The sequence below is a fragment of the Carcharodon carcharias genome, chromosome 9 (genome assembly GCF_017639515.1).
Source record: "Carcharodon carcharias isolate sCarCar2 chromosome 9, sCarCar2.pri, whole genome shotgun sequence".
In the NCBI taxonomy this organism is placed as follows: domain Eukaryota; kingdom Metazoa; phylum Chordata; class Chondrichthyes; order Lamniformes; family Lamnidae; genus Carcharodon; species Carcharodon carcharias.
Window position 1 is genome coordinate 143,763,628 of NC_054475.1, and position 144,179 is coordinate 143,907,806.

At 41.9% G+C, this 144,179-nt stretch overlaps 1 protein-coding gene across 3 annotated transcripts; it reads left to right on the forward strand.

Annotated features, from left to right (window-relative positions):
• The first annotated feature begins 21,733 nt into the window (after window positions 1-21,733).
• Window positions 21,734-104,744, forward strand: amot (angiomotin). Of its 3 annotated transcripts, XM_041195366.1 has the most exons (13): window positions 21,734-22,237; window positions 45,748-45,915; window positions 53,584-54,508; window positions 62,301-62,604; window positions 66,445-66,589; window positions 72,836-72,928; window positions 78,077-78,222; window positions 84,915-85,064; window positions 85,907-86,097; window positions 88,810-88,932; window positions 97,164-97,396; window positions 98,539-98,751; window positions 100,779-104,744. In XM_041195366.1, the coding sequence occupies exons 3-13, from the start codon at window positions 53,643-53,645 to the stop codon at window positions 100,874-100,876; spliced, it is 2,562 nt and encodes an 853-aa protein (XP_041051300.1). In that variant the 5' UTR covers window positions 21,734-22,237; window positions 45,748-45,915; window positions 53,584-53,642; the 3' UTR covers window positions 100,877-104,744. The 3 variants fall into 3 exon arrangements, with proteins under 3 accessions (XP_041051300.1, XP_041051299.1, XP_041051298.1); XM_041195365.1 differs by lacking the exons at window positions 21,734-22,237; window positions 45,748-45,915 and adding an exon at window positions 45,973-46,206 and having other exon boundaries at window positions 98,593-98,751; XM_041195364.1 differs by lacking the exons at window positions 21,734-22,237; window positions 45,748-45,915 and adding an exon at window positions 45,976-46,206.
• The last annotated feature ends 39,435 nt before the right edge of the window (window positions 104,745-144,179 follow it).

Consider the following 144,179-nt stretch of genomic DNA (forward strand, 5'->3'; position numbering starts at 1 on the left):
ACTGAGGGATTTGGTCTCAGGTGGTTTTGTACAATTTTTATTAACTCGTGGAAAGTCTTTGAGTCGGGGGTGTTAGGTGACATGAGACTGCAGATCAGCCCATATGTTTTACTCCTGCATGTGAACAAAAGAATCGCCCTCTTCTTCACCCGCGATGTCGTTAGCGGTAAAAAAGAGTGCTAATATTTTGAAGTACTGAGACCAGCCATCTGAAATGGGGTTGAATGGATTGGCACACCTGAACTGCGGCATCATGAACGCCTGCAACAGGATTGCGCTTCCGATGGGCTTCCCAGTTAATGGCGATGTCAGATGTTTGGCTTACTGCAGCTTTCTTGACCGCTGTTGATCAATTCCGCAGAATTGCCTTCTCCCTGGGGTCTCTTATAATTTTCTGTACATAACCCTTTTTCTTGTATGTATCCCTTTTAAATGTATGGCCGTTTTAAAAGCAGGCACTTTTTTTTTTAACTCCGTCTCTGCAGCTATCGGTTTTTCTGTGTTGTGTTTTGTGCTCTTTTCGAGTTTTGACGGGATCCCCGTGATCGCGATTCTGCAGGGTTTTTTCTTCTTTTCAAATTTAAAACTGCAGCACTGCTTTCTGCTCTGATTGCCACTTATTTTGTAACATAAATGCAGATTCTCTTTCTAATATTTTGCTCACCCATCTTGTGGATTCTCACTCAGGGGTCTTACAATTTTGCTATTTTCATCCTTGTTGCCAGTTTTATGTCTTGAGTCTGAGTTCACTAGTCAAGTAAACTCAAATTGCACGCCTTCATAAACACTTGTTAGTTGATGCTTGCTATCAATAATGGAGAGGGACCAACATAAGAACAAACTATGATTGTTTATTGTACTAAACCTTTGCGTGCTCCCACAACCACCTCCAGCTTGAGACTTACAGTTAATCAGTAGCCCGCACTGTATAGTGATTGGTCAGTACTGTTTTATGGTTAGTCCACTTTCATTCTCTTAAAAGTACATGGTACTCCACTTTACTACAGTGATTTTGTTGCAGATTGGAGACCTATACATGATAGGTACAGAACTCTGACCACGAATGTACATGCAGTGGGAAATACTGGCTTCCATCTCATTGCTGTCACTGGCTCTGCTATTTCTGATTTGTCTCTATGCTCACTGCAGCATATTAATTAGTTTTCCAGCAAATTTTGGCATAAATTCACCACTGGAAGTTTGGAGTGCACAGTGGTCTTTGTCGTGAACATTATTGTTGGAGAAAAAAATCCCAGAAAATATAAATGCAGTATGTGGGATTTTTTTTCTGTAGATTACAGTGACATCTGGAAAAAATAAAATCAGAATTCTCTTTTTTGTTTCAAACTTTTGGTTGGTTGCTGCAATTTTGCACCACAGACACAATGACAGTATTTATAACTTGCCAATTTCACTTTATGCTCTGAAGTCTGTGTACATCACACCTCTTTAGAGCCTAGCATCAGTTATCACTTTCAATTCTGTTTATTAATCTGTTTCAAAACAAAGGACTAGTACAGGGAATTTAATGCAGAGAAGTGTGAAGTGATACATCCTGGAAAGAAGAATGTGGAAGGACAATATAAAATAAAGGATACAATTCTAAAGGGGTGCAGGAACAGAGGGATTTGAAGAAACGTACACAAAGTGTTGAAGGTGTTAGGGCAGATTGAGAAAGTGGTTAAAAAAGCACACAGGGTAGTGAGCTTTATGAATAGTGGTGGCAGCCTTCTGTCTCATAAGATGATGCTTTGCACCATGGTGGTCAGCTGTGTGTTAAGCATTGCCTGGTGTGGCTGAGGAACCATGCACTGCCATGGCAATCTCTGCCGCATTTGCTGCAGAGGAAGATAGTGGATTGCGGCGGTGCATGGTTTGCAGGCCTCTATTTTCTTTGGGCCCGCTTCTTGACCAGCTGAGCTTTTTTGTTTCTGCTCCCCTCTTCCCATACCCTTCCAAACAGTCAGCCTCCAGAGGTCATGGCCATCAGTGACTGTCGCCGTGAGTATCTATGATCTTCGTATCTTGCTTGCAGGTGGCCTTATGGTGGAGGTAGGAATGCCCAGGAGGTTCTGACCCAGTGGCCAGTTAACTGTTCAGAAGGTTTTTGGGTGTGCAGCAGTCATCCATTTGATGAACATGGCTGGGCCAACGTAGATGTTGTTGACTTGGCAACAGGTGTATACTGATGGAATTAGCACGCTGTAGTACTTCTGAGTTGGTGACATTGTCCTGCCAAGAGATACAGAGGATACGTCTGAAACAGTGAAGGTGGAAACTGTTCAGCCTTTTCTCCTACCTGGAATATGTTCTCCAGGTCTCACCACTGTAGAGGAATGGGCTGAGGACACAAGCTTGCTATACTGACAGTTTGGCATCCTCAGTCAGGTTGTTCCACACTCTTACTCCACTTGGACCTAATAGACCATTAGACGTAGGAGCAGAAGTAGGCTATTCGGCCCAATGAGCCTGCTCCATCATTGAATGAGATCACGGCTGATCTGATAATCCTCAACTCCACTTTTCTGCCTTTTCCCCATTAGCCTTGATTCCCTTACTGATTAAAAATCTTTCTATCTCAGCCTTGAATAGACTTAATGACCCAGCCCCTATAGCCCTTTGTGGTAAAGAATTCCACAGATTCACTTTTGTCACCCGCAAACTTGGCGATATTACATTCACTTCCCTCATCTAAATAATAAATATTGTAAATAATTGAGGCCCCAGCACTGATCCCCATGGCACTCCATTAGTTACAGGTTGCCATCCTGAAAATGCCCCACCTTATTCAACTTTGTCTTCTATTAGTTAGCCAACCCCTTATCCATGCTAATATACTACCCCCAACACCATGGGCTCTTATCCTAAATACCCTTATGTGAGGTACATTATCAAACACCACCTGGAAATCCAAATATATTACATCTATTGGTTCCCCTTTATCTATCCTGCTTGTTAGCTCCTCAAAGAATTCTAATAAATCTCAGGCATGATTCTCCCTTCATGAAGCCATGCTGACTCTGCTTGATTATATTATGCATTTCTAAATGCTCTGCTATTACATCCATTATAATAGATTCTACCATTTTCCCAATGATGGATGTTAAGCTAACTGGCCTATAGTTACCTGCTTTTTGTTTCCCTCCTTTTCTGAGTAAGGGTGCTACATTGGCAGTTTTCCAATTTTCTGGGTCTTTTCCAAAATCTAACGACTCTTGGATGATTACTACCAGTGCATCCAATATCTGTGTAGCTACTTCCTTTAATTTCCTAGGATGCAACCCATCAGGCCCAGGGGATTTATCAGCCTTTAGCCCCATTAGTTTCCCTAGTGTTTTTTCTCTACTGGTAGTTATTGTATTTCTCCCCACTCCCCCCCCCCCCCCCCCCCCCCCACCTTTTTGCCCCTTGATTATTTAGTATTTTTGGAATGCTATTAGTGTCTTCTACTGTGAAGCCTGGTGCAAAATATTTATTTAGCTCCTGTGCCATCTCCTGGCTCCCCATTATTATTTCCCCAGCTGTGTTTTCTAAGGTGCCTATGTTCACTTTGGCCTGTCTCTTCCTTTTTATATATTTAAAGAAGCTCTTACCATCTGTTTTTATATTACTTGCTAATTCACCCTCAAAGTTTACTTTCTCGCTCTTTTTTTTTGGTCATCTTTTGTTGGTTTTTAAAACTTTCCCAATCCTCTGGCTTACCACTAATCTTTGCCACATTGTATGTTTTTTCTTTCAGTTTGATACTATCTTTAACTTCCTTGGTTAACCATGGTTGGTTTATCCCCTTCCTAGAATCCTCCTTCCTCACTGGGATATAGCTTTGTTGTATTATTATTTTTTTAAATGTCTGCCATTTTTCATCAAACGCCTTTTCTGCTAAACTCCTTTCCCAGTCCACTCAGTCAACTGGCTGCAGCTTTTGGAATGAGTAAATTGATTTCAGCATCAAGTGACAGATCGTTGGTGATTATTGGGCCTAGATACATGAAGCTGTCAACAACCTTCAGTGTCACATTGTCAATGCTGATACATGACGGTATGGCAACATCCTGCACCATCACGTTTGTCTACCTGATGTTGATGGTCAAACCAAATTCTTTACAGATGAGAGAGAGTCTGTCCATTTGCTGCTGCAGGTGTTCCTTGGTATGGAATGCTAGTGTGGCATTGTCAGTATGGAGCAACTCTCTGATGAGAACTTGGCGTACTTTTGTCTTCAATCTCGTGTGAACCATGTTAAGCAACTTTCTATCAGCTCTGGTATGTCAGTAGACATCCTCTGTAAGTAACCTGAAGGCATATGACAGCAGCAAAGAGAAGAATATACCAAAGAGTGTTGGTGCCAGGACACAACCCTGTTTGACCCCATTGCAGATCTTGAAGGGTTCCTATGTTGCCCTGTCATAGCTTACCATACCCATCATGTTGTTATGGTAAGAGGGGATCACATTGAGCAGAAGACAGGCATCCAATTTTCTCCAACAGCCTCTGCTCACATGATTGAATACCTTGGTGAGATCGATGAAGACAATATATAGTGGTCTCCTTCGTTCAAGGCATTTTTCTTGCAACTGCTGGACTGAGGAGATCATGTCAATTGTAGATCGTCTGGTTTTGAAACCACACTGGGTTTCTGGGTAGATGCATTCAGCCAGAATCTGCAGTCTGACCAGGTTAACGTGGGCAAATACTTTACTCCACAGTGCTCAGCAGGTGATGCCCTCATAGTTGTTACAATTACTGCAGTTGCCTTTGTTCTTGTACAAGGTCACAATCTTTGCAACATGCATATCCTGGGGCACTGTCCCCTCCCTCCAGCAGAGACAGGAGTTTGTGCAGCTTCTGCATGAGTGCCGATTTCCCTTGCTGGATGAGTTCAGGCAGCACAGCATCAGCACTTGGAACTTTGCCCATTGCAAATAAGTCAATAGTTTTGCCAAGTTCCTCCACTATGGGTTCAATACCCAGCTCTGCCATGACAGGCAGGCTTTCTATGGTGTCTAGTGCTTCCTCAGTGACTGTGTTCTCCCTAGAGTACAAGTCTGTTGGACTTTACTTTGAGCAGCTCTTGGTGCATTCAGAGTCTTCTCGTTCAGATCACTCGCAATTAATGAGAGTAGACTGCTTGGCTTCGATGACAGGTTCCATCACAATGAGTTAGCCTCAAACTAGTCAGCACTTTTCCACCCTTGGTTCCCATATGTTCAGAGTGCGCTTTATACATCCGTGTCAAAGTATGTCCCATTTCGTTTCTGCACTTTGTATGGGAATGCTGCAGAGCTTCTGTTTAACAAGGTTGGAACTGTTGATTTTCATCTGGGTAGGCAGTATTGCTGATGTTGATATATGGACAGCTTTTTTGCCTCAAATGAACAAACTTCCAGGATTGCATCCTAACCATGGTGCACACCACAGAGTGATCTGTATCACAGTCAGCGTTATGGTAGCTGCACATGTTGAAAATGTTGTTCAGAGAGTCAGCGGTCTCATCAACACCTACCCCATCACGGTCAGATATCTTTAAAACCATGCCTAAATTGTGGAAGTGCTCTTAGATTCGCAACACCATGTCTAGCTCGAGGGGAAAAATGTGTAACTTGTGCTTAAAATTTTGCAAAGGTGTGCAGGCTATTGAAGAAGAGGACTTCATCAGTTCGATACATGGAGGGGTCTCTTCCTGAGTGTGAGGAACATGTGTGTTAACTGTTAACCTGGTGCTTAACCGTTTGTTTATTGTAAGGAATGCTCCGTTGAGATTGCAGGTATCTTAGCATCTCTTTTCATCGGTGGTGGTGTCGAATGATTCAACTGGGTGATAAAAGGCAGTCTGAGAGCTAGTATGTCAGAAGGGAAAACATTTGAACAATCCATTCATAATTCAACTTCATACATATTGATTCACCCCGCACTCTGACCGGAAATACACCAGCTGAACCTTTGCATGCCACTGACCATTCTTAAGCTGTTGCCACCATTCAACAAGAATGTCAGGACGAAAGCAGAAGAAATCTCAAAGTGACAAGGTAAAGCAAAAGCACACTTTGATAAGCAAACATGTGCAAAGAAACCATGATTTGAAGTTGGAGATTGGGTTTGTACTGAAAGGCTAAATTGCAACTACAAACTCGCTTCATCAGAACGAAAGCAGATCAAGCAGTTGCTTGGCACCAACACTTATCTGTTGGGTGACAACACCAAGTAGAACCCGAGAGGCTTGATAGTGAGCAAACCATGATATTTTCAAGGACAGTGGTTATGAGGATACATTCTATTTTTGATATCAAGTTGATCACGCACAACCTCAAATTCATAGACCTTAGCACCGTTATAAGAGACCTTTGTATCTCAAAGATTATTTCATTGCTTAGAGAAAACTGATGAGCTGAACTCTAAGGAGTGACTTGATGTACATGTGTTTGTTGTTTAGAATGGTTTAATTTAAAATATGTCTTTATTTTTACAAGGGAGAAAAGATGTAGTGTTTAATTGTTCTGTGTTCGATTATTTGAATGTGTTTACTATTGATGCTCACAATGCTTGATACCTTAAGCCTTGGTGTGGATTCAGAAAAGTAAACAAACTGGATACTAGAGCTAAAGCATAAAGCACTGTTAATAAAAACCTGTTACGTGCATAGAAACTTGTATCTCTAAGAGTTATGCACAGACAATACAAAATATACAACAGCGTGCACATGGTCCTGACATTCCAGTTTGCCAGTCAAAGAATTGGCAAATTTTTTGTTTGTGTGCCTGGTACAGTGTATTCTGTGCATTGGTTGAGCAGAGACTCTAACCTCCAAGCATCCATTGAAGCAGATGGACCATCATGGGTCAGCACCCTAGTGCTGTCAGAGGGTGCCCAAATGGAGGTGGGCAGTAGCTGACCAATGGGACACAAAGGTCCCTCCGATCATCTGATATAGCCTGCGGCACCCGTTCTCTTTGCCAGTTGAATTGGGCTTATCACTCATAACACAACACGGGAGACAGCAGTTAACGCTCTGCAGCAAAACTGGAGAGTCCTCTCCCAAGGCACCAGCCTAAGCAAAATTTATGAAGTCACTGGGCTGCCCAGAACTCAGGGTCCTCTCTCAGCCACTCCATTTGAATCCAAAGGAATGCACCAGCTTGGTTGCAGGAGTTTTCAGAAAGAAGACATGTTTTGGGCTCTACTTTGATTTTTCAGGCTTTACTCCCTTAGCCTTCCACTCTCCCGAGGTATCAATAAGAGAGTGGAACTATTTGCCTGTAGCTGGGAGTTTGGTTCATGAATGCCAGGGGGCGTCCACATGCCGGTGGCCTTCACACTGCGTGTCCGGGGGCCAAAACACTTTCGAGTTCCTCTGAAGTTTAGCCTAGGATCACGAGGACCTCCAGTTTGCGTGTCGCTGTAAGAAGGTACAACTGAGACTTGCCGATGGAGAGGCTGTGTACTGACAGGGAGAGACTTGCACATTTGGCTCTCTTCATTACATTGCTGCTAGCCAGCAGTGTAGGCTAAAAAGGAGAGGCAAACTAGCACCCAAAAGCAAAAAGCATGCTAACTCTCTTCACCCACACACTAGGCGCATCACATTGACTTGTTGGACAGACATGAATAGGGGCATAGAGTACAAAAGCAAGGATGATGTAATGAGTCTGTATAAAACACTAGTTTGCCCTCAGCTGAACTATTGCATCCAATTCTGGGCACCACTTTAGGAAGACTGTGAAGGCTTTAGAGAGGGTGCAGAAAAGACTTAGGAGAATGGTTCCAGGGATGAAGGACTTCAGTTACATGAATAGATTGGAGAAGCTGGAGCTCTTCTCCTTGGAGAAGAGATAGTTGTGAAGAGATTTAATAAAGGTATTCAAAATCATGAGTCTGGGCAGAGTAGATAGGGAGAAACTGTTCCCATGGGAAGAAGGGTCAAGAATCAGAGGACACTGATTTAAGGTGATTGTCAAAAAAACCAATGGCAACATGAGGAAAGCCATTTTTATGCAGTAAGTAATTAAGCCCTGGAATGCTTTGCCTGTGTGTGGGGTGGAGGCAGATTCAACTGTGGCTTTCAAAAGGGAATTGGATGAGCATCTGGAGAGAGAAAATTTGCAGGGCTATTAGCAAAGGGCAGTGGAGTAGAACTAGCTGAGTTATTCCTGCAGAGAGCTGGCATGGACACAGACCTCCTGTGCTGTAACAGTCCTATGATTCTGTAAATAAGGTTGCCAATATTTGATACATCTATTCACTTTTATATGTCTGATACTGAAAATGGAAGTTAAACCATTGGGGTTCCTTTCTGAAAATTAAACTGTTCTAGAGAATTTCAATATAGTAACTTTTGTTTTCTGTTTCTCTGCTGACTTCATTTTGATTTTATCCACAGTGATTACTGATATTACTTAAAGACCAGCGTCCATCAGTTACAAGCCACATATGGGAAGGAAACTGAATTAAGTACAATTGAAATGAGAGTTGAAGAATTTTGTGCTAATAAATGTTTCTGCTGATATTCAGGAGGGAAAGTACTTGAAGGTTACTTTTAATTATTGAGAGTATTACCCCCGACTTGTAGGAAGAAATTGGTAGGATGTTGACACAGGAGATGTCTGTGAGGAAGGTTAAGATGAAGTGCATTTTCATTAAAGGACTGGCCAACAGCGGATGTTCTGCCTCTGGTCAGCATTTCATGATGTAAATGATTATTATCTATTTGATTTCCTTTCCAGTTTGTTCCAGGCTCTCTCTCACCTTGCAGCCAGTAGCCCCGTAAATGTTATCAGCACTTACTGTCTGAAATATTTCCAAGTAAAACAAAATAATTAGAGAAAAACAGGTTTGCATTTTTAAAAAAGCTTGGTGCTCTTTTGTAAAGAGTTTGGATTGTGAAGCTTTCTTTTAATCATAATATTCTGTTTTCAGAAAATGCTGTAAGTGGACAAAGGCTTCTTGAATTGGATGATGCCCTTTTAGGTAAGAGAGGAGTTTTGTGAATAAGCCATGATCAGAGTACCGGCCCCAATTTTGCTTGCTAGAACTGTAAGATGGCAATACGTGAATTGTAGCTTTTGCAAGAGAATATGAAAAATATTCAAAACTGATACAAGCACTGGCCATTTTATTTCTCTTCTCAATTTTTGCTTCTGTTATCCAGGCACCAGAATCCTGCTAACGTAGATATGGTTCTATAGATGTACTCTGGTACCTTTATCCAATTGCATTATGCTGCGTTAATGCATGAAGAGTGTGACCACAGTAGAGTGATATCTTGTATCTCCTTCCCTTATTTTGACATTAGCCACTTTCTAGCAGTGTAACAGGAATGCTAAATTTTTTGTTTGCTTTTTTACTTTCCTCCTTGTCAGTTCAAAGATGCTGAGGCCAATTTAGCACCCTACCATGGCTGGCTGATTTCAGCTGACTCGGGATAGAATGGGATTGCACCGGAGACCTTTTTGGCCCGTATGACTCCATTCCACAACACAGCTTTATTGGCCTACTTGAAGTATTGGAGGGCTACATATACAACACTGCTGTTGGGTGCTAGCTCAGTGCATTTTGTTATAACTGTTTGGACCAATGTTGAGATTGTAGGTATCAGCACCATTTGTGGCTTTGTGCACTCTTTTCAATGGAAAGGACGGGTAGGTGATATGCTTCTTTCTTGGTCTTCCATTGTGAATGAGTGAGTGGACAGGCAATCTAGTCATAGGTTTTTGTTAGTGTCATTTTGTAATTGGGCAGTGAGAGTGGCCTGAACTGACTCAACCCAATGTTTCCCCCATTGGGGGAAAGAAAGGTGCTTGATTTCAGCTCTTCCTGAAATATCATGACTCATTGAATTGTATAATTTCCCTTTTTGCAAATTTCAATGTGTTTGGGAAGCTCAACCAATTTCGAATAATCAAAAGATTATGGCCTAGATCTTCCGGTTTTCAGATCGTCAGAGATCTCCAAGTTGTGCTTCGGGACCCTGCAGAAACCCGATGCAATGACTCTGTGGGAATTGTTCGGGAAGTTTGAACTTCCAAAGGGCAATTCCTCAGGACCCTCTGAAAATGTCTCTGACTCTGAGTGAATGACATGAAGGCCCTGGATGTTGATTATCGTACCTGGGTTTCGCGACCTGATGACCAAGGAAAATAGCAACGCCACCTTTGGGCTGGTGTGCACCACCATGATGACCAGTGGCTTGGCAACAGTCACCAACACCAATAACATCAGCCCACCATGACGCTGGGGAGGTGGTGGCATAGTGGTAATATCACTGGACCAGTAATCCAGAGTCCCAGGCTAATGTTCTGAGGACATGGGTTCAAATCACACCATGGTGGAATTGAAATTCAAAAGCTTGTCTAATGGTGACAATGAAACCATTGTCAATTGTTATAAAAACCCATCTGGTTCACCAGTGTCCTTTTAGGGAAGGAAATCTGGTCTGATCTACATGCGAGTCCAGAACCCACAGCAATGTGGTTGACTTAAATGCCCTCTGAAATGGCCTAGCAGCCATTCAGCTGCATCAACTCACTACAAAGCCTAAAAGGAATGAAACTAGGTGGACCACCTGGCATCGACTTAGGCACCTAAAATGACAATGACACACCAAGACATGTTGATGCTGCAAATTCCTCCTTACTAACATCTAGGGGCTTGTGCCAAAATTGGGAGAGCTGTCCCACAGACTAGTCAAGCAATGGTCTGACTTAGTCATAATCATGGAATCATATCTTACAGACAATGTCCCAGACACCACATCACCATCGCTGGGTATGTCCTGTCCCATTAGCAGGACAGACTTAGCAGACGTGTTAGGACAGTGGTATACAGTTGAGAGGGAGTTGTCCTTGGAGTGCTCAACATCGACTCTTTACCCCATGAAGTCTTATGGCATCAGGTCAAACATGGGCAAGGAAACCTCCTGCTGGTTACCACTTACAGCCCTGCCTCAGCTGATGAATCAGCGCTCCTCCTTGTTGAGCATCACTTGGAGGAAGCACTGACGGTATCAAGGGTACAGAATGTACTCTGGGTGGGGAACTTCACTGTTCCTCACCAAGAGTGACTTAGCAGCACCACTACTGACTGAGCTGGCCAAGTCCTAAAGGACATAACTGTTAGACTGGGTTGTGACAGGTGGTGAGGGAACCAACAAATGGGAAAAAGCTACTTGACCTTGTCCTCACCAATCTACTTGCTGCAGATGCATCTGTCGATGACAGTATTGGTAGGAATGACCACTGCACAGTTGTTGTGGAGATGAAGTCCCGTCTTCACATTGAGGATACCCTCCATCATGTTGTGTGGCACTACCACTGTGCTAAATGGGATAGATTTTGAACAGATCTAGCAACCCAAAACTGGGCATCCATAAGGTACTGTGGGCCATCAGCAGCAGCAGAATTGTACTCAACCACAACCTATAACCTCGTGGCCCAGCATATCCCCCACTCTACCACTACCATCAGCTTGGTGGATCATCACTGGCTTAATGGAGAGTGCAGGAGGATATGCCAGGAGCAGCACCAGGCGCATTTAAAATGAGGTGTCAACCTGGTGAAGCAACAACACGGGACTTCTTTCATGCCAAACAGCAGCAGCAGCAAGTGATGGACAGAGCTAAGTGATCCCGCAACCAACAGATCAGATCTAAGCTCTACAGTCCTGCCACATCCAGTCATGAATGGTGGTGGACAATTAAACAACTCACTGGAGGAGGAGGCTCCACAAATATCCCCATCCTCAATGATGATGGAGCACAGCATGTCAGTGCAAAACACAAGGCTGAAGCATTTGCTAGAAGTGCCGAGTGGTAGGCCTCATCCTGAGGTCCTCAGCATCACAGATGCCAGTCTTCAGCTAGTTTGATTCACTTTACATGATATCAAGAAACGGCTGAAGGCACTGGATATTGCAAAAGCTATGGGTCGCGACACAATTCCAGCAATAGTACTGAAGACTTGTGCTCCAAAATTAGCCGCATTCCTAGCCAAGCTGTTCCAGTACAGTTACATACACTAGGCCATGTGGAAAATTGCCCAGGTAGGTCCTGTCTACAAAAAGCAGGACATATCCAACCTGACCAATTAATGCCCCATCAGCAAAGTGATGGACAGTGTCACCAACAGTGCTATCAATTGGCACTTACTCAGAAATAACCTACTCACTGCTCAGTTTGGGTTCCGCCAGGGCCACCCAGCTCCTGACCTCATTACAGCCTTAGTTCAAGCTTGGGCAAAAGAACTGAATGCTCGAGGTGAGATGAGTGTGACTGCCCTTGACATCAAGGCCGCATTTGACTGAGTGTGGCATCAAGGAGCCCTAGCGAAACTGGAGTCAATGGGAATCGGAGGGAAAACTCTCCACTGGTTGGAGGCATACCTAGTACAAAGGAAGATAGTTGTGGTTTCTGGAGGTCAATCATTTCAGTCTTGAGACATTACTGAAGAAGTTCCTCATGGTAGTGTCCTCAGCCCAACCATCTTCAGCTGTTTTATGAATGATCTTCCCTCCATCATAAGGATGTTCGTTGATGATTGCACAATGTTCAGCACCACTCGTGACTCAGGCACTGAAGTAGTCTGTGTCCATATGCAACAAGACCTGGGCAATATCCAGGCTTGGGCTGATGTTATGACGTGGCAGGTGATTTGTGCCAGGTAGACCAAATTCACAAGGAAAATTTAGCCATGCTATCACAATGGTTTTGCAATTTGTATTTACTATGAGAATATTTGGGCATTGAATTCAGAAGTAACGAGTCTTCCAACACATTTAGAGATTTGAAAAACTAAGTTTAAAACATTCATTAACAAAACAAAAACTTTCAAGCACATACAGTTACTTAATTCTATAACAAAGCCCAAAATTCCTAATTAACCTGACTCCCAACCATAAACCCTCTTTAAGGCAACAGTACCAAATAGACTTTTAAATTAAGTAGCAAGCCAGCATATTGACCACAGCACTCACTCAACAGTGGAATATCAAAGGCTTTTCTCCAACTTTAGTTACTGGACACAGCAGACTTTTGCAAACATGACTGGAAGCTTCCCCGAGGCTGTTTTACACAATTCTTTTAGTTCTTATATGGCCCCACAATGTCACCTTTGTTCCTTCGTTATACATGTTTCTCTCTTTAATCTGTAAATTCCATTATTCTCTGTCTTTGGAAATGTATTTATCCCATAATATTAAATCTTTCATGTTGCCAATATAGCCAATACCTTTTGGGGAAAATAAACACAATAACTTTGCCCTATTTATCTTGTTAGTTGTAAACATCCTACCAACCCTTTGAAACCCAAACAGCTCCTTCACTTATCTAAAAATACAAATTTCCTTCACACCTCATCCATGTTTACTCATTAGCATTTCAAATGCCTTTTACCCCTAACTACTTTGGATAATTTCAAGTTTGCAGCCTATCTGACTCTAATTTAATTAAATCACACAGAACCATCTATGCTCACCCATAATCCTACTTTACAATATACAATAATATTATGAAAATTATTATAGTTTTGTGACACTGATAAATGGCAAGTTACACGTGGCTACAAGGGCAGATCATTCTGGGAATTCTGTGGAAACTAACTCACCACCTGGCTCCCCAAAGCCTGTCCACCATTGACAAGGCACAAGTCAGGAATACTCTCCACTTGCCTGGATGAATGCAGCTACCAACAACACTCAAGAAGCTTGACCCCATCCAGGACAAAACAGCTTAATTCATTGTCACTCCATCCACCACTTTAAACATTCACTCCCTCCACCACTGTCGCACAGTGGCAGCAGTGTGTACAAGATGCTCTTAGCAACTCACCCAGGCCCTTTGACAGCATCTTCCAAATGCATAATCTCTACCACCTAGAAGGACAAGGGTGGGATGCATGGGAGCACCACCAGCTGTAAGTTCCCCTTCAAGTCATGAACCAGCCTGACTTGGAACTATATAGCCGTTCCTTCACTGTTGCTGGGTCAAAATCCTAGAACTCACTCCCTAACAGCACTGAGTGTTCCTACAACTCATAGATTGCAGCATTTCAAGAAAGCAGCTCACCATCAGCTTTTCAAGGGCACTTAGGGATGGGCAATAAATGCTGGCCTAGCTAGCAACGCCCACATCCCATGAACAAATTAAAAAAAAAACTTGTTAGCTTCATGTGCGGCACTTGCAGCAGAATTTGGCTTTCAAGGATTGGTCTCTTCAGCCATCAGCAAAGGTGTGCCATATGAGGACACCCCTCCTGAAATGGATTTTTTTTTGCTATGTGTCCACCATCTTTCATAAATGGAAGGATGCTGGAACTGGTCAGCACATCCTTGGACAGAGTAAAAAAATGTAATGCTGTGGTTGTAACCATGTGAATTGGAATATCTGGAAACTTACTGACTAGCCTTCATGGGTGAATTTTGTTAGTGGGTCATCTATTTCATGCTATGATAGTTAGAACTTAACAGTGAATTCAGGTGGCATTAAACTGCTCAAAGCTCGTTCTCAGGATTTACATCACCTGAAACCTTTATGTATTGTTGCCATTGTTTTCTGGATGGAAATGAACTGTTTAATTGTTCAGCTTTCATGCACAGACCAGCAATGTGGTTTATTATTTTGTACTGCACTCCCCCTAACCCACAAGGTAGAAATAATTCCTTATACATATGCAGCAGCTTGTGAACAGGTAGTTTATTTCTGTGTGTGCCAGCAACAGGAGCCAAAGCACACAAGAATGTCTTTCAATCTGAAGCTGTTGTGTATAATGTAAACTGTCATCACTAGGAGCTGTTCTTATGAATTCTCAGGCTTTTTGCTTGACCTTTCAAAGGCATTCATTGCAGACTGTTGTGGAAATATAGAAATACCTTCACAACATGGGCAGATAAATAAAATCATCCGTCTCTGAAGAAATGAAAGTCAGATGAGTCGGGAAGGGAGCTACCTTACCTGGAAGACTAAATATTACATCATTCAAACTAAGCAGGATGCATCTGCTGCTGCCACAAGTGATAGTGAAACCAGTGTGGAGGTGACTAGGATTGGTAATGCTTGGGTATTAATCCAATGAATAGGAAAAGCAGCCTTCATGTATATTGGGAAGATCATTTTTTGAAATTTCAACTGGAATAATTTCTAGGTCTTCCTGATGCCTTTGTCCATGCTATAGGCATTGGGAGAGGACAATGGCCTAAGTTTGTGTCTCATTAAACAAAACTAATTCTTAACACTCAGCCGAACAGCATCGCCTGACCAGCTCATTTTTAAAAAAATGTAAAGAATATTGTGGCCTAATCGCAAAATATTCCTTTAAGTTTTAATGTATCATGGATACCTTTGGTCAATTGAAGATACTTGTTCTCTTCTACGCTGAGTTTATTTGTTCAGCAGCTTCATCAAGATCTGACTTTGTTAAAATATTTTCATTTATTTGCCTTATTAAATCTGGGTCTTTACTCTTTCAGTCTTCTAATTAGCTAACCAAAGGTCTTTTGACAGCTTGTGGCTTCAAGAGCTGGTCAGAGATTGGGAATTCCGTGGTGAGTAACTCACCACCTGACTCCCTAAACATAAGAACATATGAGTTAGGACCTGGAGTATGCCATCGGCCCTTTGAGCCCACTCCACCAATCAATAAGATCATGGTTGATCTGACTGTAACCTCCCACCTAACCCCAATGACTCCTCAGATAAAGAAGCAATCTGTGCCCACAAGCAGCAAGACCTGGGCAACAATCAGGCTTGGGCTGATAAGTGGCAAATAACATTTGCGGCACACAGGTGCCAGGCAATCTCTGCTTGCCTGGATGCGTGCATCTCCAATGACACTCAAGAAGCTCAACACCATCTAAGACAAAGCAGCCCACTTGATCAGCACCCCATCCACCACCTTAAACATTCACTCCCTCCACATCCTGGTGCACTTGTGAAGGTTCCTTCGACAGCATCCTTTGGCACTTAGAACGAGAAGGTCAAGTGATGCATGGGAAGACCACCACCTGCTAGTTCCCCTCCAAGCCATGCACCATCACCACTTATAAATACATTGTGCTCCTTCACTATTGCTGATCCTGCCACTCCCTCCCTAACATCATTGAGGGTATACCTACACCACACAGACTGCAGTGGTACACTATCACTATCACCGCCACCTTTAGGGAAATTGGGGATGGACAACAAATGCTGGTTTGGCTGCTGATGCTTGCATCTCCTGAACGAATAAAAAATGCACATTTGCCACTGAGTCCGAAGGCACGTAAGGAGAGTAGCTAAAGTAAACATTGGTCCCTTAGAGGCAGAGACAGGAGGAAATGTGGAGAACAAGAAAATGGCAGAAATATTGTACAAATACTTAGTTGTCTGTCTTCACAGCAAAAAGACAAATGATTTCTATTAATAGACGGTAACCAAAGAGCTAATAAGAGTGAGGGAAGTTAAGGTAATTAATATCAGCAGAGAAAAGGTATTGGAGAAACTTAGGGGACTGAAATCCGATCAATCCCCAGGACCTGAAAGCCTACTTCCTAGGTTTCTAAACGAGGTACTTGAGGAGTGCTGCACTGTCAGGTCTGTCCTGCCTTTTGGATTTTGGGGTAAGACATTAAACTGAGGCCGTCTCCCAACTCAAGTGGTTGGCACTAGTCAAAGAGACGCTTCGGAGTTCTCACTAGTAGACTGGCAAATTTTTAACCCTCAATCAACATCAGTGAAACAGACAATTGGATCATTATCATGTTGCTGTTTGTGAAACTTTGCTGTGCACAAATTGATTGCCTGTTTCCTACATTATAACAGTAAGCACATTTTAAAAGCACTTGTGTCTGTGCTTTGGGACATCCTGAGGTTTTAAAAGGTTCAAGACTTCCATTTTTAGTTATATTTTTCCCTATTCTCCTTTTAATGTACAGGCTTGGATGGTGGGAGGAGAGATGGAATTGGAACCAGGGATTAAAAATACACTGGATTTTGCCAGTTATTAGCCATGATCAGGGTAGGCATTGATGTCACTCAGTCATTTCCTGGAACTCCTTAATGGTTCATGCAGGACACTGTTCGTTGTTGCAGAACTTGTCATTCAGCCCTCCAAACTGATGGTCAACAGCCTCCTTTCATAGAGCATTTAAAGCATCCCAAAACATTATGCAATACATAGATAACAGGATTACTACAGAAATAGACCAGTTTTTTGTGCAGCACAGCTTCAGTGGTTTAAAAGTTAGCTTAATTTTTCTAAACTTAAATTAAGGGCTCACCTGCTTGCTAAGCGGATGAATGCACTATCTAACATATTACTGAGCCATATGATCTAAGGCTGCAGGTACAATCTCTGGTTTATGCTGAATTAGTAATTCACATCAGGAGTGCAATAGATGTACAATTGACCTGAGAGTCCTGGACCAGGGTCATCCCACTCTACTTCAGTATGTTTAGGCCAATTTTAATAGGTCAACTGCACCCTTTGAGGGGTTGTCTGATCACATTGTTTATAATGGTTTCTTTGTAGCTATGCTATTTTCTTTTATTGGGGAATCCACAACGAGGGGACATGACATTTTAAAAAAAAAAATTAAAGCTAGGCCAGTTATGAGTGTAGCTAGGAAGCACCCACCCCCGAATTGATACGTGCAAATTTTGAATAGGGTGCTCCAAGGATTAGTTATAGAATCAATTAACAACTTAGATTCAGAAATTCACTGAACAATGCTCAATCTAAGAGGGAGGGGCTATAGAATGAGGAGCAACTTGTGAAATATAGAATGAGTTAGTCAAAATATGCAAGTAAACTGAATAATATTGCATGAAATCTTATTTTGGCAAGTGTCAAGTGTTCCATGAATGGTGTTAAAATGGAAGTTGAAAGAGCTAGGGCTTTTAGTGGACATTGCTTCACACAGTTGATCATTGAGCAGCAGCAATCAACAAAGTAAATAGACGCTGCAGGCAAGATGGTAAAATTAAACCAGATAAAGTCAAGTTAAACTGCATTATACTTCGATAAAAGCAAAAAACTGCAGATGCTGGAAATCCGAAACAAAAACAAAAATACCTGGAAAATCTCAGCAGGTCTGTCAGCATCTGCGGAGAGCAATACAGTTAACGTTTTGAGTCCTTATGACTCAAAAAAAGTTCTGGTGAAGAGTCATATGGACTCGAAACATTAACTGTGTTCCTCTCCACAGATGCAGTCAGACCAGCTGAGTTTTTCCAGGTATTTTTGCATTATGCTTTGGTCAGCCTACATCTTGAGCAGTATGTCACATTCTGGCCATCAAGACTAAGTCTTAGTTTCAGGAATCTTCTGTAGTTTTGGAATGCCACTTCATACTAACCCAAGAGAGTGTGGTACAGAGATGCAGGTTCAAACTGGTAAAAGGAATTCTGGCAGGAGGTTCTACACCGAGAGATCAGTAGGGATCAGGAAGTTCATGGATGACAAGAAAATTGTTGGGGTGGTAAATAGTGAGGAGGATAACCTTAGATTACAGGAGGATATAGACAGGCTGGTCAGATGGGCTGATCCGTGGTAAATGGAATTTAATCAGGATAAGTGTGAGGAGCAAAGTGGATAATGGGGATCCTGTAGATGTAGTATATCTGGACTTCCAGAGGCCTTTGATAAGGTGCCGCACAAAAGATTAATACACAAGATAAGATTACACAGAGTTAGTGGTAAGATGTTAGCTTGGATAGATGATTGGCTAACCAACAGAAAGCAAAGAGTCGGGATGGCAAGCTGTAACTAGTGGAGTGCCACAGGGTTTGGTCCTTGGGCCCCAACTATTTACAATCTATATTAATGACTTGGAATCAGGGATAGAAGTTACTGTAGCTATATTTGCAGATGACACCAAAATAGGTGGGAAAGTAAGTTGCAATGAAGAAATAAGAAATTTACAAATGGATATGGACAGGTTAGGTGAATGGGCTAAAAATTGGCAGATGGAGTTTAACATGGATAAGTGTGAGGTTATCCACTTTGGTTGGAAGAATGAAAAGGCGACGTGTTACTTAAATGGAGAGAAACTTCAGAATGCTTCAGTGCAGAGGAATCTAGGTGTCCTCGTGCATCAATCACTGAAAGCTAGTATACAAGTACTGTAGGTAATAAGGAAGGCAAATGGAATTTTGGTATTTATTACTAAAGGCATAGAGTATAAAAATAGGGAAGTGTTGTTGCAACTATACAAGGCATTGGTAAGACCGCACCTGGAGTACTGTGCACAGTTTTGGTCCCCTTACTTGAGGAAGGATGTAGTTGCATTGGAGGCAATTCAGAGGAGGTTCACTAGATTGATTCCAGAGATGCAGGCCTTGTCTTATGAGGAGAGATTGAGCAGTTTAGGCCTATACCCGCTAGAGTTTAGAAGGATGAGAGAAGATCTAATTGAGGTATATATGATTCTAAAGGTGATAGAAAAAGTAGATGTGGAGTAGATGTTTCCCCTTGTGGGGCATTCTAGAATGAGAGGCCATAGTTTTAGGCTAAGGGGTGGTAGATTTAAATTTGAGATGAGGAGGAATTACTTTTCTCAACGGGTCGTGAATCTGTGGGATTCACTACCTTAGCGCAGTGGATGCTTGGATGGTGAATAAATTTAAAGAGGAGATAGCAACGGGTTGAAAGGTTATGGGGAGAGGGCGGAAAATTGGAGTTGAGGCCGAACTGAGATCAGCTATGATCGTTTTGAATGTTGGGACAGGCTCGAGGGACTGATTGCCTACGCCTGCTCCTAGTTCTTATGTGATGCACTTGGGCAGGACAAAAAAGGCAGGGGAATACATGATGAATGGTAGGACCCTGGGAATTACTGAGGATCAGAGAGACCTTGGTGCCCATGTCCACCAGTCCCTTAAGGTAGCGGGGCAGGTAGATAAGGTGGTTAAGAAGGCATATGGGATACTTGCCTTTATTAGCCGAGGCATAGAATATAAGAGCAGGGAGGTTATGCTGGAACTGTATAAAATGCTGGTTAGGCCACAGCTAGAGTATTGCCTGCAATTCTGGAATCTGCATTATGTGAAGGATGTGATTGCACTAGAGAGAGAGTGCAGAGGAGATTTACCAGGATGTTGCCTGGGCTGGAGAGTTTTAGTTATGAGGAGAGATTGGATACACTGGGGTTATTTTCCCTGGAGCAGAGGAGATTGAGGGGGAACATGACTGATGTGTATAAAATTATGAGGGGTGTAGATAGGGTAGACAGGAAGGAACTTTTCCCCTTGGTGGAGGGATCAATAACCAGGGGGCATAGATTTAAGGTGAGGGGATGTGAGGAAGAATTTTTTCACCCAGAGGGTGGTGGGAATCTGGAACTCACTGCCTAAAAGGTTGGTAGGGGCAGATACCCTCATAACATTTAAGAAGTTTTTGGATGTGCACTTGCGATGCCATGTCATACAAGGCTATGGGCCTAGTGCTGAAAATGGGATTAGAATAGTTAGGTACGTTCGATCGGCGCAGACTCGATTGGCCAAAGGGCCTTTTTTCTGTGCTGTAGACCTCTATGACTGTGTGTGTGAAATGGTCCTTCAAGCTCAGCAATAGAGGGAATCATTTAGAAACAGTGTAGCAGTGGGGGAACTGTAGTTTGTTCAGGCTGATAGGCCATCCTCAGCTGTAGGGATTCTAGCATGGCTGTACCAGCTCTGCTGCCGAACGTGCTACACATGCATAGAGTTTTATGACTGGAGCAACAAAATTCATGTTCATGCTCCATTGGATTCAAAATATTTAAGTTTTTAAGTATTTACTCATGGGACTTATTGCTCATCCCTAATTGCCCTTGTGCTGCTGCATGTGTTTTAGGTCCATCTGGTTTCGTTCCTTTTAGACTTCGTAGCAGTTTGATACAACTGAGTGACTTGTTAGGCCGTTTAAAAGTCAATCACATTGCTGTGGGTCAGAAGAGGCATGTAGGCCAGACCAGGTAAGGATGGCAGATTTCCTTCCCTAAAGGGCATAAGTGGACCAGATGATAATCGACGATGATTTCACGGTCACCATTACTGATGGTAATCATCAGTAAGCTGCCATGGTGGGATTTGAACCTGTGTCCCCTGTCACATTACCATTACACCACTGCCTCCCTAATCTAAGGATCTAATGAAATAACTTGAAATAAATATTTGCACCGAACAGTAAACACATTCACTGTTCTATATGTTTCAATCGGTTTGCAACTGGTTTAGCGCTAATCGCTAGTACTTATTCAGAGCTGTCCAGCACTGGTTGGAAAGAAAAGGGAAAGAGGAGGGAGCATGATTGCTTTACTACAGACGGTTTTTTTTAATAAACGCGGCTGCTACTTCATTACCATTTATTTACCTGTTTGCAGTGGAGCCTGAACATTTGGAAAGGTTAATCCAGCATATTTTTTTTTAAAGTGAGTAATTTAAAAGTGGCAGGCAGCAACCTTAACTTTTTTTGGTCAATGGATACCGATGAATTGAAAATTATGTCCCATGCGGACTATCAAAGGGACAATGTGTCATTATGGAAAGCGGCTACACTGAGAGCTTTGTTGGTTCCCTGACAGACAGATTGACTTTCAAATAGCGAATCTGATGGGTCTTGTGACTGCAGATTACCAATGGCAGTCGATGCGGGCGGGACTTCCCTTTCCTCTCCTCTCCTCTCATCCCATCCAGAAGTTGCTGCATTACTCTTTCCCCCCCCCCCCCCCCCCCACTTGGAGTTCAAATGTAACTTTCTTTGTGCTTCTCAGTCACTATGAAGTTTTTGCAAGCTTTATTCGCGGTTGCTGTGGTTTCCAAGGGGAGGTTCATTTCCTGCATTCCTATCATACTCCCAGAATGAGCGAGAGCAGATTAATAATTATTACCAGCTTTGGTTCCTAAAGGAAGAAGAAGAAACTAGATGGGGGGGAAAAAAGGAGAGGAGCAAGAAAGAAGCATGATTTGTTTTGTTCTGAAGATTTCTTGAAAGGCTTAATTTGTGGCTTGACTTGTGGAAGGGACCAATACACTAACTTGGAGTTTCTCCGTTGAGGAAGGAAGCGAGCTACAGAATTGCCTTCCAGTTGCAATTGTTATGTGCAACATTCCATCTTGTTCAGGGAAGACTGGTGGTGGCGGGGGGGGGCGGCGAGGAATTGCGCTGTAGCCAAAGATTGTTTCAAAGAAACAGCCGGCAACGTGCCTGGCAGGATATGTCTCTACGTGGCGATATGGGAGCAATGATCGCAAAACGCCAGCCCGACCGTTTGCAATATTGAGAAAGCTCTGGAGTAGGTAAGTTCTCAATCTGCGTACACTTGGCTGTCACCGGGCAGGAATGTGAAGGGTTGATCGTATCGTTGGATCACGCGTTTGAACCTGGACATCTGTCTATGTTGCGTACACTGTAATGTGTTTCTCAGCCTGCTTACATCCTCCTGATAACTTTTCGTTGGCATCGACTGTTTCGAATTGATTCAATTCAATTTTTAAAAAAAATCTTTTTAATCACTCGCACTAATTATTGCAGTATTTCAGTCCAGCCTATTGTTTTAACCGGGCTACTTGTGACCATGCTGGAAATACACAGAGGCAGTTTGTGTGTTTTTTCGACTCAGCAAATAACCTTTTTTTTTAGCAGCAAATGACCTGAATTGCAATGTATGTATAAAAAGTATTGTGATGTCAATCTACTAGTATTTCAGTCGACTCCTTAACTTGAAGGAATGAGAGAGGAGGCAAGAATCCTCTCAAAATGTTTCCTGTATTCACGAAAGCAGTTTGCTTCTGAGGAAAAATGTTTGTAAAACTTATTTTTGCCAAACCTAATTTGGTAGCACTGTCATTGTGATGAGGGTAACTCATCTATTTTGGCTGTTCTTTGTTACTCTGGCCTAATTAAAGATAATCCTGGGGGCTGCAGTCTTTCTCTAGTCTACCTCTGCCAGAACTAAACAACAATGTTTTTAGTGTACTGGCATTACCCACAGTGAGTCAGAAGATACACTTTGGTGATACCAGCTCCATTGTAGTAACAGGAAATGCATGCTGCATACAAAATGTCTGGGAAGGAATTTTACAGCCCAACAAGAATTCAATTTTCTTTGTGAATTTTGGGAAGAAAAAGTAAATGCGAGTAAGAGGTGGGCACTTCATCCGTGCAGTTTTAAAATTAAAATTAGTAAATGACCGTACAGTCCAGTATATGTGTACAGTACCATTCCAATTTTCAAATGCTTTGTTTGAAGAAGGCACAGTTTTGAGTCACTATTCTTTACAACACTGAACAAGATCTGTTTTCCACACTGGTATTCAAATTGTTTGTTCACATGCTTTGTGGATTTCTTGTTGAGATTGGTTAATCCAACCCCCATTCAAATCAAATCAATCAAGGGCGCGGAAAAATTCAGGGACAGACAGCAGCTTTGTGTGAGTATGTTTGTAGAGGTCTTGTCTATCCCCAAATTTTCAGGATTGTTTTGTATCCTGAGCTGATTTGGCGTGGACTCCCTGTTCCTAATTCTGCATGCCCAAAGTTAAGTTACTGTAATAAAGGAGTTCAGATTATGTTTTAAATGAAGAGAGCAAATTTTAAGCAATTTATTAGAACACTGTAAATCTTGAGATTAGATTACATTGTTTTATTTTATTTAGTTCATTTAAATGGAATTTTGAGTGCATTTCTCTTCCCCTCCACACTGCTCCTCGGCCCCAAGTGTTCTAGCATTGCTGTACAGCATTAAAAGAGATTGACATAACATTGTTGAAAATTCAGTGATGGAAAATAAGTTCCAGGAAGTAGATGTAGGGAAAATAGATAATGTAAGGGATAGGGGAAACATTTTAGGAAACAGTGACCATACCAACATTACGTTCAGTGTAAAAGCTGAAAAAGAGAGGAAACAAGCAAAGGCACCTGACTAGTAAAAAAGGAAGTCGTAACAAAATAAATTGGGGGGAAAAATGCAGATGAAACAATGCAAGTTTTCCAGTATTTAGCCAAATAAATTATTAAGATTCAAACTAAAAATATTCCCACGAGAAGTGAAGAGGTTCAACAGTAGCCAAGTACCTCAAATGGGTAGAGAAACTAAAATGAGACTTTAGTTACAAGTTATGAGAAATCTGGGCCCAATACAAAAACAAATTGAGCATAAGATGGAAATTATGGTGGAGAAACAAGAAAAAATTTTAAAAAAAGGCAGAGGTTGTATGAAAAATGATTAGCAGGTAATAAAACAAACAAAAAAATTAAAGAAAATTAAAATTATGGAACCAGTTAGGGGGGTGGAAAGAAAATCTTCTCATGGAGCATGAAGAAATGGAGCTGCTATGTGAGTAATTTGACTGTGTTTCCACAAAAATCATGCAATTGTATAACCTAAAAAAAATTATGAACAAGCTTTTGAGTCATCTCGTAACTCTTCCACCATATTTATTTTCTCTCTACCCCCGTTTCTGTTCAATGCCATGGGACTTTAAAGCCATTACAATTGCTACAGTGGCATTAATCTCTCCCTCCAGACATCCCATAGTGTTCTTCAATCAATGGAGTACTTCTGAAGTGCAATTACTGTTATGTCAGCAAGTGAGTCAACCATTTTACATATAGCTAGGTCCACAAACAATGAATCAATTATTGGATAATCTCCTTGGTGTTGCTGGCTGTAGGTAATGTGTTGGCCTGGAATTTGAAGCCAGATCAGAGAGAAAATCCGGGATACAGAAGAACTCCTTGCTCTTCCAATAGTACCATGGGTTGTTTTTAATTACAACCATCTGATCCTGAAGGCAGTGCCTCAGTTTAACATTTTGCTCAGGAGATGGCTTCAAGTAATTTAGCATTCCTTCAGCGCTGCACTTTGATTCCAGTCTAGATTCTGTGCCCGATTTCAAGGTGGCAGTGGTTGGTTGGGGAGGGGGTGTGGTTTGGCATGCAGTGGAACTTGAGCCCACAACCAGTGTTCACTCTAAGCTGTGCAACAACCCGAAACTCCTCATGTAGGCCACACACAAGTCGGTCCCTTTTATTACCACGCATGTGTGACTGTGCAAAAAAAAAATATAAAGGGTCCATGGACTAAATTATATGGAACATTGCCCACAACCTATCAAGAGATAGGGTGCTGATAGGAGTGAAAAGATAGATGTGGAATGTTGCAGCAATTAGATTGAATAACTTAAGATCATAAAGAACAGGATCATGCATGGCTGTGATAACCTTTTGCAGTGGAACTCCTAACACTCTTCATTGTCTAGGCTCTCACACAACTAAGGGGACTTGATCAAAAAAAAAGCAGTGTCTCTCTGGCACCAGTGGAGTACTGTAGCATCAAATCAGGAGAGGACAGCATCGGAGGAAAAAGGCTATGGAAGTTTGTCTAGAGAGGTCATGGTTTAAAATGGTTCTAAGATCTGGCAGTTTCAAGTCTCTCTTTGTTTTCCTAGCTTTGAGAATCTAGGGCAGTGTTATGTAGAATTAAATAGAAATTACAACATGAAAAGAGGGTATTTGGCCTCCAAGACACCAGTTCATGTTGGTGTCTGCTGTCCATGAGTAATTCAGATCCATTAGTTCACTCTGTCCTATATCCTTTGGTCCTTGAACTACCCAGCTAACTTATTCTTAAATTGTCTCAGTGGTCTCTGCTTCAGCCACAAACTCCAGTAATGCATTCCACAGCTTCACCACTCTTAAGGAGAAAATTTTCTGCTGCTCTATGCCCTAAATCACTTGAATTTAAACTTTTCTAGGCTCCTGAATCACAGAAAAAAATCTGTTTCTTCTCTGTTCAAGTGCTTCCTAATTTTTTAATACATTCATCAAATTTCTCCATAATTTTAGTTGTATAGAAAAACTCAATTTTCCCAATCTTAGCTCAAAGTAGTGAATCTGCTGTATCCTTTGTCTTGCGGCAAGGCCACTCCTTAGTGAGGAGGTGTGGGGAATGGGGGAAAGTTCTAAAAGTGGACACAAAACTGTGGCCGCACAAAGATTTTATGTAGATTCACAGTTGTATCTCGACTTTTTTATAGCCCTTTCCATAAGACTTGGTATTCAATTAGCATAGAAGTTACAACATGGAAACAGCCCTTTGACCCATCAGGTTCATGCTGGCATTTATGCTTCTTGTGATCAAGAATTCTAATCACATTAATCCTCTTTTTATGGCTTATACACTTGCACTGCTGTTTTTAGTGCCTTTTGAACCTGAACCCCTAAACCCTTCTGCTCTAGTGTGTATATCATCCAGCTTTCTCCTACTCAAAAGTATAGAAATTGCTTTGCAGGGCATTTATAGAGTCACATTGCACATATGCAACTGCTTCCTGGTGCTGGATGTTATGTGAAAAATATGAGCTGTAACTGAACAAGGCATAGAACTGTTGCTGTAAAATGGATGACACTTCTTTGGATTGCAACAGGATGTATCCTCCATGTTCCATAAATGTGTTTTTGCATAAGTTATGAAATATTCATAGAACCATATCAAAGTTTCTCTAATTCACTAGTGCTAATGATTTAGCCAATCCTGATCTGTGATTTCCCCATTTTCTCATTGGAAAGAGACTATATCCAGTTGAAAGAATGAACGTATGATCAATGATCATATTGGGTTATTTTACTGTTCTGCCTTTTGCTTTTAATTTTTAAATGTTTTTGAAGTCCTTGTAACACTTGAACCTTTTTTAAAAAAAGAGATTCCGCTTTTGAAATTTCAATTTAGTTACCTCAAAACACCACACCCACACCAGTCTCTTTGTTGGTCCGTTATTCACGCTGACCAAATCAGTATTCTTTCCTTGCCCTCTTCTGCTCTAAGTCTTGTAGCGTTATTAACAGCCATGCTGCAACATAAGTACCTGCTGGCTTCCTTCCCTGGGAAATATTTCTCCTCTGTTCCTCCTCCGCAATGTTTGACATTCCACTCTCAAAATCTGGACAGTCTGTTAATGGTCTGTTGCAGTGTTGTAAAATATTCTTGTTAATGAGGTGTTGCAGCCTAACTATTGCAAAGCCTGTAGAAAAAGATATCAATTCTGAGATACAGGGTAGTAGTAGGATGGTGTGCAGAGAAATTAATCTGACGTGGCCACTGACCAACACTGCTTTTTTTTTCACCATAAGTTTGATATTAATAAGCAACTAAATCTGTAAAGGCCAACAACAGAGTTATGTTGGTCACTTTAAAAAGAAATAGAATATTATGAAAGTTATTTTTGCTAGTAATTAACTGTACAGGAAGAAGTTCACTATTTTCCCCTCCACTTCTCTTTCTTTTTGGCCCTAGTTCATGTTGTCGTATGAGGCATTTTTGATCTTGCTTAAATGGCCATTTTTCATGTCCTGACAGTGAATGGTGGTATGCTATTTAACTTTGGGGGGCATCATAGCCAAACTTGATTCAACTCCTTACCCTGGAACCATGTGTGTAGGCTTTCTAACAGGAATTATTTGATAACTATCGGTAACAAGTGCCCTGGCTGATTTTTGTTTCATTTTTCCTCAACATCTAGATTTATCAGTGATCATGTGACATGCTAGTTGTCATGGACACCTGGGATCTAACCTAGGGCCTTCATGTTCTGGCTCAGTTCTTGGCTGAAAAGTATATTTGTGCCATTTGTTAACAAATTTTGAACCAAACAAATACTGTGCTGTAAATTTAAATATTCTGCTCTTAACAGAGAAAACACTGGCACTGAGCAAGTCGGGCATTTATCCTTGAAGAAAATACAAGTCTGTTGACATCAGGTATAAATCCTTCCTCAGAACTACCCTATAATTGCTTCCTTTTTTGGCAGTACCTGATCTTAATTCAGCTCCTCATGCCTTGTTCATTATCCTGTCACCAAAGGCGCAGAGGCATTGTAAGTGTGAACCTTTTGAAGAGCAGACCATTCAGCTCTTTGAGCTTGTTCCAGCATTGAGTGATCTGTAGCTGAACTTTGTTCACCTGCATTGACTCCATTTCCATTTATACTCTAGCTGAATAAAAACCTTTCTCAGATTTAAACTTATGAATTGAATGAGCATCTATTGCTTTTTGTAGGAGTGATTCATATTTCCGCTACCTTGATAACATTTTGATGAACCTGTGCTGCACTCCTTCCGAGGCCAATGTATCATTTGAAGGTGTGGTGCCCAGAGCTGCTGTCACTACTCCGATTGTGATCTAACCAGGGCTTTGTATAGCTGTAGCAAAACTTTCTCCCCTTTACAGTCTAGCCCTCTATAAAAAAGACGAACATTTCATTAGCTTTTTTGATGATTGTTGTACCTGACTACTACATTTTAGTGATCTGGGTACATTGAACCACTAAATCTCTTTGGAACTCTGCTGTTCCTAGTTTTTCACCATTTAAATAATCTATTCTTTTTAGGTGACAGCTGTGGCTCAGTTGGTTGCACTCTTTCCCCCCAGAAGGTTCAAGGGCCACCACAGGACATGAGCATAAAAATCTAGGCTGACATGCCAGTGCAGCACAGAGGGAGTGCTGCACTGTTGGAGGTACCATCCTTCAGATGAGACGTTAAGCTGAGGCCTGCCCACATATAGGTGGATGTAAAAGATCCCTTGGTAATACTTAGACGAGGAAGGGAAATATCCTCGGTGTTTTGGCTGATATTTAGACCCTCAATCAACTTCACAAAAACATTGTGAATGGTCATTGTCACATTGCTGTTCTTGGGTGCAAATTAGTGGCTACATTTCCTACATTATAACAGTGATTACACTTCAAAAGCGCTTCATTGGCTGGCAAGTGCTTTTTAACATCCTGAGGTTGTGAAAAAACGCAATATAAATGCAAGGTTCTCATGCCTGTGCTTCCCTGCATTGAAAGCTATCTGCCACAGTTTTCCCACTTGATCTGTCGATGGACAGATTTTCCAGCCTCTGGATCATCAGAGATCGGACAAACGACCCAAGATGCATGCCACGACCCTGCAGAGGCCCTCACGCACTGTGAATAGCTGGAAATTTTGAACTTCAGATGGGCAATCCCCTGCTCCCCAGGACCCTCAAAAAAAAAAGTCTCTGACTTTGAGTTATAGTCGTAGACTTTGGACAGTTCCAACTTACTTACCTAGATAGTTACCAAGGAAATATGAGACAGAAAAATCCTAGGTAACTATAGAACTGAGCCTCTCAGTCATTCACCCTGACCCCTACTGACCTGACCCTACTACCCCGACCACCCTTCCACCTCACGCGCCTGCACCATCTAGCCATCTGCCACCCAACTCACCTGCCATCTTTCCACCCTGCTCACTCACTCACTCACCCACTAGCTAACATTCATATTTGCCTTGTGGCAGCTAATGTTGTATAAAGGGGCATGGCTTCTGTACAGATTCCCTTTGCTGCTCCCTGTGAGGATTCCTGTGCTGAGGAAGTTCCTCTGCATCATGGATTGGAAGTCAGAGCCTTTTCAGTGTTTGCGGGTAAATGGGTAGTTTTCGGTCTGATCAGCTTTGGACAAGGATTCCAACTCTGATTGGAAGTTTTGGGCCGTTGTCTCTTTTGTAATTGTCTTTCTGTCTACGCTACCTACTATCCCCTAAGCCTTTGTGTCATTGGCAAACATGGATAGGTGGTAAATAAAAACAGACATTTCTGGAAAAACTCAGGCCTGCCAGCATCAGTGGAGAGAGAAACAGAGTTAATGTTTCGCATCCGATATGACTCTTCTTTGACTCTGAAGAAGAGTCGTATTGGACTTAAAACATTAACTCTGTTTCTCCCTCCACGGATGTTGCCAGACCTGCTGAGTTTTTCCAGCAATATCTGTTTTTATTTTAGATCTTCATCATCTGCAGTATTTTGCTTTTATTTTGGATATGCTTTTGTCTATTGTGTTGTTTAAGTCAGTACTAAATATAATTAGTTGAAATCCCCTCTTAGATCCTTGTGGGACACCACTGGTCATTTCCTTCTAATTCAAGCACATACACATTTACTTCTGTCATCTTCTGTTTAACCAATTTCCTAACCAGATCAATAATTTGTCTTCAATTCCATGAGCTTTCATTTTAGTTAACGTTGTAGCTGAACCTTATAACATGTATTCTAGAAGTCCAAATAAACTGCATCCATGGACATTTTCCTGTCTACTGCTTTATTTTCTTAAATTTAATTAGCTTCATTAGACTAGTCCTGCCTTTTACTGATCCATGCCCACCTTAGAAGGTATGCAAAATGCATACACCGTTCTCACCTGTGATATTCTATGGCTGAGGTCATTAATGAAGAAAAATGCACTTTCCATTGAATGGCCTCTTAACACGCAACTTAAATTTTGAAGTTGACAAAAGAATGTGTTGACTCCTTTTGGACCACAAATAAATTGTTTGCGATATTTTCAGCACCTCTGTACTCAGGCGCCACACAAGGGCAGGTTCGGGTATGACATTAACAATTCTTGGCCACTGCAGATTTGAGCAGGATTGAGGAGGACTCTGTTCTTGTTTCTCACCGTAATTGTCAGACTACTTGTCTGACATCCAGGTCTTTCGGAGTTGAAATTTCCTCCAATTATGTGGCAGTATTGGGAGGATTGGAGCCATTACCTTTGGTTCCCCAGCACAAATTCCTTCTATTCCATTCCTGGCACCTGTCTGAGGCAGAGCCAGACTATTTGCAACCATGGTGTCATATTTGATCCTGAGATATATTTCCAACCATATATCTACACTACCACTAAGACCACTAGTTTCCACCTTGGTAACATCTCCAGACTCTGCCCCTGCATCAACTCAGCTGTTGTTAAAACCTTTATCTATGCCTTTGTTACTTCTTGCCTGGACTATTCTAATGCATTTCTGGCTGGCTTCCTGTGTCCTATCCTCCATAAACTTGAGGCCATCAAGAACTCTGCTCCCCATGCCCTAACTCACACCAAGTTGCATTTGCCATGCTTACTGACCTGCATTGGCTTCTGGTTAAGCAACGTTTCGATTATGATATTCTCATTCTATTTTTTCAAATCCTTCCATGACCTCGCTACTCTTTATCTCTGTAATCTCCTCCACAGCCTTCTGAGATGTCTGCCCTCCTCCAATTCTGATCTCTTAAGTATCCCTGATTTTAATTGCTCTACCAGTAGTGGCTGTGCCTGCAGCTGCCTGGACACTGAGCTCTGGACTTTCCTCCCTAAACCTTACAGCCTCTCTACGTCCCTCCTTATTTTAGGATGCTTCTTAAAACCCAGCTTTTATTTATCCTTAATTTTTTTTTTTTACTGGCCCAGTGTCATATTGTTTTGTTTTCTTGTGGAGTGCTTGGAATGTTTTATTGCGTTCAATGTGCTATGTAAGTACAAATTGTATTGAATCAATTTGAATACAATATGCCATAGGTAACCACTGAAGGGAAAAGCAAATAATGAGATAATAGCAGTATGCGCTTGGAAAAAGTGCAGTCTGAAGACTCAAACTAATTGTGAAATTTGTTTTATGTAGTATGTTGGTACTGTTGTATCCTAATCTGCCAAGTGAAACCACCCCAGTAACTAAGATCCATAGTATAGTGGGGGGAAACAATGAAAGCCCAGGTATGCATGCCTTCTGTTTCCTGTAAAATTTGAAAACTGATGGAGAGTGACAAGCAAGGTAATGTGTCACAGTTCTATAATGAAATGAAGCTTTAAGTTGTTTAGTGAAGCACTAAGCTTGGACTGATTTGTGTCAGTGTGGTCAGTTAATTCCTCAGTTGTCCAGATGTTCAGTTCAGTGCTAAGCATACTTTAGGTTGATGTAATGAAAGTATTGACTTTGTGTCAATACAAACTTACCGCTGATGTTTTATTCACATTTAGCCAGGGAGTTTCAGATCACTTCTAGGAACTGGTCTTGTGCCATTTAGTCTCAACACTGGTTTCAGTACAATAATGAAAGCAATAAAGCAAACTTTTAAGAGTTTTTATATTTACATTTTTACATGTTCACATGGTCAGCTTTAGAGTCTTTAACTGGCATTTGGAATGTGAAGGATTGTAATTGTGAATCTTGCTACCTTAGAAGATATGCAATACACTTTCAATATGCAGACACCCTTCAGATCTGCAGCATTCTATGAAAGAGATTATTAATAGCAAAAACGCGTGGGGACCTGATGTGAGTTAGGATACTGATTGAAGAGTTTTGAGCTCAACCAGTCTGACATTGCCTTAATTTTAAATTTATCATTCCTGTGTTTATATTCCTCCATGACGTTTTACCTTCTTATCTCTGTAACCTCCTGCAGCCTTCCACGACCTCTGCACTCCTCCAATTCTAGTCTTTTTCACCCTGAGTTTCATAGCCCTGCCTTCGGCGACCATAACTTCAATTGCCTAGGCCCTGAGCTCTACAATTCCCTTCCTAAACCTCTGTTTCAGTAATTCCCTCCTCCCCCTTTTAGAATGTTTTAACACTTATCTATGGCCAAGCTTTTTGTCCGCTAATATGTCCTGGTGTGGCTTGGTGTCTAAATTTGTTTGGTAGTACCCCTGTGGAGTGCCTTGGAACATTTTACTACGTTAAAGGCATCATCTAAGTACAAGTTGTTGTTGGATGCCAGTTTCTCCTAGTTAGTCTGTGCTTTGGAGCTGGCTAAGGTGCACAGTACCACTCAAATACGTATTTACCTCAGTGGCTGATATAAGAACACCCTTAAGGCAATGTCTCTTCTATGAGAGTGAGCTATAATTTTCTTAATAAAAATTACATAACTTTCTCTAACTGCTGAAATCCAAATCACTATGAGACCTACAAAGTGTGTGTGTGTGTGTCAAACCTTGCACTGTCAAGGCAACACAGTATATGGAAATGCAGTTAAACTGTATTTACAAGGGCCTTTTCAGAAGCCTTTACAGAAACTTGTAAAGATAGATATTTTAATGAATAAGTTAGTTCTCTACTTGTGAGAAAGCCGTGGAACAGTGTTAATTATTATTATGGAAAAACTCAGCAGGTCTGGCAGCATCGGCGGAGAAGAAAAGAGTTGACGTTTCGAGTCCTCATGACCCTTCGACAGAACTTGAGTTCGAGTCCAGGAAAGAGCTGAAATATAAGCTGGTTTAAGGTGTGTGTGTGGGGGGCGGAGAGATAGAGAGACAGAGAGGTGGAGGGGGTTGGTGTGGTTGTAGCGACAAACAAGCAGTGATAGAAGCAGATCATCAAAAGATGTCAACAACAATAGTACAATAGAACACATAGGTGTTAAAGTTAAAGTTGGTGATATTATCTAAACGAATGTGCTAATTAAGAATGGATGGTAGGGCACTCAAGGTATAGCTCTAGTGGGTTTTTTTTATATTTTATATAATGGAAATAGGTGGGAAAAGGAAAATCTTTATAATTTATTGGGAAAAAAAAAAGAAGGGGGTAACAGAAAGGGGGTGGGGATGGGGGAGGGGACTCACGACCTAAAGTTGTTGAATTCAATATTCAGTCCGGAAGGCTGTAAAGTCCCTAGTCGGAAGATGAGGTGTTGTTCCTCCAGTTTGCGTTGGGCTTCACTGGAACAATGCAGCAAGCCAAGGACAGACATGTGGGCAAGAGAGCAGGGTGGAGTGTTAAAATGGCAAGCGACAGGGAGGTTTGGGTCATTCTTGCGGACAGACCGCAGGTGTTCTGCAAAGCGGTCGCCCAGTTTACGTTTGGTCTCTCCAATGTAGAGGAGACCACATTGGGAGCAACGAATGCAGTAGACTAAGTTGGGGGAAATGCAAGTGAAATGCTGCTTCACTTGAAAGGAGTGTTTGGGTCCTTGGACGGTGAGGAGAGAGGAAGTGAAGGGGCAGGTGTTGCATCTTTTGCGTGGGCAAGGGGTTGTGCCATAGGAGGGGGTTGAGGAGTAGGGGGTGATGGAGGAGTGGACCAGGGTGTCCCGGAGGGAGCGATCCCTACGGAATGCCGATAAGGGGGGTGAAGGGAAGATGTGTTTGGTAGTGGCATCATGCTGGAGTTGGCGGAAATGGCGGAGGATGATCCTTTGAATGCGGAGGCTGGTGGGGTGATAAGTGAGGACAAGGGGGACCCTATCATGTTTCTGGGAGGGAGGAGAAGGAGTGAGGGCGGATGCGCAGGCCCTCAACCGTGTCCGGCCCATCTCCCGCGCATCCGCCCTCACTCCTTCTCCTCCCTCCCAGAAACATGATAGGGTCCCCCTTGTCCTCACTTATCACCCCACCAGCCTCCGCATTCAAAGGATCATCCTCCGCCATTTCCGCCAACTCCAGCATGATGCCACTACCAAACACATCTTCCCTTCACCCCCCTTATCGGCATTCCGTAGGGATCGCTCCCTCCGGGACACCCTGGTCCACTCCTCCATCACCCCCTACTCCTCAACCCCCTCCTATGGCACAACCCCTTGCCCACGCAAAAGATGCAACACCTGCCCCTTCACTTCCTCTCTCCTCACCGTCCAAGGACCCAAACACTCCTTTCAAGTGAAGCAGCATTTCACTTGCATTTCCCCCAACTTAGTCTACTGCATTCGTTGCTCCCAATGTGGTCTCCTCTACATTGGAGAGACCAAACGTAAACTGGGCGACCGCTTTGCAGAACACCTGCGGTCTGTCCGCAAGAATGACCCAAACCTCCCTGTCGCTTGCCATTTTAACACTCCACCCTGCTCTCTTGCCCACATGTCTGTCCTTGGCTTGCTGCATTTTTCCAGTGAAGCCCAGCGCAAACTGGAGGAACAACACCTCATCTTCCGACTAGGGACTTTACAGCCTTCCGGACTGAATATTGAATTCAACAACTTTAGGTCGTGAGTCCCCTCCCCCATCCCCACCCCCTTTCTGTTACCCCCTTCTCTTTTTTTTCCCCAATAAATTATAAAGATTTTCCTTTTCCCACCTATTTCCATTATATAAAATATAAAAAAAACCCACTAGAGCTATACCTTGAGTGCCCTACCATCCATTCTTAATTAGCACATTCGTTTAGATAATATCACCAACTTTAACTTTAACACCTATGTGTTCTATTGTACTATTGTTGTTGACATCTTTTGATGATCTGCTTCTATCACTGCTTGTTTGTCGCTACAACCACACCAACCCCCTCCACCTCTCTGTCTCTCTATCTCTCCGCCCCCCACACACACACCTTAAACCAGCTTATATTTCAGCTCTTTCCTGGACTCGAACTCAAGTTCTGTCGAAGGGTCATGAGGACTCGAAACGTCAACTCTTTTCTTCTCCGCCGATGCTGCCAGACCTGCTGAGTTTTTCCAGGTAATTCTGTTTTTGTTTTGGATTTCCAGCATCCGCAGTTTTTTTGTTTTTAATTATTATTATGTTGGAGTCTCATTATGAGCTCTTCCTTTGATTTGTTTTGATTTTGAAACTAACTTTCGGTAAGATTTATTGCCTGTTTTATTGAGTGGAAGTGTATAATTTTAATGGAGTAGGCCTTGAAGGTCTTCTGTGGATATTTTGCAGTCCAAAAAGTTTTTGTTTTCTTAGGCAGTTCCTCGGGATTGAGGATGACTTGCATCTGCTCTGATTTGATGAGATCTGAGATGGCTGAGTCCAATGAGGGATCTGCAAAATCTGCCACACGCGGGGCAGGTGATGCTTGGAGGGTAGGGTAGATGGGTTGTTTAGTGGCCTGTGCACGCTCTCCAACATCTTGACTTTGCCTCTGCATGTTTTTGACAAAACCTCTCTATGTTCAGTGTCTCCTGAATAGAGTGGACGTGGGGGAGATGTTTCCATTAGTAAGAGAGACTAGGACCCGAGGGCACAGCCTCAGAGTAAAGGGAAGACCTTTTAGAACAGAGATGAGGAGAAACTTCTTTAGCCAAAGAGTGGTGAATCTATGGAATTCATTGCCACTTAAGGCTGTGGAGGCCAGGTCATTGAGTGTATTTAAGACCGAGATAGATAGGTTCTTGATTGGTATGGGGATCAAAGATTATGGGAGAAGGCGGGAAAATGGGGTTGAGAAACTTATCAGCCATGATTGAATGGCGGAGCAGACTCAATGGGCCGAATGGCCTAATTTCTGCTCCTATGTCTTATGGTCATTTTGGTTAGTCACAAGCCAGGGATGCCTGTGAGTCGGTGGGGATGTTTGACCTTTTCAGGGATGCTTTAAGAATACCCCTAAAGTATTTCTGCTGGCTTTCTGGGAGTCTCCTGCTGTGACCAAGTTCTGAATAGAATGTTGCTTTGGGAGTCTTGTGTCAGGCAGATGAACTATGTTTCCCATCTTGCAGCGCTGGTTTTGGGTGATTGTCTCCTATATGGTAGGAAAGTTGGCTTGGGAGAGGATGTTGCTGTTGGGCCGCCCTTCTTGCCATTGGATTTGGAGGACCTTACCAAGGCACCACTGGTGGTATTTCTCCAGTGCTTTGAAGTCCCTGCTGTAGGTTGTCCAAGTCCCTGAAGAATACAGGAGTGCGGGGATTACTGCTGCCCAGTAAGCCAGAACCTTAGTCTTGGGTTTGAGACCATGCTTCTCAAATACTTTTTTCCTCAGTCAGATGAAGGCTGAGCTGACATATTGGAGGTGATAATGGATTTCATCATCTACGTCTGCCTTATTGAAAGCAGGCTCCCAAGATACGAAAAATGGCCCACGTTTTCCAGGATGTTGCCGTTGATCTTAATCGACAGAGCAGGTGTTGTGATGTGGGAGCTGGTTGGAAGAGGACCCTAGTTTTCTGGGTGTTTAGTGAAAGGACTGTTTTCTCATATGCTTCAGAGGAGGTGTCAACAATGACCTGGAGCTCCATTTCTGAGTGAGCGTGCGCACACAAGCATTACCTGCACAATGAAACTCAGTGACTGAGTTTGGAGTAGTTTTGGTTTTAGATTGATGGCAGCATAGGTTGGAACAGTTTCCTTTCTGTTCTGCAGATTATCTCCACACCTGAGTGATTTGCTGGAGGTGTGATGCGGTATCACAGCATGGAAAATGGAGAAGAGTCAGTGCAATGTCACAGCCTTGTTTGACCCTAGCCTCCACTGGGATAGGGTTTGTGGTGGTTCCACTGGTGAGAGTCACAGCTTGCAGGTTATCGTGGAGTAGGCAGATGATGGTGAAAAATTCTGAGGACAGCCATATTTGAGGAGGATGTTCCATAAGCCCTCGTGGTTGACATGAGTCAAAGGCTTTCGTGAGGTCGAAAAGGCCATGCGCATTGGTTGGTGGTGTTTCTTGTACTTGAATTGTCCATGCAGTGAAGCTTATGTTTCTGGTGCTCCTTGAGCATTGCACGACAGCCTCCCTAGAGAGTACAAACCGTTGTGATGTGAGTGGCTAATTCATGGAGACAGTTGGCAGTAGAACCCATTTGTGATTGGCCATCAATGGTAAAAGTTTGCAATCCGAGTATTGGGAAGTTGATGGTTGCTGTTTGCTATGTGCAGACTGTGGATCTGATTCTTTTTCCTTTCTCTACTCTTGATCTCCCTTGACGGCAGCTTCGCAAGTACCTTTATCCAGCTTGTCCATGAATACAAGGGCAGTTGCAGCACCAGCTAACTCAGCAGTAATTGAGCACTGAATTGTATGTTTCCAGATCTGTTTCATTTGCTTCCTCACTGGGCAGTGCATTTAGCCTCGAGTGAGAGTTGTCCACACTAGTGACGTGTGTAGCCCCAAGTCCTGATCATCCTGCTTTTGAAGCCCCCAGGGAACTCAGTCCTGTTTGCATTTCTATTTCTTGCTACTTTTTTTTAATTTGAATGTTATGAGCCTCAAGATATGGAAAAGACTGTTTTCAGTGTTGTTGTCTCATTTTAAGATAAATCCTAAATCAGAATACCATGATCTTTCAGCATCAGCAATATGGAATATGTACAAATTAACAGGGAGATTAATTAAAAAATGTAGTCCCCAAACCCATTGCTGTTTGACTTGAGGGAGGAAGCTATGTAAAAGAGATTTAAAAAAAACTGAAGTATGACACTGGAAGAATTGGGAAAAATTAGGGCACTGCTTGACAGCAGTGATTTAGCAGAACAATAGATAAGCACCGCAATAAGCTGTACCACCAAGCAGGAAAGAATTTGGGATGAATCGAAAATTCAGTATGATCTGCTTGTTGTTGTGCATTGTGTTTTTTGACACAATTTTGTCTTAAAGAGATTGGTACTGTCATTATTGAAAAAATAATTCAGTACAGTTAATAGCGATGACAATGGGCAGAGCAACTTTGGGGTAAGCTGCAGTTCATGGTCCTTCAAATTGTGATAAATGCAAACTGGCTGTAGGCATAAATGAGAGCTTGGCTCCAAGCAGATAGAAGTTATTAAGTAACTGATGTTTTGGACCGTAACAAATCTAATTCATAGCTCCACTCTTGCAAAACGTACAATGTGACAACAACTTTAAAACTCAAGCTGTCCAAGTCCTGTGGAAATGACATTTTTGAGTGGATAAGTACAAGAAGATTCCAAAAACTTGGGGAGAGGGTAGTTTTCTTCAGATTCAAAGTATAGTGTTCATACAGTTGAACTTTGGCATGCATAGAATGTTGTAAAAGTACTACAATTGCACTCTGTTTTGGGGTGACAGAAATTTGGGGAAAAAATCTTTATGCAAAATAATTAAAAGTGAGTCCTGAAATGGGACTGAGATGATACAGTAAGCTAAATGTGCTATTTGGTGTTTCTTGCTCGGTTCTTTTGCTCTGTAGTTTTATGTTTACTTTTTTGTGGCTTCTATTTTCATATATGCACCATCCTTTGCTCCCTGGATGAGAGGTTGGCTTATAAAACTGTCCCCGGCCTTCTAATGATACTACTTTTGGTTTTATTGCTTGAAGTGTGCACAGAAATTGCATTAAAGGAATTGGGAAGGTGGGGTAATGCACTGTTTTAATTTTTTCCACTAACACTATGGAAACACAGAACCTTTGCTTAACAGCAGTGACTTTGTAGAACAGCAGATAAGCACTGCAATAAGCTGCATCACCAAGCTGCCACACTGCAATAATTCTTACCTGAAAACTGTTTTCAATCAATCGTGTATCTTTCTTTATTAATGCAAAAATCAAAGACAGCTGTGAGGGGACTAAGATCTCACACTGTATATTTTTATAAAATACATATGGATATCCTCATGGCGATTGCTAAAATTTTAAAAATTGGACAAAAATCTTTTAAAATAGCTGAATCTGTCTGTGACCCCCGAACGAAAGGAATTACCTAGCAATATTAAAGACATTTGCACCTCATTATCTCTGAAGAGACAATAACAACCCCCCTGTGGGCTGCCCAGGCCAAATTCAAAGAGAACTATACAAAGGCTATCTGCAATTCATAACCCAGACTGCCCAACCGCAGCCTACTCGTCTGCTAGTACAAAGGACCCTGCAACCTCCCTTTCAATTGTTAATGGTTGGGACATTTAACCACCATGGGACCCAGATGAAGGACATAGACAGTGTGGCAAGGTGGAAGTCATGTGACATGGACCTCTAGCTTGTGTAACCCGTAATATTGTCTTGCCATACTGCAAAATCTCAGTCTGCTGTATACCATCCTACAAGCAGTCTCATGGAAAAGGGGCTCTGCCCAGGTTGAATATCTGGCCCAATCTACACTGTTACTGCTGGAACTTCTGTACCATCGACTACAAGACTGATTCATCTCTGCATGCCTATCTCACTGTACAAAGTCAACACCACCAGAAAAGTCAATTGGTTTTAGCCTGCTGAGTTCCATGAAAGAATACTTCATGGACTTTGATTCTGGACTGTGGAACCTTCATGAAACACCATTTCTTTTCTCTTTGGTCTCTGCACTGTAAATCTTTTTTCTCTCCATCTCTCTATCCCTCTCTTACAGTATGACTGCCCCCGCCCCACCCCTCCCCTGCATTTTGAGTTTCTACAAATAAACTAACCCCTTGAGTTCATCCTATCTTGAGTTTGCTATGGGGTTGTTAATAGAAATTGGATCACGTCAAAACTGAGGGGTTGTAAAATACGCTACCACTTATAAACGGGGGAAGCAAATCAAAACTCTTTTCTATTTATGGATGGGTGTGAGGGGAGAAATTAGCGCTGTTTAAATTAACCCCCCTGCTATCTAACATGGTTCTCACAGGAAGGGAGAGAGGTTGAATAAATTGTGCATACTTTTTGTTGTTTGTTCTCAGTTATGGAATGTTAATTAATTTGTTTTAGTTAGCAAGATTTTGTGCAAGAAAGGAATGAATGCAGTTGATCAGCAAGGTGTAAATACCTTCTCATGTATTCTTTTAAAAGCAGTTGGGCTTGTTGCTCATTAGGCATCCTGTGCTTGCCTCGCCCATTTTGTCATTCTGACCATCTTGTATGGGTTATTCTCTGAATTCAAAAGCAGATTTATCCCTCGTAGTTCATGGTTTCCCGGAAAGAAAAATAGGAACGTTGTTTCCTGGCTGAAAATAGCTGTACAGGGCGGAAAGCAGCAAGGGAAACATTGGGAGCAAGAGAAAGATGCAGTTGCCAAGGTTTTATCTCTGACTTGAGGGGTGGGGGGGAATCTGTTTGGAAAAATCAATTCTGGAAACAGTTAACAGTTTGTGAATGAAATAAGCTATTGTGTCACAGAGTATGAAAATTGTGCAGAGTATGTGTTGAATTATGTACTCCATTTGCTCAGTCAGCTGTGTTTACTAAAGATCACCCACCACCTCTTTCTTTAGTATTGCCACTTTTTTTTAAAAAAAAAAGAAACAGATGTTCAAAATATTTTGTCCTCTGGAGCATTTTCATAGCATGCTCCTGTCACATTGAGATTTTATGATCATTTTTTCCAGAAAGGACTTCGGGAATAGTTACATTTTAATGTTAGAATTTTAAACCAAAGTTCCCAAGTTTAAAAATAAAAGCACGCGATGGAATCTGGTAATAATGCTAGTTACCGTGGCATTTAAGTTTCCTCTAGAAATGAAAAAAGCATTTAAGCCTGTCTCAGTAATTGATTATCCCCTCACACCCTTTGTGTGCAAGGTTCTGGATGTGGGTAGGACTCATTGGGCCTTCCTATCAAAATTGTGAACACAAATAGAGATGGAAGCATTAACAAAGTTTTTTTTTAAAGCAAGTGCTAGGTGGACAACTTTTTGCCAGACTCAGAAGGTTAAAATGCAAAAGGGCAAGTAAAAGTTAATTTTGTTGAAGTTGAGCAAAATGACCCTGATGAAGGGAAGCTCAGTGTGTTCATCATCTTTATTACACAAAGGCAAGTTGTACTAATTTGACCCGAGTCCACGCAGTACTATTGTCATGTATGTTTACTTGCTGTGAAATAAAACAGCATCAGAATTCGTATCTGGCCTTGCCTTATCAAGTGTTTATCCAGCTTGCTTTTGAAAAGATTGGAATGGCGTACTTGCGAAAGACATGAACATCCAGTTTGTATCACAGTAGGGTACTATTACAACCTTGGTTACCCTATAATATAAGCTCAGTACGTGCACACTCCTAAACCTAAGCCATGCAGACTGCTTATCGCAGAATCTTATGGAAGTGACTGCCATTGCTGTAGCTGAATATCTAAGGCAAGGCACAAACAAACCTTGTAACAGGTTGAAGTACAAAAGGAAAATATTGTCCCGTTCCACTTGATGATTTGCCAGAATGGCTGCCTCAATCAACAAAGATTATATGTGAAGCAGGAAATATAAAAGTTTTCTTTTTTTCCACTCTAGATCAGTTCCCATCCTATGAAGGAGGACTTCCAGAACAGGTGCACTCAGCATTTTCATTGAGGCCTGGTTTGGAAGTCTGAGTGAGGAATGTGGAGAGTTTAAAAAAAAAAGTAGGAATGGAGTGGCAATCTGAAGGTGATTGCCACTCCGTGGAAGATTTAGCCCATGATCTTTGTCTTCACCTTGAAATCTCTGCTTGACTGACCTTCAGTAACCTCACTTTACACATCCCTACTTGCACTCTTAGTTCTGCTTTACTCCAGTTTTCTCACCCTCCGCTCCACTATTGGCATCTGCTCTTTCAGGCAGTATGCCCCTTCACTCTTGAACTCTTTTCCTCTATTCCTCCAATAGCCACTGTTTTTCTCTTTCAATGTTTCCTTAAAGATTTTTCATCACCTTTTAATCTGGATCCCAGAGGTGAAAGGGCACTGTCCTAACTACTGCAGAACTCCCTGGGGATAATGCAGATTTTAAGTAATGGTATGAAATGGAAATTTAATCCCTCCCCTACAGCGTTGTCATCTGCTCAGTTTTGGACTGGACAGTCTGGTTTGAGTGTGCTGTCTGGAAATTTAAAAAATGTAAACTGAACCTCAGAAGTCTGACTTTTAAATACACGCCTGAATGTGTGGAGCCATTTGTTTTAAAGTTACAGTTTTCCAGTATAGGGTCATAAGCAAAGCAAATATCATATCATAAGCAAAGATCCCGAGACCACGTCCTACCCTATTCTGACTCCAGTCCAATTTTTATTTCGTTCTTGGGTTGTGGACATCATTGGAAAGGCTGTCATTTAATGCCCATCCCATGTGTAGGTGGTGCTGGGCCACATTCTTGAACTATTGCAGTCTGTGTGGTGAAGGCACTCCCACAGTGCTGTTCCAGGCTAGGGACTTTTAGGATTTTAACTCGGCGATGATGAAGGAATGGCAGCTTATGTCCAAGACAGAATATTATGTAACATGGAGGTTATTTTGGAGCTGGCAGAAGGCAGTGACCCAATACTACCTCCTCCTCTCTTCATTTCCACTGCTCCGGATCTCATCAAATTTTAAAAAGTGGATGCAGACCCTCTTGTCTGTAAATGCTGGAGTGGACACAGTCCCTTTCTGTTTAAAAAAAAAACTGAATCCACTGTGTAATTCTGCTGATGACCGAGGTGTTCTCCAAAGTTCAGCCTTTAAAAGCAAAACATTGAACATGAGATAAGTAGAAGTACATTATAGTACCCGTTTCATCTTGTGGAACCCAGCAAGAGTCAGAAATTCTCAGATTGTTGTGTCACTGGTGACTGTGGCACTGCTGTGTAGCAAAAAGTGAAAGAATTGCATTGATGATGGCTGCTGTCTTTGTATCACAGATCTTCTCATTTGATTTTCCTGCTTCTGTGCTTGCGTAAAACTTGTTACCTCACTTCTTCCAATTCTGATGAAAGGCTGTTGACTGGAAACATTAATTTTGTTTCTCCCTCCACAGTTGCTGCCTGGCAAACTGAGTATTTCCAGCATTTTCTGTTTTTAATTCAGATTTGCAACATCTGTAGAATTTTCTGTAACGCTTTCTTCAGATCACAGAAGCTTTGATTATTACAGGGGAGAGGTTGAGCCCCGCTACAGGTTGAATTGGAATTAAAGACAGTTTTGCTTCAGAAGACTTGCATCTTGTACCTTGTGTAGTACAGCAACAATTTTTTTCTTTATTCTTTGATGGCTTGTGGAAGTTGCCCATCCCTAATTGCCTTTTGACTTGCTAGGCCAATTCACAGGGCATTTAAGAGTCAACTACATTGCTGTGGGTCTGGACTCGCATGTTGGCCAGACAGGTAAGGATGGCAGATTTCCTTCCCATTAGTGAACCAGGTGGATTTTTAAGACAATTCGTGGTCACCATTACTGAGACTAGCTTTCAATTCCAGATTTGTTAATTGAATTTAAATTCCACCAGCTGTCATAGTGGAATTTGAAGCCATATTATCAGAGCATTACCTGGGCCTCTAGATTACAAGTCCAGTGACATTACCACAATGCCACCATTTCCCTTGGCTAAGCTACCCTCCAAACTCACGACTTCGATTCCCCAGCTCAACCCAGTGACTCCTGCGCAGTGCCTTAAACATCAGGAAACACCCTTGGTTTCCATTAGCCCACTGCTTTGGTTTCAAACTGCAACCAAGCTGATTACTCCCAGAACTCCAACTGCAGCAAGGTTAATTGCCTTCTAGTGAGGATTAATTAGCTTCCAGCCAAATCAATTTTCCAGCAATTTTTCCCGTTATACGGAATTCGCTTATACATCTTATAATACCAGCTCCCGATCGCCAGTTGCGACATAGGACTAGCATTTATTCTACTTCAAGTGTACGTCTGGCTTTATCTCTCGACTTCCAAGGAGCTACAAGCTACATAAGACCCAAAGCTGACACGTTCTTTTAGATGCTTTTCCAACCATAACCTAGTCTTGTCTGCCCTGACTGAATTCACAGAGAGAAGCTCCAAACAGAAGGAATCACAGTAAGCTCCACCCATCTCTATGGCAGTGACACACATGGCCTGTTCCCAGGTGAAAATGCAAATTAACTATCTTTTAATTCCAAAGCTTTCCTTAATTCTGGAAACCATATGAATATATTTACTGGAATAACTGCAAACATCATGCTTCCAGCTATTTACCTAAATAAGCCTTACCTTTCTAGCTGTTAACCTCTTAAGCAAACATGGCTTCAACCTTTTAAGTATAATAAACTCCAAGCTTGTTTGAATTACATTTACTTAAGGGTTGCTTTTACCAGTTTCTCAACCAGCTACCCCATTTTCTACAGTTTAAACTTAATGCCTAAAACTCAAAGCTATGGATTATGAGTGAGATATTTTCAATACTCCATACAAAATTCCAAAAATTTGAATTGCCTTTTTACCTAAAATACTGAAGAGACAGCTTCTCTCAACCCATCTATCTCATCCATTTGGTTGACTCTAACTAATTTATACTTGAACTTCAGTGGTCTTTCCTGTTAATTTATTCAACAAAGCCAAGCTCTTTCTGTGAAAAGTTTCTCCTGACTTAGCTTCTTACTGCTGATCTGCGATTTTTCAACCTCTTCTGTGAAAACAGGAACTATTTTTCACTCTGAATTTCGATAGTATTATGTTCAGTGATGCTTTGCACAAACATGAAGATACAAGACTACTTTCTTATCACATGATTGCCAATGTTGAATTTGGCGCAATACTCATATTTAGAGGCCTTAAGTGCTTCAGGCCTACGTTTAATGTTTAAAGCTGTTCATCTGTCAGTCTTGAAGTGACTTACAAATTTATCGACTGTTTAATTTCTCAAAGCTGTATTTAGCATAAGGCATCATAAAAGTGGTTCGCATGATGGTGGCTAGTATTAAATTGCTTTCTGATTTTGATATAACTTAGTAGATAAAATCATATTGTAGGTAGAGCTAATGTACTCGACGGGAAAATATTTAAGTTTGTCAGTGTGTTGTGTGAGCATACGTGTATTGGGCTGAGGGGGTGAGAAGTTCAGATGTTACCCAAATCTTATTGAATTGTGAACATTGAATCCAGCTGAAATTTCAACAGATGACTTTTGAATGAGAATTCTAGTGCTCTACCACACTGCCAGTGCCACTGAATGCAATTCTGTATTCTGTCTCAGAGCTGATGGGAATGTATGCGTGTCCTGGTGATCAATCCACTGGAGCTATTTGGACTCCGTTAAAGAAACTCGGATATAAAATACTTAAGAGTTAAAGAAATTAGAGCCTCGATATTTTCTTGCTGGAATCGTACAGTGACAAAAGGAGGCCACAAAACTTTGCCACTGAAGCCATAGGGTCATTCCAAATTGGGGGGGGGAAAGAATCTGAATTTTCAGGGCTGTAATCTGTTTTGTTGATCAAGTATACACATTATGCTGTGTTCATGGTTGAAAACTTGGCAGGCACATTTGCTTTTAAGGGAATTACTAAGGTGCTATTGTTTAAAGATTATCCGGGCAATTCAGGTGATCTCATTTCTCTGGCATGCTTTTGATCTTGTGCTGGTATAATTTACATAAGAGCTGCAGTTTACAATGGGGCAGCGAAGGAAGTTAAACCTGTTGACTTGCTGACGTTTTATTTTCCTTTAACTCCTGGTAGAGTCATTGGGTGTAAAGGGTCTTGGTGATCAGCTGTCTATCCTACAAGGAGCCAGGAGTCCATTTGAACAAGATGCCATTTACTTGGAGGAACACAGCCAGTTACTGCACAGGCATGAGCTCTCCACGATAGCTGAGGAGGACATTGGAAAGAGTGAAACAGAAACAGGTACTTGTAAGCATTGCTGTAAATGACACTGCTATGTTACTGCACTGTACAGTGGATCAGGACTGAGGAGTGATTGAAGAACTTGTACAAGACTTTCCGGAAATTGACTGAGATTTTAAGACTTAGACCTCACTCTTAAAAGCACAAACTATTTTAATATAATGTATGATGCAGACTTTCCTCAACGGACCTTGACTGAAGAGCAAGTTAGAAATTCATTCTCTGTCTTGCCTTTTTACATGAACACAGTGGAGAACGTGAGTGTGCACATGAAGTCAGTTTGTTCTCTGGGTAAGGTGAATTTTTTATGTCCACTTTGCTAGTGTTTTATGGAAGACCACATCATAACTAACACTGTCTCCTGTAACCTCATAATATAATGTGCTATCATTGTATTGCATATACACATATTTATTTATTCTACAGTTTCTGTACTGGATGTAACTAGTAACTTTAGACTTCTTCAAAGAAAAGAAAGCACTTGCATTTATGTGGTATCTTTCACAATCTCAGGATGGCCCAGAGCTCTTTACTGCCAATTATATACTTTTTGAAGTGTAATCATTGATGTAGGAACCATGGCAGGGATTAATGCACAGCAAGGTCCCACAAACAACAATGTGATAATAACCAGATAATTTGTTTTTAGGTTTTGGTTGAGGCATATGTTGGCAGCATATCTTGCAATTCTCCCATACTCTTTGAAATAATGCCATGAAATCTTTTATATCTACCTTAGAGAGCAGATGGGGTGTTAGTTTTATGTCACATCCAGAAGATGCTACCTTTGACAGTGTAGCATTCCCTTAGCACTGCACTGAAGTGCCAGTCTAGAAACTGTGCTGAAGTTCCTGGGGAGGGACTTGAATCCACAACCATTTGACTTGGAGGAGAGAGTGCCACCAACTGAGCAATGGAATAGCTCTTCATTTGAAAAGGAAATAATACTGTAGCTTCCACTGGGGATGCAGGGAATGGGTGTTTGATAATTTAAATTTAAATTTCTGAACTGTAGCTATGAAGAGAGGCTTAAAAAGAAAATTGGTGACTATTTTGTTGGAGCCTAGGAGAATATTAGTATATTGGTTTGAACTGGTGAAGTAACCACTACTTGAGTTTCCACTCAAGTTCATCATCTGCATTAGGTGCTTCTTGGAAGCCAGCTCACAGTGGCGGGGAGATTCCCAACACAATACCCTAAGTGCGTTTTTTACAGTGCTTTTACATTCAGGCTTATGTTCTCCTGCCATCGCTATACTCTGAAGTACAAATAGCTGCAGCCATCAGGAACAGACTATTCTAGACCTATGAAGATGTTCACACACAAACCTACCTTTGGGTTAAGGTTTCCTCTTGCGGCCAAACAAACAGGAAAGCTAGGATGTTGTACACACTGAAGTATTCTGGTTTTCACTGGATCCCAATATCTCTTAGGAGTTCAGCACCCGGTGCTAAAAATTTAAAAAGGGAGAGCCAAGCATTGAGGTAACTTTCCTAATGTGAATAATTTCTTAAGGTAAAGTAAAAGTGCTTTTTATTACAGGTGCTTTTCTTGCAGATGCCTGAGACCAGAGCACCTCTTGACTAGGGAATGACATAAGGGATTCACTTTAGCGAAAAGGAGAAACCGTTGAAAAATTCACCAAAAGAAGCAAAATGTGCTTGTTCTCAAATATTATCATACCCCATATCCTGTTGTTCCACTGAGTAATGACTCATGCAGCCTCCCTCATTAAATCCCTGAAAGCTTGAATTTCATTTGGTGCTACCTTAGTTTGACTTTGCATAATTTTCCCTCACTGCCTATCACTACCTAAATTAAACAATCAATAAATAAAATGCATTTTTTAATTCATCGGTGCTTGCTACATAGAAGCTAGTGTTCTTTTACGTATGCAGACACTAACTAATGAATCTGTATAATATTTTGATGTATCCGCCATATCATGGTAATGTTTTCAGAGTTGCTAGGTTTCTGGTAAAGGGTAATGGTAGATGTGTAAAATGTTCATACTGTGTTCACTTGAATTACAAAAACAGTACAATTATATATTTTGGCCCTCATGTTGGGTTGTTTGGAGAAATGGGAAAATACTGGTAATACAGGAACAATTTAAGAAGATGAGTGAAGACCGTTGCACAGGAAACATTTGGTGTAACATTACTGCTTATTGGCTTGGATGTGACTTTACTTTCACCCCATCTTGACTTGTTCATGTACTGCTGCCAAAATACTAGTAAGTGATAAAACTACTTGGCTTTTCTGTTCCTTTTTTTTGTATAAACTGTACTGAAATTCATAGACAATCTACAGGCATGCCTTTACGTCCTTAAAATGGCTATTAACTGGCAGAAATGTGGTATTTGTGATCTGCCCTGTTCGACACTTTGTCACTGTTTTGGTGTATTAGCACTGTGATTCACGTTTAATGTTTAAAGCACATTAGACTTAATTGATAACGAGTTGATTAATAGCCCTCTAATCCACTGAAGATGCTCTTTGTGCAATAAGTTAATAATAAACCAATCTAGGTTAAAACCATTAGAATTGATTAATAAGAGAAAAAAAAATGGCAAATGCTGAAATCTAAACCATAAACAAGAGTGTGTAGGAGGGAAATGTACAGCATCTGGAAGACAAAGATAGGTTAATATTTCGTGTGGGACCCTTCAGAACATTTCAAATTTAATTTAGATGAAAGTAACCAGCAGAAACATTGACCTGTTTTTCAGGACGTTTTTTTTACTTCAATTTCATTAGGAGTTGGTTTGGAATCCTCCATTTAAAAAAATAGCTGTGATACACAGTATTTGATTTTGTAGAAGGTGTAGCACTCCTTAATAAAATTATAAGTTGGCATATATTACAGAATCAGTAGAGCTTATAAAAATTCCATAAGAGGTGGAACCACATTCCATACAGATTAATCATTGCAAATACACAATTGAGCTGGATTGTATTATTGATTCATTTCTTTTAAACAGCAACTCGACAATAGCACTATTTACTTTTACATGCCTCTCTATATTTGAACAGTGAAATGACAGAATAGCCTTTCATGTGACAGACTGTTTGTTCCAGCCTTGGCAATAAAAGTGGTTGTAGTCTTGCCAGAGTGAAAGAGAATATCATGTTTGAAAGAGAGCAGAGTTCTATGCATGAAGAGGACCTTACCCCATTCACCTCTAACACTCTGATTTTTGTTCCTTTGCCCTTTTTTTTGGCTAAAGGTTGAAGTTTATGCTAAGCAACAGTTTCGTGGGTGCTTGTAGGCTGTCACGTTGTCAGGTCGTCATTACTTCAGCATCAGCAATTGACGACAAAAAGAAAAAGATTTCATTTACGTAGCACATATCATGGCCATAGGACATCTCAAAGCACTTTACTATCAATGAAAACCATGGGGACCTGACTATCATTGCTTGGCCCAATTTTGCTCTTGCTGGATGTTCATTCACGGACTTTGATTAGGGCTTACTGGACAGCAGTAAAGAGCAATGATCCTAGTTAATTCTGTTTTCTTTTTCCTCTGTTGTCCAATTGAAGCAAATCACTTCCTCAACCCATGCCCGCTTTGCTACAACAACGACTTGCATTTAGATGGTGCCTTTAATGTAATGAAGCATCTCAACATGCTTCCAGGAGCATTAAAAAAACAAAGGAAGACACAGTGCCACATAAGGAGATATTAGGTCAACTTGGTCAAAGAGGAAGATTTTGGAGTGTTTTAAAGGAGGCAAGTGAGAGAGGGAGGAAATTCCAGAGCTTGACAACTGAATGCATGGCCACCATAGGTGGAGCAATTATGATTGGGATTTCACAAGAGGCTAGAATTAGAGGAGCATAGGTACTTCAGAGCGTTGCAGAATTTGAAAACAAGAATGAGAATTTTGAAATAAGGACATTGTTTGAGCAGGAGGCATTTCAGTGAGCAAGTTAAGATGGGCAGCAGAGTTTTGGATGACCTCAAGTTTATAGAAGGTGGAATGTGGGAGACCAACCAGGAGTGCATTGGAACAGTTGAGACCAGCGGTAACAAACAGCTTCAGCAGCAGGTAGGGCTGAGATGGGCAAAGCTCAGCCTTATTACGGAGACTGAAATAGGCAGCCTTTTAGAGAAGGCACGAATATGAGATTGGAAACTCTTCTCAGGATCACATGTGATCTCAAGGTTGCGATTAGACTGACTTAATCTCGGACTGTTGCCTGGCAAGAGGGATGGAATTGGCAGTTTGGGAATAGATTTTGGATCAGGGACCGAAAACAATGGCTTCAGTCTTCCCAATATTTAATTGGAGGAAATTTCTGCTCATTCATTACTGAACGTTGGATAAGCAGTCTAATAATTTAGTAACAGTGGAGTTGTCATGAGAGGCAGTGGTGAGGTAGAGCTGGGAAATATTGGCTACTTTAATTTTCCAAAACTCCCTAGATTCGGGGAAGGTCCCATTAGATTGGAAGATGTCAAATGTGGCTGCATTATTCAAAAAGGAAGGGAGACGGAAAGTGAGAAACTACTGGCCAGTTAGCTTAGCATCTGTTGTAGAGAAAATGTTAGAATCTATTATTAAAGAAGTTATAACAGGGCACATGGATAAGCTCAAGGTCATCAGGCAGAGTCAACATGGTTTTGTGAAAGGGAAATCATTTTTAACCAACTTATTGGAGGTCTTTGAGGAAGTAACGTGTGCTGTAGATAAAGGGGAACTGGTGGATGTACTGTTTGGAGAATTCCAGAAGGCATTTGATAAAGTGCCACATCAAAGGTTATTGCAGAAAATAAAAGCTCATAGTGTAGGGGGTAATATGTTGGCCTGGATAGAAGATTGGTTAGCTAACAGGAAGCAAAGCGTAGGCATAAATGGGTCTTTTTCAGTTTGGCAAGATGTAACGAGTGTGCCACTGGGATCAGTGCTGGGACCTCAACTGTTTACAATTTATATAAATGATTTGGATGATGGGATTGAAGGGATGATTGCCAAATTTGCTGATGACACAAAGATAGATAGGAAAGTAAGTTGTTAAGAGGACATAAGGAGGCTACGAAAAGATATAGGTAGCTTAATTGAGTGGGCAAAGATCTGGTAAATGTAGTATAATGTGGGAAAATGTGAAATTGTCCATTTTGGCAAAAAGAATAAAAGAGAAGCATATTATCTAAATGGTGAGAGATTGCAGAGCTCTGAAATGCAGAGGGATTTGGGTGTCCTAGTGCATGAATCACAAAATGACACGACAATTGGTTGTGTCATAAATAGTGAGGAGGAAAGCCTTAGATTACAGGACGATGTAAATGGGCAGAGTAGTGGCAAATGGAATTTAATCTTGAGAAGTATGAGGTGATGCATTTTGGGAGGGCTACCATGGCAAGGGAATGCATAATGAATGGTAGTACCCCAGGAAGTGCAGAGGATCAGAGGGACCTTGGTGCACATGTCCATAGATCCCTGAAGGCAGCAGCACCGGTAGATTAGGTGGCTAAGAAGGCATTTGGAATACTTGCCTTTATTAGCCGAGGCTTAGAATATAAGAGCGGGGAGGTTGTGTTGGAGCTGTATAAAACACTAGTTAGGCCACAGCTGGAGTACTGTGTGCAGTTCTGGTCGCCACACTGTAGGAAGGATCTGATTGCACTGAGAGAGTGCAGAGGAGATTCATCAAGATGTTGCCTGGGCTGGAGGGTTTCAGCTATGAAGAGAGACTAGATAGGCTAGGACAAAAACAGAATTACCTGGAAAAACTCAGCAGGTCTGGCAGCATCGGCGGAGAAGAAAAGAGTTGACGTTTCGAGTCCTCATGACCTTTCTTCTCTTCTTTTCTTCTCCGCCGATGCTGCCAGACCTGCTGAGTTTTTCCAGGTAATTCTGTTTTTGTTTTGGATTTCCAGCATCCGCAGTTTTTTTGTTTTTATCTAGATAGGCTAGGGTTGTTTTCCTTAGAGCAGAGAAGGCTGATGGGGGACCTGATAGAGGTATATAAAATTGAGGGGCATAGATACGGTAGATAGGAAGAAACTTTCCCCTTAGTGGAGGTTTCAATAACCAGGGGTCATAGATTTAAGTTAAGGGGCAGGAGGTTTAGAGGGGTTTTGAGGAAAAAAGCTTTCACCCAGAGGGTGGTTGGAATCTGGAACACACTGCCTGAGGGGGTGGTAAAGGCAGGAACCCTCACAACATTTAAGAAATATTTAGATGAGCACTTCAAATGCCATAGCATACAGGGCTACTGGCCACGTGTTGGAAAATGAGATTAGAATAGATAGGCACTTGATGGCTGGCACAGACATGATGGGCCAAAGGGCCTGTTTCTGTGCTGTATGACTCTATGACTATGACTAAAAGGCTAGTATGCAAGTACAACAAGTAATTAGGAAAGCTAATATAATGTTATCATTTATTGCGCGGGGAATTGAATACAAAAGTTGGGAGGTTATGCTTCAGTTGTACAGGGCACTAGTGAGACCACATTTCGAGTACTGTGTATAGTATTGGTCACCTTATTTAAGGAAGGATGTAAATACGTTGGAAGCACTTCAGAGAAGGTTTACCAGACCTGGTACACCTGAAATGGTTGGGTTGTCTTTTGAGGAAAGGTTGGACAGGTTAGGCTTGTATCCACTGGAATTTAGAAGAATAAGAGGTGACTTGATTGAAATATATAAGATCCTGAGGGGCCTTGATAGGTGGATGTGGAGAGGATGTTTTCTCTTGTAGAAGAATCTGGAACTAGGGGTCACTGCTTAAAAAAAGGAGTTGCTCATTTAAAACATAGACGAGGTGAAAGTTTTTCACTTGGAGGGTCGTGACTTTTTGGAACTCTCTTCATGAAAAGGTGGGGGGATACAATACATAAGTATCACTTTATACAGGTCAAGATGGTTACAGATTTGACCCATAGTCTATGCTGAGTTAATTATCTCAATCAGGGCAGTATTCAGAATGACTTCAACCCTTTGGCCTAGAAAGACAGGAAGGGAAAGAGAGAAAAAAAAAGTCACCTGTTTGCTAACCAACAAACCATGATGGAATGTATGCATGTGTCGAGCATCAGATGAGAACTGGATTGGGTTAGGCTGTAATGGTCCCATTCAGCTAAATAGCCTACTGACAAATATAAATATTTTTAAGACAGAGATGGATAGATCCTTGGTAAGCAAGGGGGTGATAGGTTATCGGGGATAGATGGGATGCAGATTTCAGGTTACAATCAGATCAGTCATAATCATATTAAATGACGGACCAGGCTCGAGGGGCTGTGTATGACCTACTTCTCCTTATTTGTATGTTTGTACGTATGTTCGTATGTAACTCAGAGTAAGACATAGACCTGGGATCTACCTAGTTTATGTAGTTCATTACAACAGCAACTACATCAATTATCCACTTATCCAGTGAGGAAGTAAGGGAATAGAAGATTTATTTTTAATGAAGAATAAGTATTTCTTTAGATCTTGTTATTTGTACATTTGTAAAACTTTACATGGAAGCATGAATGAGGCAAGTATTTGTTTCAGGAAGCAGTTCTTCTGTAATTCTACTCTTAATCATTTTTAGTTTTAAAAATATTTTCATTGTGCATATGTAATAAAGATGCAAACAAAAATTGGAGATTGTGTCTTAGATTATTTTATCCCTACTGATTTGTGTTAATGCTTTTTCTTCCTAAAGGCAAGGCTCACTTTGATGTCAACCATCTGCAAGACATTCACAGAACACACGGGCTTGAGATGAGAAATTCAGAAGAAGGAGCAAGTGGGACAGTTCTACAGCGTTTGTTGCAAGAGCAGCTTCGATATGGAAACCCCACTGAGAATCGAAACCTTCTTGCCTTGCACCAGCAGGCAACAGTAAATGTCATCGCCTACAACAGTAATGGGTCTGTAGTACTTCCAAATGATGGCCTGACACAAGATGAGCGTCAAATGGTCCCACATTCTGCACGACAGGAACCCCAGGGCCAGGAGCTACAAGTTGACAATAGTGTTATGGAGAAGCAGCTGCAGACCCGAGCAGCACAGAATAGCGAGGAACTGCCAACTTATGAAGAAGCGAAGGTCCAATCGCAGTTTTTCAGAGGACAGCAGCATACAGCAGCGGGAACTGCTTTCTTTGTTACTGGAATAAATAACCAGAAAATGAGAACTGAAGGACGGTCCACAGTCCAGAGGGTGGGTACTGGAAAGGTTCACCAAGATGATGGACTTAAAGACTTGAAACAAGGTCATGTCCGCTCTCTGAGTGAACGACTTATGCAACTCTCCTTAGCTACAAGTGGTGTCAAAGCACAGTCCTCAGTTGCAAGTAGTGTAATTTCGTCCCAACAGGCAAACGAATTCTACACACATGCTGGGCATGTTTTGTCTCAGACATCCATGAAAGGCATAGACCCTCGGGGGCCTCCACCAGAATATCCATATAAAAATATGTCAACGTTACCAGTTACTTCCAAGGCTCAGGATTATGGAAATTTCTACAGTGACTTTAGAATGGGAATGACGACTGAGATATTAAAACCTGTCCCAAACTCGCAACACGTCAAGCCAGACGCTCCTGTTATGAGGTACCAGCCACCTCCTGAGTATGGAGCTGCCAGGTAAATAAGTGAAGGACCATTGTAAGTTCTTGGTCTCCAGTATAGTTTTACCTTTATGGGTGAGGAAAGAGCAAAGTCTCATTTTATGGTTTTGCATAGAATGAATAGCAAAGAAACAGGCCATCCAATAAGCTGGTGTTTATGCTTCACACAAAATTCTTTCCACCCCTATCTAACCCTATCAGCATAACTTTCTATATTTTTTCACCCTCATCTTTTCTAGCTTCCCCTCGAGTGCATCTATGCTATTCACCACAACCAATACTTCTGGTAGCGAGTTGAACATTCAAACCACTTTCCGGGTAAAATTTTCCTTTATAATTCTTAAAGATCTCTTATAATCTTAAAAGATCTCTTATGGGGTCTTCCTGTCAGTCTTTTTTCCTAGTCGATGAGTCCCAAATTGATCAATCCTTCCTGATGGTTATAATCTTCTGGTTTCATTTTAGTGCATGCTTTTTGCAACTTCGCCTGTGTCTCTATATCCTCCTTGTAATATGGAGACCAGAAATATGCACATTACTCCAAAAATGGCCTAACCATGGCTATGTACATGTTTTATACTATTAGAATGCAAAAAAAAATTGAATGTGAAGGTGGTTTGTGAAGTACAGTACCTTGCTTTCGTAGTAATTTTCCATATGTGAATTTAGTGATGATCAGTAGGCTATTTAGCTGAATGGGACTATTACAGCCTAACCCAATCCAGTTCTCATCTGATGCTCCACACATGCATACATTCCATCATGGTTTGTTAGTTAGCAATCAGGTGATTTTTTTTTTTCTCTCTCTTTCCCGAGCTGTCTTTCTAGGCCAAAGGATTGAAGTCACTATGAATACTGCTCTGATTGAGAGCATAGACTATGGGTCAAATCTGTAACCATCTTGACCTGTGTAGAGTTATACTTATGTATTGTATGCCCTGGCCAAAGACTTGTGGCCATACTGCTCCATGATAGTGTACTGGAAGGGCCATGAGAGTAGGCCACGTGCCAATCCAACAAAGTAAATACAGAAGCCAGAGATGGAGGAAAGCAGAACACTTGAAGGTTTATGGAAATGAAGGAAGTTACAGCGATAGGGAGGGGCAAGGAGATGGTGGGATTAGAATTCTAGGATGGGAGTTTTAAATTGGAGACATTGCTGGACTGGAAGCCATTGTAGCTCGGCACATTTGATAGGTGATTGGAACTTGGGACAGATTAGGATACCGGCAGCCCAGCTCAAGTTTATGGAGGTTAGAAGATGAGAGGCTAGCAAAGGGGGCATTGAGGTCTTTCTGGATGGAGGAGCTAAAATGGGTCAGGTGGTTGCTTTTAGTATTTATCTAGTTTGTCACAGATGCACCCAACCTTCCCATAGTCTAGCAGTCTGTTGGGGCTACATTGTGTGTTGTCTTTTGCCTCCTGAAAATATTCTGTTTCAGCAGCAGCAATGACAAGGAAGGAGAAAGTAGGCCTTGATAGGCGAACATGATAGTATCCATTTTGGCCCTTGTTTGTTCCTTTTTTTTTACTTTTTCCCATGGTTTTTCTGTGTTTTTGAGACTTATGTTCTGTGCCTGACTTGCTGGAGCAGGAACAAACTTGTGTTATATTCTAAGAGACTAAAACTGATGACCCCACAAAGTGCAAAATTGTCTTCATTAAAAATATATACTTTGTTTCCTTGAAGGATTTGATTCTGGTTCAACAGATGCCAGTAGCCCTTCAATTTCTTTTTTCAATGGATGTTATCCAAGAATAAACCCACATTACCACTCTGTGGGCTAATTGGACACGCGGGCTTTGTAGTTAAACTTTGCATACGTGCATGCTTCCAGAGGGATCTTGAATTCAGATCATTCATTTTAATTAACAAAAATATTTACCAAAACTGAATCTCACCTTTTTGCTACCTCATTGTTTTCTAATATTTGGGAAAGTAACTGATGAAAATTTTGGCAGGAATGCCAAAAAATAATTTGTGGCATTTTCATTTGATATTTGTTAATTAACTTTTGAGGATCTTATGACTATAACTGCTCTGAGTGGGAGCAGAGCCGCAACTCCTGTGGGACTGTGCACAAGATAGAGTATTGGACGCTGATAGTCTGCTTTGACTTGGTCATCTGATAACACGTTACAATACAAAATCACAACCTTACTCACAGAGACTTGTAGAGTCCATGCTCATAATTATATCCAGTACTTGCAGTATTCACTTCCAAGAAAAATGAAATCCTTTAATCACAACCATGTGTTAGCTGCAAATAAGTAAATTTTCATAGTATGAATCCTATGTTGTCTTGATGCAAACTTGAAAGTGTTGGCACCAACTGTGTCCCCTCTGGTCCCTTAGCTGATTCTTAGCTGATTTTTCTCTTATTGCTCATCTCTGATTACCCTCGAAGTGATGGTGAGCTCTCTTCTTGAACTGCTGCAGTCCATGTGCTGTAGGTACACCCACAGTGCCCTTAGGAAGGAACTGCTATGATTTTGTCTCTTTGACAGTGAAGGAAATGAGATTTGGTTCCAAGTCAGGATGGTGAGAGACTTGGAGGGATTGGCAGGTAGTAGTGTTCCCATGCATCATTCTGTCATGAAGAAAATAGGAATACTGTGCAGAGTATTAATGAGTTGACTGATAATTTGAAGTGGAAGCAATAATTAAAGAAGACTCATGAAGTCTAAATTTGGGTGATTTTAATCCGACTAACCCGTTCAGATTAGATGAAGCCTGAGGATTGAATTTTTTACCTGTTGCTCAATCAAGAGCTGATATTTTAAATATTAATATGCATGTAAATATTTAAGAATCATTGGACCGTTGGTTTGCAGCAGGCCTCAAAGGCATAATGGCCTTAATACATTGAAAAGAATGAGAATGCGTTATTCATTCATTGTTACATGAAGCTGTTATAAAGTTTTTTTATTCATTCACGGGATGTGGGCTTCGCTGGCTGGGCCAGCATTTATTGCTCATCCCTAGTTGCCCTTGAGAAGGTGTTGGTGAGCTGACTTCTTGAACCGCTGCAGTCCATGTAGTGTAGGTACACCCACAGTGCTGTTAGGAAGAGAATTCCAGGATTTTGACCTAGTGACAGTGAAGGAATGACTATATGTTTCTAAGTGTGGATGAAGAGTGACTTGGAGGGGAACTTCCAGGTGGTGGGGTTCCCATCTATCTGCTGCCCTTGTCCTTCTAGGTGGTAGGGGCCATGGGTTTGGAAGGTGCTGTCTAAGCAACCTTGGTGAATTCCTGCAGTGCATTTTGTAGATGGTACACACTGCTGCTACTGTATGTCAGTGGTGGAGGGAGTGAATGTTTGTGGTGCCAGTCAAGTGGGCTGCTTTGTCCTGGATGGTGTCAAGCTTCTTGAGTGCTGTGGGAGCTGCACTCATCCAGGCAAGTGGAGAGTATTCCGCCACACTGCTGACTTGTGCCTTGTAGATGGTGGACAGGGTTTTGGGAGTCAGGAGGTGAGTTACTCGTTGCACGATTCATAGCCTCTGACCTGCTCTTGTAGCCACAGTATTCATACAGTTAGTCCAGTTCAGTTTCTGGTCAATGGTAACCACACGCACGCACGCACGCACGCACGCACGCACGCACGCACGCACGCACGCACACACACACACACACACACACACACACACACACACAGTTGATAGTGGGGGTTTCAGTGATGGTAATGCCATTGAACGTCAAGGGGTGATGGTTGGATTCTTTCGTGTTGGAGATGGTCAATGCCTGGCACTTGTGTGGCATGAATGTTACTTGCCGCTTGTCAGCCCAAGATTGGATGTTGTCCAGGTCTTGCTGCATTTGAGCGGGGACTGCTTCAGTATCTGACGAGTTGCAAATGTTGCTCAATATTGTGCAATCATCAGTGAATTGCACACTTCTGACCTTATGATGGAAGGATGGTCATTGATGAAGCAGCTGAAGATGGTTGGGCCTCGGACTCTAGCCTGAGGAATTCCTGCATTGATGTCTTGGAGCTGAGATGACTGACCTCCAACAACCACAACCATCTTCCCTTGTGTTAGGTATGACTCCAACCAGTCGAGAGTTTTCCCCCTGATTCCCATTGACTCCAGTTTTGCCAGTGCTTCTTGATGCCGCACTTGGTCATATGCTGCCTTGATGTCAAGGCAGTCACTCTCGCCTCACTTCAGGATTTCAGCTCTTTTGCCCATGTTTGAACCAAAGCTGTAATGAAATCAGGAGCTGAGTAGCCCTCGTGGAACCCAAACTGGGCGTCAGTGAGCGGGTTATTGGTGAGCAAGTGCCGCTTGATAGCACTGTTGATGACCCCTTCCATTACTTTACTGATGATCGAGAGTAGACTGATGGGGCAGTAATTGGCCGGGTTGGATTTGACCTGCTTTTTGTGTACAGGACGTACCTGGGCAATTTTCCATACAGCCGGGTAGATGCCAGTGTTGTAGCTATACTGGAACAGTTTGGCTAGGGGTGCAGCAAGTTCTGAAGCACAAGCCTTCACTGACACACAACATTTAGTTCTTGCCTTCGTCTAATCTTTCTGAGAGGGACTAGTGAACAACCTGCCCCCAAGCCATCTACCATATTCCTATTGAACAAGTATGCAAAAGTGCACTAGTGTTCCTGACGCACAATGTGAATTCTTGTTTCTCTCCTCCTTTCCTTCCTGTAGGGAAACACCTGGCCTCCACTTTGTGCCTTTCCCTGATGACACAGCTGGGATCAGGAACTCAGACACAATAACTTTTTTTTTGATGTTTAAAGTACCCTTCAACTTCCTCTTTAGTTCTATGCTTGGATAAACCAACTTTAAATCCAACAAGCAATTGTTTTTTTTTTAAAAGAAAAGTCCCAGGGATGGGCTATCCTTTTCGATAAACTATACACAGGATAAAGGCATCAGTGAAGTTGAACTGTGAGAAATCTCTAGCTATGTATTGTATAGGTATGTATGTTTTGTGCCCTGCTGCTGGTCTCACTACTGCTACTACACCTTATTAGCACTACTACTTATTCTTTTGTCATGCCGTTCACATCAAATGTCTCAAAGCCCAATATGAGGCAAAAGTGCTAAAGCAGGAAGGAGGAGGGACTTGGGGGATATCTGAAACCAGTCAAGTGGTAGCTTTTGAAGTGGGAAGGAGATTTGCCTTCCTTGTAGATAGTTATAGGCATAGAATTCCATGGTGCAATGGCTCTGCTAGAAATACTGGAGCAAAGGTTATACAACTGACCTGTCAGAAGACTAAAGAACACTGATGTAACTCCTCAAAGTCAGTAAGTACACTGTCTGGGGTTCACCACCTCTTTTCTCATCCTTCTTGACCTGCTTGCAGTCTTTGACATAGTCAACCACACTATCTTCCTCCACTGTGTCTCCTACATTGTTCGTCTCAGTGGATCGTCCTTTCTTGGTACCACTTTTACCTATCCAGTCATAGCCAAAACTAGCACTGGGTTCTTTTCCAAGCTTGTGTCATTACATCTGCAGTCTCCCATAGATCAACCTTACCCTCCTCCTCTGCCCCTTGGTGGCATAGAGGGCATGAGGTCAGGTTCCGCATTTATTATACTGATGACACCCAGCTCTACATCTCCACTCCTTACCTCAGCCCATTTACTGCTTCTGAGTTGTCAAACTTCTTGTCTGACATCTGGATCTAGATGAGCTGTAATTTCTTCCAGTTGAACTCTGAGAATACTGAAACCAGCATCTTTAGTCTCTGCCAAAAATTCCACACCCTCGTCATTGCCACCTCCTTCCTGGCCACTGCTTGTTTGAACCAGATTATTTTAAAACTCAACATCGTATTTGATCTCATGTTGAGCTTCTGACACTATATCAATTACCATCACAAAGGTCACCTACTTCCACCTCTAACATTTGAAATCTGTGTTCAGTCTCAGCTGATATGCCCATGCCTTTTTCCCCCTCTGGACTGAACAATTCTCTTTGCTGGCCTGCTATCATTCACACTCCCTAAAGTTAGCTCATCTAAACACTGCTGTCCATAACCTATTAAGTTGTGCTTATCCATTGCTCCTTTGTTCACTGAGTTACATTAGCTCCTGTGTTCTCAGTGTCTCAGATTTAAAACTTACTTCATCATGTTTAAACCAATTCATGGTTTTTGCTGCTCCCAACTCTATAACTTTTACAAGCCCTACAACTGTCTGAGAACGATGTTGCTCCAAGTTCAACCTCATCAGCAACCCCCAACTCCTTTCACCCTACCATTGGAAGCTGTGTCTTTTGATATCTTGGCACTTAGCTATGGAATTCTCTCCTAAACCTCCCTGTATTTTCATTGTCCTCCTATTTTGACTTTCCTTAAAGCCAAACGCTTTGAGCAAACTTTTAGTCATCCTTTGCTTGGGTGTCCATTTTTGCAAAGGTGCAATATAGATGCAAGTATTGTACTGGGTTGGTAATGTAGAAATGGAAGTGTGGTATCTTGGTGACGTTTGAGGCTTTGGCTGAGATTGAATAGAGCACTGAAGTTGTGTGCCATTATATGTCAATTGACTGAAGTCAATGGATTCTTCTTGGGTAAGGGTATTAAGGAACAAAAGTGGGTAAATGGAATTGTACAGATTAGCCATGATCTAATAGAAGGTTGCCTTCCTGTTCCTATCTCTCTGCTATCCTTCAAAGATCTGTAACAAAATCTATTGCTTTAACTTTACCTTTGGCCCTGCAGTGTTCACCCAGCCCATGGCCTTGCTTAGACTCTGAAGAACATCCTGTAATCTTCCAATCACCATATGACAATGAGTTAAAGTTGTTTTCAGGGACAGCTAGGATGGGGCAATAGGTGGGCCACATGTGGCCCCAGGCTGTATTGCAAGTATAAATGTTCAGTAGTAATTGATAGTAATTCTGAAGAATCAGATATGGAAGGAGGCGGAGTATTTGAGAACTGGCAAGTTTGTTTTTCAAATCCGCCAATACTTGTTTGCTTCAGACAAATCAGCAGGTGTAATTTTTTCAGTCTTGCCTCAGTTTCCTATGAGCCCTAAAGATGTTTTTTCTCATTATGTTGATGGAAAAAAATGCTGATTGACAGTAGCTGGAGGGTTGAGGTCATTGCTTAACCAATCAGTGTGAAGAACCACACAATGTTTGGTTGTTTGCCTGCAATGCACCCATTGATGTGTTTTTTTTAACAATATCATACAATGTACTTGTTTTACTAGTCTGCAAATATTTGGGAAGTTGCACCACTGGCTATTATTTTCCATTTTAGTTACTCAAAAAAAAGCAAGACATGCAATTGGGGGAGGCATGTTCGATAAGCAAGAAAAAGTCATACTTCTGTCTGGCAAAAGGACTGTAACTCCTGGCAGTGCACTTCAGATTTACATGAGAGATGGCTGTTCCAATCCTTTTGAATTAGTGTCAATCTGTTAGAATGGCAAATGCCTCACTACATTGGATGGAAGACAACCATTCTTGATTTGAACAGGAACTAATGCTGTGTAATAAGAGAAATGGTGTAATAATGTATGGCAAAACCCCTTTCTTTGTACTAAACTGCAATTAATTCCCTACCTGTAATAATGTCTATTGATTGAGAATTCTCAGTTGTTGCGTTTATTCAAGGCTAATATTAATAGATTTTTGGACTGTAAAGGAATCAAGGGATATGGGGATCAGATGGGAAAATGGAGTTGAGGTCAAGGATCAGTCATAATCCTGTTAAATGGCAGAGCAGCTGCAAAGGACCCTATGGCCTACATCTGCTTCTATTTTTATGTTCTGCTCATTGTTATCTACAATTAGTAGTCTCTTTTGTATTAACAGGCAAACTCAAGAGGGGGCGATACATCAGTTGCAGTTACAACAGCGAATCTATCAGCATAGCCCATCATCATCTCAGACATCAATGGGATCTGCGTCTGTAATGCAGCCACCACCCTCACCAAACCTGGTGGCTGCTCAACCCCAGCAGGTCCCATTTGCAGGCCACCCGCATCAGCAGTTCCAGGGAGACCCATTGGCCATTGTCTTGCGAGCTCAGCAGATGGTGGAAATCTTGTCAGAGGAAAACCGTGCTCTTAGACAGGAGTTAGAGGGATACTATGACAAAGTGGCTAAATTACAGAAGGTAATGAAAGTTCTGTTAGCAGCGTTTACACTATAGGTAGCATGAATGACTGATTATTTTCTTATTGTATCATAAGCTTTTTCCAAGACGATTTGGCGACAAGGTAGGTTAAGATGTTTTCTTTCACCTTTGGGGTTGGATTCAAAGTCATCCCTCAGTGGGAATAAACACTGTCATGTATCAGTCATCTAAATTAAATGGTTTTGGGGCAGTGCCAATCTTTGTGGGCACAGGTCAATATCCTGAAACTGCCTTTAAATTGGCAATAAACTAGAGGTTTGCTGAAGAACATTAGCTGGAGATGGAAATGTGGTAAAGATGCTTTTCTGGAGGTGGGGTTGAAACGCATTGTTAAAGTAAAGTAGAGGAAAACCTGCAACCTCTAATGTAGTACCTGAGATGCAAATGCTTGGAAGTTGCATTGGATGTAAAAAGTAGGAAAATATTTAAATCCTAAATTGACACCCTTACCTTGATAAATACGTGTCAGATTAAATGGCATTTTGCTAATCTAATATATAAAATACATTTTGTGTCTTTAGATGTGGTGTTTGTAAGTACTGTTTCTTTCTGATTGATTGGCCTAGTTTGTAAACTCACTGAATTCATTGCAGCAAAGCCTTCAAGATACAGCTACCATTTTTTTGTGGGCACTGTTTGACACTTGAAGAAATCTCAAATGTATTTCCAAAGCAAGCTACTGAGACATGTTGAATTTTCTCAATGCTTGTTATGGAGTCCACGTTGTTTGCACATAAGAACACCAACACTTGAATGAGTCCCGAGAGCTTTGGTGCAGATTGATGGTGACAAAACTTAGGCATCTACAAGTGTGTGTGGGCATGTTCCTGGGTTTAACCAGGTAAAACTGCACTACCTATCATTACAGAACTTCTAACTGCTTGATCAGCTAGGATTACCTTTGTTAGGCAGTTAATTTGCAGCTTTATTTTGGAGCCAAATGGAAAGAATCACAGCCTCAAATGAGCAGGCTGCTGCTCCTGCTTCCACTCTCAAGCCTGGACAGCTGGCCAGTTGTCATGCTTTTTTTTTTTAACTTATTCTTTCATGGTTTGTGGGTGTTGCTGGCAAGGCCAGCATTTGTTGCCAGCTCCAACTGCCCCTGCGAGGACATTTCAGAGGGCAACCACATTGCTGTGGATCTGGAGCCAGACCAGGTAAGGACGGCAGATTTCCTTCCCTAAAGGACATTAATGAATCAGATGGGCCAGCTTTTATAATAGTTGATAGTTTCATAGTCACCATAGTTTATAGCTTACAGTTCCAGATTCTTTTTATTGAACTTAAATTCCACCAGCTGCCATAGTGGGATTTGAAGCCTTGCTCCCCAGAGAGTTAGCTTGGGTCTCTGGATTACGAGTCCAGTGATATTGCCACTGTGCCACCATCTCCCTCTGCTTATTGGGAACTGTCTGGTCCAGGTATTAGATTAACGAGCCTATCACATGAATTTCCATTGGTAGCCTCATCGCCTTAGAGTCACATGGACCCCAAAGGAACCCCATCCCTTTTCCCTCCCTCCCTCCAACTATGGTCACTAGTTGGTGGTGGCAACTGACAAGTGTTGTTGATTCTCACTGGTTGAACAACAAGTACTTGGACCTCGACAGCAGCACAGTAAACAGTACATTTCAACATTACCACACTCTCCATCACTGCATATCGTACCCCATCAAAGCACCAGTGGGTGGAGGCCTGGGCCTTCAGTAATCGCTGTCAGCTATCATAACCAGTTGACACATTAAACTCTGAGCATAAGACAGAGGTAGTGAGGCAGCAGTGTTTTCTGCTTGTGTTCTCTACTCAGTGGGTCAGTTGTTTCTGTCTATGTTTCATTAATTTTTTTAGAGAATTTTTTTTCTAGAATGAAGACCAGTTTCTCGACTGTAGGTGGGAGGAGCATCAGATTCATGTGTGCTCCCTCAAGAGAGCTGGCTTGAGTAGCGCAGCACAAGGTGAACATTGAGACTGTGACTGGATCTGGAGAGATGCAAAGTGTAGCTGATAGCACTAGTTAATACTGGAGTAAGTAGACATGGCTTGCGAAGTGCAAGTTATTGAAGCTAGTCTACGGCAAGGAAAGTTTGATGGACCTTTGGCTCCACGTACAATGAGTATCCTGGACTTATTTATGCAGCTCTGAAGCACTACTGTCATTCCCAGCAACATTCAGCTGCAAGATTGGATTTACAACACCTGTAGGGCAAAAACAAAGAGGAACCAGCTGAACATAGAGCCTGACATGACACTCAAGCTGTTCAACTTGTAACCAGACCTCACCTCATTGGTGTCTCATCAAAAGCATGTATTCTTCCCATTAATTCTGATGAGTTTTTTCTTCCCTGGTTGCATGTGAAAGAGGGTGTGTTAGGACATGTTGGTGGTCACAAAAAAAGTTTGACAACCGCTGCATTAGAATAGTCAAGTGTAGAGGTAACAAAGGCATGGATGAGGGTTTCAACAGCAGGTAAGCTGAGGCAGGGAAGGAGTCGGGCAATACCATGAATGTGGAAATAGATGATCTTATTGATGACACGTGTGGTTGATATCTCAAATTGATGTCATATATGATTCTAAGGTTGTGGACAGTCTGATTTATCCTCTGACAGTTGTCAAGGAGAGGGATGGAGTCTATGGTTGGGGAACAGAGTTTGTGATGGTGAATAAAACAATCGTTTTGTCTTTCCAATATTTATTTGGAGAAAATTTCTGTTCCTCCAGTACTTGATGTTGACAAACGGTCTAACTTATCAACAGTGGAGGAGCCGAGAGAAGTAGTGTTGAGATTGAGTTGGGTTTCATCAGTGTACATGTGAAAACTGGCGCTATTTTCAGATGATGTCTCCAAGGGGCAGCGTGTAGATGAAAGTTAGGAGGGATCCAGTTCTGGTTCTTGGGAGATACCAGAGGTAACTGCAGAAGCAAGAGGAGAAACCGCATTGCAGCTGATTCTCTAGCTTAGATAGAGAAGAATGGAAACAGGTTCCTGCAGTCCCATCCAGCTGGATGATGGTGAAAAGGCAGTGGAGGAAGATGGTATGGTCATGCTAAACGTTGTAGTCGGGTCAAGAAGGAATAGTTTGTTTTTGTCAATCAGATAGGCTGTCACTTGTGACTTTGAGAACTGTGTCCTTACTGCAATTATAAATGATCAGTAAATGCCACCCATATTCCAAGAATTTATTTTAAGAGCTATGGTTCTGCAGTAGTCTCCCTGCCTTAAAATAATCACAGTAAAATTTCTGAATATCTGCGTCTCAACATATTGATAACTGCAGTCCTGACTGATATGTCCATTGATCTGTGAGCTTTTCCATCTGCCTAGGCTCCCCGCAGATATTGACACACTCCAGAGAACCTCTTGTTTTAATTTCTAAAAGCTACCTGAAGAAAAACAGTACTATTATTGTGGAAAATGTTTTCAGCAGAAAGAAAGTGCTAGTGAGTCGCCAAATCCAGAGGAGCCCAGAAATTTGATAACAGGCTGACAGAAACCTGATCCGAGTCTCCTGGGATATACTTGAGGATTCCATTTCAAAACCTCTGATTTAGGCATAGTAATTTGTTAATGTCTCTTTGATATCCTCAACATACTGTACTTTGGGAATTGGGAACAGTTCCAAAATCAGCTCCAGTCAGCAGTGTAGTCATTGTACTTGTGTTAAACTAGGCAAAGATGCTGGTTCCTGTTTCTTTTTCCCAGCACCAGCTACTGTATTGTTTCTGTTTCAAGCCCCAGAATGCATATACCATATACTGTGAATCTGCTGCTTACAGTCACTGGTGAAGGAGCTGATTATGAACTTCATTTTTTTGCAGCTGGAGATGGAAATTGAGAGGGTTTCAGAAGCTTATGAAAACCTGGTGAAGTCGTCTTCCAAGAAGGAGGCCTTGGAAAAAGCCATGCGGAACAAGTTAGAAGGTGAAATCCGCAGACTTCATGACTTCAATCGAGATCTGAGAGGTAAAACATGCCTTAAGGCTTCGATCGAAATAGATGAAATGGAGAAAATAGATGTTTGTCTTGTATTTAGTGACTTTGTCAAGCAGCAAATATATCTGAAAGATTGCATGGTATTTACCAGTGTTGTGTAATCAGTCGGAAGTGTGTAGGAATGGCCCAATTTTTCTTTTGTACTCCTGACCTTTGCCTTCATATGAGAAAGTGCTTGGTCCCTCCCATGATAACACGATTCTTTTCTACTGCTTGCCTTCATGTAGAATCATAGACAACCTGCCTTTCCGTGACACACAGCAATGCATTAATGAGCAAAGCAAAGTTTTCAAGTTTACAAATGGTAATGAGTGAAAGATTCCTCCTACTGGATGGAAAATTGGTACCAATGGTGTCTTAACTGGGGATTATCAAAAAAAGAACAAATGGGAAAGTAAGAAGATTTTGTCAGGTAGAAGATTATTGGACCATGGAATGTTTACCATGAATGGCTAATGAGACAGACACTATAATATCATTTAATAGGAAATAGGATAAATATTTGAAGGGAAAATATTGATGGATGTAGCATGTGGGAGGGCAGCTGAGCGTATGGTAGAATAGTCAAGTTTAGAAGCTTCATCCGCTGCAGAGCTGAGGCAAGTGCAGTGATGGATGGTGTTAGAGGGGTGGGAATAGGCAGTCTTAGTGATGACACAAATATGTGGTTGCAATCTTGGGGTCAAGTATGAGGCCAAAGTTGCAAACAGTCTGGTTCAACCTCAGAAAATTGCCAGTGAGAAGGATGGGGAACTAGTGGGAGGAGAGTGCAGTTTGTGGTGGGGACTGAACAATGGCTTTGACCTTTCCAATATTTTGGTGGAGGAAATTTCTGCTCATCTAGTAATGGATGATGGATAATTAGTGTGACAATTAAAAGACAGTGGAGATGCTGGTGAGGTAGAGCTGGGTGTACCGATTGTTGATTTACATGCGAAAACTAATGCTGTGCTTTCGGATGATGTCACCGAGGGGCAATGCATTGGATGAAACCTAGGAGGAGGCCAAGGGGAGAGCACCAGATGTAATTCTGGGAATGGGAAGAGTGGCCATTGGGCTGTGAAAGTAGGATAAAAGGGACACGGGATCAACAGCAGGTTTAGGATGAATGTTGAAATTATTCTGCACAAACTAGTTAACAAATGGACAGGACCTGCAGTCCAACTAGTGGAGACACAAACTGTGGAATGATTTAAAAAAAAATAGAATGCAATGATAGTTAGTCTTCGATGGATGAACGAAGGTAGATCAAATGGTCTGCCTCATCTTACTGTATGTGTTCTATTTTTCCTCCCTGCCTTTGCTCAATTTTGCTTTTGTCCTTGTTCTTGCATGTGTATTTTCCTCTAGTCATGTTCTCCTGACCCTTATTCCCTCTTGTTGAAGCTTCTTTTGCTTTCAACAACAGATTGCATTTACTTAGGTTTTAGTACATTCAGGGTCTGAAGGTGCCTCAAAATGTGAAGACAGCCGACAGAATTCAAAGTTATCAATGGTTTGATCAAAATGCTAGAATTGTAAAAGAATTTTGAAGGTTGCATAGGAAGGTGGCAAGGTTTAGGAGGCATATTCCAGATTGTAGGACTCAGAGGACAGAAGCCTTTGTTAGTGAAAGAAGAGAGCAAGGAGGCTCCAAAGAAGGCCAGAGTCAGAACAGTGAGGTACACATACTGGCACTTGGAGTGGAGGAATTTGCCGAGAAGTCAAGGAGGTTGGGACTTGACGGTGTAGGGTGAGTTGTTCAACATCTCTCCAGCAACCATCTTTATAGCCTTGCTTTTCTGATAAGATATCTGAAATGGAAGAATGTGCAGGGTTCCAGGGAAAAGTTGGGGGAGTGGCACTAAATGAATACTAATTTGGAGAGCTGGCGCAGACAAGATGGACAGAATGGCCTCCTGCGCTGTAACGATTCTGTGATTAAAAATAACCAGTCTTAATTACAAATGATGATTCTCATGCTTTTTCCCATCTGTTTTTTCCCTCGTTGCTCCTTCCGTTATTACCTTAATGTTTTTACAGGAATTAAGACTTTATTACATTTTAGCTGTTAAAAAGTAACACTTCCCTTACCAACATAGTGCTGTACTCTGAAATCAATGGTTTGTTTGTGTCTCGCATGCACTGTGACGCATGACTAGATTGACAGGATAGAATTTTGAGTAATATTTATAAAGCGCCATAAACATAACATATACAAAAGGTTTGAGATAAAATCTTTTGAAAAACAAAATGACATAAATACTGAAAAGCAGGTGAGGAGGGGAGGGTGCAAGGCATAAAATTAGATTTTCAGATGAGCTCATAGGACTGGTATTCGGTAACTTAGACGAGCAAAAACGTGTAATAAATCTTTCTAAGCTAATATAAATTTCACTAAACCTGCACTAGTGATATTGCAAAAGAGCATAATATTCTTACATAAGTGTTATTTGCTGGTGTGGTGGGACATTAGAATGATACTTTAAACAGAGTACTCATTTGAAGGGACTGTAAAGAATTTTAATTGCACGTTTTGATGTACAGCAACTATTTAAAAAGTGACTCCCCTTGGCAATTTATAGGGCTGACACACCATTTTGGTTTAAGACCTTTAAAGACCAGGAACTTGACATTTTCAGGTTGATCCTCCTAATTTTTGGACTATACTGCAGCCATATGAGTTACACATAAGTATTTATTAGCATATATGCCATCAGAACCTCTTTGTTAGATTCCAGCTTGTAACTCACTTCCAAGTAGCCATTTGAATATGCAATTTGAAACTCTCTATTGAATTTTTGCTTGCTATACTTCAGGTGAAATTTGAGTTTGCCAGGTTGGCTGGCATTTGAATTGGCATCCATTGACTTGATATGTTTCATCTCTCATCTACAATAGAGGGGCAGCTCTCAAGGTACATTTATACTGGAATACAACTTTGGAAGGGGTTCTGTGCTTATGGCTCCCATTGCTGTAGAATCTGCCAGTTTGTATTGTCGAGAACCACCTACAGTGGTGAATTTACATTTAAACAACTGCAAATCATGCTCGTACATAAGCAGTTGATTTTATGTCAATTGCATAGGATATGTGGCACTGAAACCAGCCATTCAACCCAACCAGCCCATGCTGGCGTTTATGTCCCACCGAGTCTCTGCCTAACTTTTCTCAACTAAATCTGCCAATGTAACCATCTTTACCTTTCTCCCTCAAAAGTTTGTCTAGCTTCCCTTTAAAAATGCATCTATACTATTTTCTTCTGGTAGTGAGCTGCATACTCTTACCACTTTTTGAGTGAAGACATTTCTCTAATTATGCTCTTTCCCACAAGAGGAAACATTCTCTCTGGATCCACTCTATCAAAACCCATCAGAATTTTAAAGACCTTTATTAGGCCACCCCCTAGCCTTTTTTCAGGAAAAAAAAGAGACCCACCCTGGCACTCCTTTCCTGATAAGTATACCCACACATTTCTGATAACATTCTTGTGAATCTTCTCTGCACCCTCTCCAGTGTCTCAGTATCCTTGGTATGGAAGATGACCAGAACTGCACGTAGTACTCTTAAAAGGTGGTCTAACCAAGGTTCAACATGGGGGTTACCTTAACTTCCCTACTTTCCATTTCTATCCCTGTTTTTTAAAAAAAGGCCTAGTGCTTGGTTTGCTTTTTCATGGCCTTGTTAACCTGTGGCAGAACATTGTGATTGATGTAATTATACTCCAAGATCTCTTTCTTCCAGTACTGTACTTGAATTTGGATTTGTACCTTCCTAGTAATAAGTAACCTCCTTATTCTTCCTACCAAAATGTACTCCTATTTATCTGTTGAACTTCGTTTGCCAATTATTTGTCTGTTCTGGAAATTAATGCAGTCCTTTCAGTATTGAGACTCTTCTTTCTTTCTCTCTCTCTCGGTCTCTTTCTCTCTTCCTCCTCCTTCTCCCACCCCCCACCAATTTGGTGTCATGCACAAATTTAGAACTTGTATTCCTGATTCCGAAGTCCAAAACCTTAATGTAAATTGTACACAGCAGTGGTGCAGCACTGATCCTTCTGGAGCATCACTTCCTACCCCCTGCCACTCTGAACAACTGTCCTTTCCTCCCACTCCCTGCTTTCTGTCTTGAAGCCAGCTAGCAACCCTCTCTGCCATGTGTCCCCAACTTCACAGTCCTTTACCTTATTTGTTAGTCTTTTATGGAGCATCTTATCAAATACCTTTTGAAAATTCAGATAAATTAAGTCTACTGCATCACCATTGTTTGCTCTCTCTTACTTCCTCAAAACATTCAATTAGGCTGGTCAAGCAAGATTTTCCCTCCTGAAATCCACAATGATTATTCATTATATTTTTTGTTTCTGTATACTTTTTTGCCATTCATTCCTTAAGTAAGGATTCTATTATTTTTCTTACCACTGATAAGCTTACTGGCCTATGATTCCCTGGATATGTTCTGTCACTGTTATTAACTTTTGGAATTACTTTAGCTATTGCCATCCTCTTGACAGTACACCTTATTAAATATGAGTAGTAATGCCTTTCCTAGATTCTTTTAAAATATGTATATGCAATCTATCCACACTAGAGGCTTTGAGTTTGTTTTTTCAGTACCTTTTTATTCTAAATGCACTTATCTCATTATCCATCTCATCATTCAATGTCATGTGTACCGGTTCTATCACCCTGGTAAATGCTGAAGCAAAATAATGATTTAATACTTCTGCCATCTTGCTGTGGTTACTTGTGGTACATTATTATGCTGTCTGTCCCATTCTCATCACAACCTTTTTTTTTATTCATGTGCCTGTAAGATACTTTGCTACTTTGTTTTATGTTCCTTGATGGTTTAATTTCATAGTTCTTCTCTGCCTTCCTTTTAAAAAAAATTATCTCCTAATCTCTTGTCATTCACTCCTCCACTGTCTATCTACATAATGTTTGCTTCTTTCCTAACTCTCAATTGTTCCCTTATGTATTTATTCATCCATGGAGTTGCACCAGTGTTTAGTTTGTTCTTTTAGCGGAATATATTTTCCCTGCACTGTGAACACCATTTTAAATGTTTCCCATTGTTGTTTGCCAATTTGGTTGCCCATTTTATTTTACCAAGTTCTATTATCAACCCCTCAAAATAAACTTTTCTTTAAATATGATGAAAAGCAAGTTAATAGATTATGTCCATCTCTCAAACCTTAGAACAATTATATTATGGTCACTATTGCCTGGTTGTTTCCCTCCTTTTACTTATCTGCTTTGGTTCATTCCCCATTACTAGGTCCAGTAGTGAATCTTCCCTGGTTGGGCTTTTTACATACTGAGTTAAAAAGGAGTCCTATACAAATTGTAGGAACTCCATTCCCTTTTCCCCTTTACCTAGCTCTTCTGTCCAATTGATATCAGGGTAATAGAAATCCCCCATGATTACTGTTCTGTTTGTTTTTTACTCAATTCACTAATTTGTCTGCATATTTCTTGCTCCACCTCTCTTCTCCACTATTAGGTGTCTGTATATTGCAATTATTAGTGTGATTGACCCTTTATTATCTTTAATCTCTATTCATATGGATTCTCTTTTTGACTTGCTGATAGCTGCACCTCTTTTTTTTCTACTGAAATTGCTATCACGAATAAGTACAGCTACTTCACCTCCCCATTTTTCTCTCTCTTTTCTAAATATGTTATACCCTGTAGTGTTTAATTTCAAGTCCTGATTTTTCTGTAGCCATGGCTCAATAGTTAGTAAATACAAACACAGCCGTGCTGGTGAGGCCGCACCAAAATTACATTTGCAGTGACGCTAGTGGCATAGTAGCTACTTGAACAAGTCTCCTTACAACCCTGAAAAGGTTGGTTTCAACCAGTGGCACAAACATACTAGGCTTGCCACAGGAGATTGAGGAGTCATAGGTTTCAGCTGCTGATGGGTTGGTGGAACTCCAAGTGAAAGCAAGCTAAAAATTGCTGTTTTGTGCAGATTTCCCAAGCACTGGCAGAGATCTAAACACTGGGTCATAAACTAAAAAGAATCTGCAGAATTTTACTGCTTAGGAACTACTTTTTTGGTTACCTGTGGTATCTGTACCAGAGATGGTTTGTCAGAACCACTTGAGAATAGCTTTGCAATATATGTATGCTTCGAAATTACAGTTTCACAATTCTGCTCAATTCTTCTCAAAATTCATTCCCCCTCAAGGCTTGGTTGTTTAATTTTCTTGCGTTCTGTGGATTGTAGATCGACTGGAAACTGCTAACAAACAGCTTGCTGTTAAAGAGTGTGAAGGTTCCGAAGACAACCGAAAAACTATCGCTCAGCTCATTGGGCAGAGTAAGTGGGCTTTTCTTGTTGGACCTCAGAGAAACGGTCATTTAATTCAATAACCAAGGCTACAGCTAAAGCCTGGGAACTAATCCACAATAATTTAGCATCTGAAAGGATTCTATTCTGACTTTGTCACTGGCCTTTGAAGTTGTAAGTTGAATGTTGTCATTGCAAAGCTGAGTACATACAGTAAAGACTTTTGTGGCTATTATTCTGATTACCTTTGACCCCACTTAAAGGGATATCAGTTCCTGAAACAAAATGCTACAAAAATCATTCCTCCGCCATTGCTGGCTGCCAGGTTGTGCAGGATGAAATATGGTGCAATAGTTGCTACCTTCTCAAGTATCCCTCTACATGTACCTCGGCTTTCGTTGAAATTTTTAATTTTATTTTTTTATGGAAAGGCGTTCAGATAAATTGTCCCTTTTTTAAAATATTTTTATCCTCTATCAGACTGTCTTCATGCCTGGAGCTGCAAGGATAGGTGTTAGGTTTTTTTCTGGACTGCTGTCATTATCTGATTATAGCCAGCCACCACAAAGATGCTTAAGGCTGCCCACGTCTGACTTTTCTCTTTTAATTTTCTACCCTGTCTTCTGGGAGACAATACAGCACTCGGCATGACTCAGATTGGAATTGCATTTGTACCTATTTTGTTTTGCTGTGTATCGTTGCAGTACTGGCAATCGTGCCAATATGTTACTTATTGTACCATTGGCAATTGATGTTGCAGCTTCATTTCACATTCCACTATTATGCTAAAATGGCAACGGAGAAATGATGAGTGTATTGTCTATTGATCATGATGCACAGTCTAATCTCGGATGACTGCCATGGTTTCTGCTTAGCAAAAACGGCAATATTTTGAAATTTTAATTGTAATAATACCTCAGCAGCTCTGTAGTTAACACTTTCTATTTTATTGATCAATAAATTGATCAAATTTCAGTAAAGCATAATAGTGTGTGAAATTCTCTAGCTATGTCCACTTGAACTGTGAACAGTATCTACCATTGCAAATACAAGTTGTATCCTTTCATTTGTTGGAGCATTCCGAGCTGTTGAAATCCTGCCACTAGTTGCGGTGAGAATGGTTTGAGGTTATGGATTTAATGAACATTTTGTGATAAACACTTTATATGATAACGCATGTTGGCATAATGTAAAGCTGTATTGGGACAAGTTTACCTATCCTGTAGGTAAATATGTTTTTATATTAAATAAGTCTAGTGACAACACTTATCAATTCTTCAGATATATTCTAACAAATGAGTCCCTGATAACCTACTCTTATACTCAACCTTGCTGCCACCAAGAGTGTTATCATTTTTCTCTTTTTTTTTAATTAAAAATCATTTTCAAACTTCTAATAAGTTTGGCATCCTGTATGGAGCTGTGTCTAAGGATGTCTGCTTCATTCTTTAGGGGAACGTATTTTCTTCAATTACAGCTCTCTGGTATCCATTATGGCTTAATTCAATCCATCCAACCTCCTTAATCACAAACTTGCCTCCTTTTTTAAAAAAAAAATCCTCATGGCATTTTTGGAATAAAAGGCTTAAAACTGATTGCTTCATAATACATTGCTGTAATAAAGCAGTTATCAGCCTGAGCTTTATCTGTGTTAAGTGTGTAAACCTCTGAATCATAGATTCCAAGTGTTGCTTTGAATTTCCATGTATGAATACAGTCAGAACTTCAAGGCATTCCCACACCAACGTGGCTGGCAAGTTTATTCTTTGAATCCCCAAATGCTCTACACTTTATTTCCAAGAGCAGTGTCTCTGGAATGTGCAGTGAGCTTTGATGTGCAGCAGGCACCCTGTCTCTTTGCTAAAAATGGTGTCCTAAGCTTTGCTTTATACAAGGGGAGCTATTCAAGTACACAGTTTATTATAATACAGGCGGCCAAGTAGGGAGACAGTAGTTGTCAGAATAATTGAAGGCCAAAAAACATTTGAATGTGTTTTCCCTTTTTTTGCTCTTTGGCAGAAAGCAGATGTGATTTTTTGATAAGTTTTCAAGAAACAAATGTTAAGAAAAGGAAAAAAAATTGCCACTGCGAAATGTAAGCTTTTTGCAGTTCATAGTGCAAGCTGTATGGAATCTTGCATATTGAATTGGATATCATTGCCCTATTGATGACTGTTGGAATATCAACCCATTGCTTATTCAATCATCATCATGCAAGTGGATAGGTCCTACCTTGATTTCTTAACTACTGAGATTGAGAGCAGGCCCTGATACATGAAATCTGCTTGGAGCAAAGCGATGGATTTGGTGATTATGTCTTCAGTGGCTTGAATTTCCTTTTGGCTGACAAGCTTGGAAAGTACCCTGTGCATACCAAGCAGCTAATCAGTAAGTTTCCCACAGAATTCCCAACAAAGGCCCTTTCTTGAACAACTTTCAAAGTGTAGTTTTCACACTAGTTTTTTTAACATAAGGATCATAACTTTGATATCTGTTATTCAAAGAAAACAAAACCCTGCATTTACATTGCCTATCATCCACTTTGTTTCTTTTGGATGGTCAGTCTTATTGGCATGAAGACCATGGCTGAGTTGTTTAACTGATCAAATTAGCCCCATTTCATCTGGCTTTTGATTGCTGCAGTGTTGGTTTGGTTTTCAAAATTTATTAGATTTGTTCTGGTAATGTACTCACCAAAGATAGTCATTGTTCCATTAATTTTCCATTAGGATGCATAAATCAAATGTGGTAATCTAATCAGTGGTCTTTCCATGCTTCCTCCATGCTGGAAACCTCTTACCTGCTTGTGACGGGCTGGTTTACCTACCTGGAATGTTCAGTCGAAGCCGATCTTGACCAAGTTTGTCAATTAGGTTGAATTATGACTGGCAATTGAGACTAGACTGTGTATCTTCAGAATGGACACTGAACACTGAACAAAAGCTGCTTCAGCTATTGAGCTACACCCAGTAAAACTTGAAGGTTAAAACAACACAAATGTCCTTGAAATTATTACATAGCTTTTAAGTGTAATAAGTCACTGGTATCCTGGAAGGCTGAAATCAAATAGCCTGAATGTTTAATCATGACCTTAAGTTGTTTGCTGTACTTTAATGACCAGTATGTGTTAGAACTTTTAAAATTGCCCCCTGATATCTCAACGTGTAAATAGTACAGTACAGATCCTTGAACTTGAGGAAGGCCTTAGGTTGTCTTGCAGTCCTTACAAATCCATATTGCTTTATCCACACTGTATCATGTGAATTATTTTTTATCACAGTTCATCTAATAATCAGGAATATTATCAGTTTGGTTAATCTACATTAAGATTTTTTTTGCCACCTATTGTCTCTCTTTCTCTACTGGATTGTGTATAATTCCATGAGCTTCAGCAGCCATCAGTACCTCATCCAGCTGGCCACTTTTGCATGATCCTGGGCAGTGATGTCAGCTGGCTGTTCACCTGAGTGTAGCATCACAGCTGAGTCAGATCACGCCCTCAAGATGAATTTACTGCATAGCAATCAGGAGTAGAACCCTAGGCATGGTATTTTTTTTCATCCTCTTTAGCCCAGGGACATTGAGGAAAAACTGTAACCAACTTCTTAAGACTGATTGAGACTATATATCCCATTACAGAATGGAATGCTGTGGCGACACTGGACCTGTGCCTCAATGTGACATTAGTATGACTGAACTGTTGGCTTATAATATATAATGGCTTTAGAATTCCCAGTAGGCAAGTGAGATTATTTAATGGATATGTAGTTAAAACACTGCAATTTTTATTACTGTGAACATCATCGTGCATTGATGACCTAGACATTTCCATGAGGTAACAGTTGCTATAGGTGCACAAATGGATCCAAGATTTTCATAACCCACTAAACCTTTTAAGTATGCTTTTGTTTAACATATAGCAGGTAGGAGTCACGGGGAATAAAAATCTGCAGCAGTCTTCCCATTTCCTGATGAAACAGTGAATTCAAAATTAATCATAGTGTGTGCACTGCATGAATAGCATCAGTGATTGTTCAAGAGCTATTGGGTGTGTCCATAACAGCACTCGAAAACCAGCTAGACAAGTGAAATATATACTAAAATCTAAATAGATTGAATAATGAATCCATGCAATAGGTCCCCCAGCATTGAGTTTGGACAATGCAGCATACTACTAGTAATGCACACGAGGCTTGCATTAATGTTAACAACCCTCACTCAAAGACTTTCTAGGAGGGTAAATGGACAGTGGAAAGGTGGTTGGTTTGCTGACAGTGCAGTAGAACGGAATTAGAAGAGGCTTTTTAAGAAAGGAAAAGAGTGAGCAATTTGAAATCATTTCGAGATAATTTTTAACAAAGGCGCATGAAAAGTGAAGAATTGACTTCCTAGCAAGGACAGCAATAAGGTGTCAGAAGAATGGAAGATGGGAACTGGGGCATTCACTTGAAGATTGCCTCAATGAGTCTGAAACTGGATGAATTTGAAGACTGTTCAGTCAACCAGTGCTTCTGAAGCCATATGGTTTATGCATGTCTGTGGCACTCCTATTCTTGCACACTACAAATTTGTGCATTGCACATTCATTACAGTATGAGTTGATACTAGAGAGCAGGGAAACTTTGTGTTTTAGATGGTAGAATAGTTGCTTATTATTACAGAACTTGAAATGTATACAGCAGCGATGTGAATCACACCAAAGGCAGTGCATTTTAGATCATCATAACTTGCTTCATTATAAAAAGATACATTCTCTTCATCTCTGGTCTGATTCTTCTTCCAGTTAGCTTAAATACGGCCCTGGTTGCTAACCTTCCTGGCATTGGAAACAATTTCTCCCTAGTTACCCCAAGAAAACCCTTCATAATTTTGAACCATCTACTAAATCTCCCTTTAATCTTCTCTGCTCTAAGGAGAACAATCCCAGCTTCTTCAGTCTGTCCACATAACTGAAACCTGTCATCCCTGGTGGCATTCTAAACTTCCTATGCATCCTCTAAATATGAACTGGAGTTTGGCCAGTATTCTATCTAAAATCCATTGATGAAACTGCACAGGTCTGTGTTTATAAAGCCCACACTGTATAATGTACTTCTCTTCTATATGCGAACCAGTTTCTAGTTTTCTCCAGAAATTAATGTTTATTTACCTCTTACCTTATCCCTGTCAACTCTCCAGATAAAGAAAATATGAGAGAAAAGGAGAAGCTGGAAATGGAGCTATCTGCCCTCCGTTCTACCAATGAGGATCAGCGAAGACACATTGAAATCCGTGATCAGGCCTTGAACAACACTCAGGGCAAAGTGGTCAAATTGGAGGAAGAGGTATGAAGAGGGATAGGATGATCTTATAATCTGTTATAGTCAATAGGACATTAACATGTAAATGAAACAAAACTGCTGCGATAAAACATCTGTAACTCCAATAACATTTACATTTATTTGTCAATTATTTTGTATCTCACTTCAGTTGAATTTTGGTGTAAATGTTTATAAATAAGCTCACTGGTATATCTTTTCAAAATAAGCAGATCCCAGATTTAATCTCTAAATCTAATGGTCTTAGTACCCCTAGGATAAGGTGTTTATATCAAGAAGGGTTCTCACTCCTTAAAAATATCCAATCATCCTACCAAAAAATGAGTGCGATGGGTGAGGGGGCAAGGTCTGGTTCAGCTGCAATGGCCCAATTGTTGCCTTGCCTGCCAGTACACGCTAATGGCTACAAAGGCAGAATAGCCATGTAAAGGAGGTATAGTGGGCTGTTCACACCATGGATTCTCTTACTCTATCTGCCTAATACTGTTAGGAGTGGTGAAAATTTGGAGAATTTTGGGGTAGGGGAGTTCCCCGTCTGTTCCTGAATTGGGAAGTCCAGTTTCTGAAGTGGCTGTCCCAATAACTTTTAGAAATGAAAGCTGTACAATAAATATTAGCTTTTAAGCGATCCCTGCATGGACATGCATGTGCCTGTTTCGCATTCACACGTACAGAAGCAGCTGTTTTGTGCGCACAATCATGTCAGCCTTCCACGTAGATATATATATTTTTTAACTATTTAAAATCCTTTCCCTTACTGGCTGCATTTCAGGGAAAAGTTCGGGCACAATGATTGGAGGTTTATCCCCAGGCAGTTGTTGCTGCTTTGTGGGCACTGGTAGAGGACAAGGAGCAGTTCAACTGTTGTGGGACTTTCTGGAGGATTGGGGTGGAGAGCAGAGAGAGGAAAAAATGGCAGAATAATTATCTTGTTTCACTTGTTTAACATCCATCTTATAGATTTTTTCCCCTCATATCTGCTTTTTTAAATTTCTTGCCTTTTGATAATTGAAATGTTGACTCTATGGTATTTATGCCTTTAGAAAATGCATGCCTGTTTTTTTTTAAAAAAGCATCTTTATTTCTGACCCTGCATCTTGACTGCTTAGTAGTTTGTGGTCATTTTGATGCAGCCTCTCAATTCCCCAACCATGAAGGAAGTATCGCCCTTCCTGATTATAATTTAATACATTTGGTTTGGCTTCTTACTGCAAGCATGGAGTTACTGTCCTGATTGCACCTCTTAACTATAGATCATGGGCTTACCAGGACAAGTAAGTCAGCACTGGACCCCTAAATTGTAGTAATTAATGAGTAACTCCAGTTGCTGTTGAACAGCAAAACCTTTGGTACATTAAGAATGTGGTTACAATTAAGTAACATTTGTATGGTGTGCTGTGTTTTTAATATATTCAGAATGCAATAAAAATTCAAACTGTGGACATTTTGAGGCAAAATAGATTAATGAAAGATCCATAGCCAAAAATCAATTTTATTTCCATTTTATTGGTGAGGTATTTGGTAAGTGTTTTTCATCTCTCAGTTCTATCCTAATTATTCATGGTACTCAATAATGTAAGTCTTGCATTCATGAAGTACCTTATTGTGTCTCATAGACCTGCCCGTTAATGTTATGAATACAGTAAATTGTATTCCAGTCACTGTTACACAGGTGAACATAGCAATCATTTTGCACACAGTAATGTCTCACAGCCAACAGCAAATTAAATTACTAGTTAAGCTGCTGTTGGCAATATTGCTTGAAAGAGGCTACTGGCCAGTACATTGATAGAGTGGTGCAATCAGATTTTTAATGTCCGCCTGAGTTGAGGAAGCCAGCAATGCTGGGGGCGCTGATATCCTTCCTGGTTTAATGGCAGGATCTCTTTGTTCCATTTCCCACTTGGCAGCCGGTCAAAGTGACAGACTGGTCAGTTGCCAGATGTGTAAACAGAGGCAGGAGACTAGAACCCAGGACTCTTGAGGACAGTCCCTAGTGAGCATGAGGCAGGTTGGGAGTGCTAGGGAAATGGTGAAGCGGGCAGGGGACAGATTGGAGATCAGGAGTTGGAGGCAGGGGAAGTTGCCAATTACTGCAAGGGAGAGTGTCTGCAACTGGAAGAAGTTAGGTTGAAGGTTTGCTTGAGGTTTGGAGAGGGGAAGCACTCCTGCTCCTCCTGGCCCACAAGGATTGCTATAAAATGGTCTTAAAATATTGAGCTTGTAGATTTCACCTCTCTTGCACTGCCACATTTCCTAAACTGTGGGAAACTCAGCTGTTAAATTTAAATCGGGCTCCAACTGCACTGAGTTAAGCCTGGTTTAAGTATGATAGTGAAATATTCCAACTCTCCAAAATGGGACATATGCGTGCCCTGCAACTTTCCACGATCAAAACATGTTCCCAATTTTTAGGGTTTTAACACACCCCTTCTCTGTGTGGGGTGCAGATGGATTAATATCAACCCCATCAGGTGTCAAAATAATTCTCTTTCAAGGGCTCTTCTTGAGATTTTTTTGGGAGTTACTTTTTCATTTTCACATGAGTTCAGGATACTGTTCTTCCTTAGTTCCTTAGGGCAGGATCTTTCGCTTGGCGTGTGGGCACGTGCCCGACACGCCCAAGCCTGAAATGAAGCCTGTTGATGTCAGCCGAGCATGAATGAGCCAACGTGCACTGTCGCGATAGTTCAGTCAGCGGGTGTGCGTCAGAGCTGGCAGCGTACCCACTGACAATTAAAAGGCCTATTAAGGCCATTAAGTTAACAATTGTCCTGAAATTTTCACTGCCCATTCAACCTAACGGTTGTTGGGCAGGCAAAAGGCATTTCTTAGGAAACCTCATCCGCGGGCGGGATGTGGTTTCCTAAAGCAAATAAAAATAAAATAAAAATTTTGCACTTGAATTGCAAACATTTCCTGGCTCATGTGACAGAGTCACATGAGGGGACATGTTTTATGGCATTTTTATTTTGGTTATTAGCTTTTTTAAACAGCTCTTCATCTCCCTGAGGCAGCTACGTGTCTCAGGGAGATTGAAGCACTCTTTCGTGTGCATGCACGAAGTTCATGCTTGGCCTGCTCGCCCCCCTCCCCCTGCCTGCACAGGCAGCACTGCTGCTCATGTTGCATGTTGGGCAGGCCTTAATTGGCCCGCTCGTGTAAAATCGTGGTGCAAGTGCCGATCACGGGCAGCAGCCGGCTTCCCGACCATCCCCCCCGAGCTGCCAAGGGAAAAATTCTGCCCTTCGTATTTTCTCTCAAGTTTGAATTCTAAACACAATTCCCAATTTACAGTAATAGATCAGATTCATCTCAAATTAGAACTATTTGATGAATCACAAGGCTATAGAGAAAGCGTATAGGTATAAATCTACAGAAAATGTTTAACGTAAGGAATGAGATTCAATGTTGTAATCTAATCAAGAATTTCAATTGGAAGCCAATTGAGCTTCAATGACGAATGAGTGTTTTCTCACTTTGCAGAATAAATAACATCCTTGCAATTCAATTCTGGTTTATGACACCTTGTTAAAATATCAGTTTAAAGTACCAAGTTACTGAACAGAATTTAATAAAACAGAGCGAAAAGATAATGCTTTACCATCTCTCTCCACCCACCACTGGGATTGGAGAGAGACACACACACACAGTCTGGGCTGTTGTCCACCAACGCTGGCTGCTCCCAAGGAGCAAACCCACCGCAGTTGAAGCCGGACTCGGACACAATTATAGGCAAATTCCCCAGGGCCCAGAGCCGGGTCTTAGTGAGCCTCCGTCGGCAGGGGAACAAACACAGGATAGAGAGATCGCAGAACCCGTGCCGGCTCCTCTCTGACAGGCAGTGGCCTTGGCAGCTGGTATCTGCTCAGTCAAAGCCAAGACCTGCTCCTATAGAGCTGATCTCCAGTTCCCTGTCAACTGGATCCACCGGCTACTGCGCAATGTGCAAGGGTCACTATGCCGAGTGTGTTGAGGCCGGAGCCCCCATCTACCTGACCGTCATTGAGATCCTGGAACTGGCCAGTGACGTGGCCTGGGACAAAAAAAAAACCCACATCATCTCCAGGTACCTGCAGTTGGCTGTCCACAATGACGAGGAGCTCAACAAGCTGCTGGGGGTCTCTCAATAGGTAGGATCTTGCCAAACATCCAGGCTGTGGTGCTGCCCCCCAGCAAGGTCAAAGGATAAGAGAAAAAAAAGAGCAGGAGGAAGGAGCACTGTGATTCGAGGAGCTGGAGCAGCAATATGGGAGAGACAGAATCTGAGATTGGAGGCGCCGCTCCTTACAGATTCTGTCTTCCGCGCTCACTGCTCCTCCAATCAAAGTACACGGGGACGATATTTATTGAATTTTTTTGCCCCCATCATTGAGCGTCCGGGGCTATTTACAAGGCTTCCAGAGCAAATTCACCCACCACTGCTATGTATTTTGAACCCTGAGCCCCACAGACTCTATTTTAACATCTCATACGAAGGATGATAACTCTGAAAATATCATTGTATTACATTGACGTGTTAGCCTAGATAATGTGTTCAAGTTCTAGAGGGGTGCTTGAAGCTAAAAACTCAAGTGAGTGTGCTACCACATGAGCTAATATGAAGCATTAGGGCACTTATGGTTCACCAGTGATCCAAGCGAGAATGCCAGTTTGAACTTGTTAGGAAGAAGTATGTGAAAGCACATTTGGAATGTACACAAACTGCATATTCCTCATGTTTCTATGGTGTACCACCCATCGGGGATGGATGCAGATTCAAATCTAACTGCTGAACTTCTGTTATGAGCTGAGCCAAACGGAGATTTAAAAATCACCTGGCCGTTTGGAGGGCTGGAGATAATCATAGAGAAAAGTCATGCCTAGGCACCGTTTGTTACAGAGAGCATCCGCAGCCATTAGGGAACAGACTTCTGCACTTGTCTTTTGAGCCAAAGAGATACAGGAAGGGAAAGAAAATGACTAAACACAACACATTGTCCACAAAATAAGCTAATTTTAAGTGAATGTAAGTAGACAGTTTTTGTGAAATTTTTAATAGAATTTAACTTTACTAATAAATTAACTTCATTTTTTTATTGTTGCCTCATGTAGGATATTTTCAAAAGCCACTTCAGATCTGATGCATTTTGCTGATGTACTTTAAATGATATATGGAGTAAAAATGTATTAACGTCCTGGTCAGAATCCTCATGCATTGTTTGAAGTGGTTTTTTTGTGATATTCAGTGAGAAGATTCTTTTTGTGTCTCCTCTCTCCCTCTTGTTAACACCCTTGTATGCACAATCCATGTATATCCAAGCAGGTAATTAGTGATATTGGAAGAGATTCAGGAGCAGGTTTCTTGCCTATTCTCTGAGCTCAGCAAATGTTAGTGATGCAACAGAGGGTGGAGCAATTTAGCCAGATTGAAGTATAAAAATCTCCAACTTGCTAGCTGAGTGGTATCCAGGGTGTGGAAATGAGAGATTCTAATAGTGTTCAGCAATTGGTAGAAGTGTGAAATGAGACTATAAATTACTTTTGCTTTACAGCACTGCTTCATTGTTCTGTCTTTTCTTCTGTACCCAGAGTTGTTCATTCATGACTGAAGAACATTATTCTTGTAAGTGGTTGCTCACTTTGTTTGTGGAGGGAGGGCAAAGGCTACAGTCTCACACAATGTTGATTTGAGGATTGCTTTCAGGACTGTTTAATGTGTTGCACCATAAGAACGGGATGAAAGACAGTGTCTGTGACTACTGGCACTACGAGCACTTGGTTTTAAACCTGCAATGATGGGCAGACACTTTTCCACAAGAAGATGGGAGGAACATTGTTGGACCAAACTTTCTGCTAAACGGTTCTATATTTAAGTACTGCTTTTGTTGTGTAGAAACTGGGATAACCCTGCCTCCTTTTATTGTTGAGTACAAGTGGGATGTGGAGGAGGGGCAGCACTGAATCCCAACTTGTTCAATATCCCAGGCCATTCATGAAGATCCAGAGCCCACAGGATTATTTAAACTTATTTGTTCCCAGGGGCTAAGTGGATTCATACCATTAAGCATTAAAGCTATGTTCCCATTAATGTGCAGATGTCTTAAGCTGCTGATGCAAACAGATATTGGGGCTCTGGTTTAGGATTTATCCATTAACAAATAGTGCCAAGGTTAGCCATTTTTAAATCTCAAGTTTGGCACAGGTCAAACAGAATAACAATTTAAAAAATTATAATTGTAAATAGGACTAAGTTGCCTAGGCTTTCAGTTTCAGATTGTCAACTCTGGGCCACAAGGTGAAATCTCAGATATGCTGACATAGGTGAAGGGGAGATGGTCTATGAATAACTCATGAAATGTACTGCCAGTACAATGAGATGTAATTCAGTTCCACTGAATTTAGAGCTTAATAGTATTATGCCGGTTTATTCCCCGCCAAAATGCATTCCTCTACTTGATTTTAAAAAACAATAATAGGAAGCTGTCTGGAAAATGAGAGTTTGTAATACTTCAGGGTCTGTGCAAATCTGGCTGTACTTTCTGATCTCTGTGCAAGCTGTTTAGACTGACTGCAGTAATTAACAATTAAACCACTGCACCATCGTTTAATGCTGATAATGTGCAGTCATTGTCTACCTTGTGATTCACAGTCCCTGTGGCTTTGGCATGCATTCTCTATGGTCTTGCTCAAATACTTTTCTCTGACTTTCGTTGTAGCTGAAGAGGAAGCAGGTGTATGTGGACAAAGTGGAAAGAATGCAGCAGGCTCTGATCCAGCTCCAGGCAGCATGTGAGAAACGGGAGCAGCTTGAACATCGGCTACGAACTAGGCTTGAAAGGGAATTGGAATCCCTTCGGATGCAGCAGGTAAATGAGTGCCAGTTTTATATGTCGTTGATATTTAAAATTCTTAAATCTTTTTATATGATCACCTGGAGTGATTAGAGAATTTAAGCAGAACATTTCTTCAGATGTTATATATTTGAGGTAAAATCCCTGATGGATGGATATTATGCAGTGAGTGGAAGGACTAGGGTTGAAATGTTAAGCCGAATGACCTTTGCCATTTGATGTTTTTAAAGCTCCTAATCGACCTACAACTAAGTTAACCTTGGTGACCTTGATTAAGGAGAGGAAAAATCATCCTGCTCCATATTATTATACAGTGAGTCTTGTGGAAATGCATGGTTGTTGAGTGAGATCACTCCCTGTCACATTTACCAACAATTGTTCAACGGCCTACTAATATGCTATGATTCAATGTGAAGAGTGATTACTGGTGCGAGACGTTGTTGAGGTTGGCCTTGCTCTCTTGAACTATATCCCAGCATGAGTCATTAACTTAAGGAGGAGAGGAGAAAATCGAAGAAAGTAACCTTCCCTCCCCTCCCCTCAGCCCCATTCCCCCCTCACAACGATGAAGGACTATTTAAATCCTACAATTGTTGTGCAATAGCTACCCAAAGAGTTCCATGGTAGAGGGTGGGGAGCAGACCATCAGTGTGTCCTTTCTGCTAAAGAGTGATGCCTAATGGGATAGGGAACCTATAGGGTGAGAGGGAAAACTATGAACCTTTTTTAAATGAAATTTGATTTCTGTTTTTGAACAGGTTTCTGGAGAGGCCTGATTAATTCCAGAAACTGTTGTTGGCATATGTATATATAAGATGCCATTTGATTGATTGTCGTTTTTGTTTGGTCTTGCACAGCGTCAGGGAACCTCCCAGACAACCAGCGTCCCTGAGTGTAATGCTACTTCATTAATGGAGCTGCTACGTGAGAAGGAGGAGCGAATCCTTGCCTTGGAGGCTGACATGACCAAGTGGGAACAGAAGTATCTGGAAGAAAGCGTGATGCGGCAGTTTGCATTGGATGCTGCAGCTACAGTTGCAGCTCAAAGGTACAGCTTGGGTTGGACTAGCCTCAAACATCTCTGCCATAAGCTGCATTGTCACAGCCAAGCTCAAAGTTCTGAATATAATGTTCCTTATACATGATTGCAATTTTGTTTCTACTTTTTTAAAATTTATAATGGGAAGAGGCCTCAGAATAGAGTGAATCAGGATTAATTCCAGCCCCTTACTTCCCTCTCTGGTCCAACTTTGAGTTTTTGATTTCAATTGTAGGGAGGGAAATTGAACAAATGGAGAATGTACTACACAATAAATTCCATTTGCCTCCCACTCGTTGGGCTAGAGCAATCTTGGTGGTTCGAGAGCAGATTGTCCTCATCATGTACTCTAGCAGCTGCCTCCCCCTCTACCTCCATCGCATCATTAGCTACAGGAGAGAAATGACCGTTCGATTGATTGTCCTTTTTGTTTGGTCTTGCACAGCATCAGGGAACCTCCCAGACAGTCAGTGCCCGAGTCACCAAAAAGTAGAGATAACCAAATACTCTTAAAAGGATAGAAAGAAAACTTTTTAAAAATTCATTATGGGATGTGGGTGTCGCTGGCTAGACCAGCATTTATTGCCCATCCCTAATTATCCTTGTTTAGAGGGCATTTGCAGTGGATCTGGAGTCACATGTTGGCCTTTGTATTGTCAGTCCAATGATAATACCACTACACCACTGCCTCCCCTTAACTTGCATTTATGTTGCGCCTTTCAAGGCCTCTGATGTCTCAAAGCACTTTAGCTACAGCCAATTATAAACTTCTAAAGTGTGGTCACTGCAATATTTTGGAGAAACATGGTAGTTAATTTGCACACATAGATGGGTAATCTGTTTTAGAGGTGTTGGTTGAGAGATAAGTATTCACCAGGACACCTAGAGAACTCCCTGCTGCCTTCACACAATGCCATGGGATCTTCTGCGTCCATCTTAAAAGGCAGGTGTCTTTGTTTAAAGTCTTATCTGAAAGATGGTATCGCTCCTTTTACTGAAATGGCACCTGGATTTTGTGCTGTGGAGTGGAACCTAAACACACAACCTTCTGACTCCAATCAGAGGTTTACAACAGCTAATCTACATGCCCTAGTCATGCACAAGAGCGAGGGGAAGAAAGGACCCTTTTTAGAACCGAGATAAATTATAAACATGACTAGTTATTTATCCCATTTGTTGCTTTTGAGAATTCTGCTTTGAATCTAGCGAAAGGAAGAAGCAATATCGGGCCAAGTTACTGATGCATCTACACGTTATTTCATACAAGCCTACTGCAAGCTGTTAGTGACAGATTGATTTAAATAACTATAATATTTTTAAAGAAGTTGTATGATTTTTATCACCCCCTTTCATTATGTAGTCCTTCCCATCAGCTGAGGCTTGATGAAATCCTCACACATGACTCTCATCATGTTGGAATTTCTGTGCACATTGTCGCTAGACCACAAACTGAACCACTGCACTAACCTTGGTTAGAGGTTCATCTGTATTTTCCAAACAAGAAGTTATAGTAGCCTTCATATGGAGCATGCCCTGAGCTTACTGAAGAAGGCTTAGTTACACTTCGGTCCTGATGTATCACCTGCATCAAGGTGTGTTTAATCAACTGCAGGTTCAATATAATCAATTGACAAATTTTTGCACTGCAACCCAAAAAGCTTTTTATTTAGGAATTTGGCATAAACAAAGCTCTGAAGAAAAACACACTTTACACACAGGTTAGATTTTTGAAATGTTTTGTCCTTTAAATAGGATTACACCGGATATGCGGCACAAACAAGATATTTGACCTAACCCGTGCATGCCGTTGTTGATGCTCCACTTGATCCTCCTCCCATCTTTCCTCATCTAGCTCTGTCATCATCATCCTCTATTCCCTTCTCCCTCATATGCTTGTCTAGCTTCTCCTTCAATGCATCTATATTAATAGCTCCAACTATTGCCTGTGGTAGTGATCTCCACATTCTCACCATTCTTTGGGCAAAGATGTTTCTTCTGAATTCCCTATTGGATTTCTTGGTGATGATCTTGTATTGATCATATATATGCTCTTCCCCACAAGAGGAAACATTCTCTCTGTATCCACTTAAATCATAAGTTTTCATAATTAAAATACTATACCTCTATTAGGTCACCATTCGTCTTTTTTTTTCCCCCAAGAGGCAAGTTTCTGAAGTTTCTGGACTTTTTCTGCAATGTGCATTAAAGCTAATTAACTAAGGTTTGTATGTTTATCAAAATTGTGAATGTATAATAGAGTGAACATGAGTACATACGTAGGATCTCCCCTAATTACGTTATGAGGCAGTAACTCTTGGTCTAGAGTTCCATACAGGTTATAACCCTTTGGTAGCTTACCCAAGTAACCATTCTTTATCCTTCATCCCAGATAGTGTCAGGAGCTTATTTAATTACAGCAGGCATCACTGCTACACCCTAACGTATTATTAGTCGATGTTCATGTACAATTTCCATCTGACTGAACTGCAGTCAGAACCAAATGCCTAGCCCAGGGAGGTTAAGCCAACTGTATAACTTATTGCCAACCAGGCTAAGATCATTAATGCAGCACAGATTGGGAATTAAACCTGAGAACCACTGGGTTGGCATGATTCACTAACACAGCGATGGTGAATTTGCTCACTAAATCATGTGTAACAAATTATGTGAATTTAGGCAGAGTCAACTGCAGTACTAGTTTTGGTTGTTGTGTGTTGTTAGGGATACCACGGTTCTAGGCCATTCTCCAAATGGTAGCTACGAAACATCCTTGGAAGCTCGGATTCAGAAGGAAGAGGAGGAAATCCTGATGGCTAATAGGAGGTGTCTTGACATGGAAAGCAGGTGGGCCAAGATGCATTAGTATCCTCATACTAGACTGTGCTGCTGTGCTTGTTAAATTATATTTTATACATGTACATTTTAAAATGTTACAGGGAGAAAATTTCACTGGCATTTTGCTTAATTGGCGCTTTTTATATAAATTTATATTTTTACATCTTAATACTCTCTCTTCAGACGCCACATTTGAGAAATCACATTATGTATGAAGTAACAGTGAATATATTTTTTCTCATCTATAGATAAGTTGGCTTCTCAGGGAGAGAAGCCATGTTTCTGTTCATGGCCCAACAACAATTTGCATTTAATTGACTTCACAATGTGTCAATTTAGGCTACTGCTTACAGGGAGCACCTGAGCAGTTTGTTAAAGAGATGTTAAGTTAACAACTAAAGATCAGACTCTATGACTAATATTATGAGAGACCCATCACCATCTATAATGTATTAAGTGCTACATGTAGTGTGTGCTTTCTGTAACTGCTTTCTTCGGTCTTTTCTGTCATGTCACACTCTTGCTTCTGAACTTAGTTATTTATTATAGTTACCTCTGCCCTGAGTTCTCCCAACTCATTCGCTTAAGTTGGGTGGCACTGGTCTCCACAGACCTTACCTGCCTCAGACCAGTGGAATTTGATCTTCGCCCCTGACACAACTAGCTCCCAGTACACCGAGTAAACGTTGCCAGAATTCCTATCTCTCCATCACCACCATCACCAAGCTCATCCACTGTTAACAATAAACTCTTGGTGATTCTGATTAGCAGTCCTGTTTGAGCCATTGCTGCTGCACAACCCCTGATGTGCCCTTTCACGTTCCAGCCTGTCACAGGTTCTCCCCATTCACCCTCTTCCTTTGTTTTTGTTCGCAAGATGTGGGCATGCTGGCAAGGTCAGATTTATTACCCCTCTTTGGTTGTACTGTAAATGCGTTCCCCAGTAAAGCTCTGAAGCTTATTTCATTGTTATGTTTTCAGTTGAGCTCCTCTTTTCCAACTCTGAGATTATATCTCCTTGGAATGATATACTGACAGCCCCCCACTCCTCCAAACAATACCCAGCTCTGGCTTCCATACCTCAGGGCAACTTCCTGAGAGTATAAGCTTTCCTCTTAGCTGCTGCCATACCTTGAGGTCCTTCCTCCCAGTGCTTTCAGGTAATTATTCAAAGTTTACAAGAGGCCATAGGCCTCCGTTAGAGATAAGTGGGTATATAGCTTGAGGGGCAGCACTTTGCATCAGGCATGGGACAAGAAGGTAGTCCTCCATAAATTATACAGACCCAATAAATTTTTATTCTTTCATGGGATCTTGGCATTATTGGATAGGTCAACATTTGTTGCCCATCCCTAATTGCTCTTGAAAAGGTGGTGGTGAGTCACCTTTTTGAATCGCTGCAGCCCATGTGGTGTTGGAACACCCCCAGTGCTGCTGGGAAGGGAGATCCATGATTTTGATCCTGCGAAGGAATGGTGCTATAGTTCCAAGTTGGGATGGTTTGTGGCTTGGAAATCCCATGCGCCTGCTGCCCTTGTCCTTTGCAGGTTTGGAAGGTGCTGTTCAAGGAACTTTGGTGAGTTGCTGCAGTGCATCTTGTATGTGGTACACACTGCTACCGCTGTGCGTCAGTGGTGGAGAGAGTGAATGTTTACATTGGTGGATGGGATGCGAATCAAGCGAGCTGGTTTGCCCTAAATGGTGCTTAGCTTTTTGTGTTGTTGGAGCCACAATCATTCAGGCAAGCGGAGAACATTCTATCACACTCCTGACTTTTGCCTTCTACAAGGTTAGGGAGTCAGGAGCTGAGTTACTCTTGGCAGAATTCCCAAACTCTGACCTGCTCTTGTAGTCACAGTATTTATATGGCTAGTCCAGTTCAGTTTCTGGTTAATGGTAACCCCCAGGATAGTAGGGGATTCAACGATGTTAATGCCATTGAATGTCATGGGGTGATGGTTAGATTCTCTCTTGTTGGAGGCGGTCATTGCCTGGTACTCGAATGTTATGTGCTACTTATCAGCTTAAACCTGAATGTTGTCCAGGTCTGCTGCATATTGACACAGACTGCTTCAGTATCTGAGGAGTTGTGAATTTATTGAACATTGTACAAGCATAAGTGAACATCCCCACTTCTGACCTTATGATGGAAGGAAGGTCATTATTGGAGCATCTGAAGATGTTTGGGATAGGACACTATCCTGAGGAACTCCTATTACGAAGCCCCCGGAACTGAAACGATTGACGTCCAATGCTACAACCATCTTCCTTTGTGCTAGGTATGACTCCGACTAGTGGAGAGTTTTCTCCTTGATTCCCATTGACTTGAGTTTGTCAGGGCTCCTTGATGCCTGGTCAAATGCTGCCTTGATGTCAAGGAAAGTCACTCTCACCTCACCTCAGGAGCTCAGCTCTTTTGTCCATGTTTGGACCAAGGGTGTAATTGGGCCAGGAATTGAGTGGCCCTGGTGGAACCCAAACTGAGTGACAGGTTGTTGCTATGTAATTGTCCCATGATAGCAATGTTGCTGACATCTTCAATCACTTTGCTGATGGTCAAGGGGAGGCTGTAGGGTGGTGGTTGTCTGACTGGGTTGCATTTGCCCTTTTTATAGACAGGACATCCCTGTTGTAATTTTCCACTTTGTCGGGCAGATGCCAGTGTTGTAGATCAGTGGAACAGCTTGACTAGGGGTGTGGCTCATTCTGGAGCACAAGCCTTTATTACTATTGCCAGACTATTGTCAGGACTCATAACCTTTTCAGTATTCAGTGCCTTCAGCTGTGTCTTGATATCTTGGAGTGAATAAAATTGGCATCTCTGATGCTGGGAACCGCAGGCAAAGGATGAGATGGATCATCCACTTGGCACTTCTGACTGAAGCTAGTTGCAAATGCTTCAGGCCTTGTCTTTTGCACTGATGTGCTTGGCTCACTCATCATTGAGGATGGGGATATTTCTGGAGCCCCCTCCTCATGTTAGTTGATTCATTGCCCACCACCATTCATGACTGGATGTGTCAGGACGGCAGAGCTTAGTTCTGAAACCATTGTTTTGAAATACTCTTATTACCCCATTTCTATCTACTTACCTGTCTTGAGGTTTGCTACATTGCTAGTATACCCTGCATATGCCCTTTCCAACATTTGCAGAGCTTGCAATCCTCTAAATGCTTGTAAGCTTTGCATTTTTTTGGATTTGAGTGCTTCTAGCTGCCTTAAACACTCTCTTCTCCGATATTCTGATACATAGGATGTTCTCCTAAATCCCAGGATCTCCTTTAGTGTTTAAAGAATTGGAGATCCCCACTTCTATCAACCCACACTTACCCGCTCGCATCCTAGGAGCTTGCCCTCTCCCAATGTGTTCAGACTGAGTCTCCTCACCATAGCTTGTGGTAGATGAATTGGTTGTAATTTTTTCAAAGTTTCCTAGATCCTGGAAAGGTCCCATGGAAAACAACATGTGTAACTTCTTCATTCAAGAAAGGAGGAAGAAAAAAAGCAGGAAACTATAGGCCAGTTAGCCTAACTTCTGTCATTGGGAAAATGCTGGATCCATTATTCAGGAAGTAGTAGCAGGACATTCAGAAAAATCATAATACAGTCAAGCAGAGTCAAATGGTTTATGAAAGAGAAATAGTGATTGACAAATTTATTAGAGCTCTTTGAGGATGTAATAAATAAAGGGAACCTATAGATATAATATATTTGGATTTCCAAAAGGTATTTGATAAGGTACCACATAAAAGATTACTACAAAAGATAAGAACTCATCGTGTTGGGGGTAATATATTAGCATAGATAGAGGATTGGCTAACTAACAGGAAATAAGGGGATGGGATAGATGACTCATATTCAGGTTGGCAAACTGAAACTCGTGGGGTGCCACAGGGATCAGTACTGGGGTCACAACTATTTACGACCTATATTAATGACTTAGATGAAGGAATCTATTGTAGCTAAATTTGCAAATGATACAAAGATAGGTAGGAAAGAAGTTGTGAGGAGGACAGAGTCTGGAGAGGGAGAGATAGGTTAAGTGAATGGACACATATTTGGCAGATGGAATAAAACGTGGGAAAATGTGAGATTATACACTTGGTAGGAAGAATAGAAAAGCAAGGAAGGAAGTAGACTACAGAATGCTGCGGTATAGAGGGATCTGGGTGTCCTTCTACATGAATCAAAAAAAGTTAACAATTGAATACAGAAAGTAATTAGGAAGGCAGTTGGAATGTTGGCCTTCATTTCAAGATGGATGGAGCATAAAAGTAGGGTTGTTTATAATTGTACAGGCTGTTGGTGAGATCACACCTGGAGTGCTGCCTATTTAAGTCTAATTTAAGGAGAGCTATGCTTTCATTGGAAGCAATTTAGGCTGGTATGAAGGGGTTGTCTTATGAGGAAAGCTTGAACAGGCTGGAGGTTATAAGAATGAGAGGTGATCCTGTTGAAGCTCTGCAGTCCTGCCACATCCAGTTGTGAATGGTGGTTGACAATTCAACAACTCACTGGAGGAGGGGCCCCCACAAATATTCCCATCCTCAATATTGGGAGAGCCCAGCACATCAGTGCAAGAGATAGGGCTGAAACATTTGCTACAATCTTCAGCTGGGTGTGCCGATGCCGAGTGAATGATCCATCTTGGCCTCCTCCGGAGGTCCCCATCATCACAGATGCTAGTCTTCAGCCAATTCAATTCACTCCACATATTATCAAGAAGTGGCTGAAGGAACTGGATGAAAGGCTTTCGGGGGGCCTGACAATATTCTGGCACTAGCACTGAAGACTTGTGCTTTAGAACCCTTAGCCAAGCTGTTCCAGTACAGATACGACACTGGCATCTACCTGGCTCTGGAAAAATTGCCCAGATATATCCTGTCCACAAAAAGCAGGAATAATCCTACCTGGCCAATTACCACCCCATCAGTCTACTCTCAATCATCAGTAAAGTGATGGAAGAGGTCATCAACAGTGCTATCAAGCAGCAATAACCTGTCCACTGACACCCAGTTTGAGTTCCGCCAGGGCCACTCAGCTCCTGACTTTGTCCAAACATGGACAAAAGAGCTGAACTCCTGAGTTGAGGTGAGAATGACTGCACTTAACACCAAGGCTGCATTTGACCGGGTGTGGCATCAAGGAGCCCTAGCAAAACTGGAGTCATTGGGAATCAGGGAAAACTCTCCACTCGTTGGAATCATACCTAACACAAAGGAAGACGACTGTGATTGTTCGAGGTCAGTCATCTCAGCTCCAGGGCATCACTGCAGGAGTTCCTCAGTGTAGTGTCCTAGGCCCAACCATCTTTAGCTGCTTCATCAATGTTCTTTCTTCCATCATAAGGTCAGAAGTAGGGATTTTCACTGATGATTGCACAATTCGCGATCCATTCGCGACTCCTCAGATACTGAAACAGTCCATGTCCAAACGCAGCAAAATCTAAACAATATCCAGGCTTGGGCTAACAAGTGACAAGTAACATTCGTGCCACACAAGTGCCAGGCAATGACCATCTCCAAGAAGAGAGAATCTAGCCATCACCCCATGACATTCAATGGCATTACCATCACTGAATCCCCCACTATCAACATCCTGGGGGTTACCATTGACCAAAAATTTAACAGGACTAGCCATATAAAAACAGTGGCCACAAGAGCAGGTCAGAGGCTAGGAATCCTGCGACGAGTAACTCACCTCTTGTCTCCCCATAGCTTGTCCACCATCTACAAGGCACAAGTTAGGAGTGTGATGTAATACTCCCCACTTGCCTGTATGAGTGCAACTCCCACAACACTCAAGAAGCTTGACACCATCCAGGACAAAGCAGCCCACCTGATTGGCACCACATTCACTGTCGACGTAAATAGCAGCAGTGTGTACCGCCCTGCAGGAATTCACCAAGGCTCCTACGACAGCACCTTCCAAACCCACGACCACTACCACCTAGAAGGACAAGGACAGCAGTTAGATGGGAACACCACCACCTGGAAATTCCCCTCCAAGTCACTCACTATTCTGAATTGGAAATATATCGCCATTCCTTCACTGTCGCTGGGTCAAAATCCTAGAACTCCCTCCCTAGTAGCATTGTGGAAGTACCTACACCATGTGGACTGCAGCCGTTCAAGAAGGAAGCTCACCACTACCTTCTCAAGGGCAACTAGGGATGGGCAACAAATGCTGGCCCAGCCAGCAATGCCCACATCCCGTGAATGGATAAAAAATAAAATAAGATTTCGAGGGGAATTGACAGTATAGACACTGAGAGAATTTTTCCCATTGTGGGGCATCTAGAGCTATGGGTCACAGTTTCAGTATAAGGGGGTCTCCCATTTAAGGCTGAGATGAGAAGGAATTTCTTCTCTCACAGGGTTGTTAATCTTTGGAATTCTCTACCACTGAGAACTGTGGAGGCTGGGTCATTGAATATATTCAGGGTTGAGTTATACGGATTTTTGAATTATAGCGGAGTCAAAAGTTATGAGGAGCAGACAGGAAAGTAGAGTTAAGGGCACAATCAGATCAGCCACGATCGTATTGAATGGCAGTGCAGGCTTGAAGGTCCAAATTACCTCCTGCTGCTCTATTTCGTACGTTTCTTATGTGGCTAAGCCATATAGTCCATTCCCAGTTTTATTATTTTCTTGCAGCCTCCCTCCAATACTCATAAGCCCCAGAACCCTCCCACCCCATCTTAATCTACATTACACACTCATTTCGGGACAAGCTCAGTATCCTCACCACTGTTTCTAGGCTCCTGCACTACCACCCCATTTCTAATAGGTCAAAGATCGCCTGTAGTATTTCTTCTGCCCAGGTCCAGGCCACACATGCCGAGTACTGCTAACCCCAGTCCCCACTGCTTTTGCATGGTAGCTCATAACCTGCTACATCTTCTCTTCTTTCTCCCTGTTTATCGTTTTCTTTAAAGGAAATAAGATAAAAAATTTAGTACCTAACTAAATAAACTATAATAAAATATTCGAGGCCCCTGATTCACAGTTTTAGCAGGAAATTGGACGGAATGGTAGAATTAAATTCCCGAAAGATAATGTGACTAACTTAGTTAACATAAATCAGCGATGCTTTTAATTTATTGTATGTTACAATGTATAACATGCCTCCCTTTACAACCCCCTCCTTCCCACTGAAATGCCAAATAGCAAACAAGAGAAAAACAGGCAGCCAAAATCCAGACCTCTGCCAGCACTGGTCTTAAACTAGTCATTAGAACAGAGCTTCCTGAACTTTTTCCCAGTGTGACCCCATGTTAATACCTCAGATTTTGTGTGTGACCCCAGAGTGAAAATTTGGGGGATGAGCGTTGTTGAGGGGGAGTGCAGTGGGGTGGTGGTTTGGTGCCATTGTTGGATGGGAAGCTTTAGTTCTTGAGAGGGGGGATAAACAAGAATTGAGCATAGGGGATGAAAAGGCAGAGTTTCTCCAGGAAATCAAACATCTACCTATTCACAGACTTTATTTGTAGCAGCAATCGGGCCTCAGAGTGCAGTCCGTTGGGCCTTGCTCATCAACAAAAAATAACAAGCATTTAAAGGGGCCTTGTAGCAGTCAGAAATCAGTCCAAGCTCCACAGCAGCCATTGATGCCTTGGAGTTCGTGACCCCAAAATCTCAACTCGTGACCACACTGGGGATCAGAACCCACAGTTTGGGAAGCCCTGCACTAGAAAATGTGCAAGTACGTCTTAAGGTGACTTAATAATTTACATACCTCCCTCTGGGTGAAACATTATTCTTTACTTCCAATGTAGAGTTTTCCAGCTGGTATTAACGATGGGTGACCTGTTCCTAGGCCTTTTCCAATGATACTTTAGAATTAGCTGCCGGGAAGTGAGGAAAACACTGTAGGCTGGCTGAAACATTTCATGTGCATCTTTTACCCATCCCTTTGGGAGATGTCTGGTTCCTGAGCCATTATAATCCAGTATATGCTTTCTAATCTATCCACCCTGAATCTGAAGCATTTTGAAGGAGCAGCAATGGAATGAGTAACAGAACTGATGTTTCGGGGCCGATGATCTTTCATCAGAACTGGACCTGAAACGTTGACTCTTTCTCTCCCCACAGATGCTGCCAGACTTACTGAGTATTTCCAACAGTTTCTGTTCTTTTATTTCAGATTTGCGGCATCTGCATTATTTTGCTTTTGTATTCTAAAGGTTGAAGTGTTGAATGGACTTTGATATAGATCATTTTTCTTGTGCGCTGTTCCAGGATTAAAACTCTTCATGCTCAAATTATTGAGAAAGATGCGATGATCAAAGTTCTCCAACAGAGGTCACGGAGGGAACAAGTCAAAACAGAACAGCCAGCTGCTTTAAGACCTTCAAAATCTCTTGTTTCTATTTCCAATGCTACATCTGGGCTTTCGTCCTATCCCACACTGCTGTCCAGTAATCCAATAATTGAGGAGAAGAAGGAAGACAGGAGCTGGAAAGGCAGTTTGGGTAAACAAATTTTTAAAAAATTACAGGATTTATGATGAACATCTTAAACCATTTTATAAAAAAAGGTGTTGAAACAATTCAGTAACCATAATAGTCAACCAAAAGAGTTCTGATAACAATGAGGATTTTTTTTTGACTGTACAGAATTAGTTAAGTGTCTGTCAAAGAAGTGTATCTCTGAAAGTATTAGGTCGAAAACTGAAATTAAATTTACCAAAAAGCAGAGTTATAAAATATAATTGTCTGTAGGTTGTCTGTTTCTTTCTATGTACTACCAGCAATGACTACTTGGATTAATAATAAAAACAGAAAGTGCTGGAAAAATCCAACAAGTCTGGCAGCATCTTGAGGAAAGAGAAACAAGTTAACGTTTCAAGTTCAATATGATGACTCCTTGGAACTGAAGAGAGGCAGGAATGTGATGGGTTTATGCTGTTGAAAAAGGGGGACAGTCAGATAGGTTAGCAGGCAGGGAGATTAAGTTACAAAGATGTCTTGGAACAAAAGGCAAGGAGAGTGCAAATGGTAGTAGTAAAAGAACAAATCTTTGGTCCAGAGTAGGTGTTAATAAAGGTCAGCACTATCTGACAGCAAAATAACAGAATGTGTTAATAGCAGAATAAAGGTCAGTGCTGTCTGAAGGCAAAACTTGAGAAGATACAGACTGATACTGAGGGTGGGTGTGGGTGGAGAAAAGTACAAAATGGAGTTCAGAGTTCATGGTCTGAAGTTGTTGAACTCAGTGAGTCTAGAAAACAGTAAAGTGACTAATTGGAAGATGAGGTGCTGTTCCTAAAGCTTTTCAGTTATGTAAAATCCATTTCTCCCCCTCTTCTGTTCAGAAGAAGAGTCATATTGGACTTGAAGCATTAACCCTGTTTCTCTTTCCACAGGTGCTGCCAAACCTGCTGAGTTTTTCCAGCATTTTGTTTTGATTCCAGATATCTAGCATCTGCAGCATTTTGCTTTTATTTTAATAAGAACATGGGCATTAGTTCCTCCTGTTACCCAGCAGAGACCATCACTTACTTGGATAACCAAAAGAATGATATTTCATTAAGTTTGTGTTTTTATTTTTCTCTCTCTCTCTCTCTCTCTCTCCTCTCCCCCCCCCCCCCCGGCACCGCTGCCTATTCCTTCAGGTTTTCTGCTCAGCACAGACAGACATGAGTCACATTCTTCCTCCTCTTCCCCAGTACTACCCTCCACACCACTTCTATCAGCGCATTCTAAAACAGGAAGCCGGGACAGCAGCACCCAGACAGAAAGAGGTCCTGAGCATAATAAATTGGGCACTACCTCACCATCGCAAGGAAAGCCAGGCAGTAACAGCCCTGCAAGCATGGAAAAACCAGGTATTGTGTTTGATGGTATTTTGTATCCTCCGTTATACACAGATTTACGTGCAGTTAATCAGATCTTGCCAGGCTGGAGCATATTGAAACTACTAGAGATCAATCATTTCATCCATCGCTAACTGAGATTTATTTGTAAGCTGAAATACAGGGAAGAAAAATACTATATTACCCTGGATATCTTATCATTCACAGTCAATTGATGCAAATACAGCCCATAGTGATTTCTTATCTTTATTTAAGAGGAGAAAATGCACATTTTCCCCTTTTATGTACTAAGGCAGTGACTTATGTCCAGCTATGGTTCCATAGACGCCACTATCTTTCTAATATTTTGCCTAATTTCCCAGTTGTCGTACACAAGTATACGTGATGACTTTGTTTGAACATGGTAGGGCAGAGGAAAGGCATGGCGGAGGTGGGTATAGGTGAACTAGGGAACTAACCTGCGTGTGTTCACACCCTAGTTGGGTTCACTGGATAAGCATCAGGAATGGAAATCCTGGTTGTGTACACTGGGGCCAGACCGATAGGATGAAAGTCTCCTCTGCCTACTGTTAAGGCTGCAACTGGTGCTGTATCTGACCTGTGAATGGTTGGTGCAGACACTAGGTGACTGAACTAGTAAAATATCATATTTGTCAGCACTAATTTTTGTCATCAAGATTTAGCATGAAATTCACAAGTGGTAAAAACAAAATAAAGCTATTTAATTTTTTAACTTTCAATCAATAGCAATGATATGATAAGGTAAGAAAAGGCATCAGAGACTGCTACTGTGAGCAACCATTTTAAAACTAACTTTCACTTTGTCAATAAATTGGAATTTCTCCTGAAATTTTAAGATGACTCTCCCTCACCAGGTGCAAACAGCAAAACTCCAGGATGTCCATCAAGCACTGCAATATGTTATATAGACCTGACTAGTTGCATTCCACAGATTACATTCTCAGAGCTTCAAAAAGACTGGAACCACAGGGCTGAATTTTCTTGGAACTTGAGATGCGACCGAAAGTGAGAGTCAACCCTGTGGTACCAAGTAGTGGGACCTTGGGATAGCATTTTGCCAGCAGCGACCTGTTAATTGGCTGCTGTCAGAGCCACTGCCCAGGCATGGGTACTCATTGGCCATAGAGAACCATTAAGGAGGTCTGCCCCCTGGGAACCTGCTGGGTTTACCTGACAGTCTCCCCACATAGCAGCAAGACCTCTCAAAGTGGGAAAAATGCTGGAGGAGGAAGTGTTCCTTAATTAGGCCGTTAAGTGACTGAATTGGCTGTCAGGTAGATGCAACACTATGGTTTTTGCTGCTGGTAACATACCAAAGCCACAGGAAGATATTAGGCTTCCTGCCCGAAGCCTTCCCCCGCCATATTACCAGTGGGCCCCCACCCCCTCCCAACCCATTGTTACAGGGCTGATAAAATTCAGCCTATAATGTTCTATATAGCATTTACACATTTATGTCTCTACTTTTAACCTTCAATCCCTTTTGTAATCAAAGACTCGTCCAAGTTCTTTTTCAGTGAATTAGCTCTAATCACTTTGTTGGAAGTCCTCTACAAATCTACTCTGTGAAAAGATTAAATAAATTATTCCAATTTGTTGTCTCAGTTGAAACTTGCTGGTATTGTACTTTTATGCTGCAGCTCTGAGGTCATGTTTATATTTTTATGGTTGGCCTTTAGCATATTAAAGACCAAAATGTTTTCTCCAGTGAATACAAGTTCAATTTTATCACTCCATAACTTTGAATTGCTGTTGGCTCATCACTGAACTCTACTTAATACATATGTAATCTTGTGAAGAAATGTGCCAAAGTATTTGATGTATTCCAATACAGCCATGACAATAATATAATTTATTGTGATTGAGTGTCCTTGATAATCTGAACCAGATATTGGATGAGTGTTCTATGTATTAAACTCTGAGATTTATTTGAAGCTTGCTGTTAAAGATTGCTTAACGTCACTGAAGTTGTAAACACTCATCTTAGTAACATCAGTTTTTTTTTTGTTTTTATACAGACAGCTTTCCTTTGAGCAATACACTTGACAGGAAAGTTCCCCCTTCTCCATTTGGGCAGGACCTTGCTGATAACGAGATGGTGGAAATCCTAATTTGAACTCTTCTCACCTAGGACAAAGTGAGGAGGCAATAAAGGGAATTTGAAATATGAAACCTGATCTCCTTGACATCCTTTGTGGGGGAAAAAAAACATGAAAGTGGATCCTCGTTTGTTCCAGGTGAAGTGCATATAAAGCTAGAGCACTTCAGGAAGCAGCAAAATTTGAACTAAAGGATGTATATGTTTTATAATCACATTCTTTATGAACAATGTACATGGAAAGATAAATTATCCACCCAGCCCTTCATAGATCAGTATCAGTATGAACTCTTTCAAGAAGTATCTGCACTGCCTTGTACAGTACATTCCCACTCAAGTCAATACATTTACCATTTAAAATTGAAGTACTACGTACACAAAAAACAGTATATTGAGAAGACAGTTATGCGTTGGAGTTGCTCTTTGACCAATAACATTGTACTAAAGAGGAATAAAGAGCCTTTGAGGTGGAGGCCAGAGTCGGATTGAATCTCAAGTCACTCAATCCTGGCAAAAAGATCAGGTTCCCTCCTGTTTTTGTTCAGGATTACAAAAAACTGGAACACATAATTTGAAGGTGGATGTTTCAAAAACTCTGGATTGTGTATGAAGTAGTTCATTACTAATTAAAGTTAAATATGCCTTCATGGTCCTCTAGGTCACGTATGCAGAGACTCTTAAACGATCACTTACTATCTGTCCCAGTCCTAAATTTAATAGTTCCAGGATTTCATCTCCAATTTTCTCCATTTTCTGACTGAAGCCACTGTCTTATACCGACCATGCGGTTCTGTAGCACTGACAATCTTCCAGCATCTCGTCAAAGTGTATCATCTTAAAGAATGAGCCAAAACAGTGTTGGAAGAGCAATTCAACAGTGAGGACCACGCAGTTGAGCCTAATTCTTTTGGTACCTGGCATCTGTGCATGGGCACTTTCCACACTTACGTCACTGGATAACATTCAAGAGCATGAATCTTGGCTGATTTTTTTTCTCCTCCTCCATAGCAAATGGATACCCAGATTAATTGTAAAGCTCCCTGATGTCCCCACCACTGCTTTCCTGACTAAGATTAACCTGCTCACCACAGGCAACTATTTCCAGTTTTAATCAGTCTTGAAAGGCCACCTGAAATACAGCCCATGCATAGTTATTATAGACCAGTATAAACAACTGATGACAAAATGCATGTAGATCCAGTATAGCTCCTGGCTATGTGATAACCCTCTTCTCCGTCAAAAAAAACGTTCTTCAAAATGTCATTCTGCTTTAGCAGTTTGCCTTTTAAGTATGTAAATTGTGGGATCAATAGAAACATGTAACATGCAACCTGTTTCGCAGTGTACCTTAACAAGTGAGGTTCAGACCTGTACCTCCTGTGCACTGTTTACAGGTAATCTGTTACTTTTACAATATCATCCTGGGATTCTGAAAAATTTGTCTAGCTTTAATATATCTTGTAACTTGTACGTTTCCGTCTATTGGTTAAAATATTGTTGTAAACACAACAGACTTCATTTTACTCGTGCAAGTTCTGGGGTGTCCATTATAATCCATTTGAGTCCCAAATACGTGGAATTTGGTGTATGCAATATATTTTTGGTGTACATTTAATAGACAGGTGTTGTTCCGCAGGTATAACCAGATCATAAAGAAGCTTTATGCTTTGCTTAATCGATCTGCATTCAAACCTTTTATAATTTGTGGGTATTATGATAGCTTGGTAATCTGGAAAATAAAATAGCAACATGGTTTGCGGCCTTGTGAACAGTTTTATTGAGCATGCTGTTACCAGTGTGTTACAGATAAAATAAAATGTACTCGGGTCAGATGCACCCACTGCCAATACCATTACTGCCATTAGTGATAGACCTATAACCATAATAATTCGCTCTGGTGTTGTATAGCTCAAAATAATTTGCAAGGGCAAAAACAATAATGAGCTACTGGACATTTTTGAGTTTGTGGACATATAATGAAAATTTCGTATGCCCATCATTAAGTTTTGCTAAAATATTGCAATGACACAAATTGCTCCATTTAAAATTTATCTTCTCCCTCCTGTTTAGGTTGTTTTATGGCTCCTCCTCTCATTCAGTGCCATTTACTGGGTGAAATAGCAGATAGGAGCCCTGAGTCCAGTCCCTTTAATGCTGGTCCAGAGTTGGCTTGGAACTGGGTGACCAGAGGAGCTTGTAGAATGTGGGTGTAGAGTGGACATTCTTAATTGTCTGTCACATTCGTGTGAAAATGTGGACCACTTCTACTTGCCAACATTGTTGCTAAAATATCTGTGCTCATAATAAATCACTGGAGGGTGAATGTACATTCTTTTTATGTAAAAATTGAATTAATTAGTTTTGACTAATTAATCATTTCCCAGCCAAGTTCTGAGTTTCAAAATTTTTGAATATATTTCTGTTTGTGCAAGAAATGTTTATACCTAATGTAGATTTATCTAATTTATATCACAGTTGTGACTTGATATCTTTTAGTACACAAGTTAGTGACTGGTTCAGTAGTAATGTTACGCCTGGAATATAACGAAAATGCTGCTATGTAACAGTTGTATCCCTTAAGTACCAAAACCCCACAACAATGTATGAGCCTTGTTAAAAGGCTATAAAATAGCACATACCTAGGAAGGTGTTATAGTTACAAAGCAGAAGTACCTGAATCTTGGTTCAATGCTGAGCATTAAATCTAGACTGATAAGGGATTGCAATAGAAATTTCTCATGCATATGTGTGTTATAGTGTCTTAACCAGTGGTGATTAATCCAGCATATATTTATAGCCAAGGGACACCCATTTTTACTTTTTGCTGATGTCAAGTTGATGGAAATTGCTGCACTGACTAGCCCAGTGAGATGGTGATGTACTCTTTGCTATTAAAGTGGTGCCCTCTTATCAGAGCCCAATTAGTAGAAAAGAATTATGTTCAGCAACAGATGACCATATGACGAGCTCAGCCATAAATCTTTAATTATAATTTTAGCAAGTTGTGCATACAATTTATATAAAGAGTTTGCTTTTAAGAAGCCAGTTTCAAGCTAAAGAAAAACAAAACACTGCGGATGCTGGAGATATGAAATTAAAAACAAAGTGCTGGAAAAAACCTCAGCAGGTCTGGCAGCATCTGTGGAAAGAGAAACGGAGTTAATGTTTGGAGTTCAATACGACTCCTCTTCGGAACTGTCCAGACTAAACAAACTCAGCTGTGCAAATAATAAATGAGATGCACAAGCTGGAAATGGAATTGACTAACGTCAGAAATTAATGGATAACTGGGAGTTATTTACATATCAAAAATAGTAGTTGTCAAGCTAACCTTCAGAAAGTAACTGTCACCACCTGCATATTGGGGCACTAAAACATATTTCTTCGAGCGATAAAGGTATATAGTGTACATATATTTAAATGGTTCTGGTTCTAAAGCCTGGAACATTGCACTGCACCATTCTGTCCTGCACAAAATTAGCAATGTCTTGTTCAAATTTGGGAATAACTTAGTTAAAAATACCAAGTCATGACTGTATATAGCATTTCAAAAGCTGATTTTTATTCAAGTTTTAAAATTAGCCTCACTGTAATGACGAAGCAAGAATTTTTTTAAAAACCTAGGAATGGTAATGGTGCCGATCTTTAAGATTTTGATATGCAGGCATTTGGTTACTCAAGTTGTGCACTTAACAATTAGGAAATAAATCTCATACGTGGTGCCTTTTTTAAAAAAAAATCATTTTTACTCTGTTGTATATAATCCAAAACTATTGTTAGAATTTTAAAGCTGGCTTTTTGCTCTTAAGTTAAAACCAACTGTATTTTGTATTTTCTCAGTTGTATTGTTTATTGTATATTTAATAGAAAAGTTTTCTAAATTGTACTGAAATTGGCTCTGTGTCTTTATTGCCAATTGTATTCCAGCTTAATGCTACCCACATAAATAGTGAAACACCTTTAAAAAATCTAATGTTAAAAGCAAAGTAATTGTATTCATTACAACAGAAACACAGAATGCAGAGAAGTGAGCATTTAGTTAAAACCCATTCTTTATCAGGTCCTGTGATGTTCACATGTTTTAATCAGTAACTAGAGCACAGATGTGCCACTGCCACCAAATGATTCATCCAATTGTTTCATGAGCAGCTATGGAGGAGCAGGGTTTGTGGTAAATCCCTTAGCAAAGATTAAAATATAGTATGTTTGATTGCAGGTTCATAGATTGAATGATAAGTGCAAAACACTTTTTCAAATAACAAGTTGTCTCAATTTCCTAATCAACTCTATGGAACAAGCAAATTGGGTGGTGTAAAATGGCTGTTGAATCTTTATTGACCATTTTCCACTACTACCCAAGATGATTTTCAACCCCCTTTAAAAAAAAATGTAATTGCATAAGGTACAAAATGTTTATTGGGTGTGCTTTAAAAAAGACACATTTTTAACTGTTAAATTCCAGCTTAGAAGTGTGTGTTTAAAACTATATGGGACTCCCCCAAATCCTGGGTATCCTTAGGTGGTCATTGGCAATGTAATGAGCACCTTGGATTTCACCACCACCTGGAATGGTCCAGGATGATGACACAGCTGTGTTCAAATCCCAAAACAGGGCATTAGAACCAGCAGTTGAGGTCCAATCATACAAGGGTATTAGATCATACCAGATATATCCTCATAGTTGAGATTGTGTGTATGTATAGTAAAGAAGGCTTTCATTCCTTGCACACTCTGATTTAGTATAGTTCCATTTATAAAATATGTTCTTAATCAGAAGGATGCTTTGAATTGAGATTTATTGCAATTGACAGTGTGGTTCCACACCCTGACTGACTGGTTTCCATGGAAACATTCTAAAAGATATTACAGGATGCTGGTGCCAACAAGGCATAGTCAGTATAATCTGACTTTGAAAGCACTTTACCCCAGGGACAAAACTGAAATGTGTTTGTAGTCAACTCAGTACTCTATTAAAACTGGAAAAGAGCAAATAATCCCAGTCAGAATCTGTCTGTGCTGAATTCCTTACCCCTTTAATTAATATTGAAAGGCAATAATCTTGATATGTGGAGTTACCAATTTAAGCAAAAAAACTCTTAATTACAACTTTAACACTCGGCCTGGCACAAGCCGTAGGGTGCCAACAAATATGAAGTTTATCGTGTATCCATAAAAAAGTGAAGACTACCACTGGCTACTGTGACATGCCTCCTAGCAACAACCATGAGCAACATCAGTAGAAACCTTGGCAACAGGCTGGCTTGTCACACTCTCAATTGCAGCTGTTGTGTAGCCAGCTGAAATTGAGGCAGATACTCCCAAATGCTTCAGTTTTTGATCCGTAATGATGAATATGTTCATGTACGTAGTGTTTAATGCTCAGTTTGTACTGTCGTCCATGATTTTTCAGCTTTCTTTGAACTCTAACCTGACTGCATGCACGTGAAATTAAGTAGCACTTTGTGTAGCACTGGAGCTCCGCCAGGCCTTCAGATGGTCCAGAAGCCAAGAGTTGTTTGTTCCTACAATATTTGAGATGCTGTTTTTGAAAGGACACTGTCATTTTGCCAGGAGTTTAATAACTGAATGAATACATGGTGTGTTAGCAATGCCACAACAATGCAGGGTTAGTAGTACCACCAGATGAAAACAAATTACTCTCTCACTTTAATTTAAAACATGACCCTGAAAACTGTTCACGTAGCAGTGGATGATATAAAAGGTTTTTGATAATATATAAGCGATTTCAATGCTGTGGGACCTCCACTTGCAGTTCCGACAATAGTGAGGGGAGGAACTCCACAGCATAGGCATGTACTATTGTTCGAAAGCTCCAATCCTTTTTGATTTATTTTTTCCCAGGGATCTTTCCTGCTATTTGTCACACTGCTTATCTGACATCCAGTTCAGTGTGAGCAGAAACCTCTCCAACTAAGTATTGGGAAGACAAACTATTGTCTTCAGTCCCTTCAAACCCCATTCCCCATCACCAACTGAATCCCTCTGACTGGTAACTGAGGCTGAACCAGACCATTCACGACCTTGGTGTTGTATGTACCTCAAAATGAGCTTCTAAATGCATTTATGACCCCATCACAAAGACTATCTACTTCAACCCTTGTAACATTGCTTAGCTCCATCTAGCCTCAGTTCATCATCTGAAATTCTCATCCATGCCTTTGTTATCTTTAGACTTGACTATTCCAATGCTCTCCTGATTGGCCTCCCATGTTTCACCTTACATAAAGAGTTCATCCAAAACTCTGCTGCTCACCAAGTCCCAGTTACCCACTATGCCTGTGCTCAATGACATACCTTGGCTCCCAGTCATGCAATACCTGTATTTTAAAATTCTGATCCTTGTTTTGAAATCCCCACAAAATCTTGTCCCTTTCTATCTTTGTAACCTCGATCAGGCCTACAACCTTTCTACAACCCTCTGAGATGTCTGTGCTTCTCCAATTCTAGCCTCTTGTATATCACTAATTTTAATTACTCCACTATTAGTGGCTATGAGTTCAGCTGCCTATGTCCTAAATTCCCTTGCTAAAGCTCTTCGCCTCTCTATGTCACCTCCCTCCTTTAAGGTGCTCCTTAAAACTTACCTCTTTGGCCAAGTTTTTGATCATCTGTCCTAATATCGTGTTTGTGGCTTGGCGTTAAATTTCATCTTGTATTGTTTCTATGAAGCAACTTAAAGGCACTATTTGACTGCAGGTTGTTGGTATCTTGAAATGATCTGCATCATGTAGGGAGTGAAAAACACATTGACCCAGACCTTCCAGCCAGCAGCAATACTGGGACGACAGCTGCTGACTGCAAAGATTGCTTTGCTCCCCGGTCTTTTGCAACCTTCCAGCCGGGTCTTCCTGTTCCCAGCGGTAGCAGTGATGTTTCAGTGCAGACATCCACTTGTGAAAAGGAGCATCCCAGAGGACATGTCCCCTTTCTTTAACATCAGCTGTCATGTTCAGGTAAGTGGTTAAAGATCTCAAGTTTGCCAGCCCTCCCACCTGACTGCCTACACCCCTCACTCAGCCACTGCAATCAGGTTGATGGTGGTGCAATTGGCAGTTGGTTAGGTGGTGGGTTGAGTTACGCTGTTAATCACGGAATTATTTCAGAGATTAAGCAGTGTAAAATTTAAGGGCAGGTATCTGGGTAAGTAGCCCGTTTCTAACCAAAGTCTCTGACGCTAAGATCAGCGTTGGAGACATTCGCAGAGGGTCCCAGGCAGTGCAAATCAGCCTATTAGAAGTTTAAACTTCCTGGGCAATTACAAAGCATATGCATGCATCAGGACCTCTGATGGGTCCTAAAGTGCAACATTGGACACCTCAACATTCGCCGCTGTTGGCATGAGAAGGTCTGGCCCTTTGTCGGCCTGTATAGTCTGACTGAGTACAGCTTGTGTCACTAAAAGAGTACAGACAAATAGCCTGTTAGATAGTAGCCCTGGATTGTTTACAGCATTGGCATTGAAGTCAAAACTACCAATAGCAGCAGCATAAATGTAATAGGAGATAAGAATTCTGTTAATTGAAATGGTTTAGTGCAGGCAAAATGCACTAAACAAGTGTACATTACATTGAAAGGTGCAACTTCTCAGTGCTGATTATGTTGAAAGTACATTGGGGACTTCACAAAGATAAGTACAAATGATGAAGGCCATGAAGTTTATTCTTCCATGGAAACCTGAAGTTCTTTCAACACAGTGCCTAACTACCCATACTATCTTATCTAAAAACCTTTTCAAGTATTTATTAATCCTCGACATGGCTCGGTTCCATTTGTACTTGCAGTTATGGTTTATATGTCAGATTAAACATTTGGATTTCAATCAGTATATAATACACCCCCTCAGGTTCCTTTTCATCTGCCTCTTCTCAAGACTAAACCTGCACTCTCAATTGCCTATTTTAAACTAATCAGAGTTGTAATGCGAGACAGGTTAAGTGAGTGGACAACAAGTTGGCAGATGGAGTATAATGTGGGGAAGTGTGAAATTATTCACTTTGGTAGTAAAAATAGAAAAGCAGAATATTTTTAAAAAGGTGAGAAACTTGTAAGTGTTGATGTTCAAAGAGACTTGGGTGTGCTCATACAAGGAATGCAGAAAGTTAGCAAGCAGGTGCAACAAGCAATTAGGAAGGCAAATGGCATGTTGGCCTTTATTGCAAGGGGTTTGGAGTGCAAGAATAAAGGAGACTTACTACAGTTGGACAGGGTTTTGGTGAGAGCGCATCTGGGGTACTGTGCGTGGTTTTGGTCTCCACATTTAAGAAAAGGCGGTCCAGCATATGTTCACTAGATTGGTTCCTGGGATGTGCTATGATGAGAGGCAAAGTAAATTGGGGTTATATTTTCTGGATTTTAGAAGAATGAGAGGCAATCTCATTAAGACCTATAAAATTCTGAAGGGGCTTGATAAGGTAGATGTTGAGAGATAGATAACACGGGCGCGTTCTCAGGATAAGGGGCTGACCATTTAGGAATGAGATGAGAAATTACTTCACTCAAAGGATTGTGAATCTTTGGAATTCTCTACCCCAGAGGGTTGAATACATTGAAGGGTGAGATAGACAGATATTTGGTGTCGCAGGGATCCAGGGATACCAGGAGCAGGGGTGGGGGGGAAATGAAGTTGAAGCCCAAGATCAGCTATGATTGCACTGAATGATGGAGCAGGCTCAATGTGCCATGGGGTCTACTACTACTCCTATTTCTTGTGTTTGGATCAGATGCTTGATTTACAACCACCCCTCCCCCCACCTATTTCTACTAGTGATTTATGTGCTCCAGTGAGATCAGAGGAGTTAAAAATTGAGTGGGGTGTAAATTGGCCATCTGATACATTCCGCTTGTTGTGTTAGGTTAAAATCGGGTCTTAAACCTTACTAACGTTTCTTCACAACTCAATCATTTAAAGCTAAAAATCTGTCTAGTCACCCTTCACTGCACCACCTAGCTCTTTGATGTTTTCCTTGTGTCTCAAACTTAATAGTAATTCGAGATATTTCCATGAGTTGATTATATAATTTAGCCAAATGAAATTAAAATGTTCTTAGTGATTCTCTGTAGGTTCTAAAGACAGATTATATAATTTTTAAACATGTTTGGTTAAAGCTTCCTACACTTCCTCTTTTTGCAGTATCATTCCCCTCACTACCCCCACCCCTTGCTCCATCCTGTGGCCACTCCCTAACATTCAGTCAGGCCATGATCTTAAAATATCTGTTGGCAGGAAAATCTCTCATCTCTTCAGTTTACAGTAGCAAACAATACACAGTATGTTTCCTCTGCCTCCAACCACTGTCTCCACCCTTGTGTTGGAACAAAGTCTGTGAACATCCTGAAAAATAATTCATTTAACACATTCATCACCTGCAGGTTTAGTCAGTAACTTGCTAAAACCCACATTCATTCTGATACTTATACCATTATATGAACATACGCTAAATGATATTTATAATCACACCCTAATTATTCCATCTCTAGTTCTGGATCTCTGTTTTGAATCTAGTCCAGCTTGAAAGAATTAAAGCTTGCACTGTCCAAAGGCTGTAAAGGTTCTGCATGAAATAAATTTGGCAGCCAGTAACCAGAGCTCAGTTTCTTGTATGTATGAGCCAATTGTGCAAAATTGCCCATAATCTAGCATTAAAATTTCCTTTCAAGAGGTAAAAAGAATTTTCACTGTGGGAACTTGTTACAGAGGTGCAGTCAAGGCTGCTGCACTGAGGTTGGCACTGAGGCACGTTATAAGGAAAGTAGTCAGAGTGTTGCTCTGCATTTGATTTGTTTGACATCTAACCTGGTAGCATTCTTGCTGCTAATAGAGGGTTAATTTTATGAATTCATGTTTCATGTATGAAGCCTGACTACCAGGACCATGTATTGGAAATTTTAATGGACAGAAAATTGGAAGCATGTACTTAAATTTCCATTATATTCTCTGAGCAAGGCACCGTGTCAGAAACATTAACTTATAAAATTACAATACATAGGTGCCAAAATTGGAAACAAAAATTCCTTATACTGGCATTGAAATCTTTCAGAAAATGCAGTAAATGGTTCTCAAAGCAGCCAGCAAATCTGGAGGGTAAAGGGGATGCATTTTGGGTGTATACCTTCCATCTGAAAATTAACTTCTCTTTATAAACGCTGACTGACCTGTACCTATAGTATTTTTTTTAAAAAAATGTACAGCAATGGGACTCTCACTTGAGATAATTTGAGTTAGTCTTTGTGGACTTGAGTACAGAATATAAATGGAGTATAGTGTTGTAGAAAGAAAAAAAAGAAAGAATTGGGTTTACATAGCATCTTTCATGGATGTCCCAAAGTTTTTCCAGCCAATATGTACTCTTGAAGTGTAGTCATTGATGTAATGGAGGAAATGCAGCAGCCAATTTGTGCACAGCAAGCTCCCACAAACAGCAATATGTTAACATCCAGATAATCTGTTTCTGTGCTGTTGATCGAAAAATAATTAAATATTGGCCAGAGGTAACTTCCCTGCACTTCTAAATTGTGCCATGGGTCTGTCACATCTACCCAAGAGGGCAGACAGGTCCTCTGTTTAACATTTTATTTAAAAGATGGCACCTCTGACATTGTAGCATTCCCTCAGTACTGCACCAGAGTGTCAGCCTTGGTCTTTGTGCTCAAGTTCTGGAGCACGACTTAAACCCACAACTTTGTAATTCTGGCAAGATTGCCTAGCGACTGAGCCACAGCTGCTGCATTTTTAATGATGCTAAGTTGTGGATGAGATAATAAATCAAGGTCCCTTTCTGCCCTCTTGAGTGAAGGTAAAAGATTGAAACAGCACAATTGTAAAAGCAACAAACTTTTCCCAGTGCCCTGGCCAAGATTTCTTCCTCAACTAGAGCCACTAAAGAATCAGATATCTGATCACATCACGCTGCTGTTTGTGGGGTCTTGCGGTGTGCAAATTAGCTGCTGCAGTTGCTCAGTGACTGCACATCAAAAGTCATTCATTGGCTATGAAAAAGCTATATAAATAAATGCAAGTTCCTTCTTATCATTCAGTTCCAATACTTACAGTGAAAGTGCAACAGCAGTTGTTTACAGATTATTTCCAATTAAAAACCAAACTAGCTCTTTCCAGGATCAGTTTAGTCCCCTATCTCAGTGACTTTCGTCCATGAACTGTTTAGGCTGCTCCACATCATCAAGGAATTTCATCGACGACACAATCAGTTCGCAGAAATACCTTATTGATTTTGTTACCGTGATTTAGGGCAGTGATCACAGTTTGCAGGCTGAGTAAAGTAGGCTGTTGCCAAGTCTAAAGGTTTTTTTTTTTATTCGTTCAGGGGATGTGGAGGTTGCTTGCAGGGTCTCCTGATCAGACAATGGAGGGGAGGTTATTGATAAAGCAACTGAAGGTGGTTGGGCATAGAATACTACCCTGATAAACACCTGCTGTGATGTTCTGGGGCTGAGATGATTGGCCTGCAACAACCGCAACTACCTTCCTTCATGCTAAGTATGACTCCAGTCATTGGAGATTTCCCCTAAACTCCCATTGATTTCAATTTTATTATGACTCCTCGATGCCACATTGTCAACTGTTTCCTTAATGTTAAGGGCAATCACACTCACCTCACCTTTGGAATTCAGTTCTTTTGTACTTGTTTTAACTAAGGCTATAATGAGATTTGCAGTCAAATGGTCCTGATAGAACCCAAACTGAGCTTTGGTGAGCAAGTTATTGCTGATTAAGTGCCACTTGATAGCACTGGTTGACAACACCTTCCATCATTATGCAGATGACTGAGACTACATTGCTGGGACAGTAATTGGAAAGATTGGATTTGTCCTGCTTTTTGTGGACAGGACATTTCTAGCCAATTTTTGACATTGTTGGGTTGATGCCAGTGTTGTAGCTGTACTGGAACAACTTGGTTAGAGGAACAGTTAGTTCTGGAGATTAAGTCTTCAGTATTACAGCTGGACTATTGTTGGGGCTCATAGTCTTTTGTGCATCTGTCGTGCTGCTTTGTTTCTTGATATCACGTGGAGTGAATCAAACTGGCTGAAGACTGGCATCTCTGACGGTGGGACCTCAGGTGGCGTTTGAGACTGATCATCCACTGCACTTCTGGCTGAAGACGGTTGTAAACCCTTCAGTCTTATCTTTTGCAATCATGTTCTGGATTCCCCCATTATTGCGGATGAATGTGTTATTATACTCCCCTCTTCCCGATAATTGTTAAATTGTCCACCACCATTCATGACTGGATGTGGCAGGGCTGCAGAGTCTGATCCTCTGCCAAAGCCAGGTCAGAATACAGTGTGAGAGGGCAAAAGTGTTCAAATAAGTTTTTTTTAACTACGTTTTTCTCCTCAGTAACATGGGAATGGTACTTCTATCTGCTTCTTTGCATCGAATGCCTCATGTCCCTTTCCTTTAGCTTCAGAATGTCACCTGTTGCACTGACATTCCCTTTTCATGCCAGTCATCTCTGTAATCTTTCTAATACTGAACAGCTTTAGAGGACAAGTATCTAACTGTGTGATTTATTTGTTGCTAAAGGACATATGGGCATTAGTGCTGTTACACATTTGAACTTTACATCACCTACAAGTTATGCGACAAGGTTCTATGTAAATGAAAATTTGTTTGTTGAGAAGAAAAGTTGAAAAAATGAAATCGAAACTCCAAAGAATTCACCTGAAATTACCGTAAGTTATACGTTACACTGCTGGATGGCGCTCCAGTACAATAACTAATTCTTAGTTTCAGACTCAGCCAGTGGGCAAACATTGTTTAATTACAGCATTCCAGTTTATTTTGTAATCTCAAATTGGTTGATCACTGTGTTTGATTTATACCGATTAAGATGTAACGTGACATACTTCTCGTGACTCATCAGTGGGCACGTAAGTTGTAAAATAAACCACTGGATGCATTGAATATTCCTTTATTAACTAAGTCTTTTATTGTGTTCACCCTCCAGATTGTTCTCCCTTATCTCCTTTCCTCTACTGATCATGCAAATTTATCCTGGATTCCGGTTTGTTGGGTGCCTACTGCCCTCCACCACCTCTCCTAAGTGACCATTTTTCATAGGTGAATATTGCCGTGAATGTCATCACGTTATTAGACTATGGAAGCCATCACTTCTAGAAGTATATCAACTTTCTTTCTCTGCCCCTGTGATGGAGCTTCAGAAACAAAGCAAAAAAAATTGACTCTGCAAAAAATGTTGTCCTGCCGCAACAATGACTTACTTGATAATCCAGGACATCACTGCAGGAGTTCCTCAGGATAGTGTCCTAGGCCCAAACATCTTTAGCTGCTTCATCAATGACATTCCTTCCATCATAAATCAGAAGTGGGGATGTTTTCTGATTGCAAAGTGTTTAGCACCTTTCGTGACTACTCATATGCTGAAGTAGTCCATGTCCAAATGCAGCAAGACCTGGACAATATCCAGGCTTGGGCTGACAAGTGGCAAGTAACATTTGTGTCATACAAGTGCCAGGCAATGACAATCTCCAACAAGAGAGAATTGAACCATCACCCCTTGACATTCAATGACATTACCATCACTGAATCCCCCACTATTAACACCTTGGGGGATATCATTGACCAGAAGCAGAACTGGACTAGCCATATAAATACTGTGGCTACAAGAGCAGGTCAGGGGCTAGGAATCCTGTGCGAGTAACTCACCTCCTGACTCCCCAAAGCCTGTCCACCATCTTCAAGACACAAGTCAGAAGTGTGATGGAATGCTCCTCACTTGCTTGGATGAGTGCAGCTCCAGCAACACTTGAGAAGCTTGATACCATCAAGGACAAAGCAAACCACTTGATTGGCACCACATTCACAAATATTCACTCTCTCCACTACCTAGGACACTACCCTGAGGAACCGATACACAGTAGCAGCAGTGTGTGCCATCCACATGATGCACTGCAGGAATTTGCCAAGGCTCTATGGACAGCACCTTCCAAATCCACGACAACTACCATCTAGAAGGATAAGGGCAGCAGACAAATGGGAACACTACTACCTGGAAATTCCCCTCCAAGCCACTCACCATCCTCACTTGGAAATATATCACTATTCTTTCACTGTTGCTGTGTCAAAATCCTGGAACTCCCTCCCTAACAGCACTGTGGGTGTACCTACACCACATGGACTGCAGCGGTAAGAGAAGGCAGCTCACCAGCACCTTCTCAAGGGCAGTTAGGGATGGGCAATAAATGCTGGCCCAGGCAGCGATGCCCTCATCCTATAAATGAATTTAAAAAATTGTTGTGAAAATGTCTAATTTCACGATTCATCTGTTGTAAGAATTTAACCTTTAGTTTTGGGGAAATTAAATTTGTCAATGAGACCACATCTTGAGTATCATTTACAGTATTGGCCTCCGTATTTAAAGAAAGATGTAAATGCATTTGAAGCAGTTCAGAGAAGGTTTACTAGACTAATACCAGGAATGGGCAGATTGTCTTATGAGGAAAGGCTGGACAGGTTAGGCTTGTATCCACTGGAGTTTAGAAGAGTAAGAGGCGAATTAATTGAACCTTTAAGATGTTGAGGTTTCTTGACAGGGTGGATGTGGAGAGAATGTTTCCTCCTGTGGGAGAATCTAGAACAAGGGGTCACATTTTAAAAATAAGGGGTCACTCAATTATGACAGAGATGAGGAGAATTATTTTCTCAGAGGGTTGAGAGTCTTTGGAACTCTCTTCCTCAAAAGGCAGTGGAAACAGAATCTTTGAACATCTTTAAGGCAGGGTTAGATAGATTCTTGACTAACAAGGGGGTACCGGGGGTAGGCAGGAATGTGAGGCTGAAGTTGCATTCAGATCAGCCATAATCTTATTGAATGGCGAAGCAGGTTCGAACGGCTGAGTGACCTACTCCTGCTCCTAATTCGTATGTTCAAGTAATTGAAACTCTGGAATTCAGAAGTTGCCAGATCACCCAAGGTATTTACACAACAAGGGTCTTTCCACATGTACTACAAGGTTAGAGTTTGAAGGGAAGAGACATAAAATTGCTGGTGGGCTTGATTAGCTGGGGCCCTGAAGACAGCAAGTCCAAGGAGAATTGCTCTGTCTTCATTAAGGGTGTGAATTATTCATGTAATTCCCCTTATCAAGGAAAGATTGGAAAGCACCTAGTAAACCAGGAAGTCCTTTCAGATCAAATAACAGGTTTGGAAATGGAAATTAATTAGTTGAAATCTCTATTGGGACTTTCTAGATGTGCCATGGGGACAGGGAGGCAGTCTTTTGTTTTGACTTTATCTGTGTATTCTTAGGGAACAGTCAGCTTGGAAGACCGTGAGAAGGCAGTTCAGTATCTGCCGGCATAGAGGGCATTAGGAACAAGGGGTGTTCCTGATCTGGAATCACTAAGCATAAGTTGTGAGTGAGGCCTGTGCTCTGAATAAAAGTCCAAATTCATGAGGAATTAAAATGGACAGTTTTCCCTGGTAAAGGTAGCGGAAGAGATTGACAGTGAAATCCTTGCAGAGAAAGAAAGCTCTGGAAATCTAAGTTCCAGCCTGGGAAGCTGAGGAGAGTCAAAGTGAGTTCCTGAGAGCTATGGCACACCTTCTTTTGGCCCCAGGAAAAGTGAAAGAGCCCTCAAGATCCTTTAAAACTCTTGGGTGAGATTAAAAACAAAATGGGAAGTAGTCTGTTGAGATTTTCAGGTTTAAATAATAAAGGTTTACAAAATATAGTGTTAGAAGCATTTGCTTTGTTACATTCTTCTACAGTGAAATTTTTGTTTAAATCATGAAACATCGTTGTGTTGTTCTTTCAGGTAATAACTGGGAATTCAAATTTCTTTTTAAAAGTTAATGGTCTCCCATGAGATTATAACAATTGAAAAAATCATTATGTTGCAATTGATTTAGGAAGTTGTTTTATGTTGGCGTTGGGGCATATTTGTAAATGCAGAACACACAGAGATTTAATCTGCATTTAGCCTGATTTATATTTGACCTAAGGATTGTTACTGTGGCACATAAGAGGCCATGGGGTGGGTGGAGGGTGATAGTTTGGAGTAGGGGGGTATGAGGGGCCATTGGGGTTTTTTGGGAGGCATACCTTGGCATGGAGGGGCATGAGAGCCAAAGGGTTAGGTGGGGAGCATGAGGTGGCATGGAGGACTTTGCTGTATTTATTTTAACTGGGACAAAGTCCCACAGTACACCTGGCACTCTCTGCGGCTACCTCCAAAATTTTTCTGGGTCAACTGGCCTGCCTCTAGCCCCCACCCACCCACCCCACCTCCCAACAATGGAAATCTCATCCTTGCAGGCACTTTCTCCTGAGGCGGGCAGGCTGAGCTGGGAATTTTCCAGACTCCCTCTATCAGCCTCGAGGATGAAAATCTAGGCCTAAAAACCCAGGCTAAAAGTGTAAAATTTTTACATTCCTCCATGTTGACATCCTTCATGTTGATACATGCAAAACTCCTTTAAAAAATGAAATCATCATTAATGAATACATGCTCAAGATCTTTGTTATTTCAGTTTATTTTGTTTGTGTGCAACACCTTTCTAATCTATACATTGGGGCAGGGGGGCATAGCGGTAGTGTCACTGGACTAGTAATTCAGAGGCCCAGGCTAATGTTCTGGGGACATGGGTTCAAATCACACCACAGCAGCTGGTGGAATTTAAATTCAATTAATAAAAATCTGGAATATAATGCTAGTGTCAACAATGGCAACCAAGGTCGATTGTTGTGAAGATCCTACTGGTTCACTAATGTCCTTTAGGAAAGAAAATCTGCCGTCCTTTACTGGTATAGCCTACGTGTGACTCCAGACCCACAGCAATGTGATTGACCCTTAACTACCCTCTGAAATGTTCAGTTTGAGGGCAATTAGGGATGGGCAACAAATGCTGGCTTTGTCGGCATCGTCCACATCCCATGAAAGAATAAAGAAAGAAAATAATTTTGAGGTGCTTTCTTTTTGCAGAGTAAGCTGCTCGACTGCTTTCTTCTGGCTGTTTGGCTTATATCACACCAGTTATTTGTTTTGAAATTTAGCTTTCTCCCTCCAAATTTAACCAAAGTGGCCACCCTCTTTGTGTGAATGTCAGCCGCTTTTTGAATACAGGGGGTCATGATAGATAGGCTCAATCTTATTCTCACCTGATGTTCATATGCTTGCAGTTTTTGGCATGTGAACCTTTAATGATTTTTTCCCCCATTGAACTCAAGGGAAGTTGAGGCCAATCAAAAGTCATCTCCACCGTGGGTGAGATTATTTACCATACCTTAGACCGGTATTTGAACCTGCGGATTTTTCAGTTTGCCTAGCTCAGTGAGTGTGCATTTATCAAGTGAGTGAATGGGGAAGTTCAATCATCTCTTTCATTCCATGTTACTTGTTTGTGGTTTTTCTATAGTCCTATGGAATATGCAAGGAGCACATTCCACATCCCACTATTTTGTGAGCTGCAGTTTCTAATCCACAGATTAAGAATGGCTTCTTTACAAAGTGGAATGGGTTCACCAACTACTTAAAGATGTGAAGAATTTGAAAGCTTTACCAGAAAAGAAAATGACTGACTTGAAATATTTGAATTAGCACAGAGAAGTAAAAACTGTTTTATAATCATTTTACTATGTTGCTCTGTGACACAAAAGATATTGATTATATTTCTGTAAACTTAATGTGATATCACATCATATATACAGAAGTGTTAGTCCACATCACTGATTGTATTCACTAAAGGAGTGTTATAGCTCAGTAAAATGATAACAACTGCAGATAGCACAGAAATTTTGAAGTTATTAGTCTGATTCAGATTGTCTTTTATATCCCAGAGCAGAGTTACCAGGATTTCAATGGTTTTACATATTCCACGATTCAAACTTGAAAGGGATGTGTTATACAATTACACAGCACTTTATATCTGAATTATTACTCTTGTGAGGATTAAATGAGATCCCTTCTGTAGGCCTGGGAATAATTTCAGGGGTTAATGTCCCTGCTGCTACGCTGACACCATCACATGCTTCTACTCGCATGCTCTGTGATGGACCAAATATCCCCTCCATCTACCCCAGACTGAATACGGTACTGCAGCTGATGTTTGCAACAAGTGGAGTGAATAATGCTGGATGTTGTGAGATGTTGCCTTCTTTGTGCCATTGAGAGCTCCGGCTGGTCCTTAAATATTTTTAAAAACATCAAGGACATTTGTTAGAATGCTGGTCGTACAATACCAATACCCCTACGTAGCACTATGTTGTGGGGCCAATAAAATAGCACCCTTGTCATATAAGGCATGGTAGTATTTGTCTATGCATTGGCTATGTGCAAGGCTTATTATAGCCTTCAATTTTATTTAAACAGGGAACCCAACCCAAGTTGCAATTAGAAAGGATATGAAGATAGATTGAGTGCCTCTTTAAATCAGGCACTTCTATATAGACCGGTCCCATCAGTTGCACCCTGATTCTTAAAAGGACATAGCTGTTATTGCTGGATATCTCGGAACAAGTTCATATCTTTAAAGATTTGGGGCAGAATTTTTCCCCAAATGGGGGTGAGAACGGAGATGAGGGGGCAGGCGTGGCAGGGGGATTCACACATCAATTCATACAGCTGGACAACGTGCCAGTTGGCCTGTAACACCCTGTTTCCAGATCATTTTCCCAGAGGTATCAGGGGTGGAAGGCTACTGAGCCCCGCAAGCGGTGGGTGGCCAGTAAATCTAAGTTTATGTGGCTGACGGGACACTTCAAGCCCCCTTGTGGCATTGGGAACAGGCCAGCTTCCTGGAGGTGGCCTCCAAGTGGCAGACCAGTAGGGGGTCCAGTGCTACAGACAGGCTTTGAGGCCCTCCCTGCCGAAGTCACAGCTGTCCATAGATTGTCCTGTGGGGGATTTCACGTCCACATTGGTGGTCTGGCAACTGTGGCTTTTTTTTAATGCTAATTTTTTCTTAAGTACCCTCTTTCCCTCATAACTGAACTACGGGCTGCAGCTTCTTCCATGCTGAGGGCCTACTATGGGCCTCCAGTTTTGCGAGACTGCCTGCCATCTTTAATTGGATGGTGTGCGTGCCCTTTGGCCACGAATTGGCCAAGTTGGGTAAAATCACTGCTGGGCGACTGCTCCCAGTACATTGTGGGGTTAAAACCCCCATTTGAGCCATTGTCGGGGTCCTGAACCAAAACCCAAAATCCTGCTGTGTCACCAAGGAAGATCATAAACTAGCCGCCTTCTTCTTAAAATGGAACTGCTTCTTTTGCTGCTGCCTGTACATTTATGGTTCTTGGAGAGTTATATATCTTCCATGCACGTGTATTCTTACAATAATGCCACTCCAGTTTAAATGTCCAAGGTGGGCTATTCAAAATCCAGACCAGGGCCAGAACACAAAGCAGATAAAATGAGAAAGATAGGAGCAATTGCACCTTGGATACTTTCTGCATGCATGTCCTATGTTAATACTCACCACTTCCTTAAGGCGGGAATGAAAGAGAAAAATGTAAGAAAAATAATTGTGGGTTGAGGACTACAGCCACCTCGTGATAAACATAGAAATTAGGAGCACGAGTAGGCCGTTTGAGCCTTCTCTGCTATTCGATCTGATCCTGGCTGATCCTCTATCTCAATGCCATATTCCCGCTTTCTCTCCATACCCCTTGATGCCCCAAATATCCAAAAATTTATCAATTTTTTTCTTGAGTATATTCAGTCACCCGGCCTCCACAGACTTCTGTGGTAGAAAATTCCACAGGTTGACCACCCTCTAAGTGAAGAAATGTTTTCTTATCTCCGTCCCAAATGGCCTGCCCCAAATCCTGAGACTGTGGCCCCTGGTTCTAGGCTCCCCAGCCAGGGGCCATATCCTCCCTGCATCCAGTCTGTTTAGCCCTGTTAGAATTTTATACATTTCAATCAGATCCCCTCTCATTCTTCTACACTCTAATGAATACAGGCCCAGTTGAACAAACCTCTCCTCATACAACAGTCCTGCCATTCCCCGTATCAGCGTAATGAACCTTCGCTGCACCCCCTCGATGGCAATTATATCCTTTCATAGGTAGGGAGACCAAAAGTGCATGCAATACTCCAGGTGTGGTCTCACCAAGGCCTTGTATAACTGCAGTAAGACATCCCTACTTCTGAACTCAAATCCTCTTGCAATGAAGGCCAACATACCATTTGCCTTCCTAACTGCTTGCTGCACCTGCCTATTTACTTTCATTGACTGGTGTACAAAGACACCCAGATCCCTTTGTACATCCATATTGCCCAATATATCATCATTTAGCTAGTACCTGCAATGACTAGAACATGAAGATTGTACATATACTGTGTGCCTTCTTTCTCCTAAAACTCACCATCTTACTAAAACTCATTATCAATTCCCAAAAGGCAGCTCACAGACAACATGTCCTTGTTGCAGGCTTTTGGTCCCAAAGTGAAAAAAAACTGTACTCACTTTAACACCAAACAGTTCAGAAAAAAATCACTCACCTAGATCCTTTTTTTAATTAACGCACAAAGGACAATCACAATTTATTGGTTTGGACCAGAATAGATTTCATTTAAGACTGTGAATTTCTGTTACATTTCAAATTGTAAGAAAACCTCTGGTGCAAATTTCCACAGGAGTTCCCTGATTCTCAGGCCATAACTTTGGCTCAAACTGGCATAAAGCTCAGGAATTGCATCAATGCATCTTTTTGCCACTTCTCTAGGTTTTCTGGTGATGTTCTGTCAAAGTAATGATGGGATATCAGGGGGATTAATGCAGAAATTCTACCCCTATTTTCTTAATCTCCATATTTATGTGGTTGGCCATTTTAAATTTATCTTACTGGAGTAAGATTTTCTCTGAGTTGGGGTAGAATTTACATTCTTTATTCTTGGCTGGAAATTACCCCTGTGGAGGAACTATTCAGATTGTATTTTTTATACAAAGATGCATTTTAATTGCAAAGTAAATGAAAACCATTTAAAACAAATCATTTCCTTTGGCTTGCAACAATCAATTGAAGGAAAAAGGCTTTGTGCCTAACTTCAACAGTGCCAGAACAGGCTGGCATTTCATGTAGAGCATGTACAGTAACAGTCTAGATGCCTGTGAGAACTAACATGGAGGGGCAGGGTTTCTTACAGCAGGGGATGGTTCATAAGGTCTCTCCGCGGGAGATGTAGTTGATTGTGCTAAGCCTCGACAGGGGGTCATAGCTTGGCAGCCTGCTGCAGTTCTTCTCGATTCATCGAGACAGAGATGAGTACTTAAAGAGGCATTGTGGGTTAGACAAAATACTCACATAAAGGTATGCTTAACAGGTGCTGGTCCAAATTCAGTATTATTTGGGGACGAGTAAAGTGTTACAGCTTTTATCAATCTTTATCTGGGCACCAGGAGAACTAATTCATTGACTGTCCCACAGTAACAATGGAGTGTTGTTACATTACCAGATATTGTACATGTGAGGTCACACTCAGGTTTGCAAAGAGCAAGGACTCGTTTTCAAGATTGCTGTTTGGTGTTGAGCATGAGAGAAATAAAAACATGATACATTACCCCATTACACTTTCAATCCCCACCCTTGCATTTGATGGTAATGTCTTAAAATGCTTTTAAGGGAAATAAGTTTTGAGGCCTTCCTAGAAATATAGAATCATACAGTACAGAAAGACGGCCTTCAGTCCATTGTACTGACTCTTTGAAGGAGTTATCCAATTAGTCCCACTTCCTTGCTCGTTTCCAATAGCCCAGAAAACTTATCTTTTTCAAGTACCAGCACATACCCAAATCTCTCTTGAAAATTACTATTGAATCTGCTACCACCATCCTTTTAGGTAGTGCATGATTTGCTGTGCCATTTTTATATCTCATTTCCTCCCTGGATTTTTTGCCAGTTTTCTTAAATCTGTGCCCTTTGGTTACCGACCCTCCTGCCAGAGGGAACATGTTCTCATTATTTACTCTATTAAAACTCCTCATCGTTTAGAACACTTCCATTAAAACACCTGCTTTAAGGAGAAAAATCCCTGTTTCTCTAGTCTCACTTTTCACCCTTGGCATTTTTCTGATAAATCTCATCTGCAAGGTCTGAACATTCTTCCTAATGATTGTTGCCCTATATTGGGTTTCTCCCTGAAAACCCTCAGGTTTTCTGAGCACTTTGCGCATTTTAAAAATACTTGTTCATGGGATGTGGGTATCGCTGGCTAGGCCAGCATTTATGGCCCTTGTTTAAGAGTCACAGGCAGGCCAGACCAGGTAAGGACTGCAGATTATATGACAATCGTCAATGGTTTTGTGGTCGTCATCAGACTTTTCATTCTAGATTTTTTATTGGATTCAAATTTCACCATCTGCCATAGTGGGATTTGAACTCAGGTCCCCAGTGCATTACCCTGGGTCTCTGGAATACTAGTCCAGTGCCAATACCTCAATTAGCAATGGGCAATAAATGTGGAGCCCACACCCTGTGAAAGAGTAAAAAAAAACTATGTTAAGGGATAACAGGATTGAAAGAAAGTTATTTGTGATCTGCATTCCTTGCCCAACTGCTTTGTGTACAGAAATAATCGGGTAGTCTTATCTTGACAGATTTTCCGAGGGTTGCAAGTTGCTTCCTTTATTGCTCCAAGCCCTCTGAATGTTCACATTTTATGCCATCCTTTTTTATGGAGTCTGAATGACTCTTTGGTTGGGAAGGTGCCCTTCAGTGTCATAAGGGCTACCCTTCTTTGACACACTGGTAAAGTAGTAACCTCACAATTCAATTAACAAATACTGGAGACCTTTTGTAGGCATAGCGCCACGGTTTTGCAAAATTTGCTGCTGGTGACCATCTTGCTACAGAGAAAATTCTCCCTTTTAAATGGTAGCTGCAGTGCTTTAAGATCTGCACTCACACTAGACCATGCCTATCCAACCTGACCCCTACGACTTTTCTCCCTTTAGCATATTCCCATCTGGAAGCTCAGTCTAGAACCAGGACATGCTCTAGTATCTAATTAGGTCCCAATCTCAGAAGATTTGGCATAGTCAAGCATTCCTATTCTGGCCAACATGAAGCTTGTTATGTACTCAGTGTTAGGACACAAAAGACAGCCCGAATAGGATTGTTTGCTAATGCCAAATATTACAGGTTCAGCTCTAATTGACGACTGCCTTTCATTCAGTAACTGTGTTGACCTCCTTATATCTGGTACAGAATTGCAGAAATTTTATAATTTTAGATTTGCTTTCTGTGCTTAAAGAGACACCTTAATAAAAAGGGGGTGGGAGGGGAAATAGATGTGATTTATTGTGGAGAAGGGAGGGTAAGGGAAAAAAAAATCCCTAATCAGACATTTCTAATGCACTGTTGCCAGGCAGCAATGCTCCAAACTTTACAAATAATTCTGTGTTTAATTAAAACAACATTTTAGCGGGAGTCACCCAGTCTCTGCTTACAATCTGTTTCCATTTAGATTTATTCCTTGATCCCTGTCAATAAATAAAGTAGGTCATTTTTTCACAGGAATTTTCTTTATGGCTTCTAATCATTCCATTTGGAACTTGATGCCTGAAGCCATGTTTTGTAGCTGGAAGTTAATCTGAGTGCATAACATCTTGGATTATTAAGGAAAACTATTCATAGCTATTCATTGTCAGAGGGAGCACCATTACCAAAAGGAGCGAGGAGCCTCAAGGACTATATTCCTATACCATGCTGTGCACCTACCAAATGAGCATCAAGAAAGCTGCATATAAACTTTAATATGTGTCAGGTTTGCCGTCTACAATACTCCAGTAGTCTTTAAATATAAGACAGATTTCTTCCCATTAACTTCTGAGATATACATTTAAGAGGATTAAGAGGTTCTAGAGTAAAAAGAGATCAAATTAACAACTAAGCTTTATACAGCGTCTTTAATATAGAAGAACGTACCAAGACACCTCACAGGATCAAATCAGACAAAAATTTACATCAAGTGAAAGGAGACATTATGATGGGCGACCAAAAGCTTGACTTAGGAGTAGGTTTTAAAGAGGCTTTTAAAGGAGGAGATACTGATGAGGGTTGAAATGGTTTAGGGATGGAATTCCAGGGCTTAGGGCTTATACGTTTAAGGCACAGCTACCAATGGGCGAAGTGTGTCAGGGTTGTACAAGAGGCCAGAGTTATAGCACTGTAGAGTTCTTAGAAGATCATAGGGGTGGAGCAGGATACAGAAATAGGGAGAGGTGAGGCCTTGGAGTGATTTGAACGTAGGAATGATAATTTTAAAATCATGGCATTGTAGAGCCAATGTAGGTCATCTTGGTATGTGCAAAGAAACGGATGAAGAGTTTGGCTGAGCTCAAACTTATTGAGGGTGAGAGATGGGAGGTTAGCCAAGAAAGCATTGGAATAGTTGAGTCTAGGAGTAACAAAAGCATTTCTGAGGGTTTAGTAACAGGTAAGCTGAGGCAACGGGGAAGATGGTGTAAGTATGTGCTCTTTGTAATGGAGAGGATATGGGGGTCAGAAGCACCACTCAGGGTTAAATAGGATGCCGAATAAGCAGGGAGGTTAAAGTTTTATGATCATTAAAAAAAATTCTCTTTTAAATTCTGCTCTTGGATAACAATTTATAGGGCAGAATTTGGCCCTTGGTGGGGGTGCTCAGTGGGAGCGAGCGGGGGCTTTTATGCGGGCGGGCCTTAATCGGCCCACCCGCCCAGCTTGGAACGTGAATGTCGGTGCTGCCTGTGCGGGCGGGGGGGTGGGGGGAGGAGGGCGAGCGGGCCTAGCGTGAACTTCATGTATGCACGTGAACAAGCCCTTCGATCTCCCTGGGGCACGGAGCTGCCTCAGGGAGATGAAGCGCCGTTTAAAAAAAAAAGAAAAATATCATAAAACATGTCCCTTCATGTGACTCTGCCACATGAGCAGGGACATGTTTTTAATTCAAGTGTAAAATTTTTATTTTATTTTTATTTGCTTCAGGAAACCTCATCCCAACCGTGGATGAGGTTTCATAAAAAATGCAAAGGCTGCTTGGCCTTTTCGCCTGCCCGTCAACCGTTAGGTTGAACGGGCAGTGAAAAATTCAGGACAATTGTTTACTTAATAGGCCTTTTAATTGTTGGTGGGCACGTTTCCTGCTCCGGCGCATGCCTGCCTATCTGACTCTCACGAGAGTGTGCCTTGACGTTGGCACGCTCAGCCGATGTCAACGCACTTTATTGCACGCTTGGGCATGTTGGAAGCTTGCCCACACGCCAAGCGTAATTTTCTGCACATAAACTATTTAGTGGATTCAGTAAATTATACATTTTAAAAAGCTTAATCGAGCCTCTGTTAAATTACTAAACAAGGGAATTTTAGGAAACTGTATTAATATTCATATACTACCACTCCATATTTTAACTTCAAGGCTTAGATAAGGAGAAGTTTTTAGAGTATTCCAATTAAGTACTTGCTATTTCCTAATCTGCTACCAAGCTCAGAGATCGGCAGAACTGACCCCTTCCTAATTCTGTTTTTGTCCAGCTGCCTTTTTAATGCTCCAACAACCAACTGCATCTCACTCCTCTCGTTAGGTCTTCAGGGCAAGAGGCCAGTTGCTGTAGTGAACCTAAACAGAGAGCTTGTTGCTAAGGGAACTTCAATAAGACTCACGTTACCTCAAAGGATTTAATCTCAGTCCACAAGCTCTGTTCTAACGAACCTGATTTGCTTAACTCTTTCCAACCCAGAACATCTTCCATTCCAGAGAGGAATTACTGCGATCATATTTTGGACACGTGATATTGTTGTCAAATCATTTGTCCTAATGCTGTGACTATAAGGCAGAATACAAAATTGAAACTTATTAGCAAGATTAGAAATTAGTGTAGAGTTAATTTATACAGACCACAAAGTCCCAAACTCAATTCCGTCATATAATTGATTTCAATACGACTGAGTAAGGAAGGTGTTAATCCATCCAGCCCCCCTCCATCTCTATTGTTATTCAGTGACCCCTGCTGAACTATGAGTAGAAATAAGTGAGAAAAGGACTGGGTTTGACTGTCATGCTTTCTATATTGTGCACACCAAAATTTACTGTCAGAGCAGTTGGGTGAGGCAACAAGGGCTGCAGGCACTTGGAGATAGTGGAATCAGGAGAGGAGGTGAGCAAAGGGAAAATTTGCAAAAAGACTGGTGATCAGAGGAACTATTTCTGTACAGCTTATATTTCACCACATTTCTTATTCCTCTTTAGTTCTGGTGAAGAGTCATATGGACTCGAAGCGTTAACTCTGTCTTCCTTTCCACAGATGCTGTCAGTCCTGCTGAGTTTTTCCAGCAAATTTTATTTTTGTTTCAGATTTCCAGCATCCGCAGTATTTTGCTTTTATTTCTGTAGCTCCTTCTGAACTATGTGGAGAGGACTACCAGTATATAAACATTGTCACTTACAACAGACTTATGGAAAATTCAGCAGAAAACACACAGTTTGATGCATTAATTTAATGTGCAGCCAACAAGACCTCAATCAATCTCTTGAGAAGGAAAAAGAGGAAAACATAAAAGGAGGGATAATTTGAGAGAAGAAAAAGGATGGAAAGAAAGGTTCAGTCACTGACCACTATTACTATTTAGGAAAACATCCTTGGAAGACCTTACTAAAATTTGCAAGAGTAAACCTAATTCCTAATTACAAGGATTCCAAAATATTGACTTTTTATCTTGCAGAATTGTTAGCATTAAAGAATAATGGCCCAGATTTTGTAGTAATAATAATGGTATGGATTAAAATGCTCACCATATTACATTGTAAATCAAACAGCAATTTCTGACTTATACACATTTTCAGAAAGGGTTCCGAAGGGAGGGATCTTGATGTCACACATGTTATATACAATACACCTATAGGGTTAATTATGGAAATCCAGAGGGTGCACTGCTACAGTCCTTGCCAATAAGACTTGTTATAGAAATCACTGTAATTCCACGGATACAGGCTACTTGCTCATTAGTTCTGCATTAAAATTACTAAAGTAAGAACTGGTGCATTCAGAAAATAATGAGTTTAAATTCATGATAATTACTATTGAAAAATATCTCTAGCCCTGAAAATGAATTTTACAAGTGTAGAGCCCTGTTGCCTCAGAAGAAAATTAGTATTGAGATTTTTTTGCTCTTTTTCTCTCTTTTTTATTTCTCTCTCTTAATCCAATTTGTGGTTCCCAATTTTTAATTTGCTTTCTATACAACATTTAGCTGTAATTCATACTTCTTTCTTTGTACTTCCTATTTTGGACTCTGCCTGTCTCAGTGAGGATTCTTCATTCTGATTTGTTGACCAGCCTTACCGTTTCTTGCCCCAGATATAACAGATATGCTGGAAAAGACACAGGATTCAAGGAAATCTACACTGAGAAGGCTATGGAAATGATTTGTGCAGCTATCAGCAAGTGGCGCTCCTTCACTGCTGACAGCACAGTCCAGGTTAATATCGTTACATATAGCCTACAACTCAATGTTTCCAATTTTCCCTCTGAATCTAGTATGGTTCTATGTGAATCTTTCTTTCTTGCTATTTTTATGTCCCCATATCAGTATACACATCCCTTTCTCCTCTCTCCAATGCTGTAAAACAGGATATGTGTCTGTGTTTCTGTCTTTGTAAATCTGTGTGTCTCCCTCTTTTTACTTCTGTATTTCATGCTCTCTGTTCATATTTCTTTCTGCTTAAATGTCAGTGTTTCTTTGTATTTCTCTCTGTTAGTCCTCTTCACTCTCATTTTCTACATTCATTAAGCCTCTCTCTGTTGGTGTACTTGTGCTGTAGATTTTCATGCTTCTGTTCTTGGCGGTGTGAAAGCACTCTCTTGACTTATGTTTATCCCTCCTTCTATTTGTGTGTGCCTCTTTCTTCCTGTCTCTCAATGTCTCTGTCTCTAACTCTTTCTGTGATCAACACTAAATATTTAGACAAACATATTCAAAGAGGTAGACATATCATAACTCTTATAGCTGATTTTAAGGAAGAGTTCCGATGGGAGGGATCTTGATGTCACACATGTTATATATCTCAATAATCTGACTGATTTACAGGAACCTTTTTCAAAAACAGCTGGGATTTCTGTCAGTGCATCTGACTTATTCAGCTGGCTGACCGGTATAAGTGAGTAGAATATAGACTGAAGACAGATTGAATGGATGACAAAGCAGTTCCCAGACTATTCATCCACCTCAATAGTAAACCCTTAAATTTGTTCTTTTTTTGAAATAAAAATCAATTATTAGGTTGGAGAATCCACTTTACCTTTCTAATATCCATTTTCTGTGACATTAAGAAATAATTCTGGTCACTGACCTGTTGAGCTAACCATTTCAGAAGTTGAATTCCTTAATAACAACAACTTGCATTTAGATCATGCCTTTAACATAGAACAATTCTCTAATGTGTTTCACAGAGGCACAAGTTTAAAATGGACAGCAAATAAAAAGAGGATATAAAATTTGGTAAAGGAGTTGCGTTTTAAAGTGTGATTTAAAAGAGGAGAGGGAGCTCGAAAGGTTTTTGGAGAAAATTCTGAAGTCGGGGCCTATGAATGTCAGGTCAAATATGGAGGGGAAAAGGCATGGAGATTCACAAAAGATTGAGGTTAGAGGAATGGAGAGTTTTTGGGAGGAGGGTGGGGGCTGGGGGTATAGTCAAGGACAATTGCGTGTGCCAATCTTGACAAAGGAATGATTTCTAATTAAACGGACCACAGCATGGGTTACAAGGGCTCACCAGCACTTCGATCTTTGAATCTGCAACAACCACAGGAATGAAGAGGAGACCTGGGGAGATTTCTCCCTGGATTTCCCTTAATTTTGCCGAAGGGGATTTAATCATAGATGCCATGTAGCCAATAAAACAAATTCCTTGAATGACAAACTGGCAGAATTGGCCAACCACCTTACTTGATACTTTACCTGCATATGCTTGAACATCTGAATTGACAGAGAATCTATCCTTGGTTGCTTGATTGCGCGTGGCTATTCTAGTTAGCTCAACTCTTGCTATCCACTACCTAAAATCAAATTCGTCCAACTGAAGGGCAACCTATACTAGGAACCATGGATAATTAAATCTCTTCCTAGCCCAGGGATGCTGAATTTAGTTCAGCATTGCAATTGGTTTACTTAATTGACTGGGATTGAATCTTGGACTCTCCTTGCCTGTATGGTTCAGTACCATGCCACATAGTGCAGCTAATGACATAGATATTGTCGAAGGACAATGTTTCTTCCAAACTATCCTATCATTGTACCTCAACAACAGATCCGTTATGTAACATGTATCATTTTACAATGCTTGCTTTGCAGTTGTCTAGTGGATTAGGTAATGCCCTTTCAAAAGTGGCACTGACTTTCTGAGAAAGCATTTGGCAATTTTTTTTTTTCCACATGTTCTCTAAGCACTGTGAGGAGATGGATAGATAGTATTGAAATATTTCAACTCACTGTGAGGCTATCTTGAATATTTCTAAGATATAGTGTTGACTTTCTGTTGTTTTGCTCACTAAAATAAGAATGTTAGTGCTTGAGAATGGAACACACTCTCATTTCAGGCACTTGTCAGCTAGGGATAGCAGAATCAACTGCATGACAAAGCACCCTTTACTCTGTCCCCACAACTACAAGTCTTACCTAAGCTCGGACTCCCATCCCTATCACTCTTGTACTCACCAAGCTCCATTGACTTTCCATGTGCCAGAGAATCAACATTAAAATTCTCAACCACACTTTCCTTTTCCTTGCATCCACGATCTTCAGTCCTGTGTCTTTGTGTGTACCCACTGGTCCTCTGCCAGCCTACACTGCATTGCCCACATCCTCTGTTCTCACAATTGTAGCTCAGTTTTCCGTCTCCTTCATTCCACCCACTGGAACACCTTCCCATAGAATCCTTGCTTTGCCATCTCCTTCTCTAACTTTAAAAACTGCCTAAGACTCTTGTACTTTATGTCTATCCTCAACCTTTTCCTTTTCCCCACCATTCATTAATTCATTATCCATTGTTGCAAAGTGTTTGCTATGTCCATTTGTGTATAATGGGCTTGGATTTTGCCGTTGTAATGACAATGAAATTGTCAATGAACATGGAAATCCAGAAGTTGCTGCCAACTTTCCTCACTCCTCCAAAGGATGCAGTGTTAGAGTTTCTCCTGGGTGGAAATCAATTAGAAATCACTGATTTGATGTGAACTTTCACTTCTTATGCTATTAGCCTCACTGTAAAAAGCTTTGAAAAGGCTAAGCCTTGTTAAATGAGGCATAACTTTGTTTTTAACTGTGTCGTCATCATTATCATTGCGTGCTCTTCCCAAAAGCAGGTCCTTGGCTCTCTGTCTTCTGCCAGTCTTTTCATTCTACAATAAAGTCCTTCAGTTTTCAAGCCATCCAGCGTTGATATTCTCTTCATTCCTCTTCTTCTTTTTCCTTAAAATCTCCTCTTCATAACATCACCATTTCCTCTTAAGATGTGCCCTGCTCAGTCCCTCTGCCTTTTCCTAATTACGTTCAGCAAATTTCTTTGTTCGTTCACTCTCAACAGCACTTCAGTTGTTAATTGTTCTATCCAACTAATCCTTTCCATTCTCCTCCAAACCCACATTTCAATGCTATTTAGCAAGTTGGTCTCTTCTTTCCATAACATCCAAGCCTCACAACCATACAAAATAACACTCCAAATCAAGCTCTTTATAAGACTCTTTTTCAACTGTTTATTCAGTTTTCCAGTTAGCAACTGTCTGTAATAATTATGTTTAATATTCTTTCATGGGGTGTAGACGTTGCTGCCTAGGGCGGCATTTATTGTCCATCCTTAATTGCCCTTGAGGAGATGGTGGTGAGCCTCCTCCTTGAACCGCTGCAATCCATGTGGTTTAGGTCCACCCACAATGTTGTTAGGAAGGTTGTTCCAGGATTGTGACCCAACGATAGTCAGTGTGGCTTGGAGGGAAATTTGCAGGCGGTGGTGTTCCATGCATCTGCTGCTCTTGTTCTTCTAGGTGGTAGAGCTCATGGGTTTGGAAGGAGCCTTGGTGAGTTGCTGCAGTGCATCTTGTAGATGGTACACACTGCTGCTACTGTATGTCAGTGGTGGAGGCAGTGGATGTTGAAGGCAGTAGATGGGTTGCCAATCTAACGGGCTGTTTTGCTCTGGATGGTGTTGAGCTTCTAGAGTGTTGCTGGAGTTGCACTCATCCAGACAAGTGGAGAGTATTCCATCACTATTATATCTTCTAAATACAGCCTTTTCCATTACTACTTTTATTTTCATTTGGTTCTGCTGATGTACACTTTCATTCCAAAGTTCATCCCTGCTGTAACTAGTCTATCTAACAGTTCTTGCGATCCTTCTTCTGTGCTTGCTGCAAGTGCTTTGTCATCTGCAAATCTAACTAATGTTATCATTTGCTCATCCCCTGCCCCCACCTCGTATCTAAGCACCAGTTTCTGTGTCTTCAAAAACTTCTTTGATCATTGCTTCTGCATAGGCATTAAGAGAATTGGTGATAAACAACACCCTTGTCAAATTCCCCTTCCAATTAGTTACAGGTGGCTCCAACTTCTCTTTGGCTACTTTCACTGTTTCTGTTTGCCCTATGTACAGATTTCTTTTCAACTGTGTACTAAATCATAATTACTGCTGAACAACCTCTCTGATGTTGAAAAAGTCATTTTATATTTGTGGAATATTGGGCCTTAACTCCCATGGAATGTCAATTAGAGTCAGACTGCTACTCTGCTCCTAGCTTCTTATCTCAAAATTCTTTCAATCCTTCTCGCCCGACCTTCTGACTCAGGCTGCGCGAGAACTATGTAGTGCAGCGCGCTCCTGAGGTCTTCTGTTGAGAGCTGGAGAGTTGGACGCAAGGAGGCCATGGTCCCTTTTTTTATAGCAAAATCAGGTACTGTAATTTAACAAAAATCAGGTAAGTTTAAAGGTGAAGAGACTTTCAAGCCTGGGAGAAGGTAGGTTTGTCAGGTAAGTGGTTAGGATTTGGGGCGCATTGGTAGGGAGGAGTCAGGCAGTCTGGGTGGGTGAGCAGTTGGTGGTGGGGAGACAGTGGGGCATCGGGAAGTCAGGAGATGTGCATTTGGGGGAGTGGGTGCAGGCAGGGTGATGGGTAGTAGGGTGGGGGTGCAGTCAGCGGGGTGCAGTTGGTGGGTGCATTCGGGGGGTGTGGAATGTTGGGAGAATGTGGGGGGAGACCTGTGGAGGTTTGAGGGTCTAGTGGGTAGGCTGGGGGTTGGGGGGGTAGTCAGGGGTCCATTGGGGGGTCAGAGGGATGTGGAGTGGATCGTGTGGGTGGGGGGGTTGAGAGGTGTCATTGGGGAGTGGGAAGACATTCGGGGGTCCTCTGGGGGGTTGCGGTAGGTCACCCCAATAGTTACCCAAAAGCTAGAAGTGGTTTTAATTCTTCTAATCTTTTCTGGGTAACTATTGCTGTAAGACAGTCTGTACCATCTGAACTTTGTGATTTAAATTGCATTTTCGGATGTTTCCCAGTGCAGGACAATTGCCCATTGGAAGTTTGAAATTCCCGGACAATTGTCATGCAATCCTTACCTGGGAAATTCTGGGGGCCGGTGGTGGGGGTGGAGGTGGGGAGGTGGGGGCGGGGTGGGGGGGCGGGGGGGCTGGTGGGGGTTGGTGAGTGTTTCCCAGTTCCCCAGTACATCTGGGATATCTCTCAAAGGTTAATCTGTGCTTCTTTCTTCATGGTTTGCTGTCTGTGAGAATTCTTCAAGATGATTGGCTGATATCACTGACACGGTAGGACTCCTTTGGTTGGTGCCTGAATGAAATGAATGTTGGGGTAGGTGAAATCCACACCATAGACATCGCTAGACCTTTGTAGGCAGCTTTCTTTGATGTCAGTAGTGAATACTGACTGCAAAATCTGGGCTCATAAATACTATTTTGATGTATGTTGCTCCGGCTTCTCAGGGCTATTGTCCTTAAAAACAACCTTGATATCGTCTGGATATTTGACGGAAATGGCATGCAGGATGTTTAGAAGTTACCTGTGTTGGAATGTTATGTTTTCTGTATTAACTTGGAAGAATTATCATAAAATTCAGCTATCCAGTGCCAAACTTGTCTCCAACCCCTCCCCCATGCACAAAAGTAATGAGCAATTTTAGTATCCAGCTTTTTTACAGGGTGAGGCTGGGGAGCCTGTTGTCCCATTCTATTAAATCATTCCAGCAAAATTTATCTCTGGAGTTCTGTAGCTCTATTAACATTAAACTGACAGCTTGTGGTTACAGTCTCCAAACAGAGAGCACTATGAGTCCAGAATAAGTATCAGCAGGAAAATTCCAGAACTCCCCCATACCGATATTTCTGCTTACTGTCAGAAAGCAATTGAAAGCACATGGATCATCTTATTTTGGGCATAAGTGGAACCAGCTGTTGTTGAGCTCAAAGGAGAACATTCCCCGAAGAACTGCACTTACATTTTACTGCAAATACACACTCTATACAGAATTCACATCTAACAGGCATCAGCTTGGACTAAGGAAAGGAGCAAGAATTGCCAGCATGTGTGTAGGTCCAAGTTTTAGCTTCTTCTTATTAAACAGGATATATAGGTGGGGGTAGTCCATGTGGTGTTCATTAGTTCCTTAGAAGCCTTTCACTTTATCTGATGGTCTAACCCCCATTTCCCCCCACCTCTCCTGATTTCAATGCACTTTGAAAGAAACAGAGAGAGAGAAAATGCCCATGCTACACATTATGCATGAGTTCACCTCAATTAATTTTATTTTTGGGTAGATTGGATTCTAATAATGCTCAGTTTTACTTTAGACCCCAGAACAGAATCAATAAGTTTGGGACAACATCATTAACCATTTCTGCAAAAACTTGGGATCTGGGGCTGGATTTTACAGGACAACATGACCCCTGTCCCACCTCCTCAAGACTAAAAATTTGTAAGCGGGGTGAGGGTGCTGCTGTCGACCCACCCAGCAGAAGGACAGCTGCCCACAGCCATGGATTGGCCTGCTAATTGGTGCCTCCGGGATAGGAGGTCCCACCTCAGAGATCTGCCAGCCAATCAGATGCCGGCAGTTCTCATGTACCAGCAATGTCACTGGGAGTGGTGACCATTGTCAGTCCTGTACTCCGGGCTTGGAGAGGTGAACTGCACTGTATTGCAACTTGGGAAGTGTTTGGGGATTTCACTGAGGGGTGCTGGGGAGAGCAAAGTTTGAGGGGCTATAGGGGGAGGGGGAGCTGAGGGTGGATAACACCTTGGGGGTGCTCTGATGGGCCCAGAGAGTGAGTTAAGAAGTGCACCCCATTCCTCGCCCATGTCCGTCACCAGCTCCTGCAGGAAATTCTACCGGGCTGGATGTTTGGCATGGGCATCTCCTGCTGCCAGTTAAATCTGGGCAGTGATGGAATACGCCCCTCAGGTGGCCATTATTTACCCACTGAAGAGCTTTAGTTAGCTCATTGGTGGGTCGCTGCCTGCCCCACCCTCACTGCTGGTAAAATTGCACTGGGGGCAGGGGCGGGAGGGTAGGTAGGGGGCAGGCAGGCCGCCCGTGTACTGGATTTTATATGCCCCCTGGCAGCAGAGCATAAAACCCAGCCCCTAGTCCCTAGTTGCAGAAGTTTCTGTCTGTCGGTTGTAAAGACGCTGTGTACAATCAGTTTGATCTCAGGTTTCCCCAAACAATCATTTGAAAGCATGAGTTCTTATGAATGACCGAGTGACACTGGTCAGTGTGCAGATAACAGGTATCTAACACTACAGTTACTTCTGATACTTTGGATTTCTTTGTGGCAATAGTGGAATCACCCATTAATTTGAATTAAGCAATATAAATTACACATTAAAGTGAGAATTTAGTGTTAACATTTGAAACACTAAATATATTAAATTAAACAAGTTTGAATTGAGAAATAGTCTATAAATCTCTTTATGACTTTGAGGCTTATGGATGGTGTATTAAGAAAGCATTCACCAGGCTGATTTCTGGGATGGCAGGATTGTCGTATGAGGAGAGATTGGGCCAACTAGGCCTGTATTCACCGGAGTTTAGCAGAATGAGAGGAGATCTCATTGAAACATATAAGATTCTGACAGGCTGGAGAGACTGGATGCAGGCATATTTCCTTTGGCTGGGGCATGGGGGTCTAGAACAAGGGGTCACAATCTCAGGATACAGAGTAGGCCATTTAGGACTGAGATGAGGAGAAATTTCTTCACTATGAATGTGGTGAACCTGTGGAATTCTCTAGCACAGAAGGCTGTGGAGGCCAAGTCACTGAATATCTTTAATAAGGAAATAGATTTATAGACACTAAACGAGTCAAGGGGTATGGGGGAGAGAGCGGGAATATGGCTTTGAGATAGAGAATCAGCCATGATAATATCGAATGGTGGAGCAGGCTCGAAAGGCCGAATGGCCCACTTCTGCTTCTATTTTCTATGTTTCTATGGGCAAAATTTTTAGCGGCCAGCCAGCGTGAAGCGGGCAGAACTCCCGACGTCACCCTGCGTCATTTCAATTTTCAGGTTGGCAGGGGCTCAGCCGAATCAGCTGTTCACCCGCTGACCTGTCAATGGCCAGTTGAGGCCATTGACAAATTCATTAACATCATTAATGGACCTGCCCGTCCAACCTTAAGGTTGGTGGGCAGGCCGGGAGCCCTGGCGGGCTTCAGAGAAAGCATGAAGCCTCTTCCACAGGCGGGATGAGGTTTCATGTAGGTTTTAAAAAAGTTAATAAAAGCTTACCTAAAAGTGGTGGACATGTCCCAACTCATGTGACAGTGTCACATGAGGGGACATGTCAGGGAAATTTTATTTTTCTATTTTTAACATTTTTGCATTTGGCAGCACTTAGCCTCAGGGAGATGAGCGCACTCTCGGCTGAGGGAATCCCCCCCACCCGCACAGGGAGCACATAGCGCTTCTAGGCGGACGTCACGCTGGGCGGGCCTTAATTGGCCCGTCCATGTAAAATGGCGGCGTGCCCCCAATCGGGGGCGCCGATTGGAGATACGCCTGCACACACCTGCTCCTGAACATCCCACCCTAATGTGGGATAATTCTGCCCATAATAAAATGATCAAGGGCCTTCAACAGAGAAGCAATTGGAAGGCGCAAATCTATTCAGAAAGATCAGAAGCCCCCACTCCCAATCTTTTAGCATCTGATTGTTTCTTACATAATTTCAGAGTTGTTACCTCCATTACTCAATATGGAATTATATTCCATACATTAATCATTTTGTGTGCAGTAAAATGCCCTGATATCTGTCCTAAAGTACCTTTCTTCAGTTTGAACCTGTGTTCCCTAGTTCTACTTGTGCAGGTTAACTTTCTAGCTTAACTTTCTCTATACTTTTAACAATTTTATATACTTCTACACGATCACCTCTCAGACATTTGCTTTCTAGACTGAAAAGTTAGCACTCTCCAACCTTTTCTTATAGCTCAAAACCTGTCACTGGAGATTAGCCTTGTGACTCTTTCCTGAGCTATCTCCAGCACTGAAATTTCTCTCCTGTTTCTAGGTAACTGGAACTGGATCAATATTCAAGGAACAGTTTTACCATCACTTCTTTTGACTTACATGCTACTTGTTTGGTTAACGTTCAACATTCTATTGGCTTTGTTGATTGCTGCTCTACATTGGTTAGTTGTGTTTAGCGCCAAGTCTAAAACCCTTGGATCTTGCTCAGCTTCATTGTTAGCTATTTCAATACCTTTCATGAGCTATGTGTCTTTTTTTATATACTATACTCTATGTGTAGCAATGAATTAAATTTCAGCATTAAATTTCATCCGCCATTGTTCTGCCCACTTCCGTAACTTGCCTAACACATTCTGTATTTAATAAACTGCCTCTCCAAATCCAGCCTCCCTCCCAGTTTGGTATCATCAGCAAGTTTGACCACTTTGCATTAGGTTTCCAGTTAATGTATACTATTTATGCAAATTGGAAACATTAGTGGTTTCAGCACTTAGCCCTGAGGTATTCAACTAAATATTTCCCTGACACGCCCTCTCCTAATTCTACCACCACATAGGCATAACGCTATTAACAAACACTCCTCATTTCCTACCTTTCAAATAGTTTTTATCTCCATTCCCAGAGTTTACCTTAAATTTTCACAGCTTTAAATTTTCAGAATTTCTCTGCCAAGCTCCTCTGCTTCTCCACAATGCTCTACTCCTGTAAGGCTCTCCTTAAACCCTCCTTTTTCATCAAGGTTTTAGTCACCCCTTCTGACACTCCAATGCCCATTTTGGCTGACCATTCTTTTGTAAAGCACCTTGGAGCATTTTGCTTCGTTAAATGTGCTCTATATATGTAAATTGTTGTTGTTGATTCAGTGATGTCAACATCTCCAAACAGCTTTTGCAGTAGCAAATGTCATTCCTATTCATTTGTGCTTTTTTCCAATAGGTACTCATTTTGATGCATAATTTGAAAATAATTTTAACACAGCTTTTGAGTTATGAGAGAGAATATTATGTTCTTCATTGGTTCCCACGGTAACCATTACAGCCCACTGTTCATTGGGAGAATTAAAGAAGCTACTAGCATCATCAATGTTTAGGTTTAATGAAAAATAACCCCTTGCATTAATTGGGAAATTTTATATCCAGGATATATTCGAATGGAATTATACACCACATAGAACTATCTTCTATAACATACAAACACTATCTGAGCTATCTCTATATAATGTTCCGTAATAGTCAAAATGCATAAATGAGGGCAGTTTTCATCTTCACTGTCTGGTCGAGTGCACCAACTGCCTGTTATAAAATCCATCTTATTTTCATTTGTCAGTTCACTGTCCGGCTGGTGAGGGTGAAAATTAGTTCCTGCTCCTGTCAAGCGGTTCTTGGCATCCTTCCACCTTGATAATTTGAGGCTGCAGTTCAGGAACAATTCCACAAGATGGTGCTCTGTAATATGGCTGGCAGCTGAATTGTGACATTAGGCAGGATTTTTAGGCCGGAGTGCGAGTGCAATCGACGGGCCCAGGAGTGCCGGGTAACGGACCATTGCCTGTAATCGGCCCCCGACCGCAATTTCATGCTGGCTGGCCAACTAACGGCCAGCGTGAAGTGCACTCGAAAATGCTCAGTGCTGCTGGGCCGGGTGCAGGAGGAGGGTGGGCATTGGCGCGCACTGAATGAAAGCTCCCTGAAGGCAGACAGCTGTCTCAGGCAGTTGAAGACTACAAAACAATTAAATAAAGATTTTAAATTCACAAACAAAAATGTCCAACCATCACAAACAGTTACCTGAACATATACATGACCTGGGAAAAGTGTCCTCTGCAGTCACCATTGCAGTAAAACAGTCCAGTAAGAGTGTCCTCTGCAATCACCATTGCCATGAAGCAGTCCGGGAAGAGTGTCCTCTGCAGTCACCGTCAACGTGAAGCAGTCTAGGCCGAGTGTCCTCTGCGGTCACCGTCACCGTGAAGCAGTCTGGGAAGAGTGTCCTCTACAGTCACCATCGCCATGAAGCAGCCCGGGAAGAGTGTCCTCTGCAGTCACCATCACCGTGAAGCAGTCGAGGCCGAGTGTCCTCAGCAGTCACCGTTGCCGTGAAGCAGTCTGGGAAGAGTGGCCTTTGCAGTCACCGTCACCGTGAAGCATCTAGGCCGAGTGTCCTCTGCAGTCACCGTCACCGTGAAGCAGTCTGGGAAGAGTGTCCTCTGCAGTCACTGTCACTGTGAAGCAGTCTGGGATGAGTGTCATCTGCAGTCACTGTTGCCGTGAAGCAATCTGGGAAGAGTGTCCTCTGCCGTCACCGTCGCCGTGAACCAGTCCGGTAAGAGTGTCCTCTGCAGTCACCATGGCTGTGAAACAGTCCAGTAAGCGTGTCCACTGCAGTCACCGTTGCTGGGAAGCAGTCTGGAAAGAGTGCCCTCTGCAGTCACTGTTGCTGTGAAGCAGCCCGGGAAGAGTGTCCTCTGCAGTCACCGTCGCCATGAAGCAGTCTAGGCTGAGTGTCCTCTGTAATCACTGTTACCGTGAAGCAGCCCAGAAAGAGTGTCCTCTGCAGTCACCGTCACCATGAAGCAGTCTAGGCGGAGTGTCCTCTGCAGTCACCGTCGCCGTGAAGCAGTCTGGGAAGAGTGTCCTCTGCAGTCACCGTCACCGTGAAGCAATCTAGGCCCAGTGTCCTCTGCAGTCACCTTTGCCATGAAGCAGTCTGGGAAGAGTGTCAGCTGCAGTCACCGTCACCGTGAAGCAGTCTGGGAAGAGAGTCCTCTGCAGACACTGTTGCTGTGAAGCAGTCTGAGATGAGTGCCCTCTGCAGTCACTGTCGCCGTGAAGCAGTCTGGGCCGAGTGTCCTCTGCAGTCAACATCGCCGTGAAGCAGCCCGGGAAGAGTGTCCTCTGCAGTCATCGTCACAGTGAAGCAGTCTGGGAAGAGCATACTCTGCAGTCACTGTCGCCGTGAAGCAGACTGGGAAGAGTGTCCTCTGCAGTCACTGTCACCATGAAGCAGTCCGGGAAGAATGTCCTCTGCAGTCACTGTCACCATGAAGCAGTCCGGGAAGAATGTCCTCTGCAGAAACCGTCACCGTGAAGCAGTCTGGGAAGAGTGTCCTCTGAAGCCAACGTCGCCGTGAAGCAGCCTGGAAAGAGTGTCCTCTGCAGTCACCGTCGCCGTGAAGTAGTCTGGTATGAGTGTCCTCTGCAGTCACCGTCGCTCTGAAGCAGACTGGGAAGAATGTCCTCTGCAGTTACTGTCACCATGAAGCAGTCCGGGAAGAATGTCCTCTGCAGTTACCGTCGCCATGAAGTTGTCCTGGAAGAGTGTCCTCTGCAGTCACTGTTGCCGTGAAGCAGTCTGCGATGAGTGTCCTCTGCAGTCACTGTCGCCGTGAAGTAGTCTGGGAAGAGTGTCCTCTGCAGTCACCGTCGCCGTGAAGCTGTCCAGGAAGATTGTCCTCTGCAGTCACCGTCGCCATGAAGCTCTCCGGGAAGAGCATCCTCTGAAGTCACGGTCGCCGAGAAGCAGTCCGGGAAGAGCATCCTCTGCAGTCATCGTCACTGTGAAGCAGTCCAGGAAGAGTGTCCTCTGCAGTCACTGTCGCCATGAAGCAGTCTGGGACGAGTGTCCTCTGCAGTCACCGTCGCCATGAAGCAGTCTGGGACGAGTGTCCTCTGCAGTCACCGTCGCCGTGAAGCTGTCCGGGAAGAGTGTCCTCTGCAGTCACCGTCAACATGAAGTTGTCCTGGAAGAGTATCCTCTGCAGTCACCTTTGCCGTGAAGCAGTCTGGGAAAATTGTCCTCTGCAGTCACCGTCACCGTGAAGCAGCCTGGGAAGAGTGTTCTCTGCAGACACCGTCGCCGTGAAGCAGTCCGGGAAGAATGTCCTGTGCAGTCACCGTCACCGTGATGCTGTCCTGGAAGAGTATCCTCTGCAGTCACCGTCGCCATGAAGCAGTCTGGGAAGAGTATGCTCTGCAGTCACTGTTGCTGTGAAGCAGCCCGGGAAGAGAGAACTCTGCAGTCACCATCGCCGTGAAGCAGTCTACGCTGAGTGTCCTCTGCAATCACTGTCGCCGTGAAGCAGCCCTGAAAGAGTGTCCTCTGCAGTCATCGTCACTGTGAAGCAGTCTAGGCCAAGTGTCCTCTGCAGTCACCATCGCCGTGAAGCAGCCTGGGAAGAATGTCCTCAGCAGTCACCGTCGCTGTGAAGCTGTCCTGGAAGAGTGTCCTCTGCAGTCACCGTCGCCGTGAAGCAGTCTGGTATGAGTGTCCTCTGCAGAGACCATCGCCGTGAAGCAGTCCGGGAAGAATGTACTCTGCAGTCACCAGCGCCGTGAAGTAGTCTGGTATGAGTGTCCTCTGCAGTCACCAACGCCGTGAAGCAGTCCGGGAAGAATGTACTCTGCAGTCACCATCACCGTGAAGCAGTCCGGGAAGAATGTCCTCTGCAGTTACCGTCGCCGTGTAGTTGTCCTGGAAGAGTGTCCTCTGCAGTCACTGTTGCCGTGAAGCAGTCTGGTATGAGTGTCCTCTGCAGTCACCATCGCCGTGAAGCAGTCCAGGAAGAATATCCTCTGCAGTCACCGGCGACGTGAAGCAGTCTGGTATGAGTGTCCTCTGCAGTCACCATCGCCGTGAAGCAGTCCAGGAAGAATATCCTCTGCAGTCACCGGCGACGTGAAGCAGTCTGGTATGAGTGTCCTCTGCAGTCACCATCACCGTGAAGCAGTCCGGGAAGAATGTACTCTGCATTCACCGTCACCGTGAAGCAGTCCGGGAATAATGTCCTCTGCAGTTACTGTCGCCGTGAAGCAGTCAGGGACGAGTGTCCTCTGCAGTTACCGTCGCCATGAAGTTGTCCTGGAAGAGTGTCCTCTGCAGACACTGTTGCCATGAAGCAGTCTGCGATGAGTGTCCTCTGCAGTCACTGTCGCCGTGAAGTAGTCTGGGAAGAGTGTCCTCTGCAGTCACTGTCGCCGTGAAGCTGTCCAGGAAGATTGTCCTCTGCAGTCACCGTCGCCATGAAGCTCTCCGGGAAGAGCATCCTCTGAAGTCACGGTCGCCGAGAAGCAGTCCGGGAAGAGCATCCTCTGCAGTCACCGTCACTGTGAAGCAGTCCAGGAAGAGTGTCCTCTGCAGTCACTGTCACCATGAAGCAGTCTGGGACGAGTGTCCTCTGCAGTCACCGTCGCCGTGAAGCTGTCCGGGAAGAGTGTCCTCTGCAGTCACCATCAACATGAAGTTGTCCTGGAGAAGTATCCTCTGCAGTCACCGTCGCCATGAAGCAGTCTGGGAAGAGTATGCTCTGCAGTCACTGTTGCTGTGAAGCAGCCCGGGAAGAGAGTCCTCTGCAGCCACCAACGCCGTGAAGCAGTCTACGCTGAGTGTCCTCTGCAATCACTGTCGCCGTGAAGCAGCCCTGAAAGAGTGTCTTCTGCAGTCATCGTCATTGTGAAGCAGTCTAGGCCAAGTGTCCTCTGCAGTCACCGTCGCCGTGAAGCAGTCTGGGAAGAGTGTCCTCTGCAGTCACCATCGCCGTGAAGCAGCCTGGGAAGAATGTCCTCAGCAGTCACCATCGCCGTGAAGCTGTCCTGGAAGAGTGTCCTCTGCAGTCACCGTCACCGTGAAGCAGTCTGGTATGAGTGTCCTCTGCAGAGACCATCGCCGTGAAGTAGTCCGGGAAGAATGTACTCTGCAGTCACCAGCGCCGTGAAGCAGTCTGGTATGAGTGTCCTCTGCAGTCACCATCGCCGTGAAGCAGTCCGGGAAGAATGTCCTCTGCAGTCACCATCACCGTGAAGCAGTCCGGGAAGAATGTCCTCTGCAGTTACCGTCGCCGTATAGTTGTCCTGGAAGAGTGTCCTCTGCAGTCACCGTTGCCGTGAAGCAGTCTGGTATGAGTGTCCTCCGCAGTCACCATCGCCGTGAAGCAGTCCAGGAAGAATATCCTCTGCAGTCACCGGCGACGTGAAGCAGTCTGGTATGAGTGTCCTCTGCAGTCACCATCGCTATGAAGCAGTCCGGGAAGAATGTCCTCTGCAGTTACCGTCGCCGTGAAGTTGTCTAGGCTGAGTGTCCTCTGCAGTCACCTTTGCCGTGAAGCAGTCTGGGAAGAGTGTCCTCTGCCATCACCATCACCGTGAAGCATCTAGGCCGAGTGTCCTCTGCAGTCACTGTCACCGTGAAGCAGTCTGGGAAGAGTGTCCTCTGCAGTCACCGTCACCGTGAAGCAGTCTGGGAAGAGTGTCCTCTGCAGTCACAATTGCCGTGAAACAGCCCGGGTAGAGTGTCCTTTGCAGTCACCGTCACCGTGAAGCAGTCTAGGCTGAGTGTCCTATGCAGTCACCGTCACAGTGAAGCAGTCTGGGAAGTGCGTCCTCTGCAGTCACTGTCGCTGTGAAGCAGTCTGAGATGAGTGTCCTCTGCAGTCACTGTCGCCGTGAAGCAGTCTGGAAAGAGCGTCCTCTGCAGTCACTGTCGCCGTGAAGCAGACTGGGAAGAGTGTCTTCTGCAGTCACTTTCGCCATGAAGCAGTCCGGGAAGAATGTCCTCTGCAGTCACCGTCGCCGTGAAGTTGTCCTGGAAGTGTATCCTCTACAGTCACCGTCACCGTGAAGCAGTCTGGGAAGAGTGACCCTGCAGTCACCGTCACCGTGAAGCAGTCTGGGAAGAGTGTCCTCTGCAGTCACTATTGCCATGAAGCAGTCCGGGAAGAGAGTCCTCTGCAGTCACCGTTGCCGTGAAGTTGTCCTGGAAGTGTATCCTCTGCAGTCACCATCGCCGTGAAGCAATCTGGGAAGAGTGAC

Coding starts and splice junctions, on each gene's coding strand:
- amot (XM_041195364.1), top strand. CDS start 46,077: ATGTATGATGCAGACTTTCCTCAACGGACCTTGACTGAAGAGCAAGTT. Junction 54,509..62,300: donor CCTGAGTATGGAGCTGCCAG/GTAAATAAGTGA, acceptor TTGTATTAACAG/GCAAACTCAAGAGGGGGCGA. Junction 66,590..72,835: donor CTTCAATCGAGATCTGAGAG/GTAAAACATGCC, acceptor TGTGGATTGTAG/ATCGACTGGAAACTGCTAAC.